Source organism: Cryptomeria japonica, chromosome 2 (assembly GCF_030272615.1).
Source record: "Cryptomeria japonica chromosome 2, Sugi_1.0, whole genome shotgun sequence".
In the NCBI taxonomy this organism is placed as follows: domain Eukaryota; kingdom Viridiplantae; phylum Streptophyta; class Pinopsida; order Cupressales; family Cupressaceae; genus Cryptomeria; species Cryptomeria japonica.
In genome coordinates, this window is record NC_081406.1 from 3,920,514 (window position 1) to 4,064,692 (window position 144,179).

Genomic DNA, 144,179 nt, shown 5'->3' on the forward strand with positions numbered 1-144,179 from the left:
AAGGAGGCAAGATTAATCCCAACTTCTTCCCAAACGTTTGTATCACATACAACATAGCTCGAGAAATGCCACCAACACCCAAAAGGGAAGAGGTAGAATTTGTGCCATTTGTGACACAAAGCTTTTATTGAAGTTAAAATATTTCATCCATTATCTCATTCATACATCATCACTTCATCATCAATCCATTCCAACTCTCAAAACATTAAGAGGTTCTTGTCCTAAGTTCTATTTTGGATATTGCTTGAATCAAACACATCCCATCACTTTTTAGATTATTTCTTCATCTAGGATAAGCTCATCCTAAGAGACATATCTATGCAGGTTAAAACTAGTTTATGAGTGAATCCTCTCATTACTAGGTAGTTAAGTCTATAACACATCTCAGATTTCTCTAAACCTTATCACAACAAACCTTATCAAAAACAAACAAGCAATTCAAAGAAAGAATTTCGGTCACATCTACCTTTAAGTGCTAGAGATCCACATGCAACACAATTCATCAACCATGAATCTTTCATTTCATCAACAACTCATCATCATTTTCACCCAACTTCAACAAAGACTCATAAGCAAAATGGCTCAAACCCGATTACAGTCAAGGCAACGAGAAATGGAAATTGAAGAAGAAGAGGAGGAAAATATCAATGACTTTCAAGAAGCACTTGGAGGAAATGCGAATGACGAAAACCCAAGTACTCCTACTCCTGCAACAATAGAAAGGGCCCAACATAACCCTCTCTTTAACAGACTTTTTGACGAAATACTCAGGAGCAATGCGGATGCTCACTTTTTAAAGCTCGCTCAAGAAGGAGCCAAGCTCCCCTCTAACTTTGATCTTGCCCAATTAAGACAAGCATCAGAATGACAAAGTCACCATGAAGAAGAAAGAGGTAGAGATCCCATCAGATATAACATTCCTCGAGGTAACCCACCACCTCCTCCTCCAAATGAAATAGAGATGTTGCGGAACCAAGTTGAAAATCTCGCCCAACAACTTCATAGTGGTGTGAAAACAAATCAATTCTCACTCAATGAAATTTGTCCCTATCCCTTTGATAGGAATCTTTATATGCCACCTTTTCCACGAGGATTCGAAACACCCAAATTCGAAAAATATAGAGGAAAGGGAGATCCTCGCGATCATGTCAGAGAATTTCATTCAGCTTGCCTCGAAGTGGCATATGAGGACACATACCTAATGCGACTTTTTCCCCAAAGCTTGGGAGGAACAACCACATCATGGTTTTCCTGACTACCAGGTGGCATTAGGACCTTTGAAGAGATAGTTCGGAAGTTCTTTGCACATTACTCTCATAACATTGAACGTGATATCACCATCGCTGATCTGTGTAACACTAAACAAAAACTAGGTGAACTATTCTCAGTATTCCTGCAATGATGGCGTCAAATGTCTAGCATACGTTCTCTTTAGTTACCTGAACAAGAACTAGTGGAAATATTTATTTCCAACTTAAATGAAGAAATTGAGTTTCACCTGGATGTCAAAGACACAGACTCTTTTAATGACATGATCACCAAGGGCTTAAAATGTGAGCGAGCTCTCATCAAGAAAGGACTTTTCAAAATCTATAATGAACCAAAGGATGGTCCTCACCCACGCTTCAATAGTGACAAACCAAGCTTCTAAAACAAAAACAAAAATATCGTCAACGATGGGGTTGTGGATGCCAGAACTATCAAAAGTGCACAGCCTGTAGTTCGATTTGTAGGACAGAATCCCCCATCGCAGACTAACATACACTCCCTTAGGGGAACCCATCGAAACGGTGTTGCGACAACTGGTTTCTCAAAATTTGGTAACTCTACCTAAAACATCAAACTATGAACCTGAAGTCAAACCAGCATGGTGGAGGGATACTAAACATTGTGATTTCCATCAAGGGAGAGGACATAAGACAAGCAATTGTCACAGATTAAAAGATGTTATTCAGGATCTTATTGACCGAGCTGAAATCGAAATCTAAGGACATGACCCAAAAACAACAAACAATGATCATCTGATGTTCAAAAATCCACTTCCATCACAAGATCAAAGGGGTCCTTCCACTTCCAGGAGAGGCACTAATAGCATTGATTATACACAGGCGATGTATAATTATACTGTAAATCACCTGTATGATGCCAGTGAACAAATTACAACTATAACCATCAAAAATCCCAGCTCCAATTGCAATGTTGTTACACGTCGCGACAAGGTTACCATAAAGGCAACTCCACAAGGCACCACCTCCATACCAAAGCAGTACAATCTTGTGGAACAATTAGACAAAATGCCCGCGCTTATATCCATTTTAGAGCTATTACGCCTATCTCCATCTCATAAGACAATCTTGGATCAAGCTCTCCAAAAGACGTCAGTCCCTGCAAACCTAAATACAGATCAATTCCAAGCCATGGTTGGAAGTATAAAGTCATCACCTTGTCTCACTTTTTCCGAAAGTGACAACTCTTCCTTCCAGCAATAATGCTTCGCTACACATTGAAGGCTTTATCAACCAACATAGGATCAAGCGATTCTTGATCGACAATGGAGCAGGCTTAAATATTTGTACACTGTAGTTGGTCACCGCTTTGAGATATGCAATAGAATCAGTGGATCCCCGTAAGAAGATCACAATCAAAGCCTATGACGATGCAGAGCGTTCATCCAAAGGAGCTATGGTACTACCAATCTGAGTGGGCCCTGTGTTGAAGCATATCATCTGTTAGGTTCTGGACCTTCCTCTGCCATACAATCTATTGTTAGGAAGACCTTGGATACATGCCATGCAAGCCGTTCCATCTACCTACCATCAATGTATCAAGTTCCCACGTAACGGTGTAGAGATCACAATCCTGGGCGATGCAAATCCCTTTTCATATTGTCATAATATCAGTCATCAACCAGAGATTACCGTTCCTAACAATAGAGAAGCCATTTCCTCCACATCATATATAAGTCCAGCCTCTCTTGCCAGTTTGAACACCACTATACCCAAGCAAGAAAAGCTTAAGATGAAAATAGCAGAGGAAGGTCCTAGGGAATACAATTTGAGTCAACTCTTTTGTGTGGGACAAATGCCCACTTCTCCTAGAACACATGGCAAACTGCAGCAGTTACTTTAGCAACCACTGATCACGCCAGCATGTGCTTTGATGCCCTTCATCCTTGGGAAGAGTCAAGAAGAAGAAACCAAAGATGAGGACTTAGCAGAATGGATCTATAAAGATCCCATCACCACTGATATGCCACAAGCTACACTTCCCACGGATCAGTATGGCAAAGGCCTCCTCATTATGCAAAGAATGGGTTATGATGGTCAGAGTGCTTTAGGACCTTGCAAACAAGGAAGACATGAACCACTGCTAGGCTTTGAAAAGGAGATCTTTCCTAAGCTCAGATTCAAAGGAAAACCTAGCAAACCACTATATTAGCCTATTGCAAAGAGGACACCTTTCATTATCAAAGCAGCATCAAACACCATCGTGACTGCCCCACCGAGGCTCAAAATCCCAGCACAATCATCTACAATGCCAATCATCCCACCAATCAAAATAGTAATCCCATAACAACAACAATAACATCAATAGCACCATTAGCAGCAGCAACTGTATCAAAACCCGCAACAGTATCTACAACACCAGCAGTTCCAGCAGAAGCAGTTGAGTCAACATTACCGATACTCCCCATATCAGATTCATTGATCCCCATCATCCTTCCTACAACACCGATCATTTCATCTACAAAAGTACATCAACCGATCACACCTGTCGTGTTTAACACAAAGGGCATCCCAATATGGTATAGTAATCGGATGTTGGAAAGTGATTCAGAGACTGACTCACATGAATGGGAATTTGATTCCATTCAGCTTAATACTTCAGATGAGGAAGACACATCAATACCTCCACCTCGCAAAGACATCCCTGTTTACGGAGAAGCACAGATAATGACCTCTTGGGTTCCTGAGCTGGAAACATCTTCCACAGACCCTACGTCACATCTGATGCCTGATTCTGACAGGGAGAGTACCATCAACGACCCTCACCATAATGTCTTAACCCTCACTGACACATCTAACGAACTTAACCTAATCGATGAAGTAATGCCCATTATTCATCCTGAACTCATCGAATGGAACCAACCTAATCCCCCATGTCTTGACCTTTTCCAAAATGATGAGGCGATCATTGACTTTTTGGAATTACGGGATAACATACCAAGCAGGGATCACAAAGCTGGATTCACCATTGAACTTAATAGCACAACATACTTTGGGGCAGATGCCAAACCTTTCAGCTGCAAAAATATAACAATAAAACATGGATCTTCCAGTGAAAACCACACCGTGGCACTGTTTGATTCAACAAAAGTAAAAAGAAAGAGCGTATCCAGCGGTGAAAACCTCTCTGAGGTGCCTGAGGATGAAAGGTTTGACTTCCTTCCCTGCAGCACACAACGGGAACCATCAATGATTCTCATTGAAGAAACCAAAGAATACAATGTGGGGACTCCTGAAACTCCTCACATCATACATCTGGCATCTCTTTTAACTTCAAAGGAACAACCCAAGTTTGTCAAATTCTTCCAGAAGTGCCAGATTAACTTTGCATGGTCATATGCAGACATGCCTGGACTTGATCTTGATTTAGTCATGCATCACCTCACAGTAGCAGAAGGAGCCAAGCCTATCAAGCAAAAGCTTCGCAAGATGCATCCTCAGATTGCAGTACTAGTCAAAACAGAACTCAAGAAACTCCTAGATGTTGGTTTCATTAGACCAATTGATTATGCAAAATGGATCTCCAATATTGTTCCTGTCGGCAAACCAAAGGGGCATCCGTATTTGTACTGACTTCAGAGATCTGAATAAGGCATGTCCTAAGGATGACTTCCCCCTACCAAGAATCGACATCATAGTAGACCTAACAGCAGGGCATGCCATGCTTTCACTCATGGATGGCTTTTCAGGATACAATCAAATAAAAATCGCACCAGAGGATCAACATAAGACAACCTTCACATGTCCATGGGGCACATACTGCTGGAATGTAATGCCTTTTGGTCCCAAGAATGCAAGAGCGACCTATCAATGAGCAATGAACACCATCTTTCGTGACATGATGCATACTATGATGTAAGATTATGTAGATGACTTACTAGCAAAATCACTCACCAGAGAAGGGCATCTCAACATATTAGATAAAATATTTGATAGACTGGAACAATACCATGTTCGACTCAACCCAAAGAAATGTGTCTTTGGAGTAACCTCTGGTAAGCTTCTAGGATACATTGTCTCCAGCAAAGGTATTGAGGTTGAACCAGCAAAGGTAAAAGCAATCATGGACATGCCACCTCCAAAGAACATCAGTCAGCTAAGGACATTACAAGGACGACTACAATCCATCCACAGATTCATTGCACAACTGGCAGATAAGTGTCACCCCTTTACACATCTGCTACACAAAAACATCCGCTTTCAATGGGATGCAAGATGCTAGCAAGCATTCCAGATGCTTAAAGATTATCTCATGAATATGCCATTGTTGATCCCACCAGATCCAAGTAGACCTCTGTTACTCTATATATCAGCAACAAGTACAACATTGGGTGTACTATTAGCACAACATAATGCAGAAGGGAAAGAGTGTGTTGTTTACTACATCTCTCGTACACTGGTGGGCTATGAACTCAATTACACACCTATTGAGCGAGCTTGCCTAGCAGTAATCTTGGCAGCCACTAAACTAAGGAACTATCTATTAACACACAAGGTACAACTCATTGCAAAGATTGATCCACTCAAGTATTTACTCAACAAAGCAGCATTGACAGGCTGCTTAGCCAAATGGGTGATGATTCTAAATGAATTTGACATCGAGTATGTGGACCGTAAGGCTATTAAAGGACAAGTTATTGCAGATCAGTTGGCCGAGGCACCACTCATAGGCGATCATCCCCTCATTTCCAATTTTCCAGATGAAGAGATATTCATGATCACAACAGCACAACCATGGAAACTATACTTTGATGGTTCGTATACTAGGCATGGCTTGAGGGCAGGCATTCTATTTATCACACCTCAAGGTGATAGCATCCCGAAGTCTTACAGGCTCACATTTCCATGCACAAATAACATAGCAGAGTATGAGGCCTTGATCACAGGACTTAGGCTGGTCGTACAATGGAAATTACAAGAGCTACAAGTATATGGCGACTCCCAACTAGTCATTCGACAAGCAACAGATGAATATCAGACCAAGGACGACAAGCTCATGCCATACAAGCAAATGGTGGACAAATTAAAGGCATCATTTACTACTATCACCTTTGAGCAGATACCAAGAGATCAGAATCAAGCTGCAGATGCTATGGCTACCATCGCATCTCTCCTAGATCTTCCACATAATTCAACACGCTATGAGTTCTTGGTAGAACAGCTTTGGATTCCCGCTTATGATATCCCCGAATCTAAGATGATATGTCGCCTTATCAGTTCCGAATCCCCATGGTATGGTGAGTTCTACACCTACCCCCGTGATCACACACTTCCTCCTAACCAATCGAATAACCAACGTAAAACCTTCATTCGCCAAACCGCTCGATATACCATTATTGCTGAAACCCTATACTGACATAGTCTTGATGGTACTCTCCTTAGATGTCTGGAACAAGATGAGATAACAAAGGCCTTGGAAGAGGTACATGAAGGAATTTGTGGAACCCATGCAAGTGGTCCGTCACTAGCCAAGAAACTCCTGCGCAATGAATACTATTGGCCATCTATGGAAAAAGACTCCTACTACTTTGTTAGGAAGTGCAAGAAATGCCAAATTCATGGAGACCTAATACATGCACCGGCACAAAAATTGAAACCAATCACAACACCATGGCCTTTTTGTCAATGGGGCCTTGACCTTGTGGGTAAAATCCATCCATCTTCATCCAACGGCCACAAATTCATTATTACCGCCACCGAATACTTCACAAAGTGGATCGAAGTTGTTCCACTTACCCAAGTTACCGGCAAGCAGATCGCCTTATTCATCCTTAATTACATCATCTGTCGGTATGGTGTACCCATATCCATCATCACAAATAACAGTCTTCCTTTCAAAAATAAGGATGTCCATGAACTCTGTGAGAAATTTCACATGCAACACCGCTTTTCCACTCCCTATTACCCACAAGGCAATGGTCAGGCCGAAGCATCAAACAAGAACATATTGAGGATCCTAAAGAAGACAGTCAATGATGTCGGTCGTGATTGGCATGTTCAATTGAATCCAGCACTATGGGCATATCGAACTAGCATTCGAACCCCTACAAGCACAACTCCATACTCATTGTTCTATGGTGCAGAAGCTATTTTACCTATTGAAGTTGAGATACCATCACTACGGGTTTCCTTGCACAATCTCATCGATGATGAAGCATACAAAGTATCCTATCTTCAGGACTTAGAGCTCCTTGATGAGAAGCGACAAGCTACATACAATTACCTCAAAGCCTATTAGGAGCGCATGAGCAAAAGCTATAATCATCGAGTTAGACCTCGTACATTCGAAGTAGGTGATCTTGTTCTTCGAGAAAATCCTCGTAACCAGCCCAACTGAGAACATCAAGGAAAGTTTGAATCAAATTGGCTAGGTCCATATGTTGTCACTGTTGTATTTGGGTCTGGGGCATATCAGTTGGCTACGCTAGAAGGAGAACCGCTAGCAGATCCGATCAACATCATGCACCTCAAATGGTTTTATACCTAAAAGTTGTACAGAGCATCAGGGTCTCATATATATTGGCAAAAATACCAAAAAACATCCAGATAAAACGACCTGAAGAAAATAGAAAAACACCAAAAAGACTAAAGAATAATCATGCATCCAAATGGTGAACAACCACTCTGGTGGCACCTTGGGTAAGTACGATGGTGAAAACCTGGCAAACAGGTGCCACTCGTAAAGGCTATCGCTCCATTATCTTTCACACTTGTTGTGATCACATTCACTGCATCCATATCCATCCGTCCAAACCATGGCTTGTTATTAATCTGCAATCAAGAAAGTACTTCATGCGTCTTGCATCCCGCTTTTTCATAGTCATGTCTAAACTGGGGGCAATGCCCTTAACCTATTGATGGAAGTGGATTCTACATTATTCTTATGATTAGTTGGGTTCTTCATTCAAAACTATCTCACAAAATCCAAAAACATTCAAAACTATTTCACAAAATACCAAAAACATTGGAAAACTATCTCACAAAATCCAAAAACATTCAAAACAATCCAAAATCCAAAAACATCAGGAAAAAAATAAAATAAATAATAATAATAATAATAATAATAATGGCAACACATTGAGCATACTCATCCAAACAGATACAAAACAAACATTGAACAATTCTCACACGATGATCACTTCTCAAATTGACCAAACAATCAACATCAACAATCAAAACTGTCTTCAACAAGGATGCATCCTTCCTTACCAAAACAAAGACAAAAATGACGTTTTCTTTTACAAGAAAATTGTGTTAAGCTATCAAATACTTGGTTGATTTGTGAGTAATTCATTTGATTATCTATATTAGGATCTTACAGCATTGTTTGGGTATCTTCAGCGCATTATTCCGATGAAGTTTTGGGGCATGTACTAATGGTGTCTACGTGGGAAGTTCACTAAGCTACATGATCTTATACAAAATGCAGTCATAGATCACTATGGCTTGCTGACTACAGCGTATACCTTGACCATATGAGCATGAACCATTACCAAGGATCCATATTCATTATTCTTTATGTACATACTGTTTGCTTACCAAACAAATGCTCTTTCTTTGGTTCCTCCTACTTCATCCAAACTGGATAAAGGTTTTATCTCTTATTACGGTATGAACTTGTCTCAAGATATGATCAACCCAAGATCAAGGAGGACGATCCAAGTCATGCATAAACAGGAGATGATCCTTGTTTGTTCCACAAGCAATACTCTGGTCAACTTGACCCATTATATCAAGTTGTTTGTATTAACTTGCTATATCAAATCCATGTAAAAACTACTATGGTCATCTTGAATCATTATGTCAAGATGCTTGTATTTTCTTACAACATTTTAAATCTCAATGATGAAAATAGAGCACTATGGATCGTCATTTCATCTCATCTGTTTATATATTGCATTCCGTTGCATATCACCCATCCATTCACTCATTCATATGTATGATTTGTATGCAAATATAAACAAGGTTAATATGGACAGTTATGTAAGAATTGAGTTGGTCTCGGATACAATCGTGACCAAGTACTCTGATACATCATCAATGCATCATGCAAAGTCTCAAAAACCTTGCATTCATCATGGTCATATCATCATTACATTTAGTTACATTTTGCATCAAGTACATTCATGTCATTTTTAATTAAAATTGCATATAGTTCATTTAATTTATTAACATTAGTCTTCATTAATCATTTGAATCATTGCATAAATCATGATGATTAGATTCATATGATCAAATTGTCCTTGATTGTATTAACCATTTACTATGCATTCATTTAGTGTCAGTTATCAATTATCATTTTATCATCCTTTATCATCCTTTATCATTTATCATTACATACATTCATTTATCTAATCATTAGTTAAAAGGTGCATTCATTCATCGATTATTAAGTGTCTTATTATGCTCATTTTAGGATTCATTTACATTGCATTCATTCTCCTTTTTTAATTACATTAAGGTGCAGTTATTAAACCATAAGTTGCATTATCATCACATTATCATTATTACTTAATCATATTTAGGCATTTAAAATCATAAAACCATTTGTCTCCAAACATTGGTTCATACCATTTTATATATCCATTATACATATGCATTCGTTTAGACATCATCATATAAACATTTGTACTTTACATTTTGTTTATCCATATTACATTCATCTAAAAAAATCTAGATGCATATCCATACATAAACCATCCATTCTTTGCATTAACATCATTACATATCATTATCTAAACCATTCATTCTTTGCATTAACATCATTACATATCATTATCTAACCATTCATTCAAAATATTGCATGCATCATTTCGAATATATCAAATAGGAAACACCAATATCCTGTTCATAAATCATCATAAGCATACATCATCATCATGGCATTACATACATAAAGCATTACATCAAACAAAACATGCACACATGTATAAACCTGCATTCATATGTCAGTATCCAACATCATAAATCATCATAAAAGCATGCATATAGGAATCATCTCATAAATGCATACATATACACATATCCATCTAAGCAATAAACTCATAAAAACATCATCCTGCATAGCATCCATACATCACAATATGCATATAATCAAAATATGGGATCTCCTCATATATATCATTTCATGTATCAGAGTACAATGAAGTCTACAAAATCGGCTACCAAGAGCCATCCAAGACATAGTCCAAAATACAATACAAATATATATGTACAATGCTCTCTCAGATGCCACTCTAACCAGATGCTGCACCACCATCGCCACTTGCTCCCCCACTAGTCCCCGCACCATCTGATCTATCTCTCCGTGGAGGCCCCATCAAACCCCCACTAGCTCCTGCACCCCCTGACCTATCTCTCCGTAGAGGACCCATCACACCCCCATTACTCTGCATCCTTTGGGATCGAACTGATCTGGCCTGTCGCATCTGTGAATAGCTCAGTGCTCGCTAACTAGATGGTACCACCTACTCATATAGGCCCCACCAATAATCAACCTCTCCACCTGCTCTCTGCACCTCCCTCGCCAATGCCTCCAGAGATGGCCCCTGTCCATGTACTCCCTCCAAAACCCTCACTCTCTCCTGCAACTGGACCACCCTGTCAACAACCTGATCTCTCTCCCGCAATACTACAGTCAGCTTTGACTCTCGTGCAAATAGCTGCACATCTCTCGCTGCAACCTCTGCCTCCAAATCCTCCACTCGTGTCTCAGCTGATGTCAGTCGAGTATGCAAATGTGCTAGCATATGCTCCCGAGGATCACCACCCCCTGTCGCTCCCTCCGCTATCTCCATAGGTGCCTCTCTAGTAGCTCCCTCCCCTTTGTCCATTAGGATCTCCCTCTCCATACCATGACCACCTAATCTGACTCCTCCCGGCACCAACGACCCCTGTGATATCCACAGTGGAAATCTGCCTCTCCCTCTCTGCTGGACTCGACCACCTAAGCCACCTAAACCACCACCTCCACCGTCTCCTCCCCCACCTCCACCGTCTCCTCCTCCACCCCCACCATCTCCTCTCCCTCCTCCACCTGCTATCGGTCCTCGACCTCCTCCCCTCCTCTGTCTCTGTCCCCCCTCATCCTCAAAAGTAGGAACCGGCTCTACTAGATCAAATATCCGTAGAATCGGATGAGCTACCATATATTGTGTATACTCATCTGGCACCCCAGCATCCACCACCCTCGGCAGTATATCCCATGGCCTCGCCTGAAGTGTCTGGAACTCCACCAATGCCTGATCATATGGAAGTACTGGCCCCCATGCATACCTCTCTCGGACCACTCTCGCATACTCTCTTGATCCTCTCAGAAATCCTTGATGTCGTCCAAACTGCCTCAGAACCCTGCCCGACACCTATCTCTCTACATGATAAGATGTCCTCCCAATGAGGAATCGGGTCATAAAAACATATAGCAGTGCCTCCGCATTATCCTCCTACAGCTTGCACTCTAGATAAGGTCTCCAGATCACGACATCGAGATCATCCAATGTCTGTCGTCACCACTCTAACTTCCCCAGGTGGGGCTGACTCATCATACCACTGTACATAAACATATAGGGCTGGTCGACTACCCAAAATCTCAAACTCACTGGTTGGGTCACTGGTAAGTGCTCCCACGCCCAAATGTGCAGCAACGTCACTCCCACTGCTAATGAGCCCCTCCCGTGGTATACCACCTCATGCAGCTCTTGATATAAGTGCACCAGCACACAAAGTCCCCAGGCAAATCAGGTCCCCTTTGTAATCATCATCTCGATCACCTACCCCCAACCAACGGTCAGAGCATGTGATCGCCTATCTGGGCATAGTAGTCCTCCCATAATTCTTGACAAAACTACTGGTAGAGGCTCGTATAATGCAGCAATATCCTCCCAGGTGATCGAGCCATCATCAATATACACGTCCTCATCAAAGACTCGCTGAACTGCTACAGTCCCCCATGCTCTGTCATAGGTGACTAGCTCACCCCGAATAGGAATATGAAGGATACGCCACACATCCTCCAAAGTTACTGTCATCTCCCCCTGTGCAAGGTGAAATGTGCACATCTCACGGTGTCAGCGCTTTGCTAAAGCTGTAAGCAACCCGTGATTCATCTGAATCATGGGCATATGCATCACATCGTACAACCCAGTCACTACAATACAATCAATCTCGGCCTCTGTCAGTCGATCCCGCAACCCCTATGTTGCTAGATGTCTCTCGTGTAACTGTAACACGCGTAGATCCTCCTGCATATGGGCATCAATCAATCATCATTAGTTGTTTTGTTTTCAAACTTTCCTAAAGTTTAAACCTAGACTATCAACAGATACTTTGATCAAGTATCTTCGGGTCTCAACAGGTAAGCAATCATGGCACACCTAGACTTCAACAGGCATTTATCCTAATGACCTAAGTCTCATCAAGACTACTATGGTTCAAAACAACTCCCACTTCGCATCGCCATCCATCCATCATTGGCATCGGGAGATTTTTTTCACACGCATCGGGGCATCTATTATCTTGCAAACAAAAGTGCTATTTTGCAAATAAAAGTGCTACTTCTCTACAATAGCGCTAAAACCCTAACAAAAGCGCTTAATCAGCTATGCAAAAGTGCTAAAACTACAAACGTGCTACAACAGCTATGCAATAGCGCTGCTTAAAGACAAAAGCGCTCAATTGACCCCTCAATAGCGCTCAAAAAAACAAAAGTGCCTAAACATGCCTACAATATCGCTAGTATTTTCAACAGCGCCCAAACAACAACATAATAGCGCCATTGTGGCACAAAAGCACCAAAACATAGTTTCAGCGCTATTGTCCTAACTCAACTTGGACTCAGCAAAAAACATATAAAAAAGGCATGAAATCTAAAATTTTAAATTTGCGTACCGCTGGTTCGTAGTCGTCTGGCCGTTGGAATTGACGGACTCACTCGAAACGGTGCTCTACAATAGGTACCGACATCTTGACTGTTGCTCACTCCTCTCAAATGTCACTATCAAAGCTCTGGTTTCACACTGGTCGCGGTAACAAATGATCATGTTTTCACCCCTTTCTCCCCATTTAAACCCTTCGCAGTCACCGTAACTTTCCCCCACTCATCGTCGTGGTCCCCGTCCACTTCCCGAGCCTCCCATTTCTCCATTTTACCTCTGATTTCTTCTATTTTTCACCTGCGTTGCTAACTTCTTCTCTTCTACCATCCTGCCAATTTTCATTCATTTTCCAGAGATTGCCCGATTTTTCAAAAAAAATCGGCCCATCTCTCGAGGGGGAATACCACCCATTAAATTTACATTTTATGGGGCATTTCTTCACACCAATTTTTCTTTCTTTGAAACGACGCGATAAACCGCACCGTCTCAAAGAGGGGCAAATGTAGTCACATAAATCTGTCCATTTTAATTAAATGAATATTTTCTATTTATTTGATTAAAAATTCACTAGCCATCAGTTAATTAAATTAACATTTAATTAATTCATCTTCAAACATTCTCCTATTAATTAAATAAATTATTCAATTTATTTTAATTAATTCAACCAAATTCAAAATCAATTAAATGAATAAATCATATTTATTTCATTTAATCCCCTTTTCCTCTTTTAAATAAATTAAATAAAATATTTTATTTAAATCATTTATCCCCCCCACTTGCATTTTCCTACAAATGCAACTTGCACACATTTATTGAAATAAATTAATTTATTTGAAATAAAAATCCTATTTTTCCTCACCCACCAAATCCACTTGCAAACCTAATCCCCTTCTAGATTCTTCTAACCCCTTCCTAATTAGCCTAATCCATCCCCTAGTAATTATTGTCACATTCCTAAGCAACATGGAGTCACTTCTCAAAGACTTCAAAGTCTTTGAAAAGCATTTAATGCTTTGTGTGTTCAACAATTTAACCTCCAAAGTCTTCCAAAACCACTAATGGCTCTTACATGACCATTAATGGCTCTTACATAACCATTTATGGTTATTTCAACTTGCACCCATGTGTCTCCTCAAGCATTTATTGCTTTGACCATGTTTATCACTTTTGCCTTTGCACAAGAGTTTATCCATTGGATAAAGGTTTTATTCTTTGAATAAAGAATTTATTCATTCAACTTACCTTAACTCCCAAGTTAACTCTCAGGTCACGTCAAGCATTTAATGCTTATTCCCTCTCCTCTCAACCTATCTCACATTGACATTTGTCATCCTGGGATTGGGTTGAAAGCCCTCACATGGATCTCAAATCATTCAATCCTGACCCTTGTTGAGATTATTCAATCTCAACCATCCATTGCTCCATTTTTCCTATAAATAGAGCCCATTTCTTCATAATCTAGATCCTGAAAACTTGTATGCATTTAAGCTATAGTGAATTCTAGAGAGCATTTTAGCATAATCAACTCATATATTGTCATTTTGGTTAAAATAAATCATTTTAGTATCAATAGCATAGTATTAACTTTTTATTCACATTTAGAGCAAATACTTCAATCTCAAACCTCCATAAGCATCCATAGTGCAAAAAGTTGTTGAGAGCTACACTAGTTTGGAACTTGGAGAGGAGAGGAACAAAGGAGAAAGAGCCAAGAGTATGGTAGAAGGCATTTGGAGATGTCTTCTTGCATTTATATTTGTAGTTAAATGTTTTACTTTGTTCTTGGTGTCTCTTTTGATATGCCTGCTTAGGTTGATCTTTGGTTGAATAATACTAACCTTAACACTTGTTTCTTGTTGTTTGTGTGTTATACTACCACAGGTTTTGATCTAACACTTGCCCTTTTTGCAGAGCATCACATATAATTCCTATTTTAATTCTCTAGCAAATCTAGTTAGAGAGGAATCATAGGATTTTTCAAGATCATCAAATCCTTCTCACTTATTTTTACAAAAGATAGAACTTTCAATTTAGTAAATTGTTGCTACCAAATATAATGAGGTCATTTCTTGGGAGGTAACCTAGGGGTTGTAGGAATTGTTGGAGTGGGTTTAGATAATCAAGGTTTAGTCCATTTCTTCTTTTCTACTTCTATGGGGTACTATATTAACAATCAAATGGATGCCTGATAGTGAGGCTACCTAGTTTGCTATCAACTAGGTTTCTTGATGGTTGCTTCTATCCCTTCCCGGGTTCCAAGTCTACCCCTCTAGACTTCTAAGTGCTTCCCTACTAGTATTTTCTCACCACACTCGATACAAGCTCATAAAGAAGCTTGTTCTCCATGCTCCTAGATTTTGTCACTATGTTTGCAGAGGTGTAGGACTACCCTTACTCACAGTCTGTAAAGTCATCATCCTATTTGATTTTGCAATTAGACTTCTACACCAGTCCTCCCTGAACTCACTCCTTTATGGTCACTGAAACCTAGCCAGACTTCTCCCAAGCTCTCCTAGGCTCAGTATGCAGAAATGGCGATGGCCATTTCCTGGTTTCCTCTTACTGCTACTCTACTCTTACTGTACATTTTTCGGCTCTTCCTGAAGAACTCCAATGGCCGTGTGGATCCCACGGTGAAGGTTCAAGACAGAGCCATATCTACACTATGAATTCAAAACAAAGAAACGAACAACAAAAAGGAAGCTGTAATTACAGAATTGTAATGAAACTTAACAAAAACAAGACAATACAACACTCAGCGATAGAAAACCAAAAAATAGACTTGTATGTATTTCTCTTATGTTTTCTGTAGTATCGAACCAATCCAATGCCTTATAATTAGTCTTTTATAGCTCATCCATTCGTCGTGAAACACAAACGGTTATAAACTGGAGAAAATAGTTTCATAATGGGTCATTGGTGTAGCCTTAGAACCTGGCTTCTGATGCCCGTTGGTGACTTGCAAAGTTCGCACCTTTCCATTGGGTGATCGGGGTAACCAAAACACACCTTCGCCAATCGTCGATAACCATGTCCACCACTCGCACTTTTTCATCGGGCGTCGGGATAGCAATAAATCCTTTCGTCTGATGGTTGATGCCTTCCTCTGCTTCCTGGGCGTTTCCATCGGGTCATCGGGACCCCTCCAAACATGTTGGCCTGATGGCCGATGCCATCTTCCTCCACTTTGTGATGTTCCATCAGGTCATCGGGTAGCATTACATTGCTCTTTTCCGATGGCCGATGTCTCCAATGTCTACCTCCTCTGCTTGTGCCTTGTTATTGGGTCATCAGGGTAACACTAAAGCATTCCTTGCGATGGCCGATGACTATCACCTCGGCTAGAACTTTCCTATCGGGTCCATGGGATAGCTACCAAAACATGTCTTCCGCATTTTACATCGGGTCATCGGGAAGACTTCAAAACCTGACATCTGATGGTGCTCTGCACTTCTTATCGGGTCATCGGTGTAACATTAAATAGGTCCTCCCAATACACGATGGTCGTCGATACACGATACAACCACTCCATACTCTGGCAACCTCATCAGGGTAAGACTTGCGAATCGTGGTAGGTCTTGCCGATAAGGAAAATTTCAAGAAACTGCAACTAAACGACCAAACAAATGGACTAGAGTCAGTCATTATGTATTTACATGACCACTGGAAGGTCTCACAAGCCAAAATTGGTTAAGGGCAATTCAACCCTTAGGTTCTCCTACACCATACTCCCCCCAAAACAAAAAAGTCAAGTGATTGTGCTCGGAAGCAAGGAAAGATCAATTCTCGAATTAACAAAGTCTGATTCAGGGACCCAAATCACTTCAGAATCAAGTTTATGCATCCATTTGACCAAATGTTCCATGTAGACCTAGTGTCGAGTCTTCTTGAGAACGAGGGAATCCAACACTTTCTCAGCCTGAGGCATGGAAGAACAAAGTAAGGGCAGGTCGGCAAGTGACTGTTGGACATCTGAAACTCGCGCATCCTCCTTGGGAAGTTGTCCCTTGTAGACAACCAAATCTACTACATTGAAAATGGGATACAAAGCAATATCAAATGACAAATCAATCGTATAGGCATTACAGCCATACTTGGCTAAAACTTTACATGGGCCTATTCTCCTCATTTCTAGCTTTCTGGGAACCCCTTTCTGAATTTGAGCCTTGTGTTGGATCTCAAATCAACAGATTGGATAGGTTCTAAGGAAATGCCAACTTCCATGATCAAACCCTCCAATTTACATGGCCAACTTATAGAGCAAACCTATTTGGCTACTAACTCTCTCACTTTAGGCTCTGCAAGACCTAGGCGGGGATACCTAATCACTAGTAGCTTTTGGTGACTAATGCTCTTTATATCAAATTGAGTATCTTAATCCAAATCTTTCCTACCTCAGAATGACATAAGTTCCTAGGATAGGTGGCTTTTAGATGAGTTCAAGATTGTTATTGTAAAAGCTATTCGATTTTGTGCTTGAAATTTATATGTATACACTATCACTAACTGATTCTATATATCCTACTCAACTACTCCTATTTCTATAAAGTAAAGGTGATTGATATGGTAAAAGTTGTGATTTGTGAATGACCAGTGTCTTCCCTATTATTTGGGCTACAGAGTTATATTTCCCTATGACTTAATGTATGATTTTGTGAGACGGATTTTAAACCTACCCCTTTGGTAAATCTATCAATTATTGTTTCTTATTAGATCTGCTAAATGTTCAAATCATAAACCACTTGAATGAGTTTAACCTTAACCTTAAAAGACCATCCAAGGAAGAACTACAAGGAACAATTACAATTCACAAGTAGATCCTTTTAATCCAAGTTTATAACATAGAAACATAAACTTCACTGTAAGAATACGAATAACCTTATCTCCTTTAGATAATATCACAAACAACTGCCTACAGAAAATGAGATAATCCACAACACATATGCAGAGAGAAATGACCGATTCTATTAAAGCTTCAAAATGGTACAATAGTATGCTAGAAGCTCTAGTATTTGTCCAGTATCTTCTAAGCCTTCAAATCTATCCTCCAAACCTTCCTCATCCATTTTAACTTTCTTAGACCTAAGGCTTGACACAGGACATTGGTCAATTAGGTCCTGGGCCAAAGAGCACCCTTCCTTTTTCTACCTCTGAGGTTTGTCTTCCGGTGGCTTGGTCTCTTTAACTTTCCTAGCCCTATTCTTTTTAAAAGATGACCCCTCCATTATCACTACAGAGCTCTGAGAGTGAAAGACATACTTGAATTCGGGGTAGACCACTCGTGAATTTGATCTCGAATCATTTTGGCTCTTTGAAACTCGCTGTGAATTCTTCAAGTGTTGCTTAGAAGTGTTTCCTCTTTTGCCAATTTATTGAGCATTCATGGTGATTTCATCGGTTACCATTACCAGTTGCACAACGGTCACAGAGGCATTTATTTGAATTCGTGATGTAGTGACTTTATTAAGACTTGTATTGATCCTCGCGGTAGAAATTAATCATTCGTCTAGCAGCACTTCATATTGGCCATCGATGCTCATCAGTTTTATGGTCGTACCCTTTTTCAACGGAATCATGTACTTTGGTAGCTTAACTTTATCTTCCCTTGAAATGTCATGTTTCATCGATGTCTCCTTAGTTTCGATAAAACTACCATCATCGTCAAGGAGATTTGTGACCTCATTGACCTCTTCACTTTCATCGAAAAGGCTTTACCTCACGTGTTACATCTGCACTGGCATCGATGAAATCTCCCCTTTCGGTAAAAGAAAAATACTCTCCTTCTACTTTTTATGTTTGGCCGATAACAAGTCTTCGATGGTTATCTCTCGTGTTTCATCGATTCCTTATTCTTCGGTGAGAAAGCCATCTTCGGTCAACATCTTTTGTGTTTCTTTCATACGCTCTTTTCCTTGAAAAGTCTTATCAATGAGATCTTCCTATGGTTTCCTTGACATACCATATGTCAATGAAAATAATATTGTCGATGAGCCACTTTTGGAACTCATCGAGGCCCAAATCTATTCGATAAGTCACTTGTCGATGAAACACTGATGGATTTCATCGATACAATAGATGTGCCATTTCGGTCAAACTAGATATTTCGGTAAAAGATTAGTATGTATACCTGATGGCTTCGGTTTGAGCGATAATTTTTTGGATTTTGACATCGATGAAAATGCCAAGGGTTCTATCAAAATTCTTAAGGGCATGGTTGATTTCATATTTTTTAAGAAAACTTTTGTAGCTTCAATTGAAACCACGGAATTCTATTGATTTAAAATCAATTCTCAACAGTGGCTCTGACTAGGGATGGAGGTATACTATAAATGCCTTCAAGAATCTATAGTCTTTGGTGAATAGGGACCTGCTAATGGTGGTTGGTGGTATATACAATGAAAAATGAACCCTAATCTACTGTATAGGGAATAAAAATTTTAAGAGAAAAATCTCTTCAGGAACTGTCTATGTACTGTCAATTCCTGATTTTCTCTTGTCGCACTTTGTAGGTAATAAGAATCCTCCCCTGCTTTCTCTATAATCACATATGGCCCAAGCCAAAGGGCCTCAAACTTTTTGTGCCTACCTTTGTCCTGGTTTTTGGCGTCCCACATCAGGACCCAATCTCCTATCTCAAACTTCCTATTTGTTGTCCTTTTGTCATATAACCTTTTCATTTGATTTTGTGCCTTAAAATTCTACCTCTAGGCCTCTATCCTGACCTCATCAATCTCTACTATTTAAACAAGCCTCTCCTGCAAAGGATCTTCCAAATCAATTTCTTCTTGTATCATAAATCTTTGGACAAGTAGAAGATTATCCAACGGAATTCTAGCTTTCTTGCCATAAACCAATTCAAATGGAGACTTTCCTATGGACTTCTTGATTTTTATTCTATCAAACCAAAGTGCCAGACTCAATTTTGAATACCATGCTTTCTTATCATGTCCTAACATCTTCTTGATGATTTTGAGGATATTTTTATTGTTGGATTCAGCCTGCCTGTTACCTTGGAGATGATATGGAGATGAATGGGATATTTTGATGCCATACTCCTCACAGAAGGTGTTGAATTCTTCGTATCTAAAACACATACCATTGTCTGTGATGATCCTTGTAGGGACACCAAACCTGACAATGATATTTTCCACCAAGAATTTGATTACCACTTTACTAGTAGCTTGTTTGGTAGGAATTGCTTCTACCCATTTGGTTAAGTAATCAATAGCTACCAATATCCACCTATGACCTCCACTAGATTTTTCTGATATTTCCCCAATGAAATCCAACCCCCATTGCTGAAAGGGTTCTTCAACTTGCATAGGTCTTAATGGGAGATCCCCCTGATACTTCAGTTTTCCTGAGAACTTCTGGCACACCTCACACTTTCTAACATATGCATAGGCATAATTGAATACATGCGGCCAATAATATCCAGCCCTCAGTATCTTATGAGTTGTGGTTTTAGCATAAAAATGACCACCACATATCCCACCATGCATTTTCTATAGGATTCCTTTTGCTTGATGTTCATCTAGACAAAGCAACAAGATCCCATCTGTATTTTTCCAATACAAGTCGCCATTAATGATCACATATTTTAATGATTTCAACTTCAAAGTCCTCTTTTGATTATCAGTCATATTGTCTGGACACTTCATATGTTTAAGATAATACACAACATATATGTACCATGTTGTGTGCTCGATGCTGAAATTGGCTTCCTCAAACCCAACTTCACTTACTTGAAATCCTTCAGAATCTGCTCCTGCCATGAGTCTAGCTAATCCCTGGCCCTTAATGACTTGTGAAATATTGAGCTCAATGTTAAACTCTTGGATTTGATTGATCCATTTGCACCTTTTTCCCATTACTTCTGTTTGTCTGAAAATATCTTTCATTGCTACATTAGGAACATAAGTTGTGATCTCTGCCCCTACCAGGTACCGTCTGAAATGTTTTACCGCTTTCACCAGAGCATAGGCTTGTTTTTCATTTATATCATACTTTATCTCGGATGGGCTCAACTATTAGTTGAAATATGCGATGGGTTACTCACAGCCATTTTGGTTCTTCTATAATAATATTGCTGCTACCGTGTGACAAGAGGCAAAAGAAAAGATCAGAAATGGTTTGCTGAAATCTGGTGATATCAGTACTGGTTCCTCAGATATTTCACTCTTGATTACTACAAAGGACTCCAATGCTTCTGCATCCCAATCTATCTTGGCTCCTTTCTTCAACATCTGCACTATAGGTTTTACAATATCTGCAAAGTTTAAGATGAATCTCCTGACAAAGTTGATTTGTCCCAGAAATGACTGAATGGCTTTAACAGTTTTTGGAATAAGGACTTCATTAATCGCAACCACTCTTTCAGGATCAATTTTTACTCCCTCCTTAGATACTATGTGTCCTAGGAGCTTTCCAACCTCGACTCCAAAATGACATTTCTTTGGATTAAGAGAAATCTCATATTCTAAAGCTTTTCTTAATATCCTTTCAAGGTGATTACAGTGGTCTTCAGCCTTTTTTGAGTAAGCTGTCAGATCATCCTGATATACCACCATTATCACATCTATTAGCTATGCAAATGCTACATCCATTTCTCTTTGGAAAGTTGCCCCAGCATTAGTTAAGCCAAATGGCATCCTTGCATACACATAAGTACCCCATGGTGTTGTAAAGGTTGTCTTGTATTGCTCACCCTCCCTGACTTCCACTTGGTTATAACCTGAGAATCCATCCATCATAGATAATAGTTCACATCCAGTCACCTTCTGCAACATTATATTCATATTTGGTAATGGGTAATTATCTTTCAAGGATGATATATTCAAGTTCCTGAAGTCTACAAAGAGTCTTATGTCTCCATTCTTTTTTCTGATAGGCACTAGGTTTGAAACCCAAGTGGAATACCTACAAGATTTGATTATCCCTGCATCTTTCATTTTTATTATTTCTTCTTTCATCTTAGCTAGCAAGGTTGGATTTATAAGTCTTTGTTTTTGCCTAAATGGCTTGGCATTAGGTTTAAGGGGCATTTCATGCTGGAAAAGATCTTCTCTATAGGCTTTGAGGTCATCATATGACCATGCAAACACATGCCTATATTTTCTAGGCAATATTGTCAGTTGTTGTTTCATTTTATGGGTTAATTTCTTTCCAACAAACACATGCCTTGGTGACTCCTCACTTCCCAAGTTGACTTGTTCAACATCACTTTCCTTAGTTGCAGTCACTTTAGTTTCTATCTTGTCCTGTGCATTGAAAGTTATTTCCAATGCAACCAAACCTCTTGGTAGTTTGTTTGATTTCAGTTGTATGATTTCCTATCCAAACAAGGTTTATTTCCCATCAGTCTTTTCCACAAAGTCATTAAAGTTAATAGCCTGCACCAGATAATGATCCACACATTGCAAGAAGTTTAGCAAGTCGGCATCATCTTGAAAAATCTGCCAGTTGTACAGATTATCAGGGATAGAAGGTCTGAATTTTATCTCTACTTCTGATATCCCATTCAATGTCATGTCATTTTCCTTAAGTGCAATATTCGCCAGAAAGTCAACCATTATGTTTTTTGACCTATCAACCCAATTTATCTGAAAGGCATAAAACAATTCAATGGTGTCCTACACTACATTCCTACATTGCTTCAGTCTGATATGTTTAGAAACATATCTTTCTTTAACTTGGGACACTATCAGTTCCGAGTCCCCAAATACACTAAGGATTTTATTTCCATGCTTAACTGCTAGGTTCAGTCTTGTAATTAGAGCCTCATACTCAGCAATATTATTGGTACATTTGAATAGTAAATTGAAAGAATACTTAAATGTTTCTCCATTTGGTGAAATGAATACAATCCCAGCCCCACTTCCCTCTTTACTGCATGAGCCATCAAATTAGATGTGTTGCACTTGATCATTAGTTTCTTTGATGCAAGATTGAATTGGAGACAAATCCTCAGTCTTTAGCTTTGTCAATTGTACTTTAAAATTATCCATGTCTAACTAAATAAAACATATCAGCTCAGGTGTTTCCACATCCTCAATGATATATGAGGAACGAGGCTCTCTTTCAATTCTCACTTCATGTCCATTTACTAGTATGGTTGCATATGACAAGTCTAACTGGAGATGTCCCCCTATTAGGTTTGACCACTGTCTGGATAATAACATCCCATAATTAGGAGGTACATCTACCACTGTGATATCTGTTTTGTAGGATGCTTTAGGGCATGCTGCTAATTTGAACTCTATATATTTCATAACACCCACAACTGGAACAGATCTGTTATCCATAGCATAATATTTGCAAAACGTCGTATCCACCCCCATTCCAAGCTCTTTCATAACTCGTGCAGGCATAATATTTATCATTGCTCCTGAATCAATCATGCAGTTTTTAATCATCTTGTTATTGATCATCAAAGTTAAGTAGAAATGATCCACTTGGGAAGAATTCTTTGTTAATGTTGATCCCAAGTATATGGCTGGAATTGAATCACTTTCACCACTACCATCTTGACCACCATGCTTGTACTCCTTCACCTTTTCTCCTGAGACATCTACGATCATTTTTAGAGTCTTTTCTCTATATTCAGGGAACTTCATTATCTCAAGCAATGCGATGGAGACCTTCATCTGTGTCAAAGCATTCGCAATGTAAAATGACATAGTGGTTGGTGTTGAGGAAGCATTTGTTATACTCTCTTTCTCTCCCTTTTGTGGTTTTTTAATTTGAACATCCCTCTCTTTGGTTTTTCCTAAATCCTTGCCCTGTACATTATCCATTTTATTCATTTATTTAGATATCTTATTGGTTTCTTTCATGAACATACTGGAAGGCTTTCCTTGCTCGGGGTTTATAGTTCTATTCCTGAGAGCATAGGTTCTTCTGGCTTGTTCCACTACAGCCACTGTGATTCTTTCTCTTTCTTCTTCAGTGGGAACCCTGAGTTTGATTTCTTCTTCTTCATCTAAGAATATTTGTTGTACACAACACTAGTGATTGATGCATCTGGAACTTACATCACTATCTCCCTCTTCCTCGGATGAGTTGTATTCTTCAAATGATAGAAAGTTGATGGTATGGTCATCTGTATATCAATCACATTCTTCTTCTTCTTCCTGTAACTTCTCTGCTATTATACATTGGTAAGGAGAATGTGGCATGTCATAGGCAAAGCACCACAAGTTATCATCTGACACCTGATTCAGAGTTTTTTTAAAGGATCTGGTATCTGCACATTATCATTTTGATTCTTCTGCACTAGTTTCCCATCCTTCCAGGTAGTGTTGTAAGGCATATCGTGTAGTCTGGATTTATCTTGACGGAAGAACTTTTGTTTCTCTATTTTATTTACCCTCACAGATAAATCCTTTAGAGCATTTAATACCTTGTCCAATTTATCTTCATCTTTAGTTTATTTGGGAGCTCTTGGGTTAAACAATCTAGTATCTTCTCTCTTCCCAACTCTCCTAGCAGCTTTTCTATTGATTTCTATAGTTATGGCAGCTTTCATAACTACTTGAAGAGTTGTAGGATTATTTGTTCTGATTTCATAATTTGTCTTGTTGTCAAATGCATTTATGTAGTATAAGATGCTTACTTCTGGGACTAGTTTTATCCTATTAGGAATTTTATTTATATATATGTTGAATCTCTTCTTGAAATCAACCACTGTCTCATTAGGTTCTTTCTTGATACTTATGATTTCATGTAGTGCAAACTCAGGGCTATTTTGATCTCCATATTGTTTAAGAAAAAGTCTTTTTAACTCTACAAGGCTACTTATTGAAAAATCAGGTAGTACTCTGAACCAATCTCGTGCATCCTCTATCAAAGATTGCATGAATAACTTCATTTTAACATATTCGTATGGGAGGCAAAAAATTTCCATGACTGTAGCAAAAGCTTTGCAATGTGCTTCTCTTGAGATAGCATTACTCCCAATGAATTTTGGTATTGCAGTTTTAATTTCATTTGGAATGGGATGAGGATACACCATCATTCTTGAAAAATCAAATTGTCTGATGCATTTTGTATTCATCAATCTATATCCTCCCTGGAAGAAATTCCCATGGTTCTGACCCACATTATTACTACAAGGGGGAAATTGGTTTTGAGGTTGGAAATGGTTTTGATATGAAAAGTTGTTAAAATGATTGTGTTGATATTCAAGAGGTATATTGGTGTATGTAAAATTGTTGAAATGATTGTGCTGGTTTTCAGAAGGTATATTGGTGTATGTAAAGTTGTTGCATCTATGATCATATAAGGGGTTTTTAGATGTCTTATAGGTATTGTTCTTTACGTTGATTTCATCTTTATTGCTTCCCCCCATGTTTGATCCTTGGGTTGCATGCTCACACCTTGCCTTGTACTTATTCAGGCCATGATCAATGTCATCTTCATTGACATTCATGCCCAACTTAGCACACAATTCTACACACTCCTGTATCCGTCTAGTATATTTCATTTCATTAGCTACTTCTAACATTTGTTTCATCAAATCTTCCATACGGTCTGGTGCATCTATCTTGCTTTAACCTGAGGAACTTGATGTACCCGTCCTTGAATTCGGGCGATGATTTTCAAAACCGGGAGGGAATTTTCCTTTTCGTGCTTTATCTGCAGCTGTCAAGTCCTCATTTCTTGGGTATGTAGGAACTGTGTGGTTATGTTTATTCAGAGCTAGATGTGAATGATTTTCAGAGTAATACCGATTATACTTTTCATTCATGAATTCATTCATGTGTTCCATTGGATTGTCGATTAATTCTTTCCTTGGATTCTTCTTATTTCTTTTCTGATCAAAGTTTAATTGTACTATTGGTTGGCCTTGTGTTATTGACCTCCTTCCATACATAAAATTTATTATTTCAGAGTTGCCACCTTTATTCTTGAAAGGAAACTGTATTTTGTATATGAATTCTTTCCCACAATAGAGTCTTTCTTAAATGAATGCTTCCCCAGTAGAGTCGCCAATCTGTTGGATTTCAAATCAACAGATTAGATAGGTTCTAAGGAAATGCCAACTCTCATGATCAAACCCTCTAATTGACTTGGCGAACTTATAGAGAAAACCTATTTGGTTACTAACTCTCTCACTTTAGGCTCTGCAAGACCTAGGCGAGTATACCTACTCACTAGTAGCTTTTGGTGACTAATACTCTTTATAGAAGATTAGTATCTTAATCCAAATCTTTCCTACCTCAAAATGGCATAGGTTCCTAGGATAGGTGGCTTTTAGATGAGTTCAAGATTGTTGTTGTAAAAGCTATTCGATCTTTGTGCTTGAAATTTATTTGTATACGCTATCGTTAATTGATTCTATATATCCTACTCAACTACTCCTATTTCTATAAAGTAAAGGTGAAAGATATAGTAAAAGCTGTGATTTGTGAATGACCAGTGTCTTCCCTGTTATTTGGGCTACAAAGTCTTATATTTCCCTAGGACTTAATGTATGATTTCATGAGACAGTTTTTAAACCTACCCCTTTGGTAAATCTGTCAATTACTATTTCTTATTAGATCTGCTAAATGTTCAAATCATAAACCACTTGAATGAATTTAACCTTAACCTTAAAGGACCATCCAAGGAAGAACTACAAGGAACAATTACAATTTACAAATAGATCCTTTTAATCCAATTTTATAGCATACAAACATAAACTTAACTGTAAGAATATGAATAACCTTATCTCCTTTAGATAATATCACAAACAACTACCTATAGAAAATGAGATAATTCACATCACATATGCAGAGAGAAATGACTAATTCTATTAAAGCTTCAAAATGGTACAATAGTATGCCAGAGGCTATAGTATTTGTCCAGTATCTTCTAGGCCTTCAAATCTATCCTCCAGACCTTCCTCATTCATTTTAACTTTCTGAGACCTAAGGCTTGACACAGGACATTGGTCAATTAGGTCCTGGGCCAAAGAGCGCCCTTCCTTTTTCTACCTCTTAGGTTTGTCTTCCAGGGGCTTGGTCTCTTTAACTTTCCTAGCCCTATTCTTTTTAGAAGATGACCCCTCCATTATCACTACAGAGCTCTGAGAGTGAAAGACTTACTTGAATTCGGGGTAGACCGCTCATGAATTTGATCTCGAATCATTTCGGATTTCTGAAACTCGCTGCGAATTATTCAAGTGTTGCTCAGAAGTGTTTCCTCTTTTGCCAATTTATCAATCATTGACGACAATTTTATCGGTTACCATTAGCAGTTGCACAACGGTCATAGAGGCATTTATTTGAATTCGTGATGAAGTGACTTTATTAAGACTTGTATTGATCCTTGCAGCAGAAAGCAATCATTCATCTAGCAGCACTTCATACTGGCCATCGATGCTCATCAGTTTTATGGTCGTACCCTTTTTTGATGGAATCATGTACTTCGGTAGCTTAACTTTATCTTCCCTCAAAATGTCATGTTTCATCGATGCCTCCTTAGTTTCAATAAAACTACCATCATCGTCAAGGAGATTTGTGACTTCATCGAACTCTTCACTTTCATCGAAAGGCTTTACCTCACGTGTTACATCTGCACTGGCATCGATGAAATCTCCCCTTTCGGTAAAAGAAAAATACTCTCCTTCGACTTTTTATGTTTGGTCGATAACAAGTCTTCGATGGTAATCTCTCCTGTTTCATCGATTCCTTATTCTTCGGTGAGAAAGCCATCTTCGGTCAACATCTTTTGTGTTTCTTCGATACGCTCTTTTCCTTGAAAAGTCTTATCGATGAGATCTTCCTGTGGTTTCCTCGACATACCATCTGTCGATGAAAATAATAATCTCGATGAGTCACTTTTGGAACTCATCGAGGTCCAAGTCTGTTTGATAAGTCACTTGTCGATGAAACACTGATGGATTTCTTCGATACAATAGATGTACCATTTTGGTCAAACTAGATATTTTGGTAAAGGATTAATATTTATACCCGATGGCTTTGGTTTGAGTGATAATTTTTTGGATTTTGACGTCAACAAAAATGCCAAGGGTTCTATCAAAATTCTTAAGGGCATGGTCGATTTCATATTTTTTAAGAAAACTTTTGTAGCTTCAATTGAAACCACATAATTCTATTGATTTAAAATCAATTCTCAACACCTTGTTCAGATGTACCATCACCAAATCTCCAACTGAAAATTGCACATCTCTTCGTGTGGTATCAACTCTGGCTTTAACTTTTTGTGAAGAATCTTGGAGAGCTCGCCTAACTTGGTCATGAACCTCCTTCATAGATTGAGTGACATCATCAGCTTGATCACTTGTGTGCAACAGATTACCAAGATCTCGTAATTCCATAACAACTCGTGGGTGCATATCATGCACTATCTCAAAAGGACTCTTCCCAGTAGACCTATTGACACTATCATTATATGCAAACTCTGCCTGGTGAAGAACCTAATCCCAACTCTGTCCATACTGTTTTGTCAAACACCTTAAAAGGTTTCCAAGTGTCCTATTGACCACCTTTGTTTGACCATCTATTTGGGGATGATAGGTTGAACCAAAAGACAAATTAGCTCCCAGTCTTTTCCAAAGAGTTTTCCAAAAATGTCCAAGGAATTTGAGATCTCTATCTAAAACAATACTAACCGACAAACCATGGATTCTTATAACCTCTTTGAAAAACAAGTGTGCAATGTGATTAGAATCATGAGTAGTTTTACAAGGAACAAAATGTGCCATTTTACTGAATCTGTCAACAACAACAAATATGCTATCACAACCAAGCTTAGTTTTGGGTAATCCAACCACAAAATTCATACTTACACATTCCCATGGCCTTGTAGGAATAGGTAATAGCTGATAAAGACCAGCATTAGTAGTTGTTCCTTTAGCTTTCTGACAAACCATACACTGCTCAACATACCTTCTGATATCCCTCTGCATTCTGGGCTAATAGTAGAACCTTTGAACAAGTTCCAATGTCTTATTAAGGTCAAAATGACCACTCAAACATCCATTATTCTTTTCTTGGATCATATTTTCCCTCATCGATCCTTTGGGAACACACAACTGTCCACCTTTAAACAACAAACCATTCTGCAAAGTAAAATCAGCATATTCACTATGAAAGTGATTCTGAAATTCTTGACATACCTTGTAAATGGTTGCAAAATCTTCATCATTGGGATACAAATCCTTGAACTAATCAACTCCAATACTTCGAATCTACACTTCTTGCACTGTTAGTAGCCTTCTACTAAAAGCATCTGCTACTTTATTACATTGACCTTTCTTATGCTTAATAGAAAAAGTATATGACTACAAATACTCCACCCATTTAACATGCCTATGACTCAACTTATCTTGTGAATTCAGAAAACTTAAAGCTTGATTATCTGTGTAAACAACAAACTCCTTAGGTAACAAGTAGTGCCTCCACTTCCTAAGAGCTTGGACACTATCATACAGCTCGAGATCATAGGATGAATTCTTCTTCTTGGCATCATTGAGCTTCTCACTAAAGAAAGCTACAGGTCTATTCTCTTGACTCAAAACATCATCAACTACTATATTACTTGCATCACATTCAATTGTGAACAACTTATCAAAACTAGGAAGAATGAGTGTTGGTTGTGTATCTACCTTTTGTTTCAAAAGTTCAAACCCTTTGTTAGTTGCATTGGTCCACTGAAACTTAGTCTTAACTCCTCCTTTGATGGTATACAGCATGGGTGCAGAAATCTCACTGAACCCTCTAATAAACTTCCTATAGAACTGTGCCAAACCATGAAAACTTCTTACTTCACTTGTTATCTTTGGTGTTGGCATATTTGTGATGGCTTCCACCTTTGATGTGTCCATCTTCAAATCTCTTTCTGAAACTACAAATCCAAGATAGACAACTTTCTACTTCATAAACTCACACTTCTCCAAGTTTATTGTTAGTTTCTCATCATACAATTTTTGCAATACAATACCAAGATGCTCTATATGTTCCTCTTTAATTCTACTGAAAATCAAGATATCATCTAAGTATACAACAACAAATTTACCAATAAAATCTTTAAGCACTTCATTCATGAGTCTCATGAATGTACTGGGAGCATTACTAAGACCGAATGGCATAACAAGCCACTCATATAGTCCTTCATTGGTTTTGAAGGTTGTTTTCCATTCATCGCCTTTTTTTTATCCTGTTCTGATGGTGTCCACTCTTGAGATCAATCTTAGTGAAGTACTTTGCACCTCCCAAGCAATCCATTAAGTCTTTAATTCTTGGGATAGGAAATTTGTACCTGATAGTGATTCTATTTATAGCTCTTGAATTTGTGCATAGCCTCCATGTTCCTCCTCTCTTGGGTGCTAACACTGTAGGTACAACACAAGGACTTATGCTCTTCTTTATCAACCATTCGTCCAACAATTCTTGGACTTGTCTAGTCACTTCCTTGTTCTATTTGGGAGTCATCTTGTAGGTTGCTTTGTTGGGTAATGATGCTCCTGGAATAAAATCAATCTGATGGCTTATGGCTCTAATAGGAGGTAGGGTTGTTGGTGCTCCATCACTTATGATTTCTTTGAAGTTATCTAGTATCTGTTGCACTTCATGAGGTATTTGAACCTTCTTTTCTTGCTTTGCTTCCTTTGGTTTTACTATAAGAGAAAACCCTGCTCCTTCTCCTTCCTTGAGAGTGTTAATGAACTCTTTTTCACCCACCAATAACACATTTGGGCCTTTAGTTTTGCTGCTCTCTCCTTCATCACTCAGGGATTGAATCTAGTATGTAATGCCATCCTTTTGAAAAGAATAAGAGTTCTTCTCTCCATTGTGAATGGCCTTTCTGTCAAACCGCCATGGTCTACCAAGAAGTAGATGGCAAGCATCCATAGGCAGGATGTCACACAAGACTTTATCCTTATAACTACCTATGTTGAACTCAACCCATGTTTGTTCATTCACTACCACATGTTGCTCCTTATTGAGCCAAGTGACCCTATATGGATTACTATGTGGGATTATTTTCAACTTCAATTTACTTACTACTTCCTCTGACATAATGTTATCAGTAGATCCTGAGTCTATCACCACTCTACAAACCTTACCAAGGACCTTGCATTTGATTCTAAACAAAGCTCTTCTTTGAGTTGGTCCTTCTTTGATTGGCTCCTTAATCAAAGCTCTTCTCATCATTAAATTTTCTCCATCTTCAGGAGCTAAACTCACACCTTGTGTCTTGCTGCTTTCTGCATCTTCTTCCGCATATGTCACTCTTCTTTCACTTCCTTGAGATGAAGAGGATTTCTCTGGACATCTATAGGCAGGGTGGCCCAACTTTTGGCAATTATAACACTTCATGGTGGAGAAGTAGGACCCTCTTCCCTGTCCACTAGATCTACCTCTTCCCGGGTTGCTAGATGATCCCCTTCCTCTATAGCTTCTCTTGCTATGTGAATCCTCACTTTTCTCTATAAGTTTGGACTCTCCTTGGGACCTTTGATCTGCTCCTCTTCCACCAAAACTGCCTCTTCGGCCTCTACCTCTTCCTTTGTTGCTTTGTTCTTGCTTCTTTTTACTCTTTTCCTCCACCTTCAGTGCCAATTGATAGCACTTATGCATGGTGTTAGGATATAACAAACTTAGCTCCTCTTGAATATTCCATCTCAAGCCATTCAAGTATCTGGCTACCTTGATTCTCTCATCCTCTACCACCTTGGATCTCAAACACAACGTCTAAAATTCCTCAGTATAGCTGCTTACATCTAAGTCTCTTTGCCTCAAATTTTGTCTCCTCTTGTGCATCTGGATTTCATAATCTTCAGGGATGTATGCCTCTTTCACCTTGGCTAACATGCCCTTCCAAGTAGCTATGGGGTTCTTGCCCTCTTTTTGCCTCTCTTCTTGGATAAACTTCCACCAAGTCAATGTTTCCCCTCTCAATCTAGATTTTGCAACCTTCACCTTTTGTACCTCACTAATTCCATCACATTCAAAGTGATTCTCCAATCCCTCTATCCATTCCAGGACTACCTCAGGCTCCATTTTTCCACAAAAAAGTGGCACTCCTTCTAGAGATTTTCCTCCTAAGGCTTTAATTGCTTTAAGGAAAGGTTCTTCCAGTAGAATAGGGTTTGTTTCAGGAGTCTTATCCTCTTCTACAAATTCTTTACCTTTCCCCTCATTGACCTTGATTGTCACTTTCTCAGTTTTGTCTTCAACTATGTCTAGTTTTCTCTCCAATTGTAGCAATCTTTCTTTCAGGAGTCTATATTTGTCATCAACTGATTCAATATTTGTCATCAACTACTTTCTTCCCAAGTCTAAACTTGCTCTAATACCAATATGATAGGGAGGCTACCTAGTTTTCTATCAATTAGGTTTCTTGATGGTTTGCTTCTATCCCTTCCCAGGTTCCAAGTCTACCCCTCTAGACTTCTAAGTGCTTCCCTACCAGTATTTTCTCACCACACTCGATACAAGCTCATAAAGAAGCTTGTTCTCCATGCTCCTAGATTCTGTCACTCTGTTTGCAGAGGTGTAGGACTACCCTTGCTTACTCGCAGTCTGTAAAGTCACCGTCGTGTCTGATTTTGCAATCAGACTTCTACACCAATCCTCCCCTACACTTACTCCTTTACGGTCACTGAAACCTAGCTGGACTTCTTCCAAGATTGCCTAGGCTCAGTATGCAGAAATGGCGATGGCCATTTCCTGGTTTCCTCTTACAGCTACTCTATTCTTACTATACATTTTTGGCTCTTTCTAAATAACTCCAATGGTCATGTGGATCACACGGTGGAGGTTCAAGACATAGCCATATTTACACTGTGAATTCAAAACAAAGAAACGAACAACAAAAAGGAAGCTTTGATTACAGAACTATAATGAAACTTAACAAAAACAAAACAGTACAACACTCAGCGATAGAAATCTAGAAAACGGACTTGTATGTATTTCTCTTGTGTTTCCTTTAGTATCCAACCAGTCCAATGCCTTACAATTAGTCTTTTATAGCTTATCCATCCGTCGTGAAACACAAACGGTTACAAACTGGAGAAAATAGTTTTATAACAAGTCATCAGTGTAGCCTTAGAACCTAGCTTTCGATGCCCGTTTGTGACTTGCAAAGTTCGCACCTTTCCATCGGGTGATCGGGGTAACCAAAACACACCTTCGCCGATGGCCGATAACCATGTCCACCACTCGCACTTTTCCATTGGGCGTCGAGATAGCAAGAAATCCCTTTGTCCGATGGCCGATGCTTTCCTCCGCATCCTGGGCATTTCCATCGGGTCATCGGGACCCCTCCAAACATGTTGGCCTGATGGCCGATGCCATCTTCCTCCACTTTGTGATGTTCCATTGGGTCATCGGGTAGCATTACTTTACGCTTTTTTGATGGTCGATGTCTCTAATGTCTACCTCCTCCGCTTATGCCTTGTCATCGGGTCCTCGGGGTAACACTGAAGCATTCCTTCTGATGGTCGATGACTATCACCTCGGCTAGTACTTTCCTATCGGATCTGTGGGATAGCTACCAAAACCCGTCTTCCACATTTTCCATCAAATCATCGGGAAGACTTCAAAACCTGACTTCTGATGGCGCTCTACACTTCTTATCGGGTCATCAGTGTAACATTAAATAGCTCCTTCCGATACCTGATGGTTGTCGATACTTGATACAACCACTCCATACTCTGGCGACCTCATCGAGGTAAGACTTGTCGATCGGGGTAGGTCTTGTCGATAAGGAAAATTTCAAGAAACTGCAACTAAATGACCAAACAAATAGACTAGAGCCAGTCCTTATGTATTTACATGACCACTAGAAGGTCTTACAAGCCAAAACTAGTTAAGGGCATTTCAACCCTTAGGTGCTCCTGCACCAATGCCCATGCTATCCTTATGGGTATAACTAAATCTTACCAGTTGGGATGAAAAAAAATTATTTATGATCTATGGACTCTATGGTCTTGGCTACTCTTTTGGATAAAGAGACTTCTAATCATCTTTCTTGGTAGTTGTCTTATGTCATTGAGTAGATTATGTGTTTGGTTCCTAATTTTGATTCCATTTATTTTGTCCATATCCGTCAAGAATAGAATAAGGTGGTTGATTATCTAGCTAAATGGACTTCTAATAATTTCAATAATTAGAATTTTATGGATTTGAGGTCGTTACCCAAGTAGCTAAGTCCAAGATGTTGGTAGTTGTTGTCAATGATGTTAATCCTCAACTTGTGTGTTGAATATTGTTGTTAGAACAATTATGGCATTGTCCATTGGTGTCAACACTTTGATGGTGAAATTATATGTTGTGTTATGTCTAATAGAGATTGTTGGTAGTTTCTAGATGAGTGTGCAGAAGGTTGATGGTGATTCAAGATGAGTGAGTGATGGGAATGGGCTTGAGCTAGACTAGCCTAGTCTATGCTCTTTGATCCTCTCCTTGGATCACCAGGTGTTCCAACCACACCCTAGGGTCTCTAGGTCTTCCCTTGCTTGTGGGATCCCCTGACCTTTCCCAATCCACCCACCAACAACATGTGATTCTTCTCCTAAGCTCTCACCACTCACAAGCTTCAAAAACCCTTACATAGGCTAATAAGGGTTTAACTCTTCCTACAACTTCTCAGGTCCTAGCAAGGATAAGATAGGTCTTTGACATGTTTCTCCAACCACTCATGTGCCCCCAAGAGGTTTTGACATTCCTTCTTGTTACCGATTTCACAATTTTTCTTTTTTCCTACAAAATAGGGCTACAAGGAATGAGCCCCTATTAGACCTCCATTCTGGACTTTTAGGGCTTCCTCTTGCAAACAATGCCAAAACTTGTAAAACTTCCCAAAGGGACTGCTATTCATTTATCAAAGGCTCAAGGATTTTCCTGGTTTTGGGCCCCCAAGTGTCCATACACTGCCCTAGGTGAAATTAAGGGTTTTCAAGGGTTTTTTAGGCCTGCCAGGGTCACAGAGTTGGTTTGTTGTCTTCACCACCTTGTCTGGATTGGTGGAAGCTCCTCCTTCTCACCAATGATTCTCCACACACCCCTCTTCAACTCCTCCAAATTATGCCTCCTTCCTTGTCCTTCCTTTCTCTCACGGACCTCTGCAACCTTGACCCTTCCTAGTCGGGCACAGACCAGTCTCGCTTAGGAGTGGGTTTTTGAAAGGTTTTCCTGTATTCTCCAGGGCCCTGCTTCCTCTGAGATACTGTATAGGGTCTGTACTCCTATACCCCATGGTTTCATGGTGTTTCCACAATGGGGATAGGAGTTACCAACACATTTTCTCAAAGCAGTCCAAAACTGGACAGTGAAGAGGTAATTACAAAATATTTACAAAGCACACAACACCTGCAAAACAAAATCTAATCTAAATGCTCAAAATGAAATTAATAACACTATACAAGACTCTCAACACAGTTTAGTTTCTAGAACAATCCATTATCAATCCTTTAATGCTCCATTTGTGCCGACTAGCAACAAAAAACACAGTCACAGTCAAGGTGTTTTTCCTTTGGCCGTACAATCTGACATCTAACCCATCATTTTAGGGTTTGCAACAATTTATAATGTCTTTGCCTCAATTTGTGTGCCAAGGTTAGGGTTCCCAACGCCAAGCTAAGGTTATGACCAATTTGGTGGAAAAGTTGTCATGCAACTTTTTGCAACTTTTAAGCAACTTTTGCAATGTTGCTTTTCTTGGCTTTTAGGCCTTTATTAGGCTATCCTCTGGACACAACCATGCCCAAAGGACCCCAAACTCATCAATAGGCCCACATTCCCTCAACCGCAAGAGAAAACTCAACCTAGACTTGTGAACCTAGGACCTAAACTAGGACCTAAACAAAACCAATGAGCTCTTGGCTCTTATTACATTACATGGCTTCATGAAGAAGCAAAATCACAACAAAAACAAATGGTGGGAGCCCTTAGAAGGGTGCTCCTACCCCAGTGAGCAAAGAGGTTCCTTGTTGTGTATGTCCACCTTCTTGGTGTTGATGTCTACACAATATATTATGGTGATTTTGCTAAACTAAGATGATGTTGATACTCCTAGAGATGTTATCATAATGATGCCATATTAGGATGATGATTAGATGCTTTGAGATAAGGATAAGAAGTTTTAATTTGAGGATTAGAATCATGGTGATGAAGTGATGTTCTTTGGATGGTCTTGTGCATACTATAGGTTGTTGTAGTATCTACTTGTTGCTCCTAAGTGAGAAAGTGGTGTTTTGGTATCTGAAAGTTGATGAAGAATGTGATTTGCAAGGAGGTGTGTTGAATGTAGTCTTGAAGAATTGTCCATGTTCCTCTACATTTATCGATATGATCATGCAGTTTTGGATATAATATCTATGCTATATGGATGTTGCACTCCTATCTTTCTAGGTCCCTTGTGTTGCAAATGACGTCTTCAGTAATGACAGTATGTTGGTAATGTGTTGACTGGTTAAGATTGGTTCAGAGAATGCTCCACATTGGAGTTTCTGTTGTTGTGGCTTGGAGGGTATGCTAATAAAGCTTGTGTAGTGTCTTAGTTCAACTTTCAAGTGAGTTGTGTGGAAGTGTGTATGTTAAAATCTTATCTCTTGATTGTGTTTCCTAGCAGTTCGGTAATGAAGAACTTCATTTCAATTTAGTTTTTTCAAATGATTTTGGCTTGACAGAGTGGATGAAGTATTTGAGGATGTTGTTGAGGGTTCATGGAATGCCTCTATGTGATCCTCATGATGGTGTATGATCTGATTAGTGTTGCATTTGGTCTGATGTGAATTTTAAGGGTGATTTGTAGTTATCTATCTGACAGGGCTTGTTCTCTTGCTTGTAGTTCATCTTTGAGGGTCTCTTCCAACATTGGAGGATGTTTTAGAGGTTGTATTTGGGTCCTACTATGGCTTGAGAGGGTCTACTTTGTGAGAATTCATTTGGAGAAAGTGATTTTGTGTTGCACATTTTGTCTAAATGTTACCATGTTGTTGAACTTAATGGATGTGCACCAACGTGTTATGTGAGATTATTGGGACTGCATTGGATGATGTGTTTATATGTTTTAGGTCCTCTCTATCTCTTGGATAGGACCGCTTTCACCACAATTATGGTTTGCGGCATAACTTCTTGTCCCCTGTTCTGACCAACTTAAGTAATGTTTTAAGATGGCATGGATGGTATATAAAGAAGATCAAATCAATTGCAAAGTGCGTGGATTTGAGAGTAGAATATAAAATTTGCAAATCTTAAGCAATAAGAGTGTGTGGTGGAAGTATTGGAGAAGCAATAAGAGACTGATTCAAACCCCCTTCCCCCTCTGCCTCTCCCATCAGCCTCTCAGGCTTGGGGTGTCTAATAGATGGTCCACAATGGTAGGCATGGGATCAACACAATCCATGTAAGAAAAAAAAAACTAATGATAAAAAAAGTAGACTCACCATATAAAACATAAATTGGATTTTATTTGTTTTTAATTATTTAAAGATAAATAATAATAATAATAATAAATATATATATAAAGAAACAATTGTATTTGATTTATCTTTAAAAAGTAGAAATTGAATTTGATTAGTTTTTTATTTGATATAGCTATCAACATTTTTTTACATATATTTTTCTAAATATAAGTATATTAATTATGACTGCCTAGATTTCTTTATATTTTAAACAATTATTTGTCTTAATATAATTTTATCCCTTTTCCTCAAATAAATAAATATAAAAGTCAATAATTAAATATATTAATAATAATTCAACAATTGTTATAAAAAAATCCTCTCTTCCATAGTCAAACCAAACACTTTGATATTGAGCACCATTTTGTCAAAAATATTGTGGCTAAGGGACAAGTTAAATTGAACTTTTTCAAAACCAATGTTCAATTTTAAAAGAGTTTTTAAAGTAGATTTAAGTCAAATGATAGTTGTTTAAACCACAACATTGTTTTAATAACTATGGAATGTATTTGGCACTTTAAAAAAAAATCTTTCTAGCCTCCATGATGCTACATGTTTTTATTCATTTCGAAGAAGGAAAAGCAATGGCATTTCTCTTTATGAGTTTAGTTATAGTCTTCTTTGGAAGCACATTTATTTTGTTTTCTATTAAAAAAAAACAGTGGTGATGCATAAGGATGATAAAGGTGTCAAGTTATTTTGCATTATTACATCAAAAGGTAGAGTAGAGGTTGGAAGTGATTATACAATTTTTTTTCTTTTTTCTTTTTTCTTTTTTTTACTTATTCTATTAATAGGTTCTATCATTAGAGAAACTTTTTGGGATCGTATTTTATAATTAATTTTTAAAAAAATCATTATATTTAAATTTTTAATTATTTAAAAAACACAATCAAATAATAAGTTTGGGTGTTGCATAGACACCGGCATCTTCAAGTTGAACATGAGAGAAAGTTATTAAAGTGGTGGAAGATCAATAGCAAGGAAGCATTGGATATTGGTGTGAGGAAGGTTTTGGTTTCCACCATAAAATTTTATTCAATTTTTTATATATATTTTTCGAACAAAATTATTATAAATAGTTGTCTTGATATAGACTCTAAAATATTTTAACATAACATAATGTTATGTGTGTAAATTTTTTTTATTCTATTTCAAATTTACAACATATAAATATTATAAATTAATAATCCTTATCCTCTAACATAATAAATTAATACATGTTATAATTTTCATGAACATGAATCATAATAAAACACACAATTATTCTTAATAACTTTCCTAATCCCACAAACACTATAATTTTCATGAACATGAATCATAATAAAACACACAATTATTCTTAATAACTTTCCTAATCCCACAAACACTCAACTACATCAGTAAAACTGTAAAACTTAAATTTAAAAAATTATAAGAAACAGAACAGATTCACAAACAATTAACAAGTGTCATAAGAAACAGAACAGATTCACAAACAATTAACAAGTGTCATAAGAAACAGAACAGATTCACAAACAATTAACAAGTGCCACATAGTGGCTAGTACTTGCCTTGTTTTTAGTATAGTTTTAATAATAATTATGATTTAATTTTAATAATGATTATATTTTAAAAATTATAATAATTAAGATAAAAAAAATTAAACATAATTATTTCATATAGTTTTAGATTTAAATCTACTTTAAAAACCAAAATATAATAAATAAAAATGTGTAAACAAAACTATATAAAAAATTAAATATTAAGAAAAATTAAAATTAAAAATAAATAACAATAGTCTTGATAGATAATAATTTTATTAAGTCAAATTAATTAAATAAAAATAGTAATAATTTTTTTAATTCATTTTAATTTAAATATAATAAAATATGTATAAAAGTATAATTAGTTTTAAACATATTAATTCAATAAAAGAAAACTGTAACTAAAAATAACAAATCAATTTATTTTATTATAACATGACATTTTTTTTACTTATGTAATTATTATTATTATAAATATATATCCCTTAAAATTTTATACAATTTGATACTTTTATTATTTGATTTGATTATAGATCTATATATGTTATAATAATATATTATTAAAATTCTATATTTATTTTCCTCTATAAAATATCTAAAATGCATCACAAAAATAAAAAAGAAAGTTTAATTTTTGAAGCTTAAGGAAACAAAAATTTACATATATTTCTGCTATATAACAGCTAAATTGTATTTAGCCAATAGACTTTGTTAAATAAAAAGATTGAAAAAATTTAAAGTTAAATTTGTTTGTGATTGGTTCAAATTATTTTTTTAATAACTAGTTAACTAGAAAAACAAAAAACTCATTAGAATAGTATTGCCTCACGACAAGTACTAATAACAAACAAACAGAAAAGATTATATTACAGATACTAAGTTAAAGCATCGTCGGTTTCATATACATGCATTCCAAACCAGAAAAAGAAAACCATGGCGTTGGATCGATTGTTCGTCGTTCTTTGAAATGTAAAAGAAAAAAGTAGTCAATTATCATCTGCTGTGGAGACTTTGCTAAGCCTGCTAGGTCTGCTCTCAAAATTCCTTCGCCGCAATTTCTGAGCCCCGAAAGAACGACACGATCGCACAGCCCTGCGCGCAACTTCTCCAGGGCTAATATTCTGAACATTTCGCGACCTGCGTGTAACAGCCGAAGAACAAGAAAAAGAATCGCCTTTTCTGGACGAATTACTGCGACTGATCTGCGCCTTCATCAGGACGTCATCGGTTCGAACCCCGGCAGGAGCAGCCGGCTTTGGAATGGCCTGCCTTTGAGGGATACACTTGCTCGGCGAACAACACATGCACTGCTCTTTGGCCATGGAAATGAAACAAAGAAAAACCCCAATTTTGAGCAAATAAAAACTATACGAAATATAAAACCCTAGTTTAGAGCAAATGAAACGATAGACGATGCGATTCGATCCGGTGATCTGCAGAAGCAATGAATAGCTTTAATTAGGTAGTTTAGGGTATTTATTTTGGAATATGAAAGTATGCCGGCCTTTGAGGAAAGTGAAAATGGCGGGACCGTGACAAGAGAGAATGATAGAGATCATGCCGGATTACTAGTTGGAAAGATACGGGATTAGAAGGTCCAAACAAATGGCATTTTTAGCTGATTGTTGATTTTTGCCAGATTTTTCTCTTTCATGAGCGGGCCATTTTTTCTATTGGACAAATCTGTTTCTGTGACGACAAGTGGAAACCTCGCAGATGATTTGTGCAGGCTGTCCAAAAGATTTGGTGACGTAAAGTTGGTTTTTAGTTTATAGTTTTTAGAAATACCAACTGGAATTCATTTCATGGATTTACAAGCCTATCTGTTTTTCTGTTCTCGCAGGATGGGAAAAACAATTTTTAGGGCGCGCCAAAAACAGAAAAACAGACAAAAAAATCCTCTTCGCCCTGCCCTTGATCTAGGAATTAACTCCTCTTTTATTAAATACACAAAATAATGTTTATATTAAAATTTGTCATGTATTATAAAATTCTTACAATTAATAAATAATAAAATTTGCTACCGTCTCTTATTTATCAAAAAAATTTGTTATGCATTATTGGAAATAGCTAAGCCAATCATCCTTTTTCTTCCCATTTAAAATTAAAAATAATTTCACCAATCAATATTTTAAAAATCAAAATCAGTCCTCATAGAACATGGTGAAATCTTCCAAAGCTGAAGTTTCTTATAAAATAGATTCTTCACCCTATAATTTTATCTATGATGGGTAATTTTACGAAATATAATTGAATCAATATCTCAAAAATCAAAATAGACCCAATAGAACATGGTTAAATTTTTAAAAGACCAACTTTTTTGTAAATTATATTTTTGATCATATAATTCTATTTATGATTTGTATTTTTACAATATACAACTGAATCCATATCTCAAAAATCAAAATCAGCCCCAATAAAACACGGTGAAATCTTCCAAAGCCCAACTTTCTTGTAAAATATAAGCAAAAGTTTATAATAATATTAAGAGGAATGGGAAGAGAATTATCCCATCAAGAAATAAATCATTAGGAAGGCTTGTCAAGTAGAGGATCAAGAATCTATCACCTAGAACCCAAATTCTACACATTTAGGGGATGAGAAGACCCATGACCTTGCAAGTGGACTCATTATAGTATTCCTAAATCCACTCTACATACATGCCTAAATGTCTTGCCTTAATGAGATGTTCACTAGTTGGGAAAAAGCATAAAAGCATGTCTTACTTGTGGCCTGCATGTTTTTTTAACAATTTATGTAAAACATTATGTCACTTTGATTTGCTACATAGGGATACTAGAGGATAAAATCTATAAGTAAAAAATTGTGAAATATAGATATGAAAACTTTAGATTAGAAAACAAATGTAAATTTAAAAAGAGAAAAATATTTGGATTACAAATGAAGAGATAATCTACATTATATGATGACCTATGTGCAACAAAGTAGCTAGCTAGGTTCTTCTCTACTTGTGACTGCCCTTAATAATATCTTAACATGAGTCGTACATGTATCCACTGCACTTTCTAAATGGGTAAGAGTGTGTCAAATTTTAAACTCATGTGGTGTCAAAGGGGTGATGTATGATTATCTAGTGTAGGTGCAACCACCATATGGTATTAAAAAATTACAATAGATTAGAAGCAAACTTTCTCATATGTAGGATTATGGAATGTGGGTAGTCAATACTAAGCAAACTATCACTCCCTCCCTATCTTAGTAGTAAAATAAGGCATCCAAATTCCTTTCTCTTTTGCTCTCTTTCTTTATCTTTCTCCCTCCCCTCTCTCCCTATATATATGTGTGTGTGTGTGTTTCCCTTTCTATCTTTCTCCCTCCCCTCTCTCCCTATATATCTATGTTTCCCTTTCTATCTCTCTTCCTCTCTCCATCTCTATCTTTAGAGAGGAGAGAATAGGAGATAAAGACGGAGAAACAAAGGGTAGGTAGGGAGAGATAGAAAGAGGTTGGGAGAGAGGCCCAGGGGGATATATAAAGAGGAAGACAGAGAGAGATTAGTGATTTTATTGTTACTTATTTTACATGGTAATTTTATTCCTAATGATTTTGCACGGTGAATTTATTCTATTGGAGGTGTTTTAGATCTGGCTCAAGAAGGAGATCCAACTTTTATCATTTTATTCTATTTGAAGATGGTGCCTTGCCTTCAAAGAGATTGGTGTCTCCAATGGGTTGGTGCCTGCAAAATCATCTAGAGAGGATTGGTGTCTCCTATGTGTTGGTGCCTACAAAATTTGTAAGAAGTTTCTAATACAAAAACAATATTTGTCATGGGGTAAGTGCACCAAGATGGTGTGCAAAAAAGTGGACACCCTCTAAAAAAAAGTCTAAAAACTACTAACGCGTACGGGTTATTTTTAAATTTAAATAACTCATTCGCGTTAAGGCTTGTATAACCGATCCAAAATCCAATCCAATCCAAGCCAAAACGCTTTCGCGTTTTTAAAAATAAAAAACGTGTACAGGTTTTTAAAAAGACAAAATGCGTGCGTGCTATGTTTAGTAAGAAAAACGCATAAGCGTTATGTTTTGTAAGAAAAAACGCGTACAGGTTTTTGTTACACAAAGTATAACTTACATTTTCTCTTTGTCTTTTATATTTCTTATGCTTTAAGTTATATTTTATGTATATATTGTCAGGATGTTTGAGAGTGGTTTCAAATCTCTAGGAGTCATAATGCAGATTATAGATTTTAGGAGATCTTATAATTTTTCAGACAGTCAAATTTCAATAATCAGTGGGCTTGTATCATCATTCACTTGCTATCTATCTATCTCACGCTCTTTGTCTCCCCTAAGCTCTAGAAGTGTCTATTTTCCTATCTCTCTCATCCTCCTTTCACCTCTCTCTATCTCACTCTCTCCTCTCTCCCCAAGCTTTAGATCTTATAATTTCTCAAACATAATCAAATTTCAATAATCACTAAGCTCTCTCTAGACCTATCACTCCCCCTCTCCCCTTCTCTCCTCCATCTACCTATCTCATTATCTCCTCTCCTCCAAGATTTAAACCTATCTCTCTCACCCTTCTTTATATCTCCCTTCTATTCCCTAAAGATGTGACTCTCTCTCTCTCTCTCTCTCTCTCTCTCTCTCTCTCTCTCTCTCTCTCTCTCTCTCTCTCTCTCTCTCTCTCTCTCTCTCTCTCTCTCTCCCCTTTATCTTTGTCCCACCCTCCCATGCTCTGCCTTTACTTCTCTATCTTCCCTCTCTCTCTCTACATACCTCTTCTTCTCTTCCTCCCTAGCTCTATTCATCTTCATAAATCTTGCTCTCTACTTTTTTCTTTCTCACTTCCTCCCTCCTTCGTTCCCTATCTATTTTTCTTTATCTCACACCCTTTATCTTCCATCTCCTTCTCTCTACCTACCACTCTTTTCATCCCTTGCTACTTTTAACTTCCCTAACTCTCTACCTCCTTCCCCTCATACTACTCTCTCTCTCTCTCTAAATATCACCTCCACTTCTATCTATCTAACCTATCTATATCTTTCTCCTTCTCTTTGCACCTCTCTCTCTATCTATCTAGGTATTTAGATAAATATTTTATGGGGGGAGTGCAAAAAGGTAGGTAGATATAGATAAGTAGAGAGAAATGAAAAGATATATATATAGGGAAAGAGATAGATGTAGGTTGAGAAAAAGGTAATAGAGAGAAAGAGTGGGAAGAGAGTGAGATTCATAGAAGTGGTAAGGGAAGGTTTGGGAGATAGAGGTATTTTACGGAGGGAGATATATATAGAGAAAGAGAGAGAGGAAGATGGGAGATAGTAATAAGTTGAGAGGGGGAAAATAGATAGAGAGGTGGAGAGGGAAGGGGAGATATAGAGATAGGTGATATATACAAAAGTGGAGGGGAGACTTGGAGTGAGAGAAGGAGAGGTATTTAAACAGAGGTCCTGGGTAGATAGATATAAGTAGCTAGAGAGAGAGAGAGTATGGAGATGGAAGATGGAGAGAGAGAGAGAGAGAGAGAGAGAGAGAGGGAGGTGAGATAAATATTAGAATGGAGGGAAGGAGGAAGATAATTAGGGGAGATAAAAGTAGATAGGGATGGAAAGAGAGGTAGGTAGAGAAAGGGAGAGGGGAGATAAAGAGAATAGGAGGGAAGATATATACCCATAGAGAGAGAGAGAGAAGAGATAAATACATAAAGGGAGAGGGGATATAGAGAGTATAGATAGATGGGTAATTGATAGAGAGGTGGAGTAAAGAGTACCTCTCCTTCCCTCCCTCTCTTTGAATACCTCTCATTCTCTTGGTCACTCCAACTCTCCCCTCCACTTTTGTATATCTCAGCTCCCTCTATCTCCTTCCCTCTCCACCTCTCTTTATCTATTTCCCGCCTCTAAATTTATCACTATCTCCCCTTTTCTTCTCTCTCTTCCTCCGTCTCTATTCATACATCCTTGCCTCCTTTCGTCCACCTCTCTACTTACCCCTCAGGACACCATATGACCCCTTTCAACATCCTAGTACACGAAATGACTCATTAGGACACCATATGACCCCTTAGGATAATATGATGTCCTAAAGGGTCATATGGTTTCCTAAGGGGTCATATGGTGTTCTAACACATGTGTGGCCCCTTAGGACCTCATAGGACCCCTTAGGACACCATATGACCCCTTAGGATAATATGATGTCTTAAGGGGTCATGAGGTGTTGTAAAACATGTGTGGCCCCTTAGGATCCCATACAATCCCTCGAGACACCGTATGACCCTTTTTAAAATATCGATATGTACGAAATGACCTCTTAGGACACCATATGATCCCTAAGGATGTCATATAACACCCTAAGGGGTCATATGGTGTTCTAACACATTTGTGGACCCTTAGGACACCATATGACCCCTTAGGACACCATATAACTCCCTAGGAACATATGATGTCCTAATGGGTCATATGGTGTCCTAAGGGGCCATATGGTGTGCTAACACATGTGTTCCCCCCTTAGGAGCCCATATGACCCCTAATGACACCATATGTCCCCTTAGGATACCATATGATCTATTTTAACATCCTAGTACATGATATGACCCCTTAAGACACCATATGAACCCTTAGGACACCATATGAACCTTTAGGACAAATATGATGCCCTAAGGGGTCATATGGTGTTTAAAGGGGTCATATGGTGTTCTAACACATGTGTGGCCCCTTAGGACTCAATATGACCTCTAACAATACCATATGACCCCTAACGACACCATATGACCCCTTAGGATCCCATATGACCCCTAGTGATACCCTATGATCCCTTAGGACACCATATGACTCATCAAGACACCATATGACCCCTTTTAACATCCTAGTACAAGACATGACCCCTTAGGACACCATATGACACCTTAAAATGCCATATCAACCCCTAGGACAATATGATGTCCTAAGGAGTCATACAGTGTTCTAACACATGTGTGGCCCCTTAAGACACCATATGACATCTTAGGATACTATATGACCCCTCAGGACACCATATGACCCCTTAGGACACTATATGACCCCTCAGGACACCATATGACCCCTTACAACACTATATGATCTCTTACAACACCATATGACCCCTTTTAACATCCGAGTACACAACATGACCCCTTAGGACACCTTATGACCCATTAGGACACCATATGACCCCTTACAACAATATGATACATCCTAAGGGGTCATATGTTGTATAAAGGGGTCATATGGTGTTATAGCACATGTGTGGCTCCTTAGGACCCCATATGACCCCTAACGATACCATGTAACCCCTCGAGACACCATATGATTCCTCACAACACCATACGACCCCTTAGGACACTATATGGCCCCTTAGGACACCATATCACCCATTAGGACACCATATGACCCCTAATGACACCATATCACCCCTTTTAACATTCTAGTACATGACATGACCCCTTATGATAGCATATGACCCCTTAGGACACCATATGATGTCCTAAGGGGTTAGATGGTGTTTTAACACACGTGTGGCCCCTTAGAACCCCATATGACTCCTAAGGACCCCATATGACCCTTAAGGACACCATATGACCCTTTAAGACCCTATATAACCCTTAATGACACCATATGACCCCTTAGGACACCCTATGAAACCTAACAACACCATATGACCCTTCAGGATACCATATGACCCCTTTTTATCCTAGTACATGACATGACCCCTTAGGACACCATATGATGTCCTTGTTACAAGCTATGGTTGTCGTTGCACCAAAAGATCGACTTGTCAATGCCTGATGCAACCACTAGACTTATAGAATACACATGATGCTATTAAACCATGTTGTGAATCCCCACGAGGGACGCTGGCCCACTGCCAACAATCCCCCTCCCAACGTCACTCATTTTGGCTTGCATAATTCAAACCTATGACCAAGCTCTGATACCACTTGTTACAAGCTAAGGTTGTCGTTGCACCAAAAGATCAACCTGTCAATGCTCAATACAACCACTAGACTTATAGAATCCACAGGAGGCTATTAAACCATGTCAAGAATCCCCACAAGGGATGTTGGCCCACTGTCAATAGTGTTGAGGGGTCATATGGTGTTCTAACACATATGTGGCCCCTTAGGACCCCATATGACCCCTAAGGACACCATATGACCCCTTAGGACATTGTATGATTGCTCAGGGTACCATATGATGTCCTAATGAGTGTTATGGTGTCTTGAGGGGTCATAAAGTGTCCTAAGGGGTAATATGGTGTTGTTACGAGTCATATAGTGTCTTGAGGAGTCATATGGTGTCGTTAAGGGTCATATGGGGTCCTAAAGGTCCACACATGTATAAACAGTTTATATGTTTAACTCCAACCGGTGTTGATTGTTCCAACTGGTATTCATTGATTATGTGATGAGTTATCACTAGTCGTGATGAGTTATCCTTACCGATAAGTTTTGGCATTATTTTTGTGATGAGTTATGATTGTTTGACAAGATACATTGCACCTAGGTAATTGTGATGTGATTTCTAGAGGTCGTCATGAAATCTAAATGTCTATATATTGACATCACAATGAATTATTTTGTATGAGCGAAGGAGATACATTATGTGCAAAGACAGAAGCATTAAGTTGCAGAGTATGATGGTAAAGATGTGTTGAGTGCACATAAGAGGATCTATCCAAGCAAGTTGTGCTATTACTAGATCACACTACCTGTTGTTTTCTAATCATTGCAATAGTCAAATCCCCTAACCGAGTAAGCTCTAACAAGCTTCATTGTACAAATCCTCTAACCAGGTGATCCATTTGTTTGGATTCAAAAATCCTCCACTGAGGTTACTCCTTACATGGTACTAACTTTTACAGGGTATAGCTTTTAACTAAGCTTTGGGATCTTTAATGGGATTCGCTCCTAGCAGAGCACTTTGTAGACCTTAGCCGGCTAGTTATCTATTACTGCAGATAGTTAACTTGTGAATCCCATCTCACCATCATTTTTACCTATTTGGGTTTTCCATGTATAAACACTTGTGTTGTGGTGAATGTTATACTTATTGTGGAGGTTGTTATATCATTTAAGATTGCATGCATATTGTTTAACAAACTTATTAAGTATTTCTACTAGTCAGTGTTTAAGGTAGTTTTGTTTTTGGTGTCACTGATTAACCCCCCCCCCCACTCTTAGTGCTTTACAAGTTCATCAATTGGTATCAGAGTCTAACTTCTTTAAAGCCTAATCGCTTGGAAGGAAACCCTAAAGCTACCATGGGGGATATGAGCTACTTTGAGATTGCTAGAGAGCTTGAGGCTAGTAAGAATAAACTTGAAACCCTAAGGGTCAAACTGAAAGTTTCTCAAGTCAAAGTAGAGAGCTAACTGAACAACTGTTAGAAATATCTGATAATAGTTCTTCGGATGAGGCCAATATTGATGCTTTAGCTAAGGAAGTTGAAAAACTAAACAGTGAAAAGATAAATTTGAGGAGAGAACTAGAAGGTCTTACTATCCGAATGAGTCAGGAACTGGAAGCCAAGAGAACTGTTGAATATCTCATCAAGGAAAGAGATCATGAGATTGCAAAGATCAAGCGAGAGAATGCTACCTTGCATGAGCATTTGAATGCAGAGAGAGAAGAAAAAGAGAACTTACAGCTAGATATTGAATTAGCATCATCTCTGAGAGAGAACCTATCAAAACACAATGAAGATATCACCAAACAGCTCATTGAAGCAAATGGGAAATTGGTAAAGTTCAACAGAAGTTCTACCTTGCTTGAAGAACAAATTAAATCACAAAGAATGAATGGTGATACCTCTGGACTTGGGTTTCACACATCTTTAAAAGGAGAATCCTTTGGTACCAATAGCAACACTCAAAAGAACAAATATGCTCCTAAGGACAAAAAGCCTACCGGTAAGAAGGTCTTTAAACCTGTTTGTTTTGTTTTCCATAAACCCGGTCACACTGCAAATGTCTATAGATACAAACCTAATGGAAATGCAAGCTACAATACAAATGCTAGGTATGTGTCCAAGAAATTTGAAGGTCATTGCTTCACATGCAAAATGTATGGACGTAGATCAGTTGAATGCAGATATGGAGCAAACAATCCAGTACCGCATATGCATCCAAGACCAAATGACAACTGGATGAGAAACTATAATAACTGGGTCAACATAAACTAGCAAAGACCCTACGGCAACCAGTTTAGTCCATTTGAGATGGAAAAGGTAACAAATGTCATTTGCACCATCTATAACAACTTTGGTCATGTGGCTATGAATTGCAGAAGAAGAATTGGGAGAGGCAACGTAGGACCTTGGAGAACATTTGGTATGGCCTGCTATCACTGTCATAAACCAGGACACTTGGCAAAATTTTGTAGATCCAGAAAGTGCAAACCAGTCAATCCTTCTAAAGATCTTAAAGGCAAGCAAAAGGTTAACATTGAAGAAACCATAGAAGAAATGAATCGAATATGGAAGAAGAAAAGTGATTATTCACCTGGAGAAGAAATTATTCCTTCACCCAGTGAAGAGAATCCTGCACTGGTGAACTAAGCCTTCTCAATATGTCTAAGGGGAACTTAACGGTAAATCCACTTCCGGACCCCTTGAGATGAATGATTGGTAAGAAAATTGAATGCATGAAATTTTGATAACTTTCTGACAACCAATTATCAACCGGTTTTACATATGTCAAAATTGTATGTATTATTAAGCGGTGTAATTAGGGTTTGTAACCCTAACGGGCGAGCATTTAATGCAGTAGGTCAAAAGGATAAAAGCAAGTTTTGACTTTGTTATTTTTACCCTAACTCATACGAGAAAGATTTTTGAGCACTTGCAATGCTAAGAAAGGATTGCTAGCTGATTTTAGTCGAAGTTGCATTGTAATTTGAGTAATCAAGTTGATTTGAAGGTTGGTGAAGACTGAACTAGTGTGCACTTGAGTATTCAACTAGTAAACGAGGCAGCATCGTGAAATAAGTATTTCTTTGAAAAATCTTGCTTCAAATCTAGTTTATCTGAAATGGCATCGTCTTCTAAACCAGTAGAGAAATTGATGATTACCTCTAAACCTATGGAAGTTGTAAAAGCGGAACGAATTGTGTCGTATAATGCCTTATCACAAATTCCTAGTGGTGTCATAGTGAAAGGAGATTTGTCTAGCTACAGTAATTGCAAAATTGAGGATTTAGGATCATTGTCGATATATTCTCAGTTGAAATCCCTTTGCAATGAAAACGAAAAGATTCAACCAGAATAAATTAGGGTTTACGAGAAAGGTTTTCATAATGCAACATACTTTCTTGAATATTTTAAAGAAGAACACATCTGAATTATTCTAAGTTGTGTTCATGGGGAAAACATGTATTTAGAAAGGACTCATACTATAACCAAGGAAGCTATTCAAGTTGTAACTGGTTTTTACTCAACCAATGAAGTACCTAAGTTGAGGCATATTTGAAAAGAGACAGTAAACACTCTAACCAAATCAACATCTGATAGGCATGCTTTTTCTGTCAATAACATCAGGGACCCAACGGTAAATTTGGCAACTATGGTTATAGGCTACCGGGTATTCTATTCTAGCAGACTGAATTATGTTCCATCAACAATGGTGCATACTGCTTACAAGATGATAGCTGAAAATGCTAATTATGACCTATGTGAGGCCATAAGGAGCCAATTATTGTTTAATCTTCAGTCTATCAAGAAGGATGGCAGTCTTAAGTTTACATTTGGATAGTTGTTGATCGGTCTTTTCTTTTATTTCCAGAATTTCCTACCAGGAATAGGTGATCTTGAAAGGTCTAAGGATCTATCAATATTTGCCTGGATTAAGAACAACATCAAAGCTGTGAAGAACACCTTCTCTACTACCATGAATAAATATTTCAATGAATTCCATAAGAAAATGAGTATGAGAATAAGATTGCCTGAGGATGTGGTAAAACACTTCGCTAAGGACATTATTTTCACAGTTACCACTGATTTTTATTTAATGGAGGCTATTGAGCCTAGAGAAGAAGAAATGAAAGACATGAGTTATGAGGTCAACTATGACTTATTGATCAATTATGCCAATAACCTGTTGGCATCTCCAGTAGACAAAAAGAAGGCTAGATTGAATATTGTTCAAGTTCATACTGCAACAACTGGAACCAGTATTGTTCCATCCATAAGTGGTAAAGGTAAAGGTAAGGAGAAGAAAGTTGAGCAAGCACCTTCGATAATAAAAAGTACAAGAGTGACACGAAGTGTCCAAACCAAAAAGGAACTGGTACCTAAAGTATATGCAAAGAAGGAGACTGCATCAAAGAAAAGAGGTCGGAAATTAATTCTCCAAGCAGAATCTAAAGGAACTGATATTGAGGAGGAACCCAAAAAAATGAAAGCAACCAGTAGAGCAGCTAAGCAAGTGCCAAAGGAAATTGTGCCCTTTGATATCTCACCTTACAAGCCTGATACTACCTTTGAGAGGACAATGAAGACATTAGGAAGAAACAGATTTGATAATGTCAAAGATCGTTTTGATTCGTTCAATGAAAATGAAAAGGAACAAATTATTCAATAGGTAATCAATTATTTTTTCCATTATAATAGATTACCCCATGATCTTGAAAAAGGATGTCTCTAATTCCTTGTATACTATTCTTTCGAATAAATGGGACAAAGCAATAAAGAAAGAAAAAGAAATCATAGATGATGTATTTGTACAATATTTTCCTGAGTTGTCAAAGGATGAGCTGAATGAATTGGTTGATAAGTACAAAGTTCATTTTTATTACAAAACAAGAAGATTGAAGCTAATTAGTGGAAAGGTGCAACCTGTTGAGACTGAGACTCATCAGATTGCTCGTAATATCAAACACATGGACGATCTTATACATTCCTCTAAGGATGAGCAAGATACTGTTGATCGACCTAAAATGGATGAGGAAGAAATTGTACAAGCTGACGTTGTCTATCCTATCAAGAAGAAGGATGACACTATTGTCCAACGAGTCATACTTGTTGATGAGATTGAGGATGCTATAGATCTATCTAGAGACATTAATGCACTAGATACGCAACAACCTAAAATCACTGAATCATAGGTTACTTCAGTTGAGAAACCAACATCTCAACCAAGAGTGGATATTTCACCAATGAAACCCCAACTGCCATTAGTTTCATAGGACATTCAAAAAGAATCCGTTGAAAAAGTTGATACACATATTTTTGAACAACAAATGGAGAAAGAACAAGAGAAAGAAGAGATTGTTAAGGTAACATCTTCTGAACCGGTAGTATAATTAGTTTTGCAACAAACTAATGAAGATGATGATGACTCATTAAGCATCTCAGGGCCTATAATTGTTGATAATATGAGTGCATCTGAAATGTTGAAGATTGCAACTGTCATGCAATCTAGGGCACATAAGAAGAGACTTAAAGAACAAAGAATGGAAGTTGAAACCATTTAGAATGCAGTAGATATTCTAACAAGTCTACTACCAGAAACTACTACAGGGCATTTGACAACACCTATTAACAAACTTGGTCAATTAGTTGTTGATGCATCTGACCAAATTAAGTCCATAGAAGAAGAATCACAAACATATGCTGAGAAGAGTTATAGGAAGACGCGTGGAGAGCAGCTTATGAAAGAGATTGATACAGGAAAAATTTCTCTATCTCTTCATAAAGATTTATTAAGGAAAGCTATTGAAAAAGGAGGGAAATATCTTGCTTCTACTTCTAATGTTTCATTCTTTTATTCTAATATCAATACCAGGCGAACTAAAACAGAGCAAGAGCTGGAGAAGATATGCAATGCATATGTACCACTTCAAGACTCTATTTTTGCTTTTAGCAAATCTATGGATGATTTGCAAAACAGGTTAGATACCTATGGTCTTGAAAAAGAAAAAAGACTTCGGACACTAAAGGAATTGAAGAGTCTACTCACATCCCAAGTGGACATACTGCAAAGAGCGTACATGAATGTAGAAGCTATTTTGGTTACTCTGAAAACCTGTTCACTTGATTCAATGGTAGAGTTCCATACTTAGATTATGTCTACACTTGAGTACACTGAGAACTTGTTGGTGACATGGGAACATGCTTTATCTCAGATGAAAAGAAACTTTAATGCTATTTTAATGAGACTAGCAATACATGAATCTTGATTCAGTTTTTCAAGTTTTTGTATATGTACAACATTTTGATACAAACTTTTCGCTCTCTATATATTTTTTTCTTTTCAATTTGGCATTGTTGTCAAAGGGGGAGTAGAAATATGTATGTGTGTTGTGAAAATGTTGTAAGGGGGAGTATATGTATATGTGTATAATTTTTTTTGTAAGCACACTTAGCAGTATTACTGTAAAAATTTTGAAGTGTTTCCATCAATGCCAAAGGGGGAGATTGTTGGCTTGATGATGATTGTAATGATTAAACTTCATCATATGTTGTCATTGATGAACCCGGTATACTAGAAGTTTATATCTAACTGGTACATGATGACAACCGGTATATGCATGGAGACAACCAATGATTATACTTACCTTGGCATCAACATGAAGATCCAACGAAGATTATCAAATGAGCATTGAAGGATAAACGGTTTATAAGTTTAACTCCAACTAGTGTCGATTATTCCAACTGGTATTTATTGATTATGTGATGAGTTATCACTAGTCATGATGAGTTATCCTTACCGACAAGTTTTGGTGGTATTTTTGTGATGAGTTATGATTGTTTGACCAGATACACTGCACATAGGTGATTGTGATGTGTTTTCTAGAGGCCAACATCAAATCTAAATGTCTATATATTGACATCACAATGAATTATTTTGTATGAGCGAAGGAGATATGTTATGTGCAAAGGCAGAAGCATTAAGTTGCAGAGTATGATGGTAAAGAAGTGTTGAGTGCGCAGAAGAGGATCTATCCAAGAAAGTTGTGCTATTACTAGATCACACTACCTGTTGTTTTCTAATCATTGCAACAGTCAAATCTCGTAACTGGGTAAGCTCTAACAAGCTTAATTGTACAAATCCTCTAACTAGGTGATCCATTAGTTTGGATTCATAAATCCTCCACTGAGGTTACTCCTTATAGGGTAAACTTTTAACTAAGCTTTGGGATCTTTAAAAGGATTTTCTCCTAGCAAAGCACTTTGTCGACCTTGACCGGTCAGTTATCTATTACTGTAGATAGTTAACTTGTGAGCCCCATCTCACCATGGTTTTTACCTATTTGGGTTTTCCATGTATAAACACTTGTGTTATGGTGAATGTTATACTTATTGTGGATGTTGTTATATCATTTTGGATTGCATGCATATTGTTTAACAAACTTATTAAGTATTTCTACCGGTCAATGTTTAAAGTAGTTTTGTTTTTGGTGTCACTGATTCACCCCCCCTCTCAGTGCTTTACAATTTCATCAGTCATATGGTGTCCTAAGGGGTCATGTGGTGTCCTAAATGGTCATATGATGTCCGAAGGGGTCATATCATATTGTTAAGGGTCATATAAGGCCTGAAGGGACCACACATGTGTTAGAACACCATATGACCCGATAGGACACCATATGACCCCTTGGGAATTCATATTGTCCTAAGGGGTCATATGGTGTCCTAAGGGGTCATAAGGTGTCGTAAAGAGTCATATGGTGCCATTAGGGGTCATATGGGGTCATAAAGGGCCACACATGTGTTAGAACACCATATGACCCCTTAGGACACCATATGACCCATTAGGACATCATATGGTGTCCTAAGGGATCATATGGTGTCATTAGGGGTCATATGGGGTCCCAAGGAGAGGTATTCAAAGAGAGGGAGGGAAGGAGAGGTACTCTTTACTCCACCTATCTATAAAGTACCCATCTATCTATACTCTATCTCTCCTCTCCCTTTATGTATTTATCTCTTCTCTCTATATGTGTATCTATCTTCCCTCTTGTTCTCTTTGTTAGAATATTTAATCTTTACTTAGCTTAGGTTTATTTTTTTATTTATTTAGTTTAGGATATTCCTTTGGAATTCCTACATGTAATTTGTCCTCTAGTACATGTGTGAGGACAAGTCATTTCTTTTATTTTCCTTTATTAAGGAATATTAGATTTCCTCCATAAGAGGATGTGGACACATGGCACACACATTTTATGAATGGTGGCATTCATAGATTTGGGAGTTACTTTGTAACTCCTCTCCTCATCTCTACTTAAGAGATGTCCTCTCTCTCATTTCTTCTTAATGACAATATTGTAAAGAGCTTCTTGCTCTCTCTCTCTCTCTTTCATTTTTAGGCATTGCCTCATTCATAATATCACAAGGGGTTTTTCTTTGCTTTTCCCCTTTCAAAAGTTCTTGTGCCTCCTTCTTCACATTTGGGTGATGCTCCAAGTTTATTGCTTTTCTCATGGTAACAATTACTTCATCATAAACTTTCTTGGATTAATTTTCCTTTCCTTGCTCTTTTATTTCCTTTCATGGTATCAGAGCAGGTTTCTTATCCTTGTTTTAAGTTAACATTGATGAAGGTTACCATTCTGTGGAGTTCACCTTGTTGGAGGCATTCTTGAGAGGAGAAGAAGTTCTTTTCTAATATTTTCTATTGTGCAGGTTTTGGTTTCAGATTTTTAACTTTTTTTTCAAACTTGTTAACAAGTTTGCCTGCAGGTTTAATCTCCTATTCTAGATAGTTTTTATTAAAAAAAGGGCTTTGGAAGGCTTGCCGCCAAAGTTCCTTCTTTCTAGTTTAAATTTAATTATTTTTAAAGTTTTGGAAGGCTTGCCGCCAAAACTTCAGTACTAACTCCTTTTCCTGCATACTTTAGATTTCATATTCATTTGTTTTGGAAGGCTTGCCGCCAAAACAGTTTCATCATAAAGTTGTTTTTCTGATTCATATTGCAGGTTCTCACATTTTGTTTACTTGTAAGCTTGTTTGATTAAAAAAAAAAGAAATTTAAGCTTCCTTGCAGGATTTTATTATCAAATTTTATCATTTTCTAACTTCATTCACAGAATACTAATTTTTTTAATATCTATTGCTCTATTTCAATCTTTGTTTGTGCTTATTTCAGCCTGGTTTACTTTACATAATAAATCTTACATTTTATTGAGAAAATGCGTTGTTATGCATTAGATTATCAGCTACAATCCTAGCTTATTCATTTCAAGATAAGTTTGATAATCTAAAACTGTAGTTCATTCCTAAGATTCGGAAAAGATTGATTAGCTTTCCATTAGTTTTTTCAAATACGTTAAAAGAAGAGAGTGATTTTGCAGTCTAATTCAGAGTGACTTTACCTTGTAACTTGGGGTTTATACAAAGCTGTCATGTAAATAAAAGACAACTATAAAAATCCACATCATTAAAAAGTTAACTAGCAGATGAATGCCAAAAGAAAATTAATACCTTATCAATTCATTGCCATAATGTTCTCTTAGAACTAAAATTCACTCTGCTGTTTTGCTGCATTGGTAGAACCATCTGAAATAGCTGAATGTTGGCTGTGTGTAAGCAAAAATATGATTCAGAATTATATTAAACTGCACAAAAGAAGAAACTAAAGGCTGATAAAGAAACATTGTCTGCGTATGCTTCCTAAGTTTATTCAATTCATTTGGAACTTTGTAGCTCGTTCTATATTCCCTTAGTCTGTATTTAAAATCTGAGGAAGGTTTACTTTGGAAACAACAGATTAAAAAAAAAAAAATCTTTTCATTTCTTCTTTTCCACGGTTTTCCTTCTGCCTCTGCCTGAGCCTTTTTCAAAAGCCTCTCTTTTTTTTGCAGCTTTGTCTTCTGGTCTGTATTTTAGGAGCATCTTGAACAGCTTTGATGCAAGATTCTTGTCAAGGGTTTTGGTGAACTGGTAGCATTAGTTTATAGTTATACAGCTGATAAACCGTCCTAAATAATTTTATAAATATTTTTTTTTAAAACTTATTTTATTTAAACCGTCCCAAGTGTCCTCCTGGTGCAAGCTTCAGCAAATTCAATCTGTCCACGCAAGCAACCTCAACTCCAGGAAGATTCCTGAAACTTCTGTGGTCTGCAACTTCTGTGGTCTGCAACTTCTTGTATTCCCTGCAAATCATTATTACCTACTTGCTTCATAATTTTTTTGTCATTTAACGTCTCTGCAGTCATCTGGCAAGTTTAAAAGTTTTTTAAAAAAAAATTATTTTATTTAAATCAAGTTTAGTTTAATATTAAATTTTATTAAACTTGTATTATTTCTTTTAAAAAAAAAGTTTAAATAGTCTATATATAAAGATTAATAACGTTAAAAAAAACTAGTTATCAAGTTTTTTTTACATTTAAAATAAATTAAAGTTTTTTTTGCATAAAGTTTTTTTTTAATAAAGCTTTTAATATACAATAGTTTTATTTTGTTGTTTAAATCAAATTTTAAAAAATCAAAAAAATCAATTTCAATTTGTTATTAAAATATAATTTTTTCTTTGGTAAATATTTTTTTTGTTTAAAAATTTTTTTATTTAAGATTTGAATATAACATTTTTTTACATAAATTTTGTTATAATTCTTACTCAAATCTGGTTAGTTTTATTTTAATCAAGGAGGTTAAAAAAAAAAATTATCCAAGAGGGCATTTTTTTTTTCAATATTAAGCATAATTTGTTCATTATTTTGTTATCATGTCTACATTAATTCCAGAAATTAAATTAAATAGTTCCAATTATCACTCTTGGAAAACACATATCTCGTTTATTTTTCGTTTCAAACACCTTTTGGATGTTGCGACTGATAAAACATTTGAACCTGCTACATCTGCTCCTCAAGCCGACCTAGATAGATGGAAGGCTCAAAATGAGGAAGCACTTGGTTTAATTGGTATTTCAATGGTTCCTGATTTGTATGTTTTAATTGGAAATTGTACAAAAGCGCATGAAGCTTGGGAAATTTTAAAAACAACTTATGATAGCTCAAATGAATCCCGAAAAATTCAACTTCAAGATCAACTTGAAGATCTAAGGTATACAGATTTTAAAACTATGGATGAATTCTTATTAAAGTTTGATTCTGTTAATAGTCAATTAACTGGTTTAGGAGTTACTCTTGCTGATTTACGTTTAATTCATCTTATTCTTAAAAAATGTCTTCCTCGTCAATTTCAACAATTTATTACGAATATTCATGCTCAACTTGCTATTCCTAGCTTAGCTACTCAATTAACATATGATATTTTTCATAATTTATTGCGTCAAGAGGAAGCTAAATTAATTCAATTTGGTACTCTTAAAAGTAGTGAACATGCTTTTATGTCTAAAAATCAAAATCATAATAATACTTTTAGATCCAATAATAATAAACATAATCATAATCATAATAATAATCACAAATCTTCTAATTATCAATCTCATTCTAAATCCTATCATAATAATTCTCATAATAATAATCATAATAATAATCACAATAATCAAAGGAATAATTCTCAAACAAGACCCCATTGCACATATTGTGGGAAAGATGGACATATTACTAATAATTGTTTTAAGAAACAAAATGGTAAAAAGCCCATGAATCAAAATAATCAAAATAATCAACATAAACCTCATTATAAGAAGGGTAATAATAATAATGGTAATTCATCACGTCATGCATTTACATGTACTTATAATGTTTCTCAACCACTTGAGTGGATTATTGATTCTGGTGCATCTCAACATGTTACTTCTCATAAAGAATGTTTTGAATCTTTGCATCCCGATACTTCTAATATTCCTATTCAATTAGCTAATAATCATAGTTGTAAAGTTGAAGCTATTGGTGATGTGAATGTTCCTAATGGGAAATTACATGATGTTCTTTATGTTCCTGAATTAAAATCAAATTTGATTTCAGTTCCTAAACTTTGTCAAGATTATAAGATTAACTTTTATAGGGGCATATGTTATATCATTGATCCAAACACTAATCAAGTTATTGCTACTGCTAAAATGGATAGTGATAACCTATTCAAGTTCTATGAATTTGCTCCTCCAAAGTATTCTTTGCTTACTACTGTTGATTTTACTAAATGGCATGAAAGACTTGGCCATCTCAATTCTGATTATATTTCATTAAAGCAAAAAGCAAATATGGTTGATGGATTGCCTACTATTGTTCCTTCTCAAATTGTTTGCAATGGTTGCATGAGTGGTAAGATGCATAGGGAACCCTTTCCTCATGGTCAATCTTGGAGGGCATACACTAAATTGCACCTCGTTCATAGTGATCTCTTGGGTCCCATGGAGAATCCCTCCATCCAAGGTTCAAGGTATGCACTTACCTTTGTTGATGATTTTTCCAGGAGAACATGGATATATTTCCTTCATAGTAAGGATCAAGTGCTTGATGTTTTTACTGAATTTCATATGTTTGTAGAAAGGCAATCTGGTTCTAAAATTAAGATTCTTCATACTGACAATGGAAGAGAATATGTCAATAATGCATTTAATGCTTATTTAAAATCTTTTGGAATTAAACATGAGCTTACCGTTCCTTATACACCACAACAAAATGGTGTGGCAGAACGGAAGCATAGGACAATTGTTGAAATGGCTAGATGTTTATTGCATGCTAAAAATATGGATTACAAGTTTTGGGCTGAAGCTATGGCTTGTGCAACATATTTAATTAATAGAACACCTACCAAAGCCTTAAAGGATAAAACTCCTGAAGAAGCTTGGTCTGGTAGAAAGCCTAATTTGCAGAATTTAAGAATTTTTGGTTCCATAGCTTATGTTCACAAACCTAAGGAGAAAAGAAAAAAACTAGATGCTAAATCTTCTCCTTTTATTTTTGTTGGTTATGATGAAAATACTAAAGGTTATAGAGTTTACAATCCTATTACTAACAAGGTAAAAGTTGCAAGAGATGTTTGTATTGCAGAAAAGGGCATTCATGATTGTTCTAAAGTGAAGGATGATGAACTTGGTCAAACCAAAGTTGTGCTTGTGGAGGACCAACCTCCTTCTCTTAACCCTACTCCTAATGCATCTCTTTCTATTCCTTCTAGTGATAGTGATGATGATAATAATAACTCTACTCCTCATGACTCTTCTTCTAGTGATGAATCCATTACTTCTAAAAGAATACCTAAATGGTTTAAATCTTTAATTCAAGATAGTGATGAATACTTAGCTAGAATGGATAAACTTCAAGCTAGGAGAGTTAATTATTGTAATTATGCTTTAATGACTACTATTATGAATTCTAATGATCCTAAAACATTTGATCAAGCTAAAAATCAACCACATTGGCAAAAAGCAATGAAGGAAGAATATAATACTCTAATTTCTAACCAAACTTGGGATTTAGTTCCCTTGCCTCATGGTAAAAATCTTGTTTCTTGCAAGTGGCTTTATAAAACTAAATTGAATGCTAATAATCAAGTTAGTAAATTTAAAGCTAGATTAGTTGCTAGAGGTTTTTCTCAAATTGAAGGCTTAGATTATAATGAAACTTTTGCTCATGTTGCTAAAATGCCTACAATTAAACTTGTGCTTGCTTTAGCTTCTAGAATGAATTGGCCTATTCACCAAATGGATGTTAAAAGTGCTTTTCTTAATGGTGATTTACATGAAGAAATTTATATGTCTCAACCTCCTGGTTTTATTAAAGAAGCTAATGCACACTTAGTTTGTAAATTAAAGAAATCAATTTATGGATTAAAGCAATCTCCTAGGGAGTGGTATTCAAAGATTAATGAATTCTTTCTTTCTCAAGGCTTTATTAGAAGTAAAAATGATCCTAACTTGTATATTAAACATAGTGAAGATGATATTATAATTATTATCTTGTATGTAGATGATTTGATTCTTACTTCAAGTTCCAATACTTTGATTTCTGATATTAAGTTTCAACTTAATCAAAAATTTCAAATGACTGATTTAGGTCCTTTACATTATTTCTTAGGAATGCAAATTTGGCAAACCTCTAAAGGAATTTTCTTATCTCAAAGTAAATATGCTCAAGATCTCATAGATAAGTTTAAAATGAATGATGCTCATCATGTTTCAATTCCTATTGAATTAGGCACTAAGTTAATGCTTGATATGCAAACTCCTCTTGTTGATGCTACTTTGTATAGACAATTAGTTGGAAGTTTAAATTATTTAACTCTTACTAGGCCCGATATTGGTTATAGTGTTGGTTTGGTTTCAAGATTCATGTCTAAACCTCAACAAACACACTTTAAAGTTGCTAAAAGAATTTTAAGATATATTAAAGGAACAATGAATGTAAGTTTGTTTTATGATGCAAAATCTGATTTTACTTTAAAAGGTTTTACTGATTCCGATCTAGGTGGAGATCCCAATGATGGGAAATCTACTTGTGGTTATTGTTTTTTTGTTGGTTCAGGAGCAATTTCTTGGAATAGTAAAAAGCAACAATCTACCTCTCTTGGATCCACTGAAGCTGAGTACAAAGGATGCACTAATGCTTCCAAAGAAGTCTTGTGGCTTAGAAGACTACTTGAAGATTTGGGTCTACCTCAACACGAACCAACTCCATTGTATTGTGACAACCAAAGTGCCATTGCCTTGGCTAAAAATCCAGTTTTCCATGCAAGGACAAAACACATTGCTCTCCAACACCACTTTATTAGAGAACAAATTGAAGACAAGCAAGTTTCACTCCTCTATTGCAAGGGGGAAGACCAAGTTGCAGATATTTAAAGAAAAGTTCCAATTTCATTGTAAAAATCTTGGATTACAACCCATTGAAGGGTTTGATGTAAGCTCCCCAAGTAAAGCTTAAGGGGGGGTGTTAGAATATTTAATCTTTACTTAGCTTAGGTTTATTTTTTTATTTATTTAGTTTAGGATATTCCTTTGGAATTCCTACATGTAATTTGTCCTCTAGTACATGTGTGAGGACAAGTCATTTCTTTTATTTTCCTTTATTAAGGAATATTAGATTTCCTCCATAAGAGGATGTGGACACATGGCACACACATTTTATGAATGGTGGCATTCATAGATTTGGGAGTTACTTTGTAACTCCTCTCCTCATCTCTACTTAAGAGATGTCCTCTCTCTCATTTCTTCTTAATGACAATATTGTAAAGAGCTTCTTGCTCTCTCTCTCTCTCTTTCATTTTTAGGCATTGCCTCATTCATAATATCACAAGGGGTTTTTCTTTGCTTTTCCCCTTTCAAAAGTTCTTGTGCCTCCTTCTTCACATTTGGGTGATGCTCCAAGTTTATTGCTTTTCTCATGGTAACAATTACTTCATCATAAACTTTCTTGGATTAATTTTCCTTTCCTTGCTCTTTTATTTCCTTTCACTCTTTATCTCCCCTCTCCCTCTCTCTAACTACCTCTCTTTCCATCCCCATATACTTTTATCTACCCTAATTATCTGCCTCCTTCCCTCTAGATTTTATAATATATATCACTTCGCTCTCTCTCGAGCTCTCTCGTTATTTCTCTCCCTCCCTCCTTCCATCTCCATACTCTCTCTCTAGCTACTTATCTCTAACTACCCAACACCTCTCTTTAAATACCTCTCCTCTCACTAAAAGTCTCCCCTCCACTTTTGTATATATCACCTATCTCTATATCTCTCCTTCCCTCTCCACCTCTCTCTATCTATTTACCCCCTCTCAAATTATCACTATCTCCCATCTTCCTCTCTCTCTCTCTTTCTCTATATATATCTCCCTCCCTAAAATGCCTCTACTTCTATCTTTTCCTCTATCTCCCAAACCTTTCCTTACCACTTCTATCAATCTCTCTCTCTCTCTCTCTCTCTCTCTCTCTCTCTCTCTCTCTCTCTCTCTCTCTCTCTCTCTCTCTCTCTCTTTTCATTTCTCTCTACTTATCTATATCTACCTACCTTTTTCCACTCCTATAAAATATTTATCTAAATACCTAGATCATAGGGAGAGAGAGGTGAAAAGAGAAGGAGAGAGATATAGATAGGTTAGATAGATTGAAGTGGAGGTGATATTTAGAGAGAGAGAGAGAGTAGTATGAAGGGAAGGAGGTAGAGAGTTAGGGGAGTTAAAAGTAGTGAGGGATGAAAAGAGTGGCAGGTAGAGAGAAGGAGAGGGAGGATAGAGAGTGTGAGATAAAATAAAATAGATAGGGAAAGAAGGAGGGAGGAAGCGAGAAAGACAAAAGTAGAGAGAAAGATTTATGAAGATGAATAGAGCTAGGGAGGAAGAGAAGAAGAGGTATAGAGAGAGAGAGAGAGAGAGAGAGAGAGAGAGAGAGAGAGAGAAAGTAAAGACAGAGCATGGAAGGGTGGGACAAAGATAAATGGGGAGAGAAAGAGAGGGGGGGGAGATAGAGAAGTAAAGACAGAGCATGGAAGGGTGGGACAAAGATAAATGGGGAGAGAGAGAGGGAGAGAGAGAGCGGGGGATAGAGAGGTGAGATACAAAGGAGAGAATGTGTGTCACATATTGAGAGAATAGAAGGGAGATATAAAGAAGGGTGAGAGAGATAGGTTTAAATCCTGGAGGAGAGAAAAGAGAGAGATAGAGAGATGGGGGAAATAAGGGAAGAGGAGGAGTGATAGGTCTGGAGATGGAGAGGGAGAGGGAGAGAGAGAGAGAGAGAGAGAGAGAGAGAGAGAGAGAGAGAGCTTAGTGATTACTGAGATTTAATTATGTTTGAGAAATAATAAGATCTAAAGCTTGGGGAGAGAGGAGAGAGTGAGATAGATAGAGGTGAAGGGAGGATGAGAGAGGAAAACATATAGGTCTATAGCTTAGGGGAGACAAAGAGTGTGAGATAGAGAGATAGCAAGTGAATGATGACACAAGCCCATTGATTACTGAAATTTGACTAAGTCTAAAAAATTATAAGATCTCCTAAAATATAGAATCTGCATTATGACTCCTATAGATCTGAAACCACTCTCAAACATCTTGACAATATATACATAAAATATAACTTAAAGTATAAGAAAGATAAAAAACAAAGAGAAAATGTAACTTATACTTTAAGTTATATTTTATGTATATATTGTCAGGATGTTTGAGAGTAGTTTCAGATCTCTAGGAGTCATAATGTAGATTCTAGATTTTAGGAGATCTTATAATTTTTCAGACAGTCAAATTTCAGTAATCAATGGGCTTGTATCATCATTCACTTACTATCTCTCTATCCCATGCTCTTTGTCTCCCCTAAGCTCTAGAAATATCTATTTTCCTATCTCTCTCATCCTCCCTTCACCTCTCTCTATCTCACTCTCTCCTCTCTCCCCAAGCTTTAGATCTTATAATTTCTCAAACATAATCAAATTTCAGTAATCACTAAGCTCTATCTCTCTCTCTAGACCTATCACTCCCCCTCTATCCTTCTCTCGCCCATCTATCTATCTCATTCTCTCCTCTCCTCCAAGATTTAAACCTATATCTCTCACCCTTCTTTATATCTCCCTTCTATTCCCTAAATATGTGATACACATTCTCACCTCTCTCTCTCTCTCTCTCTCTCTCTCTCTCTCTCTCTCTCTCTCTCTCTCTCTCTCTCTCTCTCTCTCTCTCTCTCTCTCACACACACACACACACACACACACACACATCTTCTTCTCTTCCTCCCTAGCTCTATTCATCTTTATAAATCTTTCTCTCTAATTTTTTCTTTCTTGCTTCCTCCCTCCTTCGTTCCCTATCTATTTTTCCTTATCTCAAACTCTTTATCTTCACTCTCCTTCTCTCTACCTACCACTCTTTTCATCCCTCGCTACTTTTAACTTCCCTAACTCTCCACCTCCTTCCCTTCATACTACTCTCTCTCTCTCTAAATGTCACCTCCACTTCTATCTATCTAACCTATCTATATATTTCTCCTTCTCTTTGCACCTCTCTCTCTCTCTCTGTCTATCTAGGTATTTAGATAAATATTTTATGGGGGGGGTGCAAAAAGGTAGTAGATAGAGATAAGTAGAGAGAAATGAAAAGAGAGAGAGGTAGATATATAGGTAGGGAGAGAGATAGACATAGGTTGAGAAAAAGATAATAGAAAGAAAGAGTGGGGAGAGAGTGAGATTGATAGAAGTGGTAAGTTAAGGTTTGGGAGATAGAGGAAAAGATAAAAATAGAGGTATTTTAGGGAGCGAGATATATATAGAGAAATAGAGAGAGGAAGATGGGAGATAGAAATAAGTTGAGAGGAGGAAAATAGATAGAGAGAGGTGGAGAGGGAAGGAGAGATATAGAGATAGGTGATATATACAAAAGTGGAGGGGAGACTTGGAGTGAGAGAAGGAGAGGTATTAAAACAGAGGTCCTAGGTAGATAGAGATAAGTAGCTAGAGAGAGAGAGTATGGATATGGAAGTTGGAGGGAGGGAGACAGATAAAGGGAGAGCTCGAGAGAGAGAGGTGAGATAAATAGTAGAATGGAGGGAAGGAGGAAGATAATTAGGGGAAATAAAAGTAGATAGGGATGGAAAGAGATGTAGGCAGAGAAAGGGAGAGGGGAGATAAAGAGAACGGGAGGGAAGATAGATACCCATAGAGAGAGAATAGATAAATACATAAAGGGAGAGGGGATATAGAGAGTATATATATGTGGGTACTTGATAGATAGGTAAAGAGTACCTCTCCTTCCCTCCCTCTCTTTGAATACTTCTCCTTCTCTTTCTCACTCCAACTCTCCCCTCCACATTTCTATATCTCAGCTGCCTCTATCTCCTTCCCTCTCTACCTCTCTTTATCTATTTCCTGCCTCTAAACTTATCACTATCTCCCCCTTCTTCTCTCTCTTCCTATGTCTCTATTCATACATCCTTGCCTCCTTCCATCCACCTCTCTACTTACCCCTCAGGACACCATATGACCTCTTTTAACATCCTAGTACATGACATGACCCCTTAGGACACCATATGACCCCTTAGGCTTATATGATGTCCTAAAGGGTCATATGGTGTTCTGACACATGTGTGGCCCCTTAGGACCTCATGTGACCCCTTAGGACACTATATAACCCCTTAGGACAATATGATGTCTTAAGGGGTCATGAGGTGTTCTAACACATGTGTGGCTCCTTAGGACCCCATATGATCCCTCTGGACACCGTATGACCCTTTTAACATCTCGGTATGTACGACATGACCCCTTAGGACACCATATAAGTCGTAAGAATACCATATAACACCCTAAGGGGTTATATGGTGTTCTAACACATGTATCTCCCCTTAGGACCATATGATGTCGCAATGGGTCATATGGTGTCCTAAGGGGTCATATGGTGTTTTAACACATGTGTCCCCCCTTAGGACCCCATATGACCCCTAATGACACCATATGACCCATTAGGACACCATATGATCCCTTAGGACACTATATGACCCCTCAGAACACCATATGACCCCTTAGGTAACTATATCACCCCTTAGGACACTATATGATCCATTTTAGCATCCTAGTACATGATATGACCCCTTAAGACACCATATGAACCCTTAGGACACCATATGACCCTTTAGGACAAATATGATTCCTAAGGGGTCATATGGTGTTCTAACACATGTGTGGCCCCTTAGGACTCAATATGACCCCTAACAACACCATATGACCCCTAATGACACCATATGACCCCTTAGGATCCCATATGTCCCCTAGTGATGCCATGTGACCCCTTAGGACACCATATGACTCATCAAGACACCATATGACCCCTTTTAACATCCTAGTACACGACATGACCCCTTAGGACACTATATGACACCTTAAAACACCATTTCAACACCTAGGACAATATGATGTCCTAAGGAGTCATATAGTGTTCTAACACATGTGTGGCCCCTTAAGACACCATATGACACCTTAGGACACTATATGACCCCTCAGGACACCATATGACCCCTTAGGACACTATATGACCCCTCGGGACACCATATGACCCCTCGGGACACTATATGACCCCTTAGGACACCATATGACCCCTTTTAACATCTGAGTACACAACATGACCCCTTAGGACACCTTATGACCCCTTAGGACACCATATGACCCCTTACGACAATATGATACAACCTAAGGGGTCATATGGTGTATAAAGGGGTCATATGGTGTTCTAACACATGTGTGACTCCTTAGGACCCCATATGACCCCTAACGATACCATATGACCCCTTGGGACACCATATGATTCCTCACGACACCATATGACCCCTTAGGACACTATATGACCCCTTAGGACACCATATCACCCATTAGGACACCCATATGACCCCTAATGACACCATATCACCCCTTTTAACACTTTAGTACATGACATGACCCCTTAGGATAACATATGATCCCTTAGGACACCATATGACGTCCTAAGGGGTCATATGGCCTTCTAACACACGTGCGACCCCTTAGAACCCCATATGACCCCTAATGACAACATATGGCTCCTTAAAACCCCATATGACCCCTAAGGACACCATATGACCCTATAAGACCCCTAATGACACCATATGACCCCTTAGGACACCCTATGAAACATAACAATACCATATGACCCTTCAGGATACCATATGACCCCTTTTTATCCTAGTACATGACATGACCCCTTAGGACACCATATGAGCCCTAAGGACACCATATGGTGTCCTTGTTACAAGCTAGGGTTGTCGTTGCACCAAAAGATCAACCTCTCAATGCCCGATACAACCACTAGACTTATAGAATACACAGGAGGTTGTTAAACCATGTCGTGAATCCTCCTGAGGGACGCTGGCCCACTACCAACAATCCCCTTCCTAGCATAACTCATTGTGGCCTGTGTGATTCGAACCTATGGCCAAGCTCTGATACCACTTGTTACAAGCTAGGGTTGTCGTTGCACCAAAAGATCGACTTGTCAATGCCCGATACAACCACTAAACTTATAGAATCCACAAGAGGCTATTAAACCATGTCATGAATCCTTGCGAGGGACGCTGGCCCACTGCCAATAGTTCTAAGTGGTCATATGGTGTCCTAAGGGGTCACATGGTGTTATAACACATATGTGGCCCCTTAGGACCCCATATGACCCCCAAGGACACCATATGACCCCTTTGGACACTATATGATCACTCAAGGTACCATATGATGTCCTAATGAGTGATATGGTGTCCTGAGGGGTCATCTAGTGTCCTAAGGGGTAATATGGTGTTGTTACGAGTCATATGGTGTCTTGAGGAGTCATATGGTGTCGTTAAGGGTCATATGGGGTCCTAAAGGGCCACACATGTATTAGAACTCCATATGAGCCCTTTAGACACCATATGACCCCTTAGTACATCATATTGTTCTAAGGGGTCATATGGTGTCCTAAGGGGTCATGTGGTGTCCTAAAGGGTCATATGATGTCCTAAGGGGTCATATCATATTATTAGGGGTCGTATAAGGCCCGAAGGGACCACACGTGTGTTAGAACACCAGATGACCGGTTATGACACCATATGACCCCTTAGGACATTATATTGTCCTAAGTGGTCATATGGTGTCCTAAGTGGTCATATGGTGTCATAAAGAGTCATATGGTGTCATTAGGGGTCATAAGGGGTCATAAAGGGCCACACATGTGTTAGAACACCATATGACCCCTTAGAACACCATATGACCCATTAAGACATCATATGGTATCGTAAGGGGTCATATGGTGTCATTAGGTGTCATATGGGGTCCTAGGGAGAGGTATTCAAAGAGAGGGAGGGAATGAGAGGTACTATTTACTCCACCTCTCTATAAAGTACCAATCTATCTATACTCTATCTCCCCTCTCCCTTTATGTATTTATCTCTTCTCTCTCTATGGGTATTGATGCTCTACAAAATGGACAAGGTTAGTCTGAGATAAATAACACACACACAAGAAACCGTTAGTGTTAATCAATCAAAAACTAATCTAAACAGGCATATCAAAAGAGATACTAAAAACATGAAAGCATATTTAACTAAAGAAGCAAATATGATGAGGCATGTCCAAATACCTCCTAACATGCTCTTAGCTTCTTCTCCTTTGTTCCTCTCCTCTCCAAGTTCCAAAATAGTGTAGCTCTCAGCAGCTTTTTGCACTATGGATGCTTATGGAGGATTGAGATTTTGAGTATTTTGCTTCAAATGGGAAATGAAAAACTAAAATACTAGATGCTATTAAAATGATTGATTTTAACTAAAATAAAAAAGATATTAGTTTGCTATGCTAAATGCTCTCTAAAATGCCTATAGGTTAAATGCATACAAGTTTTCAGGATCTGGATTATGAAGAAATGGGCTCTATTTATAGGAAAAATGGAGCAATGGATGGTTGAGATTGAGTAATCTCAACAAGGGTCAGGATTGAATGATTTCAAATCCATGTGAGGGCTTTCAACCCAATCCCAGGATGACAAGTGTCAATGTGAGATAGGTTGAGAGGAGAGGGAATAAGCATTAAATGCTTGACATGACTTTGGGAGTTAAAGTCAAGGTTAATTGAATGAATAAACTCTTTATTCAAAGAATAAAGCTTTTATCCAATGGATAAATTCTTGTGCAAAGGCAAGAAGGATAAATATGGTCAAAGCAATAAATGCTTGGGGGGACAAGTTTGAAATAACCATAAATGGTTATGTAAGAGCCATAAATGGTCATGTAAGAGCCATTAGTGGTTTTTGAAGACTTTGGGGGTTAATTTGTTGAACACACAAAGCATTAATTGCTTTTCAAAGACTTTGGAGTCTTTGAGAAGTGACTTCAATTTGCTTAGGAATGTGACAATATTTAGGGGATGGATTAGGTTAATTAGGAAGGGTTTAGAAGAATCTAGAAGGGGTTTAGGCATGCAAGTGGATTTTGTAGGAAAATGCAAGTGGGAGGAATTTGGGTATTTTCAATTAAAATAAAATCATTTATTTCAATTAAATGGTGTAAGTTGCATTTGGATAAATATTTAAATAAATATTAATTTATTTAAATGTGAAAAAGGAAGATAAAGCATTTAAATGCTTGAAGACTTTGAGGGAAACCTTTAAAGGCTTGAGAAGACTCTAGAAGGAAGCCATTAAATTTGAAGACTTTAAGGGAAACCATTAAAGTCTTAAGAAGACTTTAAGGGAAGTCATTAAGTTTGAAGACTTTAAGGGAAACCATTAAAGGTTTCAAGTGGGTGAGGATAAATAGGATTTTAAATAAATAATTTATTTAAAATAGTTGTGCAACTTGCATTTGTAGGAAAATGCAAGTGGGTGGAGGGTAAAGGTGATTTAAATAAATGTTAATTTATTTAAATGTGAGAGATGAGATTTTTGGGGGTTTTAAATAAATATTAATTTATTTAAATGTGAGAGAAGATTTAATTAAACAAATATGATTTATTTATTTAATTAATGGTCTGAATTTGGTTAAGTGAATTAAATCAAATAAATTGAATAATTTATTTAATTAATAGGAAAGAGGGTTAAGATGAATTAATTAAATATTAATTTAATTAATTATTGATTGATGGTTAAATAATCAAATAAATACTAAATATTCATTTAATTAAGTGGACAGATTTATGTGACTACAGGTATCTATCTTCCCTCATGTTCTCTTTATCTCCCCTCTCCCTCTCTCTAACTACCTCTCTTTCCATCCCCATCTACTTTTATCTCCCTAATTATCTGTCTCCTTCCCTCTGGATTCTACTCTCTCTCTCTCTCTCTCTCTCTCTCTCTCTCTCTCTCTCTCTCTCTCTCTGTCTCTCTCTCTCTCTCTCTCTCTCTCTCTCTCCCTTTATTTCTCTCCCTCCCTCCTTCCATCTCCATACTCTCTCTCTAGCTACTTATCTCTATCTACCCAACACCTCTGTTTAAATACCGCTCCTCTCACTACAAGTCTCCCCTCCACTTTTGTATATATCACCTATCTCTATATCTCTCCTTCCCTCTCCACCTATCTCTATCTATTTTCCCCCTCTCAACTTATCACTATCTCCCATCTTCCTCTCTCTCTTTCTCTATGTATATCTCCCTCCCTAAAATACCTCTACTTATATATTTTCCTCTATCTCCCAAACCTTCTCTCTCTCTCTCTCTCTCTCTCTCTCTCTCTCTCTCTCTCTCTCCTCTCTCTCTCTCTCTCTCTTTTCATTTCTCTCTACTTATCTATATCTACCTACCTTTTTGCACTCCTATAAAATATTTATCTAAATACCTAGATAGATAGGGAGAGACAGGTGAAAAGTGAAAGAGAGAGATATAGATAGGTTAGATAGATTGAACTGGAGGTGATATTTAGAGAGAGAGAGAGAGTAGTATGAAGGGAAGGAGGCAGAGAGTTAGGGGAGTTAAAAGTAGTGAGGGATGAAAAGAGTGGTAGGTAGAGAGAAGGATAGGGAAGATAAAGAGTGTGAGATAAAGAAAAATGGATAGGGAAATAAGAGGGAGGAAGCGAGAAAGACAAAAGTAGAGAGAAAGATTTATGAAGATCAATAGAGCTAGGGAGGAAGAGGATAAGAGGTATGTAGAGAGAGAGAGAGAGAGATGTAAAGACAACGCATGGAAGGGTGGGACAAAGATGTAGAGAGAAAGATTTATGAAGATGAATAGAGCTAGAGAGGAAGAGAATAAGAGGTATGTAGAGATAGAGAGAGAGAGAGAGAGAGAGAGAGAGAGAGAGAGAGAGAGAATGTGTGTCACATATTGAGAGAATAGAAGGGAGATATAAAGAAGGGCGAGAGAGATAGGTTTAAATCCTGGAGGAGAGGAGAGAGAGAGAGATAGAGAGATGGGGGAGATAAGGGGAGAGGGGGAGTGATAGGTCTAGAGATGGGGGGAGGGAGAGAGAGAGAGAGCTTAGTGATTACTGAGATTTGGATTATGTTTGAGAAATTATAAGATCTAAATCTTGGGGAGAGAGGAGAGAGTGAGATAGAGAGAGGTGAAGGGAGGATGTGAGAGAGGAAAACATGTAGGTCTATAGCTTAGGGGAGACAAAGAGCGTGAGATAGAGAGATAGAAAGTGAATGATGATACAAGCCCACTGATTACTGAAATTTGATTGTGTGATCAAATCCCCGTTGGGCCTTTGTGCTCACAAGGCCTTGTGCCTTCACTAGGCCATTGTGCTCACAGATTATAACAAGTGAAGTGTGGGGATGAGGTCCCCCGTTTGTGGCCTCACTGGTTCATAGCTCCAGGTCAAAAGCGTTTACCCCTTAAATAATAATAAAAAGAATCTGCATTATGACTCCTAGAGATTTGAAACCAATCTCAAACATCTTGTCTTAAACTTAAATGTTATATTTTATGTATATATCCTCTTGAAAATCTAATGGAAATCTAAATGAATTGCATACAAGTCCATATTATTAATCTAACTTTGTGTAACAAAAATCCATATGTGTTTTTTCTTACTAAACATAATGCGTACGCATTTTGTCTTTTCAAAAACTTGTATGCGTTTTTAATTTTTCAAAATGCGAACGCGTTTTTGTTTGAAAAAATTCGTACATGCTTTTAATTTAAATAACCCGTACATGTTTTGCCTTGTACTTAGGCTTGGATAACAAGATTGAGGCTTGGGAGCCTTTTTTCCCTCCTTTTTACATGTTTTCTTCTTCTAGTCTAGTTTCTCACCTTCATCGTCATCGGGTTTACACGTTATCAAGTGGGTATTTCTAAAATTGCCACCATAATTTCACCCATCTTCTAAGATTCTAACCATATATTTTTAAAAAAAATTGAACAACATTAACATATTAATCCTAAATTTCTTTTACGAGTGTCTCCATAGTTCTCAAAGACATATGTGTACCATTTTTTTAATAAATTTTGATCTACTCATCCAAAAAAAAATTTAAAAATATATATTATTGCAGCTCACTTGATTCTTTACACTTTGAACAAAAATTACATTTCAAATTATTTTGGTTCAAGTTATGCTTCAGGCACGAACATGTACCTGATTTTCAGGATGTAACTGTTTTGAAAAACCATAAAAAAAATACTCAATAAAAAATTACAACAAAATACAAAACTTCTAGTGCTCACTCTTAACTATCTTTCTACAAAAGGATTTGTCAAAATACTAAATCTAACTATGACTTTTTTGATGCGCGCGCTAGACACTATGTTATGTTTTTCAGAAAAAATCACAATCTGTTTTTCATGCTCAAAGGATTTGACCCCCTTAATCTTATCCAATTTTGAAAAAAATTAGTAGTTTGGAAACTAGATTCAAAGTACTACAATCTTTGTTTTATGAGTATCTTCATATTTTGAGTGGACAGGTCTCAAATTGCTCCTCCAAGTTCAGGTTTAGCTGATATTAGAAAGAAAAACAAAGTGTCCACTTATACCACCCTTTTTGCACACCATCTTGGTGCACTTACCCCATGGTTTTTCTCTTGTAAGGTTTTCCATGTAAATAATGTGTTCTTTTGTGTTCCTCTTGCTAGATCTTATGCATTTGTGATTGACTACAATTTTGAAGTATTGCTAGTAACTAATCAAGTGTTAAAAAGTATAAAAAAATTAGTACACCGAGTCAACCCCCCTTAGTATTATCGTGTGCTCTTTAGTGTGGTCCACTAGTGAAGAGGATGAATCTTCTTCTATGGTCCTTGTTGTCTCTCTTTCTCAAATTGAAGCCAAACTTTATCACCAATCTCAAAGCAATGAGGTGTCTAATGTTAGGCATGGCGTTGCTTGTATATCTGGTTTGCATGCTCCACTATCTTATAAATTGCTTATGAATATGATGGATCTTCAAAACAAACTTGGAGGTTTTGTCCACCTTTTTTTTTGTATGGTTGTATGGTTTAGTGGTCATGGCTAGCAAAGCAACATCTAAGGGAGTCAATGATTGATATCCCAAACATACCTCAAATGGGTCATGTCCCATAGTAATATGTATTGCACAATTGTAGCAATGTTGTACATATGGAAGACTCTCATCAAGTTCGTGAATGATGAGAATGATACATATGAAGAAAATGGATAATCATGCGATTAACTACCTCAATCTATCCATCTATCTATGAATGGAATACTCTAGACTTTTTGAGCTTGGTGTCCATCATAACCTAAAGTGAAAACCAAAATTTGTCAACAAATCTGCCATATCTATTAGAGATGATACTTTGTGGTAACTCAAAGTGAAACCAAACATGAGTAAATAACATCTTCGTAGTGTCTTTTGTAGAGACCCCTTTCTTGCAAGCTACCATTATGGTCATTTTTCAAAATCTATCGACCACTACATATACATGACTCATGATGATGCTTGGTAGTGGGTTGGCTAATCATGAAATCCATGTTAATAGATTACCAAGGTTTGTCAGGAGTAGGAAGTAGCATACACATTCCTACCTTATAATGTGCGGCATTTGCAATGGCACGTGCTACACATAATCAAATATAGGAAGCAACATTGTTCTACATTTTGGGCCAGTAGAAGTATCTTTGAAGTACAACAAGAGTTGTTCCTACACCAAAATATCTTGCAACCTGACTATATTGTGCTTCCCATATTATCTTTGATCTCCCATTAACATGAACACATAGATGAGGTCCATATGACAAAGGATGCCATTTTACAAGTAAAAATTAAAGACTTGCTTACCTTTTGAGCTTATTATTGACTTCATAAAAATCAACATCAATTCCATATAGTTTGGGCCAATTGGTTGTTTAGTATCTACAAGAATCCAACACCATGAGGAGTGTTGCAATTCGAGGTTTGCTCAAACAATTTGTAACGTTGTTATTATTGCCCTTCTTATGGTGAATATTGATATGGAATTGTTGCAAGCAAGCAAACCACCTCTGATGTTTGTCATTTTGCAACTTCCCTTGTGTTTGCAAAAAATGTAGGGGCTTGTAATTTGTATGGATGATAGTCTCCTTCCCCAAAAAGTAATGCTTCTATTTCTTGAAGGCTCGTACAATTGCATGCATTTCTCTATCATATGTAGGATATCATTGGATTGTACATCAAAAAATGTCTCACTATGATAGGCCATTAGTTGACCATTTTACATGAGTATTGCTCGAACGGCATACTCAGGGGCATCTATATCAATCTCAAAAGCTTGTTTCAAGATTGAAAGTGCTAACACAAGGGTTGTACATAACCCTTTCTTGAGTTCCAAAAGGCTTGTTGTTGTACCTATATCCGAAGATTTTTTCCTCAGCTCCTCTTAAGTATCTGATTCATAAGCCATGCCAAGTGTGAGAACCCCAATACAAACCATCAATAGAAATTAGCTAGTCTCAAGAAGCTACAAAGTTCTATGATATTTTTGGGAAAAAGTCAATCCTTGATTACTTGTATCTTCGAAGAATCAACATGAACACCCTTGCTATCCAAAATATATCCCAAATATTGAATGCTTTCCATATGAAAAGAGCACTTTTCTTTGTTGGCATAGAATTTGTGTTGTTGTAGAGTTAAGAGAACCTATTCAACATGTTATAGATACTCATCCTATGTCTTACTAAAAATGGGCATGTCATCTAGATAGAGATAGACCACAACAAAAGAGTCAATGAAATGCTTGAGAATATCATTTAAGTGGCAGGGACATTTGTCAGCTCTATAGGCATCATCAACTACTCAAGCAGTCCCTTTGGATTTAAAAGCGATTTTCCAAACATATGTTGAAGTTGGCACTTGATAGTATCAAAATTTCAAGTCAAACTTAATGAAAACCTTAGCCCCTCTCAGCTAGTCCAAAAGACAATCAATCCTACAAATTGTATAGCTATTCTTCACAATGATCTTGTTCAAAGCTCGGTTTTCAATACATGGCCTCCACCTTCCATCCTTCTTCCTAGCCAAAACAATTTGACTACCACATGGTGATGAAATTGGTCAAATATGACCCTTATGAATTACCTCCTTAATTTTTTATTTGATCTCATCTTGCTTTGAAATTGACCTTGCCCCATTTAGTACTGGTGTTCCTAGGATGATGTCAATTGAGCTTGACCTAATAGTGTAGTGGAACTCCTACTAGTGAAGTGAACATAATCTTCAATATTTTATCAATATTTAGTTCATTTACCTTTGTTGAACAATGGTGGTTGTTTTATTGTTATTGTTACCTATGACTTTCCTTGTTTCCTCCAGTTATATCATTAACAATACAAAGGCTCTAGTTTGTGCAATCAGACGTCTACATTGATTTGCTCTACTTAAGGATATAAATTTTGTAGGACTTACCTCGAGAATGATACTTTCATTCCCCTAGCTTGACAATGTACTATTGTAAATTACACCTTGTGTAATTCTACGCTACATAAGCACCTCCGCTTTACGTCGATTGGAGATCTTCTTAACCACCTTGTTCTTTTGTCCATCTCACTTGCAATGTCAGTCTTCACGTTGTCCTTTTCCTGACCATGTTGACCGTTTGACTCGTAGACACTAGTGCACCACAGAGACGTTTGCACGCCACACTAGCATCCCATGAATCTGGCAATCTGAAGGTGGTCGTTTGAGCGTTATGCCTGCACCTGGAAGATGCTTGTAACGCCTCTATGTGCATCCATCGACATCCACCTTTGTCCCATTATGCATATCTTCCCATTTGGAGTCCATTTTTCCTCTCTAATCACTCATTCAATCTCTCTAGTTATTCATTTGATTGCTCTACTTGTTTTTTACATCTACGCTTGTTTGGAAGCTCTCTTTCATTGCATACTTGGCTCTCATACGTTGCTACCATTATCTTGCTCCGAGGAAGACCAACTGCTTCTTCTTCTCCATCCGACAAGCTTCTCACTTTGGATGTTTAAGGGGAGTCTTCTTCTTCCTCTTTCTTTTACTATCTTCGTAGCATATTATTCATTAATATCTTCATTGTTGTATCACTTATCTATTATTTTCCATTATCTTTTCATCTATCTATCTTGGTTGTCTGTGGAGGTGGAAACACCAAAGCAGGGGTTTGATTGTGGCAAGCATCTAAACACAACCACAACCTTTTGTCTATGTTTACCTTGTGTGCAGGTTGTCGAGTTGATTCGAGGAGCTAGTTGGAGACTTCAAGCATGGACCGATTGTAAGATTTCTTTCCCTTTCTCTTTTATCATTTCACAAATAGTCGTAATTACCTTTTTGCACTGTTATTTCCTTCCATTTCATTATTTAGACACATTTCCGTTACAATTTGTTTTCTATATGGACTTTGTAACTCTGCTTGTACAAGACGTCAGTGTGTCGCGTTGTTGTCTAAGACCCATGCGTGCGTCCTCAGATAATGCTTCATAGTTACCTTGGAAGACCTCTGTGACGCGTTCAATGTCATCTAAGGGGTACATGACAGTGTTATAGTTTGTACCGCATCCCGAGTAGAGAGGTTGAATAGTGAGTCCCTTATTGATGTTCACTCGTCTATCGAAGTGGTTCACTTTTTCTCCTCTACATACAATAACTCTATGTGGTCTTGACTCGTAAACACCATGACACTGATATGAGTATGATTGTCCCAACGACACATTACACACATCCAATGGTGCTACATCACAAATAACTCCATTTTTTAATGGTTTGATGGAATACAATAAGTAGCATTGTTTGCTTACTTATATATCTCGTCCTTGTCTCACCCAATCTATGGAGTATGGTTGTGGTTGAGCTCGTGTCTTCATATTCAACCCCTCAACGGCTTCAACAAAGATTAAACTCTTTTGACTCCCACTATCAATTATGAAGTCCAAGGGTGTTAAACCTTGATTTTTTATAAGAGTGTTTTTTAGTCCTACAAGGCCAATATTAGGTATTTAATGACAAATAACTAGGGTATCCTTATAGAAAGGGTTTGGCTAAGACATGGGACCTAGTATGTTCTTCATTTATCTTTAACCATCCTTTCAAGATTTATGGGATCTTCCTTAGCCTTATAGAGCTATAAATGTTAAAGAGTTGTCGATTATTATCAATTGATTCAAAATTATCAATAGTTTGATTATGAATCTTGTCATTTTAATCTAAATTGACTTTCAAAGGTTTAGATTACAAGTACATAATGTAAGGTTGTAGGATACAATTTAAATCATGAAACCCCCAACAACCAAGACAATTTCCTCACCAAGTTCTTACATTTAATTATTGAAGAATTTTCAATTTAGACCACTTAGCACTTAAAATTTGCAACAACAAGAAGGCCCCGAGGAGAGAGAGGACATTGCTATCACTAGGTGGGAGCTAATGGATGATAAAAAGACTTGCTTGATAGAAGGTGGGGTAACACTGATGATTGGGACCCTCTCGTCCCTAACATTGATCTTATAACTTGAGTTGCATAAATTTGCTTATAATTTTATGAACTTTAACATAAATTTGCTTATAATTTTATGAACTTTAATTATATAATAGTGTAAATGATTGTTTTATTTTTTAATGTGATGTCAATATTATGTTTGTCCTTTTTTAAGACCATATGTTACTTCTCTCCAACTTTACTAGGATTTTTATCATTTAAAACTAATACCATTCAATTGCTCTTAATTTCCTTGATTAATATATTAAATTATTTAATTCTATGATGGGAGCCAACGAGTATGAAGCACATAATGGTGACTTCTACAAAAGCGAAAGCCTCTATATAAGTAAATCTTCTGATGATGATATATAAAATAAACAAATCGATAAGTTCTATTAACATATTAACTTCTTTAAAGTTTGGCCATCAAAAAATGATATTTAAAGTAAAGAAGAAAAAAATCAGCTATTTTAAAACTCATTCTGCGCTTAAAATGCCTTCTACCCAATCATCCGGTTCAGATGGTGCAGATTTTACATTCAGTTATTCAGACCTCCAGTTTTTCTAAATACTGTAAAAAGTTTTTGTAAATACTGTAAACGCATTAAACTTATTAGATTTATGAAGAATTTTCTGAATTTTCTGAATTTTCTGAATTCAACTGTGTAAACAAGGATTCAACTGTAAACGCATGTTAATGGAAATCAATTTTACAAACAGAAGGATCTTTTTACATTCAGAACAATGTCCAAAGCACATACAGAGACATTTCAGAAAAAAGAAAAGCATTTCTTCATAACCATAAACCCCAGATCTTTCAAAACCCTCTACATCAGATCGAAAATGCAAAACTAACAGCAATACTCAGTAATCATATGCTGTAGAAACTTTACTGAGCCTGCTCGGCCTCCTCTCGAAGTCCCCCCGCCGTATCTTCTGAGCTCCCCGCGATCGACACGACAAACGAACGGCTCTTCGCGCAACTTCTCCAGGAATAATAGTCTGAACGCTTCGCGTCCTGCGCAGGACAGGGGAAGAATAAGAAGAAAGAGAAGAAAAAGAATCGTTCCTTCTGTAATAATTGCCGCGGCTGAGCTGCGGGCGCATCAAAAATTCATTTCCCACATTCGCAGCCGCGGCCGGCTTAGGAATGCTCTGCCTGTGGACGCCGCACTTGACCGAAGCCGAACACATACAGGAAGTTCTACCCATCCAAGCAACCTACAATTGAAACCCTAACTAGAACAAACACTAAAAATGAAACCCTAATTAGAACAAACCCTAATTCTTTCTGCTCTGTTTGCCGCAGCGCGTTTCGAACCGCGGACTTGGGGAAACAATGAGGCGCTTTGATCAATTTCGGAAATCTATTTATTACAGAGCTAAAACCCCAAGAGCGCGTTTGAGGTTCGAAATTGAGGCGGCCTTGGGGAAAGTGAGAGAGAATGGCGGGGCCGTGACAGTGGGGAATGATTCAGACCTCGCTGGAATATCTGTACGATTCAATTGAAAGTCAAAACTTGAGCATTGGGATTAATGGTGGATTTGTTTTTTAACGGTAAGGCGTGCGTGGGGTCATCATTTTATATCGAGAATTTTCTGCAGACTTGACAAATGGAAAGCACAAAGATTGATACGTGACAGAGAAAAATATTTGATTCCGTAAATGGAATTTTGGTCCTCTGTGTTCAAATTTGGATCGTTTGTTTTTTTCAACAGGGAAAAGTGGTCGCTAGTTGGACTGTGGAAATTCTAAGGTAAATTTATGTGGTTGATAAGTGTTTCTTTAATAAATAAATTACGAAATAGGCTTTATATATAATTTTAATAAAACAAATCATGGCTGATAAGTTTTTCTCTAAGTAATAAAATAGGCTTTATAAATAATTGTAACAAAGACACAATGCGTCAAGTTTCTATTGACAAGTTTTAAGTTGCACTGTAGATGTGGTGGTAGAAGCAAGTTCCTATCAAGAAGTTTTAAGTTGGAGTGTAGATGTGGTGGTACAAGCATTTGATTTAAACTTTTGTACAAGAGACTATTATCTATGTCCTAACATAGAATCCAAACAACTTAGCCTTTCATACTTGTGAGGAAAAATACATTTCAATCACAATGATTTACCCATTGCAACTACAAATAAAAAGTGAAATAGTGAATCAGAAATTTGACTATTTACTTGTGAACTACCATAATGATAAAAACTTCAAGTAGTTCAACTATCAATAAGAAGCATAAGCATATAATATATTAAAATAAAATCTATGAACTACCATGATGATAAATTCTTCAAGTAGTTCAACTATCAATAAGAAGCATAAGCATATAATATATTAAAATAAAATCTATGAACTACCATAATGATAAAAACTTCAAGTAGTTCAACTATTAATAAGAAGCATATAATGTATTAAAATTATTTTATTTTATTTTTTATATTGAATCAATGCAAAGAAATTAGAAAAACAAGCAACCATAAGTCTATCAAAAAATGGAAACCACCAGCACTCTTACAATCCAAAACCATTATATATTTCAATATTCTAGTTACAAAGAGCATCTTAGATTCTAAACAAAACATACAAAGATATCCCGCAAGGGAATGCTTAACAAGAAAGAGTCTATCACCATTACAAAAAAAACTGCCATATAGCTATAACCAATTGCATACAAAGTTGGAACAAAAGAAACCTCATCTTGGAAAATGAATGCCCAAGTTTGTTGTCAAGTCGAATCTTCAACACTTGCTCCTTGATATGCTGAAGCTAATCCATGACTTTACAATTTTTCTTACATAGAACCTGAGAATGAGAAAACAAAATAGCCACTTGAAGAAATATGTTAGAGTAAAACCTTAGAATACCAGTTGTCAGATGACAATTGTTAGAAAACATATTTGCATGTCTATCTTTCCATAAATACTTTTAAATAACCTGTCTAATAGAATCAACAATCACTTCATTCTACATACCATAACCAGAAATGGTCTCCTTCCAATTAAGATTATGATTAAAAATAGAAGAGAAATCCTTAAACATGGCAAATCGTTGTTTTTAACATATACATAATCCCAAAAAATGTGTTTCATATTCTCAGCACCTTGACAAAAAGGACAGTTGGTTGGTTGAACCATAATACATTTTAGTCTAGCCTCAACAGGTAGCTTGCAATGTAGTATTTTCCAAGCCAATACTTGGGAATCAAAGTCAGCTTTAGATTTTCATATTTGAGTGTTCAATTTGATCCACAACTTACAACTAAATCTGCATTTTCTAATTTAAACGAGGATTAAGAGACTAGTTATGAAGGATTTGAGTATATATTTCTTTAAGAGGAAAATAGTTAAAGTGGTTGTAGGACAACCACTTCCAATCTTTGAAGAAGTTCTTTGAGGAACTAAATATGATGACTAAATTGGGAATACAAAATGAAACTGGCCAAAATATATAGCAACCCTTGAAATACAAGAAACAATATTAACAATTTCAAAGAACAATAACATTTGCCTTCAAAGTAGTTTGTTGTTTAAAATTTTATTTTGCAATCCTAGTGCAAATTACAAAGTAGTAAACAAGCAATCTATACTTTGTTCAAAAGTTCTATAGATTATAATCAATTGAAGAAAATAGAAAGAAAAAAAAAAAAAGCAATAAAAGATGAATCAACAACCTTACCTTTTATTGGGTTGTGAATCAATAACCTTACCTTTTATTGGGTTGTTTGACAATTTACTGCACTTGTTTCTTACTAAACTTTGTCTTTATTTGCAATTAACAATTTTCTTTTCTGATCATTGTACAAGAAAAAACATTTTAGTACTCATAAGTGCTTAAACAAATGAGAAGAGCAAATGAAATATTCTATATATTTTAATTAAACTTCATGAAAGAAAAGCAATTGGTTGAGAACACAAACTAAAATTTGCTTACTAGCATCTAAAGAAAGGTTAAGATATGGAAGTTTGTTTCTTGTGTACTATACAATTTCAACATAATTGCTTATATAGATCAACAAGCTTACTTTTTACCGAGCTACTTGACAATTTAGCGAACTTGTTTCTTATATAAACCTTTGCCTCTATTTGCAATTACGATTTTTCTTTTCTATTCCTTGCAAAAGAAAAACATTTCAATTCTCATAGTTTCTTAAATAAATCTTTAAAAAAATGAAACATTCTCCATAATTTAATTAAACTTCTTCAAGGAAAAGCAATTGGTTGAAAATGCAAACCGAGTTCACGTTCCTCCTAATAGTGTGATGTTTCATATTAGTATGAAGTTTTAGTGGGAGGAGCATTTAAGATGGGTTACAAATTACTATATTAAATTTGTGCTTTAGTCTACAAATTTGTTTTAAATCTTTGTTTTTTTAGAAGAAATTAGTTTATTAAGCCAATGCTTTCTAGATCTTTGTTTTTAGTGGATTGACTATTAAAATTTGACTTCACTATTGATTTAAGAGTATTTGAAAAACAGTGATCATTCAAATTAAAAGTTCAAATAAGAGTATGTATTCATTAAAACTCATTTAAGTTTTAAGAATAGAAATTTAAATGTTTGAAATTATAGTCAAACTAACTTAGAATTAGTTGAAATAGCAAATGAGATCTTGTAATTGGCCAATGATACATAACGCGACAAAACATAAATGAATTCAAATGGCTAAGTTTAAAATATTAAAAAAATATTGAAATTAAAAAATATTAGATTCCTAAGTTTAAAATAGAAAAAAAAAACTTTAAATGTAAAATTAATACATTCTTCATAAAAATAAAGAAAATCTTGGTTTGTTAGGTAATGCCAAATGTAGTGTAGATAAAAAGAAATAAACATAGTAGACTAATAAATAGTATACTTGACTATTATAAAAAATTTAAACATATGTCACTTTATAATCTATAGAGATAGTTTGATAATTATCTAGAAGTGGCATGAAACCTTGCAATAATTATGTGTAATAGTTTAGTGAATATGAAGTTAAGGGAGAGTTGACTTAAAACTTTTATAATAGTAATTGAATAATTCACTAATAAAAATAAAGTAGCTATTTTTCATTCTTTTGTTTTATATCTTACTTGTCAATAATCTTGATTTAGAGTTTTAGTTTTTGTGTGTGTATCTAAAAGAAAAAGAAAAAGAAATATTTTTATGATATTTTTAATTAACAAAGTGTTTAGATATTTCATGTAATGGATATTCTTTTCTAATAAAATATTTAACAAAATATAACTCATAAAAAGTAAAATGAAAAAAAATAAAAATAAATAAATAAATACCACCTTGATATACTTTTTTTTTTATATTAAGTATATGGAGTTCACCAATACAAAAGGAGATCGCAGAGTATCAAAAAGAAATTACAAGAGGCCAAGCCTCATCACCAGAGCAAGTACGAGAAGATCAAAGTCTAATTACAGAATAACATAAAAGAGACTAGGGGCCCAAAGGGTAATGCAGCACATCGTCATAGGTGTCCACCCAAGTGGTCCATCCCATTGTGCCTTCCATCCACACAATGCTTTTCTGATCCTAAATTTGCTTGAGCATGAGGATCAAATTCCCCGTAGTATCATGGTTGTTCCTCTTAAGCTCCTTATTGAGCAGGTTGACAGTTTGATTGAAAGTCCGAAGATTGTCCAAATGCAACCTCCAAAAGTAAACATCCTTCACCTCATTGCGAAGAAAGTATCGTATCCATCTCTGAGGAGCCTTTTGAATTTAGCTTTATCCACTTTCATTGTAATGTGAACCTGCGAGAAAATTTTAAAGTGAGTGAGACTTCGAAAAGACTCAGTAAGCACCCTGGGTATATTTTGAAATCTTTCCTCATTCCTGCATTTCCAAATTTGCCATAAAATGTTAGATGAAAGAATGTTCCAAAATAAATTAGTATCCTTTTTAGCATCATTAATAAACCCAGTAATAATTTCAAAAATGTTTAACTTAGTAGGGATAGAGATACCAAACATAAGCCAAACCTCTTTAGCAAAGCTGCAATCAAAGAGGATATGTCTCCCCGTTTCCGGGGTCCTACAAATGCTGCAATAAGTGATATCAGAGAAATTCTTCCTAATAGGAAGTTTATCCAGAATTAAAAGCCACTTAAAGCACTTAATTTTTGGATCAATAGAACTTTTCCAAAGTTTATCAAATAATTTCTTCCAGGAAGAAACATCTAGATCAGTATACCAGTTCTTATTAACATGGTTGATGATGGATTCATTATGATTAATAACAAAGAAGATATTCTTGGCTTTCAGTTTGGTAATGATAGTACCATCCGGCCACTTAATGTTCAAGTAACTGCTGGAGTCAACATGGCAGCAGGTGGGAATGTCTTTACTAGCTCTGAGAATCATATTATAAGTTTTCTTTTGAGAAGTGGGAATGTTATATTTACTTTTCAGCTCATCCCATAAGATGAGTCTGTCATTTTCAAAGATATCCATAAATTGTTTGATCCCGCAGGTGGCCTAATGCTTGGCAGAACATCCTTGGGAGAGGGCTAAGGGTTTACCACCCAGCTTCATATTCCACCAAATGGATCTTTCCCCATGGAGAAGCTTATTATCATGGAAGCTCTTATTCTTAATGAATTGCCTAACATGGTTCCAGGCCTTCCAGATGGACTTGAAGATAGCAGAACCTTGAACCATGATAGGAAAGTCACCACAAATCAGATCACTCAAAGGAAGGTTTTTCCAGAATTTGGCATTTTTGGGGTATCCCCTTTCAATATTGTTTCTAATTAGAACTTTCCATGGATCATCTCCATCAAGGGCGTGAAAGATCCATTTGGAGGCCAGAGCAAGGCCACTAATTTTAAGGTCCTTTAGCCCTAAACCCCCAAGGAGCTTGTCAACATGACACCACTCCCTTTTAACCGAATGGAGCTTCTTGTTTCCTTTGCCATCAGACCAGAGGTAATTTCGGATGGCTTTTTGAATCTCCAAAACTTGGTAGTCATTGAACATCCAGGCAGAGGCATAATAAATATTATAGGAAGAGAGAATTTTCTGGCAGACTTGGATTCTTCTAGCAAGAGATAAAGACCTGTTATGCCATTTATTAAGTTTATTGTGGATTTTGTCTTTGACCCAAATCCACATTTCCCTAATTGAGGGTTCCATGGAGAAAGGTATCCCAAGATATCTAACAATTTTACAAGGACCTCCCCATTGGAAACCATATTTATCAAACCATTCTGGCGACTGGTCATGCCAACCAAGACAAATGGACTTAGCTTGAGACAGACAAGCCTCGGAAATTTTACAGAAAATATTGAGCTTATTGATCATAGCTTCAAAATTCTCTTCCGAAGCTTCATGAAATATAGAAGTATCATCAGCAAACTGACAGTTGATAATCTCATTACCATCAGGGAGGGTAATGCCTTAGACAGCAGGGGACAAAGAGTCATCTCTGAGAATGTAAAACAGAGCATCAGAAGCAATGACAAATAGGGCAGGGGCCAGGGGGCAGCCCTGCCTAATGGATCTACCCAAGGGAAAGGGTTCCAAGAGCGAGCCATTTATGTCAACTTGGGCATAAGCATCTCTAAGTAACATTTCAACAGTCATACAAAAATAGGGCAGGAATCCAAAGGCCTCAAGCATCATAGTGATGAAGCTCCACTCAACCCTGTCATAAGCCTTTTAGAAGTCCAGCAAAAACATCGAGGCATTTTGATTGGAGTGTTTAGCCCAATCCAACGCCTCCCAGCTAGTAATCAGGTTTTCAAGAATGTATCTGCCTTTTATAAAGCCAGTTTGGGTAGAGCGAACAAACTTCGGGAGGATGGTTTCAAGTCTGCGGGACAAAATTTTAGCAAGGATTTTATATACTTTTGAAAATAATATCTTTTTTTATATTTACTTCAAATTAAATGTATTCATTAAAAAATTATAAATATTCAATATATTAAATAAACACAAGCTATAAATATAAAATATATTAAATTGTAAGAATTGACTAGCAAGCCAAGATCTAGAGGCCAATTGAATAGCACAAAAGCAAGAGATGACAAGATAGAGAAGAAAAAACTGTATTCTCATCAAGATGCAAAAATCGATCAATCATACAATGTACATGAACTTGCTTATAAAAGAAAGGCAATAGGGAAAAGAGAGCACACAATCATGACATGTGGCCCAATGAAATGCAAGGGTAGGTAGGTGTAGGTAGGAGAAAATAATAGATAAATTACACTAAAGGTGGATCACCCACCAAAGGTGGAATTGTCATATTCTACTATTAGTGGATATGAAAATGTGATAACAAGATAACACCACCAAAGATGGAATTTCTCCTAGAACCATATTCCCTAGATATGCAATTCCCTAAGTATCGCCTATGCAAATTACTATGATATGCATTATCCTAAGTTAACTTAAGTAAAGTGTAATTAAATGACACACAAATTACACCAACACCCCCCCTTAAGACCAACTTAGGGAAATGTATACTTAAGCTAACAATGCAAGATGGGTCCCAGCTACTAGACCATTTTAGGTACCCATGCACAAATGCAATGCAATCTCTCACAAATGGAGAAAAGGAGAAGCCAAGTGGGAAAAAACTCCCCCCAAAAGAGAGATGAACACACAAAATAACTCTCAAACAAGAATGAGAGAGACAAAACCTCGAGTGAGGAAAAAGCCCCCCCAATAAGAGAGAATGGAGAAGTCAACTGACCCCCTTGATGAAATGTCTTGCACCCCCAAGAGAGCTCACAACTGATGAAACTTTCTCTTAGTGAAGTGTTTGGTGAAGATGTTTGCAACCTGCTTTGTTGTACCTAACAATACTGCAAATCAATGACCTTCTCCTATATCAGCTCCCTCATGTAGTGCATATGGATATCGATGTGTTTGGTCATTTGATGGTGAATTGTCTTCGAGATCTAAATGGCACTTTGATTATCACAATGAAGGACAATAGGTTGTGGAATGATGAAGCCAAACTTAGATAGAATATTCTGAAGCCAAATAACCTCAGTAGTTGCATTAATAGATCCTCGATACTTAGCCTCAGTCGAAGAAAGAGAAATAGCATGTTGCTTCTTACTCTACCAACAAATGGGTCGGAACCAGGATGAAAGTTGTAGCCTGAAGTGGACTTATGATCATCAAGATCACCGGTCCAATCGAAGTTTGTGTAACCAACCAAGGTAAGTCTTGTACTTGCTGCATAGTGAATCCCAAAGTGATATGTACCATGTATGTAGTGCAAGATGCATTTGGCAGCTTTCCAATGAAGCTCATGTGGCTCCTACATAAAGCGTGAAACCATGTGAAGTCCTATTGGCAATATCTTCTCCCATTAACTAGTTTACTCCTACTATGGTTCCTTCTAGATGAGAGTCTCCTACAACAATACCTCGATCTTAATTCATTCTCTACACACTCACAAAATCTATCTTGAGGAATATTTAGTAGCTAAGGCCTTCAAAGGATTTTCTCCCTACATTTTCTATATCGACACACTTATATATTATCCCTAATAACACCTATTATAGCTATTCCTTTCCAAAAATTGTAATGGCTTACCTACCAAAAAATGACTCCTTTGCTTACTTTGATTATTAATTATAATTAAATCGTTTGGGCATGTTTTGAATCTTTGTTTATCAATCCTCTAGCTCTATTTTTTAAGCTTGAAATCTTTTGAAGAAATTTATCCAATGGTCAATTCAAAATGTAAATTTTGTATTTTATAAATTATATTAATATGTAAGTGGTCTACCACCTTTTTCATTTAAAAAAATTCCCTTTTTCCCCTCAAATTATTAGTTGGCTAAAATTAACTACTTAAGTAATAAATAAACTCGTGCAATCCTATACACTATTAAGCCAAGTTAAACTTGTGTATGTCATGCATGTACATGGCCCATGCTTCACAAACCTCCATGAAATCCTCACATTGAAATCTTGTTCATCCATTCTATCTAGAAAATCCCAATCTTTCACATAACTACGAAAAAGGACTTTTTTGGTATTGGAAAGAGGCCCTTTTTGGAGTTGTCAATGCACATGTATGACAGTTATGATAGTCATTAAGGGTTCTATGACAAGCATTTTTTGACAAAGACTCCTATATTGGTCCAACGGTGCCCAAATTAGCTAGGTGCCATATGATAGTTGTAATAAGCATCCATAAGAGGCTATTCTGGGAGGTAAGCATGTTTTTTTCTAGATGGTTTCGCTACCTTTTGTTTGGTGATACCACAATAGTATTCATCGTCACAAGTTTCTATAAAACAAGGCCTTGAGCTAGAGGTCTTCATTTAGTTTTGTTCAATTATGTAAGGTAACAAAGTGCTTCCTAATATTATAGGGGTTTACAAAGAAGTATATTGATGTAGTAATCTTCATTGGTTACTAATATGCATGCCTCTCTTTCTATGATGGAGTGTTTTACCGGAAGGGTTTCTCCATGCAATTATGGTGTTTCACGTGTAATGGTTTCTTCTTCTTGTTTTGATTTTGCAATCACTTTATTAAGGGTTAATCTTTAGTTTCATATTTGCAATAACTTTCAGTTTAAGTTCATATTGCAAGCCTTCTTCACCTTGTTTTACAACAATAAGTACATTAGAACAAATAATATATACTCCTAAATTTTGAAAACTATAGTTTGACAATTTGTCAATCTATGAATTTCAAGAAAAAAAGAAAGACTAAGATTGTTTACAAATTTGACTATAAAATTCCTCACAAATAATGACCTAGAAAACAAAGGAGCCTTCAATTTTAATTGTTAACTTCACTAAATAGTAAAGAATGTATTTCTTCACACATTCCAAGCCTGATGACATTTCTCATTGATTTCAAAATAAATATTATCACCAAAATTCATACTTAGATTTGTAAAAAGGTCTACTAATCTAATCAAATGAAATATGTAGATTGTATGATTGTTGTTTATTAAATTTATTTTCTTTTGATTTATGAATTCTTCTTTAATTCTCAATTTCTTCTTCATTTTCTTTATTTTTCTTTATTTAAAGAAAAATATTCCATATTCTAATTTTCCTTCTCTCCCTCTTATAAGATTCTAAAATATTTAAAGAGTTGAGATACACTTTTCTAAATTGAGGTTTAGTCTATTGAAAAAGTAAATGTAATATTTTCTCTAATTAAAAAATTATTAAAAATTTAATCATTTCTAAGCATAATGACCTATTTATAATTGTTGGTGTGAATAGGGGTATTACCTAACTAGTCTCACTATTAGGACCTTTTCACACCTTATCACTTAAGTTTAGTGAGGATACACATAAGATATTTATCACTTTATGTCTCATATCATATGATTTGGACATTTATCATTAGCTTATGTTGTCCTATGTCTCACCTTGGCCTTAGACTATTTGTTATCTTAGATCTAGATTCATTCTATTTCCATTCTTTGATAGGAATTTAGTTTATTTTTCTCATATTGATCTTTTAAGTATCTTATGTTTTTCATTTGCCTCTAGATCTCAGGTAGCTTAGCTATCTCTATAGTCAAATCTTACATTAACAAATAATAATCGCATGCTTAGATTTAATGCTATATTTTACTCATTATATTTAAGTTGAATGATTAACCTATAAAAGAAAAATGATTTAAAATTCAATATCCTTAGTATTAACCAAATATTAATTTTTGAAATATTTTTAATAATAATATTGTTTATCAAAATGTACTTTAATTAATGTCATTTATATAGAGATTTTTTATTATTATATCTTTTGAAGAGTTTTATGTCAAGTTCGAATTATTTTTACAACTTGATACAAGACTATAAGTCTAAGTTGATATCTTTTGAATTAAGAGTTAAGATTGAAGTGTATCTATTCTTCCAAAATCACCTAGGATACATTCTTGGTCTCATCCCTTATTTTATGGCACCTTCAAAATAGTTGAACTTTAATAGATGACACTCCAACCTTTTCAACATAATAATGAAACATTGTATATAATTTAATTTGTTGATCATTTCAATTTATAATTCACAATGTATTTAAACACTTACTTTCAAAAACATAATAAATTGTAAAAACTCCAAACATTCAATTATATAAATTATTATTAAAAAGAAATGAACTTGAGTTATAGGGACACTCCAATAGACCAAATTAACACTACTACACTGAACACTTAAACGTAAGCTAGTGAAATTAGTATTTACATTGTCCATATATAAAAATAGTATAAATGTCCAAAAACACTTAACAAGAACTATTCTAATAATCCTCATACGTATATGCAGACTATTCTAATAATTGATTTAAAATAAAAAATAAAAATATACCCCATCATTCATTTATTATTAATTTATTTTTATTTTATAAGTAATGCATTAATTTTGTCAAAATTATGTGGTGGAGAGTACCACATAGGCTCTTACACAACTCCCTCACTGGTAAATTCAACTTTGTATAGATATATATAATCATTGTCAACAATAATATATTTTAAACTCTCTTCAAATCCTCATCCCTTGATTCGATCTAAAGATATTTCGAAAAAATTGAGAAAGACAAACCACTCATCATATGTAGATGGAACCCACATTCCTCGTTAAATGTATCACCTACTATTGTCAGGCCCACAAAGGATTATCTCTCTCGATACATTACACAACTATTTAATTGCTTAGCTCAAGTCAAATGACCAACCGCTCAATAAATTACACCCACAATTTCTATGTGATTGATTAATCACTAGTAACCTCAAAGTCAAATCATTAGTTCCCTATGAGATCCTATTAGCTGAGGCTAGTATGTTCTCGATGGAGACTTCAACAATAATATGTTTGTTAAGTTACTTTAAAAAGGTTGAAAACATGGATGAACACCACTAGCCGAAAATGGTTTCTATGGAGGAGTTAAAACTCAGTAAGAGGAAGTTCTTTTATGAATAGCTTGTTTTTTTGTTTCCAGCCGCTGACCGAGTGACTCTCGCGGGGTGATCTTGTATCCCCCGACCTTTTTTTGTGAATATGTACTTTAATATTTTTAATTAATAGAGAAGGCCTATTCATCAAAAAAAAACTCAGTAAGAAGACTTGGAAAAGGCAAAATGACAAGTGGATGAACAAATGGGACATCAATTGGCAATTTTGTCCAAACTCTAAAGAGGAGATAAAAAACTGGGTGCTGGAAAAATTCTGGACTGTCATGTGGACAAAACAAAACTGCCAGAAATAAACACATTATGTCAAAGAATTCAATCCAATGTGGATGCACGACGAAAAGGCTTACCTAAGGGTTGAAATCAAAGGAAACACTCGAATCTTAGTTGCTCAGTTGAGAACCAGGTCCCATCATCTTCAATGTGAAACAGGTAGATGGATAACTCCCAAAGAAGATTGTGAAGAAATGACTTGCATCTTTTTGTTGGAAGTGAATTGACTCAGAGAGGGGGGGGGGGGGTGAATTAGAGTCTAAGAACTTAACTCATACAAGAAGTTTTGAAAGATAAGTTGAAATTTCAGAAATGAAGTAAATAACATTTAATTTTATAAATGACACAGTAACATGGAACTTGCAGATATAAAACAACAATTGTATGAATTAGCACAATGCAAAACAAATGAAATAATCCAACATATCAGAGCATGAAACTAATGGAAAACTTTTGACACATGACACAAAGATTTCATGAGTGGAAAACCCTCTTGGGGTAGAAAAACCACTCGTAAAGATCCTTTTTATTATAACAATGAGAACCAACTCTGTACACTGTCTTCAAGGAGCAACAACCACATCATAATTGAAGAAATATACTTGTGCAACTTTGAGATTATAAGAGTACAACTGAAACAATTTCCTTTTACAAATATACTGCTATAAAGTGCAGAGAAATCACATACTCTGTATACTCTGTTATTTGTATGAAATACAATAATCCTTGCTGCCCTTGATTTCCAAAATCAAATTCACACTGAACTTCTGAAAATAGAGTTTTCACAATATGCAATGAAAAACCCTTTCAATCTTTTTCACTGATCATAGCAAGTAACGCACAGTTTTCCCTGCCTTATTTTTTTCTTCACACTCACACACATTTTAAAATGTCACGGCCATGATATGTATAAATGCCCACAGATGTAGAATCAGTTCCAAAACTGAAATGAACTGTTTTTTTTTTTAAATCAAAACTGTTCGAAAAACAACCTTCCAAAATAGGGTAACTATATTAGTTAGGGTTTCTAAATAGAAACACGATTTTTGTATAACATTTAAAATAGTTATAAATTTGCTCCAGAAAACTAAAATCTGTATGAACAACGAATCTCTTGTTTATAGCATATAAAACCCTTGTAAAACTTTTGTTATCTTAAAAAAAAAAGTTACATAACCGTAAAAAAAAAGAACCATCAAACTCTTTATTCTTGCTCATCTCTTTTTACAAAAGAGAAAAACATTTTGCAACTTTTTACTGCTCTGTAAAAATCTGAAATAGAAAAATCATTATTAAAGCCTTCAAATTACCCATGGCGGCACCTTCTAGGGTTTGTGCAACAAAATAAAACACTGTTGTTTATTCTTTTTCTTTTACCACTTAAGAAACCAAAATATAAAATGGGATTTCAAAACATTTGAAGTCCACAATAGAGTCTCGTGCAAGAATGCCAGGTAAGTTGATGCCAAGTCATTACGTGGTTGTACACATCATAAATTTCACTGAACAATATGCAAATGAGGCACGATAGCATTATTACTAAAAATATGCCAATGGTTTATCAACACGCCTTTCAAGATGTCACCCTTTTTTTTTTGTCGTCAAGGGCAATCAAAAGTCAACACTTTTATGGTAAAGAGACGATTAAAATGGAATGGCACTTCGTCATAGAGTGTGCAACTTATGAGGATATCTGTAAGCAGTTTGAAGACAATCTGTAGGTAGACAATATGAGCAAGTTGTTTGAGGAAACAAGACTTCATAAAACTATGACTTTCTTAATCAAAATTCATTAAAAAAAAGCTCACATTAAAAAACAGAATTAATGTTAGTTTTGAAACTAATGATCTCTTTAATACTATTAAAATCTATTTATCCATTCATTCATTCTCTCACTTCAAAGTTTGTAGTTGAGCTTCGTTATGGAGGAAAAAATGAAAGTCTTTGCTGATCAACGAGGGCTGCGCAGGCAACTCCATGGCCGTGATCACACCAGAACGTCCACCAACAATTTACATTATATACTGCGTTTCATTATTATATTGAAAAGTTTACAAGATCTCATTGAACGGTTTATCCCATTAAATCCTCTCCTTACTCTCAGTGATGGGGCCTCCAAATGTGGTCGTTTAAGCCATTTGCTTACAAAATGAGGCAGTGTTTGTACAACTACTCAGCTCACTTCGCTGTTTCAAAACGTTTGTGTCTTCATTAGTGCATAGAATATTGGGATACAGAATGGAATGGTTGTAAGATAATAAAGTAAGAGAGTTTTGGTAGCAGCATAGAATATTAACAGATAGATCATGACAAGCAGCTGGAACTACTTTAGGCGGTTCAAGGTGCAAACCCTACAGTCTAACAAGTCTAAGCCAATTAGGTTTATTCTATGGGTAGGTACTTATTGTTTTATTCCAATTTCCAGAGGGTTTGTTGTGAGAGATATAATATATAGAAAAAACAAAAATTTATATTCTATTTTGTTATGATATTGCTATTAAAATTCAACTGTGTAGTTTTCAAGTCAAACTCATTGATCAATGTTTTATGAGTAGTGGTTCACAAGAACCTATCTCTCATGAGAATGAATGGTCCACTTAGCACTCATTGCATGTAGGTGATACTCACAAAGGTGAAGCATTGGGCCTTCCCGGGAGGTCACCTATCCCAGTACTACTCCAACTCAAGCACGCTTAACCACGGATTCTCCTCCATTGTTAAACCCACTTAGCTTGCAACCCCATTTGAAAGCTATTTTGTTTCTCTTCTTTTTCTTTTTCTTCTTTCTCATGATAGATCATGGAGTTTGATCCGAAACTTCAAGTAAAATAACTCACACTTTTGATTCCAGAAGCTATGTGCATTAAAAATCTGTTAAGTAGAAGACTCGTAGATCTAATAGCAAGGGGCATGTCAAGGTCATTTAGTTTCTAGACATCAGAATTATTTTGACCATCTAGTTGGCTTCTAACCTCTAAGAGCACTAGTATTAACTTGTGATTATATAAGTAATTGGTAAGGGGAGAATTGGCTCAACGTTTTTTTTTAGTAAGGACCCGCTCATGAAAATGATTTTTAGTGGATTTACATCTAGTTAGATAGGTTAACACTTCAGTATGTGCGATGAGATTTAGTTTCGATATGTGTGATTTGTTACTTTCACAATTATGTACATTTGAATCAATTATTTATATTATCACATTATTCATATTTGTGAATTTTATTAATGTGATGTGCATCATTACTAACTTGTGTGCCTCCAATTTGAGTAATTGTAAGCTAATAGAGATTTTACTAAATTAGAAGTATGAAATATCCATGTGTTTTGTTTGAGTAGATAAACTATTTCAATAATTAAGTTGATTTCCTAAGTTTCTCTAACATTAGTATAAGGTTCATTATTTATTTATTTTGTTATCGTCAGGGTATCCCCGCGACCCAAGCCCAACAAGTTCCCTTTACGGGGCAAGCTTGAGGTGAGACTAATCCCTACGGCCACGGGGTAACCAACACAACTCCCAAGTGTCTGCGGCGGGGTAATTCTGAGCTAGAGAGTCAAACCCAAGACCTCAGGGAGAAAACCCAAGACTCAAACCAACTACTCTAACCCGTGGGGGGCATAGGGTTCATTATTTTAAATCATGATTGAAGCTTCTAATTTCATTCTTACTCCACATCCAATATATATATTTTCATATAGAAATTATATCTTGCATAAATGCTTGCATCCTAAAAACATAGCATCCATCATCTCTTCAAGTCTACACTCTTGTATTAATGTGAGGATAAAATTGTGCATATCACTTTTTGGCATTATTGCCAAGTGCCAAGGGTTATATTAGCTCTTTTAAGGCTATGATACAATTAGCAAAATACAATTTAAGCAATGAATAAGAATATTCCACTAGCCTTCTCTTTACAATAGTTTTTTTAATTGCATTATAGTTTAGAATATTTAGTTATATTCATCATAAATGAATTTATAAGGGAAAATGCCTTCCAAACTAACCTAATATTCCATATAATTTTAGCTAGGGAAAACACTTGTTTTAACCAATTAAGTTCACCTTCTTGAACTCTTAGAGACATTAAATAAGAAGAAACTTTATCAAAAGGAAGTAGTGGAAGTGAAATCCTTGGGAAATATTACAAAGATATGACCAAACAAAATATTGAAGTTAATAAAAATCATTAGGGATTCACTACCATTGAGTTTCTTCCATATTACCTTACAATGAAGTCTTTATGAATAATATTTCTTTGTCTATACTACCATATTTCTATGGTTAGGCACATAAAGATTTAAACACCTTCTTTTTTAAATTTGATGTCTTATGTCTAAAAAATTATTATCAACTTGACTTATGAAAGTTAAATTTGTTATTGTAGTGTCATAAAATTGCGACCCTAGCAATTTTCGACTGCATTAGGGTCCTCACGCATGCGAGTTCGAATCCTCTAGCCTGATCAGAGACCGAAGATTGCTCAGCCCTCATAAACAACTTCTTCCTTGGCCTCTGCATCACCCCATCCGCACTCTGCCCTGGAGAAAGGGGTAGGACAAGGGCATGGCTCCACTATCCCCCCTTCGATAGCGGCATGGTGCCCTTGTCCTCCCAGTACAGGGGCATGGTGCCCCTATCCCTACCCTATTTTGGGGCAAGACCCTTCGAAGGGTTGCATTGTTGGTTGTGCATCGGGTGAGAAACTCCCCCAATGTCGGCCTATGATGAGGAGGCAATAGACTGGAAGGATAACCTTGAACCGACCAACCTCTAAGGCTCACAAACTCAACCAAAACCCTACTACCAAAGGGTCCTACACAACACCAAGTCAAGCAATGGTTCAACGACACTAAACAATGCCTTAGGAGACTCAAGGGCTCCAATATGTCCACTTACAAACAACTAACACTCTCAAGTCTTGTGTGACTTCACACACCCTTGCATACATGAGTGGGCTACTACTAGGCTTTAGGGGTTTGAATGGCCCACTTGACCAATTCAATACAACAACCCTTGGAGGGGTGTTCTCACAACACCTTAACACAAATGAAACAGGATTTCATGTTTTAGACCCATCGGAACATCAATTTTGACTCACTTGCCCACAAACAGAACCGGTTGCAATTAGGCCTCCATTTGAAGGAATCAGGTGATAACTTTCAACACCCTAAGGATCTAGGCAAACAAATTATACTTTCAGATATCCTTTTGGGAGTTCTCAATAATATCTCAGTTTCTGATACCAAACCAACTTGCAGATATCCCAACCAATATTGCACGAACAGATCTAATAGGGCTATTAGGCCTATTTGACTGAACACCTGTCACAAAATTGCTTGGTTCTCCTAAAATATGACTACCCCTGACCATGAAATGTTGTGTCAACCTCAAAAATACTCCTCTATCACATTCAAACACCTTTCCAGTGCTCTACCACTCAATTCTCTCGCACTGCACTCATCAAACCAGTTTGTCACATAGAGATGCCAGACCTAGGGTTAGTTCTCCATCCTCTTTGCCTTGTTGTGTCCTCTTAATGGCTCTTGCAATTGACATATGATACAGTGGCCTATCATCTCCTATAACGGCAGAGTGTTCAGTTAAGGATTGATAGGCCAAAACCCATTATTACAATCAAACCCTAGGGGTTTGAGGGTTTTAGGCTACTCGGTAGAGATTTGCTTGTAGAATGGGGCAGCGATAACTTCAAGGATTCACACCAAATTCAAAACAAAGGTAAAAAAATCTAGTTTCAGGACCTATGTGATGATCATTCTTGCCAATCCACCTTCAGTATGCAATCAACATAAATTAGACGATTTCCTGCGTTTCCAACAGTTTTGATGCTTCAATTTCCTTCTCAAAACAATCAAATCAACACACACTTACATCTTTTGAGGTTTGAGGTCCTTAAAGGTGTCACCCCAAATGAACACAACCTCCTCCAACCATTTTTCAAACTGAACTGATCGTTGGAGAAATAAAACTACCCTTTACAAACAAAAGTTGCTCATGACAACATTTGTCAATAATGACAACTGTCAACATTTTGCTAAACCATTACCTTAAACACATTTAAATAGGTCCAAATAGACATGAAAGGACCGTTGGAACCAAATTTTACATTATTACATCAATTTGACCCATTTGCACAATATTGGCCAAATCAGGACCTTACTAGGACCATCTAGACAACTTGATTACATGAATGATCAAATGACCTTATTAGAATGCTATTGGTCTCATTAGACCTTATTTGACACAAGAAACCATCTAGAACTCAAAATTTTCATATTTGACCCCATACAGGTCATTGGAATCAAGAGGTACACTTGGTTCACTTGATGGTCCTGCACCAGCCCGTGACGAAAATCAAATCCACTAACATGTATTTAAGGGGCATTTGTTCGCTCATTTGCATAGGTTGAAGTTGGATAAATTCAATTTGCACAAGCGATCAAGCATTCAAGCATTCTTTTCCAGCATTGAGCATTCGCAAGTCTCCCTTCAAGGCTAGGTGTTGCATTCAAGTCAAGGATTCAACCACTGAAGAGGAGATTGATTTCAACATTCAATTCCACACAAGCATTTCTATCAACATTGCTACCACAACCTCCCTTGAGGTGATTTACAATTCAGTCTTTCATTTATAGCTACTTGCAAGTACTTTCTTTCATTACTTGATTAATTCTAGAATTGGGGTTTGACCTAAAGGCAAACCCCCAATCCCAACCCATTTTCCTCTCTTTTCTATGTGTAGGTTGTAGGTGTGCAATTGTACTTTCGAATTCAGGCTTCATTTGCAAAGACGAAAAAACCCTTTTCATTTCGCGGATTTTTCAAAGGACCGTGTACATTCTCGCCACAGTCCGGACAACTTTTCCTCAAATTCGCAGGGTGACTTCGTCTTGACATATTATTGCCAGATCCAGGTGCACAACTTCATCCCATATTCCGATCTCATTATAATTAGTTCTTTGTCACTTTTGCACTACATAATTCAATCAATTCCTTTCCATTTCAAACAAGGAAGAGGGGATCAACTTATCATTCCCACTTCATTTAGAATTCAATCTACCATCTTCATGTGGAGAGATTGAATCTAGTGAATTATCCTCTCCTCTTCCTAATGTAACATGGTGAAAAGTGTTTGAAGGGTAATCAATAGTGAAACTCTCATCTCTCTTTGAGGGAAAGGGTAGTTTCCTTCTTGATCTATCATTCGCCATTTTTTCCACCATTACAGTTATAAAGAAAATTGAAGGATGTTGTGGGACATTGGTTCATAGTATGTAATAACATGACAGTTAAATGCAAATTAAAAATATATTCTTGAAGAAATTTCATGATTATTGCAAGGTCAAGGTAAAACTCACAATGATATGTTGTGTATGATGAAGAGAAAAAATGAAGCACTAGAAGACTACATGGAAAAAAAATTTGAATCTCCAATAATCTAGATAATGACAATTAGATCGAGCCAAATCTATTAAGTTAATATACTTGAGAGAATTTTTAAATATTTTTTTCAAATCTCTTAATGTGATGGGAGGTCACATTTCCCAAACAATATATAATTATATATCTAATTTCTATAGAACTATTCTAGGTCCAAAGCATGCAAGTGTTCGAAGCCAGATGTCATTTTTGTGTCACTGTCACAAGCTACTAGTATTACTAGAGCTACCATTTGATCAAGAAAATATAACTTGATATCTTTCTTGAGGATTTAAAGATGGTCATCCTAAGCATGGTGGTCATACAAATAGATACATTACATGGAATGAGAAAAAAACATGAGGCAAAGAGAGTCATTTCCATCTATTTCCCAACCTATAGGGAAAACATCTATATGGAGAATGCACATATAATATAATTATTATTATCATGTGGAATATAAATAAGGTATAGTAATTTCAAGGAACAAGTGAGAATTTAAGAGCTTGAATACTTCCTAACTCAGTGAAACATATGATAGTTTTGTTCATAATACTAATGATTTACAAGTTTTAAATCCTCATTGGGGAAATCAAATGGGTTAGTATTATCCTCTATAGGGTTGATATCCATTTTTAGGATGGACAACACCACCTTAGAAGCCAAGTTACTCCAACAATGGACTAACCAATGTTCACAATATAAGTTACAATTTTTATAATTCAAGCATGGAAACAACCATGGAAGGTCAATAATCCAAGATATAAAAGTAATAAAAAACATAATAGTTATCAAGTCCTTTGACCCAAGGTATCTTTTTATCTCCCTTTTCCTCTTCCAATGCTAATACTAACCCTAGGGTAGTTGAATTTCAAACCTTGGTGCAGGTAGTATGTCAATGACCCAATATTGGGAGAAATTTCTGAAACTCCTTAAGTTTATTATTTCTCCTATCAAAAGTATGAGAATATAAAGATCAAAAAATAAGTCTTGGCTTAAACCCAAAGTTTAGGGTTGAGGTTGATATGCATGGCTTTGAAACCATGGATCTCGTGTTTCAAAAATACTTCAAGCAAGAAAAGCAAGAAAACAAGATGTGGACTATAGTCCAACTTTAAAAAAGTGTTAGAGAGTGTAAGAAAAGAAAGTGGCAATCTAATGTTCCATCATTCAAAGAATAAATTATCAAAAAATATTGAATTAATAATAATAATGTTTATAGAACAAGCAATAAAGGTTTCAAAACAAATGACACAAGAAAGAAAGATTTTCATGAGAATCAGATAAGGGTAATGGTGAAAAAGGGTCTAGAAGGTGGATGTTGGATATGTAAAGGAAACAATTATGATAATTGGTTCCCACAAAAGAATGTTGATTCTATTTATTTATTTATTTTCAACAACCCCAACACATGATTCAAGTTGTTAAAAGTAAGCAAACGAATTTTCAAATCACTCATATGCAAGTATTAGGTGTAATTTGTGGTTTTCTAGTTCAAAATATTATAGATATGGGTGCTATTGATAATTTCATAGACCCTCATGTGTTTGAACATATTTCTAGAAAGTCGAAGTCATGAAAAGTACAATATGGAAATCAAGCAAAGCATGGTTTTATTGGTACTTGTTTACTAGTGAACTTGAACCTCCTAATTTCATAATAGAATTTGAGTTTATTACATTGCTCCTTTAGGATCTTATGATGTAATTATAGGAATGAATTGGTTTTGAAGCATAAATCAAAGGTGAATTTATTTGAATGACTTATGAATTGCTTAGATGATATGAAACACCCAATAACTATCCTAGGTATAAAGAAGAAAATTTGTTTAGGGATATATTAACTCTACAATCAATAAAATTCTAAAAGAAGGTTGTATATTCTATATATTAAGCATACATGACTTAGGTAGTGAGAAGGAACCCAATCTTGATGATTACCCTATCTTACAATAGTTTAAATATATATTTCCAAATGAATTACCTTGGATACCACCAAGGTGATAAATTGATTTCTCAATTGATATCTATCCTAGACCAAAACCATAATTAAAGGAACCATATTGTGTGTATACTATAAAATTATTGGAGTTAAAATCCAATTTCGTAAGATATTTTAGTCAAGGGAAAAATACAACCTAGTTTATCTTCTTGGGGATCACCAATTATTTTTGTGAAAAATAAGAATTGTACACTAATATTATGTATAATTGATTATACAAATTTGAACAAGGTAATGATAAAGAATTAATATATCTTATCTTTTATTAATAATTATTTTGACCAAATGTGAGGGGCTACTATCTTCTCCAAAATAGATTTAAGATCAATGTACTATCAATTATGAATTAGATATCAAGATATTCCAAAGATAATTTTTAAATTGGGCATGTGCATGGAAATGGGGGACCAAAAGGGGATTTTAAATGGCCTTTTTTTCTAAACCAATAAAAACTAATCTTGGATGAGAAATTTAAGATACGCTCAAAATTTGAAGATGCAATAAGAACATAAGTCATAGTGCTCTAAATCTACTTTCTAAACTACCATTTTTTTTAAATGGTTAAGATTAAGGGGTTCAAATATGTAGATCACACAAACTGCTCTTATTTTTGTTGAAAAACATAACATAGCATCTAGTGTGCCCCCCCTAAAACATAAATTTATTTAGTATTTCAAAAATTGATTCAATGGAAAATTAGCTAACATCATGTAGTTTATGCCTATTTTTCTTGCTATTTTTTTAATGAATATATAATTATTTACTAACTTTTAAAATAAATACATCCTAAAAATATTAAGTGCACTTCCCCCTAATTTTTATACAAATTTGGAAGTAAAAAAAATAGAGTGTGTCAATAGAGTCTAGAATATAAAAATGTAATTTGATTCAAATTTGGATGAATGGGTAAAAATGATAATAAAAAAGCTAAACATATGTTTTAAAAAAAATGAAGATGCGAGGAAAAAAAATTAAAGATCAAAACCTCAACATATTCAAAATTTTAAAAAAATCACATGGCTAGAAAGGTAAGAAAGAGCTTGATGTTATTGTAGTATTTTTTCATCTCAACATTGAAAAACATACAACCCTGATGGATAGAATGCTTGCAATTTAGTCATTTTTTTACTATTCATAGAAAATATGTCTTTGGGCGTTGACATGTAAGTCCAAACTTAAGGTTTGGATGCAAAAGGAAATTCCAACCCTAAGGGTTGGAAATACCCGAGGAAAGTAAAAATGCAAGCACACTATAATGTCTTGCATTTGTGGAGAAACAAAAATAAAAGAAAAAGGGAGGGAGAGATAGAGAAAGATTTAGAAAGGAAGAGTGAGATACAAAGATATAAAGAGATGGAGAGAGGGAGATGTATATGTATATGTATATGTATATGTATATGTATGTTTATGTGTATATGTATATATATGTATATGTATATGTATGTGTATATGTATGTGTATATGTATATGTATGTATATGTATATGTGTGTGTGTGTGTATTTATATATATGTGTGTGTGTGTGTGTGTGTGTGTGTGTGTACAGAGAGAGCTATCTCTATCTCTATCTCTACATCTCCCTCTCTCCATCTCTTTATATCTTTGTATCTCTTTATATCTTTGTACACACACACACACATTTGCACACACACGCATACATACATATACATATATAAACACACACATGCATACATATACATATACATATACATATACACACATATGCACGCATACATATACATATATAGACCTGTATATATGTAGATATATATATATATGTATGCATGCATATGTGTATATATGTATGTATGTATGTATAGGTATTTATACATACATATGTATACATATACATATGCACACACGCACCTATATATACATACATACATACATACACATACACATACACATACGCATACGCATACACATACACATACACATACACATATGTGCACACACATATGTATGTGTGTATATCTATATACATGTATATGATGTATGTGTGTGTAGAGAGAGAGAGTATATACACGCTCTCTCTCTATTCCTACCTCCCTATCTCTTTATCTCTATCTCTCTATCTATTTCTCTCCATATTACTCTCTCCCTCTCTCTCCCTTTTCCTAGACCTTTATATCTATATCGATATATATCTCTCTATCTCCCTCTCTACCTCCCTAGCTCTCCCTTTACCTCTCTATATCTATTTATATCCCTCTTCCTCTCTACCTCTATCTTCATCTCTACCTTCATCTTCCTCTCTCCCTCTCTATCTATATATTTTTATTTAATTTATTTGATTAGAAACATAAAAACACCAAACTCCTTGATCTTTTAGTGATGTAGGAGCATCTACGGGGTGTATAGGAAATCATGCATCACCCAACATTACTTGATTTATTTTTTCTTTTGTGTGATTTTTAGTTGAAAGTAAGGATTTTGGCACCTGGTACAATCACTCTTAGATAATAAATTTGATTGTTTAATATGGATGGTCATTAGAATGCTTAAAATTTCAATCCCATGAGTGAAATAAGGGGATTAAAAGTTGATTTTTATGCGTCTCATAAAAATTTATAAATTTGTTTATTGGTAAAGCACATATTTAATATAAAAATATTATAAAACATGGAAGTTGAAATCCCAACACCCAAGTTAGTAAATGAATAATAAAATATTAATTTATGAATAAGTGTTCAACACACACCAGATGCTGAGAGGGGGGTGAATCAACATGTACTAAAACTCATCTTATTCATTAACACTTAATCATTCATTTATTAGCTTATGCAACATTAAATTCAATTTTACAGAAATTAAGAAAAGAGCAAAGTATTCACCACATAAAGACACTATGATTTTACGTGGAAAACCCAATGAGGGAAAAACTATGATATCAACTCACAATACACAAAATAGGTATTACAATGTTTGTTTTAGGCACGCTACCAAGGAAGCTCATTGCCACTTAGACTTGCAAACTAAGGCACACTACCCTAGGGTGGGATACGGGGACTTGCAAAGTAAAGAACACTTATTCAAGGCAAGATACAATATCGCAATTATCACAACATAACAATGAACAATATTACATGAATTGCAATAGAAGAAGCATCTCAAATGCAAATATTGCAGTCCTCTTTGTAGCTCAATTTTGAATCTGTCACACTAACTTCACACACTTCATCAGTAGATATTCACACACTCTTTTTCATCAACAACTACCACACCTTTCTCAAATGATTTTTCCATTTTATATATCCTTCGCAACATCAAAAACATCTATTAGTTTGGCATAATAGGACCCAATAAGTGAAACATGTGATAAGGCATAGGTCAGACCTAAAACATAATACAACATCACCAAGATAGGTTGCGGATCAACCCAAATCAAAGTTGTCTTCAACAAGATGATAACACACCTCCTAAATACACTCCATTCTAAATAAAATAGGTCTAGATCAACTGCAAGCATCATATCATATTGAGTCATCATCATACAATAAATCGCTTAACCAAATACTGATCCTAACACAAAATAACATCCAAAATAGAGTGTGGACTATCAAACAAAATGTGTAACCCATAATCACCTATCCTCCTTTCATATCCTAAAGTAGCAGATCACAGAAAGTTGATGTACAAATAACAGATTACTGATTTAACAAACACTGTGTAGAATTGATAGGCTATATAGCAACAATAAGCAATAAATCATTCGCCAACACATTAACATACCTAAAACACCTACCATAGGTCCAAGAAACTATCTATATCATATCCCCAAATCCGTATAAACATATATCTTAGTGTAGGAGAATATGGAGCATTCTTTTGTATGACCTAAAATCGTTCCTTTGTCAAACTAGTACTGAAAGATGAAACGTACATAACTTCTTTTGTAAGCAATAAGAATTTAGCTGAAAATTTGACAATATACCAATAATCCATCACCAAACCAAACTCCATATCTGCAAAACAAGATGATGCACCTTGGTGGAATATGAAGCAAAATACTGACCTACAACCATAGAGAAACTCATTGGTTTAACACTTAGTCATTTTCTTCAAACTCTCAGCCATTAAATTGAACTATGATAGAATCACGACAACTCACAAACATGTAAACTCTAACCAAAAGCATCTCAATTATGAACATAAGATAAGCCATGAGAAATTATGCATACGATGAGCTCTGGACTAATATGTTATCCACTAATAAACCTCCAGATAGACTTCTGCAACAATGACCAACTTACCAAAACATCTTCCAATGTATTATCATCTGGAATACCCATACTATTACATGACAACACATATTGTTAGACATCAGTGTTTACATCAATGAAAACATACATTGTCAACAAAATCTCAACAAATCAATAGGTATCCAACAATAAGGTCAAAATGTAATGCCATATTCTTGCATGCAACTAATTTTGGGTGCTAGGCTTGCTAGAAGAGACTACAAGTGGAGTTACTCTAATATCAAGAGTAATTTTTTTAGTGCAATTGCTAGTTTGTAGGTTGAGGGTTGTAGCATAATTTTAGTGTCATGATTTGAAGGTTTGGGAATGCAAAGTTAGAAATACCATGTAGGAAAAACTTTAACACCCAGGGGAAGAGTGAAGTTTCTGTAAGAAGAACTAGTTGGGGTTTCAGGAAAGAGTTGTAGAGAAATATTTTAAAACACTCCAAGTTGAAATATTTATAATGTATCAAGTATCATTGTTAGGGGTAATTTGCTGATTTATATCAGATTTGTAATGTATTTTGTAGAAAAGAGTGATTCCATATTTGATTATATGAATTTCCCATATTCAAAATCAAATTGTTGTGAGTGTTTCTTTTTGCAAGACTATTATAAATCAATTTATTTTTAATAAAATGATTTTGATTTTATTTAAAATTATGATATGAGGATTTATGAGTTGATATGACTTCCTTGATGGGTTTTTGGATAGAACCCCCCATCCTTGTTTTGCATCACGTAATCATCATCGCAGAATTGTGTTGCCAAATTAAATGTCTCAAAAATATGTTTGCACTATTCCTCGCTCACATTTGGATATTAGAGAGAAATAAGGTTAATTTCAAATGAGCTCAACCTCTCTTCTTTTCTATAATAGTCATAATGTGAGCACATTGTAATGTACTCTCATTATGGTTTAATAGTGATTAGCCTAGGCTCAATCACTACCAAGTCATAATGTGAGCACATTATAAGGCACTCATATTATATATTGGATGGAGCAAAATTTGGTTGTGGTCACTTTTTAGTCCCTCATATTTGTGCATACACCTTACCTGTTATAGTCATATGAGTTTACTATTGTACTATTTGGACTTTCAAATGCACAAACCACATTTATGAATCTTATGAATGTTATGTTCAAGGACTACTTGGAGAAGTTCATACTTGTATTCATATATGATATTTTGATTTACCCTAAGACTAAAGAAGAACATGATGAACATTAAATTTTGGCTTTGTAAAGATTAAGGGAGCATTTAAGCTCTAAAAAATTAAGAAAGTGTCATTTCTTTCAACATCAAGTGCAGTATTTGGGGCATATCATCTAAGGGAAAGGTATTTCTATAGATCCTACAAAAATAAAAATAATTATAGATTGGCCTGGCCTACTCCAAAAAATATACATAAGATGCACATGTTTATGGGATTTGTTGGATACAGCCAAAGTTTTGTGGAAGTATTTTATAGAGTAACAAATCTAATAACTCATTTAAAAGAAAAGAAAATAAATTTGAATGTAGTGACAAGTGTGAATAAGATTTCCAAATGTTAGAAGAGAATTTAGGTACAACTCCTATCCTTTTAGGTACCAAAAATAGATGGTGAATTCTCTATTGTTGATAATAAATCAAAAAATGGACTTGGAGTAGTGTTGATGTAGAATGATAATTTCATAGCATATGAGTTAAGGAAACTCAATAAATTTTGAATTAAATTATGCAATAAATCATTTAGAACTAGAAATAGTGGTACATGCACTTTAGATGTGGAGACACTATATTATAGGTACATCATTTGAGGTCAAAAAGGATCACTTAGGGCTCAACTATATTTTATACTCAACCAAATTTGAATGTTAGGTGTAACATCGTAAATTGCACCCCGTGTAATTTCCTGTCACATAGTGCCTCTGCTAAAAGTTGAATCAGAGATGATCCCTTGTCTTCCATCTTATCTTCCTGTATAACCTACTTGGTCACCTTTTTGTTTTTTTTCTTGACTATGTTGCTTGTTTTATTTGAGGATACCTATGTGTCACAGAGACGTCTACACGTCGCGCGTTCATGCCATGAACATGCAGCCTGAAGGTGGTTGTTGAGACATTACATCTGCAAATTTTGATAATGTAATGCCTCATTCTATGTGCATCGACGTCGAGATTCTCTCCTGGACTTTTTTTCTTACCTAAGTTTACACTTTAATTCTTTCTTCTTTGATATTCTAGGCTCTCTATACACAATATTGGATTCTTTCATAAACTGTATTATTGGTTTTTGGCACCTAGTCTGCCATTATCATGTCAATTGATTGTGCTTCTATCACCATCGCAGTTTTGCGTGTTTGGGGGATTGGCTGTCATAATCACTCAAGCAAGCTTCCTGTTGTTTGGTGTTGAAGGGGAGTTTCTTCTTCTCTCTTTCATTGCACTTTTCATTAATCCATCTTTGTTAGCATATTGTTTAGTGTGCTTTCTTTTATCATTATTATTTTATCTATCTATCAATCTTGGTTGTCTGTGAAGATGGAAATACTGAAATGGGGTTATAACTATGAAAGACCTCTAAATCACCATACCTACTTTTCCTATTCGGTTTTTTTGTGTGTAGGTTCATTGTTTAATGAAGTTAAGTAGAAAAATAACTTCCTACACTAACCTTGAGAGGATGGTAATGAAAAAATTTAATAGATCTTTACGATAGTTATAGAAACTTAACAAAAATAAACATGAATAAAATTCATACCACAACATAGTGATTTACACAGGGAAAACCCTTTCAGGAGAAAAAACCCACACTCCAAAAGTCGCCCAATATATTATTCAAAAATCAATAGATTACAATATACTTGTAGAGCAGTCTTCTCACAAGAGTATCACCCACAAAGATCTAGAGGCAACTCAACAATTATCAATCTCTTACACATAACCTCCATCTCATCCACCGAATATATAGGAGATATAATACATGGAATTGTCAAATGATATTACAAAACCATAAGCTAAAACCACTCAAGAGTGGCGCCCATCTTATGTCTCATACAAGATTTCTTATGATGTTTCAATACACACATCAACATGTGTAACTCCCTTTTACAACTCATTTATGTGTCCAACACATTTTAATATTTCCTATTTTAGGAGACCCAACTTTTGGAGGCCATAACTTTTGAACTGGGTGTTTAGAAATCTCGTGACGTGCTCTACCAAGCTACAACCAACTATGTCAGTTATGGACACTTTTAGGTCATTTCAAAGCCTCTAAGGCCCTCAAAGTTGACTTTGAAACTTTTGTTCGCAACTTTCAAAAATAGAAACTTTAATATCTCCAAATCTAGACATGATCTTGCAATGAAAAGTTACCGACATGCTCATCTAGCCAATTCAAAGCTTTAGGAAAAATTTCAAACAATCCGTACTCAAATGAAAACTTACAAAAAGTAGTAACCTTATTATATGAAAGGTTGAAACACTATTTTCTTAACATTCTCCCACCTGTCGAACACCTTGCAAGAGAAAACAGAGTATCTACACAATAATTTAATTGCTAGGGGCCATGAGGCCCATAGACTACGAACACCATTTGAACTTATTTGTGGTCACAACATTAGTTAAATAATCTAAAACATCCATCAAAGTCTCTACCTTAACCAGGTTCACCCTACCATCCTTGATCATGCCTTTTACAAAATGATATTGAACATCAATGTGTTTAGTTCAAGCATTAAATATCGAGTTCTTAGCTAAGCAAATCACACTTTTACTATCACAATAAACTATCACTGCACCTTGTTTTATTCCAATATTTGAACATAGTCTCTTAAGCCAAATGGCTTAAGCATGAATAGTTGTCATATACTCTACTTTTATAGTGAAAAAAACAACCACAACCATTCACTTACTCATCCAATTAATTGCACCACAGAATAAAGTGAACACATAAGCTTTGATGGATCTTCTGCTATCAATATCACAAGTGCCTATTCTGAATCCATATAACAATGAATATTAATGGAAATCTCATGTCTTATCAAATTACCATGATAACACATAATATTATGAGGTACCCTTCAAATATTTGAAGACCCTTTTAACTACATCCCAATGAATTCTACTAGGATTAGACATATAATTGGAAAGAACTCCCATGGCTTGGACAATGTTTGGTCTAGTACAAACCATAGTGTACATCAAACTTCTAACTACACTCTGGTAAGGTAATCTACTCAAGTCTTCCATTTTTTTATGGAGATGTAGGACAATATAAGACAAATAACTTTGTTCCAACTGTAAAAGGAACCCATAATGGTCTACAATCCTGCATGTTGATCCTCTGTAAAACTAAATTCACATACTTAGTCTGCCCTAGCCATAGCTTTATGTTCACTCTATTTTTTCTAATTTTTATCCCAAGAATGTGTTTTTCTGCACCTAGATCTTTCATTTCAAATTTAGCGGTAAGTTGGGACTTTACTTTTGAAATCATACCTTTCCCTTTACCAATGGATAACATATCATCAACATATAATGCAATGTACACAAAATTATCACCATCAGATTTATAATAAACACAATGGTCTAAATTAAAACGCTCAAATCCCAAATTCAACACATATGTATCAAATTTTTGATACTGCATCCTAGGACTCTACTTGAGGCTATACAAAGATTTCTTCAATTTACAAACCAAATTACTTTTACCTTTTACCACATAGTGATCTAGTTGTGTCATATAAATATCCTTGTCCAAATCACCATGAAGGAAAGCTGTTTTCACATCCATTTGCTCAACCTCTAAAACATGAGCAACAATAATAGAAAGAAAAAATCTAATAAATATCATTTTTTTAATAGGAGAATATATCTCACAATAATCAACACCCTCAACCTAAGAGTATCCTTTCACAACCAACCTTGCTTTATACTTCTCAATGCCTCCATTTCAACCAATATTTTTCTTGAACACCCATTTACAACCAACATGTTTATGTCGGATTACCTGATCAATAGCTTATAAATGTATTTATAGTATCCAACCAAGGCCATCCTAAGATCAAAAGATATCCTCCTAGCTTAATTTTGGGCTACGAAATTATAAAGTTAGTTGGATATTCCCAAGAATCAATAGAAACAATTATGATTTCAATCATACGTTCTAGTTTGCCTAAAGACCAATCCACCATTTGGAGGACTATAAGTGTAGGCCTTAGTCCTAGGATGGACAATTTCTCCTCAATTTCATTGGTCATAACATTAATAGCTACTCTCAAATCAACAAGAATATTCATAATAACAATATTACTAATACATAACTTGATCATGAATCTTCCTAGATCTGAGTAATTAGGAATGATTAAATTCCCCAACATGAGGTCGACAAGTTGGCCAATGACTTGGACAGTCTTTAGATCCTACTTATTTTTCTTCTGAGTACACAGTTCTCAAACTATTTTTGTGTACACTATAATATCCTTAATAGCTTGCAAAAGAGGAATCTTAATGTTAACATTTCTTAATTTATTCACAATATCAAATTCGAGTTGAGAAATTTTCTTTGGAGTCGACTCATAATGGAACCAGTCAGGAAATTGTGGTGCTTTGACTTGGGTCTCCTCAAATTCATCAGGTGAACCATCAATTTTAGTAATAGTGGACCCTTGAAGAGCCTTACCTAACCTTGATTGGACTCCATCTATTCTCATTGTATTAACAGGATAAGTGGGGTATCATGCCACCTCATTATTGTATATAGGTTCCACCACCTTATTATTTGGGTTTGGTGATGGTTGGGTAGGCATTGGAGTTGCCTTTAATAGTTGTGATGGGTTAGATGGATTATTATACAATGGTTATGGTATTGGTAGTAGGAATTGTTGTGGTTGTTGATATGGATTAATCATTGCTGGTGGTGGATAGGATGGGTATTGTAGATATTGTGATTGTGGTTTCCTCCATGCATGTTGTCATGGTTGGGAGGCATGTTAGAATTGGTTTGGCCATTGTTGTTAAGGTAGAGGTTGTTGCCAACCCCTGTACCATCCCAATTGGGTTGAAAAAGGACTGAAATGACTACTAAATCATGGTGCGTAAAATTAATTTGGCATTATTGGGGGCATAACTCATGGTACCCAAGGTCTTCATTGATCCATTTAATAAATGGGCTCCTTTGTATACTCAACATCTATTACATCTACTAGAAGAAGTCTTAAAATGTTGTGTTTATTAGCATCTTCGAAAGAGGCAATTTTAGCTTTGTTGGATGGGCATTCTTCACTGTTATTCTTTTTTCGACATATAGGACAACCAAGGATTTTTCATCCTCCTCTTGTTTCTTATGTGTATACAAAGTGTCTACCTATGTGACTCAAAAGGTCAGTTTTTAAATCATCAAACAATGTACCTAGTTTGCACTTGGTAATACATGTTGAACCACCTAATGATATTTGCTTCTCAGGATAACTCCTTATGTACTGAGTAGACCTTGAATAGTTCCTACAAATTTCACAAATGTCACCAAATCTCAACTTGGAAACATTCCCACCACCTATAAGATTTAAAACATCCATACAATTATCATGAATGTCTCTAACAAAGAGCATTTTAATAGTTTCATTATTCGACCCATTTTGTTTGATTCTTTGAAGACCGAATAAGAATTATTTAAGGTAATCCTCCATAGTCTCCTCCTCATGTTGTATAATACAAAATATGTCATCTCTAACTTCTTTAGTCTCGTAGTATTCCTAGTATTTCTCCAAGAATTTTCCCCTCATGTTATCCTTGGTGTGGATAGTTTGTCGTCTTTAGCCCATGAACCATCACAATGTTGCATCTTTCAAAGTAGATGGAAACAATTTAAGCTTTTATGCATCACTCTAGTAATCATAGTTGTGACATAAAACGTCAAACTCAAAGTGAAACATATTAAGATCCTCGGTGGAGAGACCCTAAATACCGGTAAGGTTGAATAGGGCATATTCTTTATAGAGGCATCTTCTATAGGATGGACAATAGAGAACTCAAAAGTGATAGGATTATTTAAGGAAAATATCTTATTATGATTTTTTAATTTTTATTTTTTATTTTTATTTTTTTGTTGTCACTAACCATGATTTTGTCAAATTCCCAAAGGGTCTAAACAAATGAAAATGGTTTTCAACAAGCCTTCCACTATGTAACTCAAAGGAGTTTGCAAATTACTTAGCAAGTTCAGGAGTAATAGTTGCAAAGGACTCTTGTGGAAATTGAGGTATAAAATATGGTACGTTAGGTCAATACTCAAAATTAGATTCAATAGTAGTGGGCTCTATGACACATTCAACTAGCTTCTCTTTCAACAATGGCTTTATTTACATTTTTGGGTTTTCTTGTTTTGAGCTACTTGCTTTAGCTTGCTTAAAAAATCATCCTTTACTATCTCTAATACAATTCATGCATCTATATGATCTACAACAACAAAAACCAAGATTAATTTCCTAGGCAAGCTTGATAATTGTGCAAACTTTTTCCTCAGCGTACTAGTCCTAACTCAACTTACTATTTTTTTAGGCCTTCAATGCCTTTCCCTGGCAGTAGCACCAAAATGTTGGGACAAAACTGTGGATAAAGATTTTAAGACTATGGCTAGACTAGGTAGATAATTTTAGTTTGTTCCTTGTGTCAATTCAGAAAATGTAAGTTTTAGAAAGGTGTGATAGCTATATGCCTAAGGGATAAAGGTAGAAAATTCAGTATAATAAAGTGCTCAACGTCTTTGTTGAGGCAAAAATTTGACAGTCTTGCTTAGCATAATAAAAGATCAATATTTACAAATGAGGCCCTCCTTATATAAGAACAAAAGTTGAGAAAAAGGTGGGCACAATTGACAAATTCAACTGCATAGTCCCACTTGACTACAACTACTGCATAAAATAAAAATGTAACTACAAGAAAATTTGCAATAACTAAGAATGCAACTACATGAAAAGATAGTGTCAATGGGGACACTTTATTCTTCTTTCTCCTCATTGATTTTCTTGAATTCCTCGAACTGAGCCAAAACAACTTCCATCTCAGCTTTGTTCGGCATTGTGGTAGAGCTAGTGATAGTGTGAACCCGAGAAACTACATCTCTAGCTTCCACGTACCTCTTTCTTCAATCTTTCAACATTGAGGCAAGAACTTCAAAACTGACTTGTATCTCAAGCAGTTTAACAAATGCATTCAATGAGAAGTCTTGTTCTATCCAGTGAGTAATCAGGGAAAGGAATTATTGTATGATGTTCTCACTGGACATCAGTTTATGATCATCATCATACAAGTAACAAGAAATCTCAACTATCCTTGTTGAAATCTGGTCAATCTCATTATCACATTCTTTCTTTTCTTGATCTAGCTTTGTGATCATTGACCTTATTATTTCATCTTTATGAGATAATAATGACAGAATTTGGATGTATCTCTCTCATGTCGATATTACCTTGTTTTATACAAGGACATCAATCTTGAAATCTTCCATTTTGCCCCAAAGAGTCACGCTCTTTTCAATGTCTTCCATTTCTTGGGACAAAGTAGTTTTGATACCTTGCATTTGCTTTGAACAACTTCAAAGTCCATCAATAACTTAACCATTGAATCCAGAAGAAGGGAGCCCTCTGACTTCAAACGATCGATCCATTCATCCACTACGCGACCCTTGACGCCTACCTGTTCCATCTTTTTGAGCGCTTCAGTGTCAATTGAGCAAACAATCGGCTCAACCTCCCAGGAAGATTGTGTGACCTTGAGAAGCACACTTGTTAGCTGATCACACTTTTGTTTTCACTCAATCTTTTCAGCTCTTTACTCATCCAACCTGTGCATAATTGCATTCAATGCAGCTTGAGAGTCTTGTTTGACACTCTCATGTGTTTCAACCTCAAGTTTCACTGTTTGCATTGTGTAGTTGGTAGGCTAATTATCATCTTTACTTTTGTCCGCCGCGGGTATCAAAACTTCTGCATACTTTCTCTTACTAGCAGGATCCACCAACACCCGAGAAACAGTCTTTGGCTTTTTGGTCCCTTTTTCTTTGGATGGAGCTAACTGCTCGAAGTCAAATTCATCTGGTTAAATCACTTGTTTCTTCCTTTTGGGTGCCACAAATCCATCCATGGTGGAAGATCTGCTTTGTTGGTTGGAGTTGTGGCCCCCTTTTGAGTGGTCACCGGTATCTAAGACACATTCTGACTTGATGTTGTGGCAACAGAAGATGGAATTACTTGCACTATGGTTGTGGTAACAGGAATATTAACAACATATGGTGGTTCTGTTGATAGAGCAGCAATAGTTATTATCGGTCTCTCCCCTAAAACAACTGTGGTTACAACTGTTGATGGTCATGTTTCAATGGTGATAATGGTACTCATAATGGGTGGAGCTTCAGCCATGATAGTTATAGAAGGTAGGGCCACTGATTGCTGCTTTGGAACTATTTGCTCCAAAGAGTCAGTATAATCTAGAATTGAAGACTCAATAATGGATGTAGGAACATCATCAAAACTTGGGAGACTAGACAATGTAACATATTCCTGATCACCCTCCCCTTGTGGTAATTCTATATTCAACCCCTCATCATCATGTTCTTCTACATCTTGATCTAAATCTGATTCAATAGAATGAATGACAACTTGTGTAGGAGTTGATACCTGTGAAGTAGTGGAGGTAGTACTCTTTCCTTGTAGAGTTGATTCTTCTACATCTTGCGATTCCTCTTCATGAGGAATCTCCCCTTTGTCGTGTTCTTTATCTGGATCATCTAGAGTTGTCTGTTCAAAATACTTAGATGTTACTTATGCAACTGATGAAGATTCACCTTTCTTTGGACCTTTGACCGTGAATTTGAACTTTGGTCCCTTTCCCTTAGATTTTGGTGAAGAGATTGGCGGTGGGACCTGCACATCTTCTTTGTTCTTGGTCCTCAATTTGGATGTTTTGTTAACTAGACCATCACTATCATCATCATCACCAGAACTGGAAGGAAGTTGCTTCATCCTAATCCCCTTCTTCAACAACCATGTATTGGTATTAGCCAAAATAGGATCAATTCTTTGGGTAATAGACTTACTTTCCTTCTTGGACCATTGGATGAGTGGCAGGGGAGAATCAACAGTCTTTCGTTCAAAGTAGATTGGGTCCACTATGTCATCAGTATCTTTCATTATGTCTGGGATCCTAGCCAAATCCAGGTTCTCAATTTGTTCTAAGGTGAGGCGACTGAAATCCATCCTCCTCACATCTTCCTCATCTTTGCAATCTGCCCAGACATCTTCAAGATGATATACATGTGTATAGCTCCTCTTGATTTTGTTCTTCATCCCGCGAAAGTCAAAATTATCACGGGATTTGAACCTCCTCATAGTGACCCATTGCATTTCATCCTCCATATTTTTGGCCTTTGGGTTGGTCAACACTGAATATTGGCCAATGGATTCTGAAAATTTGAGGCCAGTTTTATGAGCATGTGACTGCCTCTCATGTACATGGATCAATTGTCGACATAATTATGTATAGCGCCTCTTGATTTTGTTCTTCATCCCACGAAAATCAAAATTATCATGGGCTTTGAACCTCCTCATAGTGACCCATTGCATTTCATCCTCCATATTTTTGGCCTTTGGGTTGGTCAACACTGAATATTGGCCAATGGATTCTGAAAATTTGAGGCCAGTTTTATGAGCATGTGACTGCCTCTCATGTACATGGATCAATTGTCGACATAATTATGTATAGCGCCTCTTGATTTTGTTCTTCATCCCACGAAAATCAAAATTATCATGGGCTTTGAACCTCCTCATAGTGACCCATTGCATTTCATCCTCCATATTTTTGGCCTTTGGGTTGGTCAACATTGAATATTGGCCAATGGATTCTGGAAATTTGAGGCCAGTTTTATGAGCCTGTGACTTCCTCTCATGTACATGGATCAATTGTCAACATAATTCCATGAGAATAATTTTATCTAAAGGATATCTTGGCAGCATGAATGGTTCACCTGTAAAACATCCTATGCGGATATATGTGAAAGTAGGAAATTGAAGGAATACACAACCAAAGAAAGAAACTCTGTTGTATGTCGCTTCTGAAAGTCTTCTCTTTTGCAAGCCTTTATCATACATACACTTCCAAATAGCAAAGAAGGCATCATTAACCCTTCTGAAGTGACTTCTCTGATTATCAATTGTAAGCTGATAATAATAATCCCACACTGGCACTAGTCTTCTATCACCCTTGGTAGACAAACCTGGATATTGCCTAATAGAGGCCACTACATACACAAGGTATGAGGTTATGTAGAATTTAAACATTGTTTTGACCTATTTCAGCTATGCACAAAGTGCATCACTAATCTTATCACCCCAATCTATTTTGGTAGTCCCTTTTTTCTGATTATGCTCATATAACAACCCATCCAATTCTGCAAGTAATGAGAATCTCTCAGACCTTTTACTCGTGATAGAATAGTGACCATATCATTATATTCCTCATTAAAATAACTTCTATGGAAGTATGTGGGCCATCTTGAAGTAATGGAGACCCCGAGTGAAGATAAGAAAACTATATTGAACATCTTCTTACATTTTTCTTCATTCTTCTCATAATACTCTTGAGCACTATCTTTGGTTATGTCTGCTACCTCTTCTAGTGGAGAACCCTTAAACACACTGTTAAAGAAAACACTATCTAATGTCATAGCAACATTTTTATTTTCGTCCTTCACTTGTCTTGTATTAGGATTGAAATGATCCTCCACTGCAAGTACAAAGTCTGGATCATGAGCTGCTACTGGGAAAGAAGCATACTTATGCAACTCTGAATTGATCAAGCGTGTCATATGAGAGGGAGCCTTTTCAACTCAATCAATAAATTCTTGCATGTCTATGTGACCAATCTTAGTGTCCCTTATTTCCTTGACATTGGATTCAAGTGAGTTGTCTAAGAACATATTCAAGTATTTATCATACTTGTACTTCATTTTTCTCACAAGCGGCTTGCTTGGTGAAGGATCTAACTAGCTTGAAGAAAGCTTTGATTTGCCTTGAGAAGGCTTAGACATTTGTGAAGTTCTACATTCAACACTAAGGATTAGTTTTTTGAAAATCATCACCATCGGACGAGCAATTTCGTTGAACAAAACAAGTTTCATGAGTAAAAAACGACAAGAAAAAACTGAACAAAATCTTGCAGGTCAGACTTAAAAGTCTGATTCGCAAGTAAGAAAACCAATATTCGCACATGGGACTTTAAAGTCCGATATGTGAGGAAAAAACATCACGAGTTGCATATTGGACTTTAAAGTCTGATGTGCAAGAAAGGAAGAACAACTTTGTAGGTCGAAGAAAAAACTCTGACTTGCACTTGAGCAAAGTGCAAAGGGTCATGCACATCGGACTTTAAAGTCTGATATGTGTCCAAGGTATAGCAAAGATCGATACATGTCGGGTTTTAAAACCCAACATGTAGGAAAATGGGAAGGGCCAGCATGTAAGTCGGACTTTAATGTCCGACTTGTGTGAACGAAAAAAGGGTTGAACGGTTGCGTCAAATTCACCCTGCACTTGAGCAAGAATAGAAAGAAAAAAGAAAAGGCAAGGAAGGTCTGATTACAAACCCCGACCTACCACAAATTCAATCTAAGACAAAAAAAAAATCCTAGAAAACAAAATGAAAGCAAAAACAAGAAACCCTACCTAAAAAAAAACCAGTCTGAAACGTAAAACACGACAAAAACTTACCTCACAAGGCGAAAACAATGAAAATCCAAACCCTGATCAACTAAAGATCAAAAACTGGAGAGATCCGCATAAGTAGGGCAAGAGGGCACACACACAGAGCCAAAAGACTAAACGCAGATTAAAAAAGAAATAAAAAACAACTTAAAACTTAAATAAAACGCATTTAAACCCTAACTAAATCTATCATAAATGCAAAGCACGCTGTGCAAGTCGAGGAAAAAAACCTGGCATGCATGACAAAAGGCCTACAGGTCGGACTTTAAAGTCTGACCTGCAAGTCAACTAAAAACTTGCAACTCAGTACATCGAACTTTAAAATCCGATGTGCATTAAACACTAACCTGCGAGCCCCTGCAGGTTAGACTTTAAAGTCCAATCTGCATGAAAGACTGCAAAAATAAAGACAACATAAAAATGATGAAACAAAATAATGAGACTCAAAAAGTGACTAACCGACGAGGTAGGCTAGCCTTTCTTGGAGCACATGAGGTACAAAACAGACAAGTTTCATAGGGCTGCCTCACGATTTCGGCCTTGCTAAAATCGATGACAACATATAGCTTCTTTTACAAAATAGAATGGCTAAATATATGTTCATGGTTTGGAAGTTTGATGGCTGAAAATACATTGACTAAAATAAGAAAGAGTAAAATGGCTTGCAGCCACTCTTTCTTCAAATACAAAGACCGATTATAAAACAACATACAAAATATGTTAACAATATTTATTTGCAGTTTGAAACACGAGGATCTCAACAATCTTCCCAAACAGTCTCCATCATTCCTTCCCACATCTACAAGAACCCTATTTTCACACATAACCATCGAAATGAGCACTAAATAAATGGTTACTTTCTAAGGTACATTGTATCTTTTAATCCTAAAGTCATTATGGCAATTTAGGAGGAAAAGGTTAAAATATATAGACAAACTTTTAGCCCATCACATAGTCATGTTGGTGTAATGGATCGGTAAGAAACAACATGGAGACATATGCATATTTCATAAAATTCAATAAAAATCTTCTTTCTCCAACTCAAATTAAGAGAACCTAGAAAAACATAGAAGATATTAGAATCTTAGTTTCTCTTTGTAGGATCTCTTGTAATTATTTTTCTGTTCAATATAATGAAAGCTACCCCCTCTACTAGTATTTTTCCAACAACAAAAAAATATTTTAACCAATATCTTACCATTTTCTTATATTTGCTTTGTGCTTTGCAAAATAGTTTCCAATAGTCTTAGACTTGGTAAACTATCTAAAATAACTTATTCCTTTTGTTTGTAGATAAATAAATCTTTATTACTTGTGTCATACATGCTATATAAGCATGTCCATATGTATATGTGTAGATATACACATGCACCTAGCCATGCTCACATATTCATGCCTAGTTTATATAATGGTGCTCAATGTCTTGTATGTTCATAGCCAACTAATTCCATGTTAAGAAATCATGGATAATACCCACATGTTAAACCCATTTCCTACATAGCCCCATGAAAGAAAATCATGCATACAAGCTTATAGAATAACCACAATTCATAGATCAAATAGACAAGCCACAAAATAATACAAGATATACCCCAGGAAAATGCTTGAGAAGGAAAAATCTAGCGTCCAAAAGCATCCATACTAAATCTTGGTGGTGCTTGTAATTTTTTTTCCCTTGTATGCCAAAAATTTGGTCATGACTTGGTTATCTTTACATAACTCTATCTTTTACGAAGGACAGTTGATCATGTATACAAGAAAGACAATTTTTAGAGTTGGTCATTTAAAAATAAATAAAAATCTTAGGTTGTAAATAAAGGCAACTTTCTCCCTATTATTATTTATTCACATTGAGCAAATGTTGGACACAAATATTTATTTTAATAACTATTATGTTTTTGATAGGGTTTACAAGTCTCAAGTGGGGTCAAAGGTTGAGTTAAAAGCTTAGGTTTGCCTTCATAAGCAATTAATTTTGTCACCTTTTGAAAAGATAATATTTTATTATTTTGTTTTCATTGTTTGTCCAAAGTTTTAAAAAGGGGTGATTCTTTGAGGTTTGTGGGTCATGTTTTAACATAATGTAAAAGGCACAAGAGAGAAACAATCTAAGTGCATAGAGGGACACACAAGGTATAACTACCACGTGTAACAATCGAGCAACGTCGCAAGGCAAAAGCGTAGGTCCGTGGTGGAGTGGCAACTGTAATAACCCACCATGATTCATCCAAAAAAGTAAAAAAAATGAGTATATATATATATATTTTTTTTTTCCTTTATTATGTTTTATTCAGTTGCATACTCTGGGCATCCATCCAAATAGGATTGGGCATTCATCCATTCGGGATGAGCTTCTAACCATACGGGTTAGGCAATTGTCCATACGGGACGTAAATTCCATCTATCCAATACGGGATAGGCATCTACCCATACGGGGTAGGCATCCATCCAAACGGGATAGGAGATGCTCTGGCCAGAGACTTAGACTCATCGGGACCATTCGGGTCCTGAGCCACTCACTAAGTACTACATTCTTCTAACAAGAATGCACCGAGGTCGCCGTCCTTAGGAGTAGTAAGAAAATAATACAAGCTTGAATTCCGCCTCGGAATTTGGCTTAAAGCCTCGGGAAGTCAAGCGAATCCATACGGGATTCCTTCCGAGTATGCATTGAATTAAATTTGATTAACTTATCTTTCAATTAGGATTCTTACTCAACCAAGCCTAGACCCCACCCACGAACGCCTGAGTACGAGGGACAACTCCGTCCCAAGACTGCCTACATACCCGCTTCGGCGCGGGATCAAGGGGTAAAGTATGTAGTTCTATTTTCTAATCTATGGTTTGATGTAAACTGATTTTGTGGGTACGCAACCCTTTCTAGGGTCAGTGTCCCAGACAGTTTCTCTGCGGTTGCTACCCACGAAGGTAGCACTTAAGCGAAGGCTCAAGATGGCCTATTGCTTGTGGCCTAAACAAAATAACTAGAACCTAATTCTTATCATGAGCGTCACCCAAATTTCAAATCACCAATATCCCTTCGAGGTGAATAAATAAATAAAGTAAATTTCACGAGAGCTCTTAACTTGACCATCCCTAAGAGGGGTTTACTATGGTTTATCTCAACGGATGTGGAATTCAATTAAAAGTTATCTTATTAAATTATCGATCCAAGAGGGATTACCCGCCCCTTGGATTTTTTTTAACTTCCAAATGTCCCTTATTACTCCCCGACGATTTATAGGGACGATGCCACAGACGTCGTTAATGCAGCTTTATTAGGCGTTAAGTGCAGTAGTTCAACACGACGGCATTACCCGTAAGCGTGACCCAGAGGCACCGTATATACCGAACGCTGCTAGTTTTAGTTTTCCAACTCCATTTGTTTAGTTTTCTAAACTAACATCATGCTTGAATATAATTATGAAATGGATGTACATAATTTAAACCTTAAATACTATTTGAAAAAAAAGAATATCATTATTCTACAATTAATTGGATTAATACATATATTGGCATGGTAATGATAATTGTGAGTAATTGCATGAAAATAAGTGATACGAAATAATCATAATGCCATGCAAAAGTAACGTCATTTACATACAAAATGTAGAAATGTTTTCTCTTATCGCAAGACTTAATTAGTTATAAGGTTACAAAATGAGTGACCAAATTGAATAATAATGAGACTTTACTTTTCTCCAAAATCATGGGTCAAATAATCCATTCATTTCTCTAAGGAATTGAAATAATACATTGAATTCAACTCTTGTTAATTTTAAGGAAATTAAATTTTAACTAAACAAATGTACATAACAAAAAAAAGTTAATTTAACTTTAATTTAAAACGATACACAAAATAACTTAAATTTTAAACCAACATTTAAACCTTCCATCGAAATTTCCCCATGGCCGAACCTTGTTTTAATTGTTTATATATAGAACCGGGGGTGGGGACCACGGGTCCCGTCACTCCCTGCGGTCCTGCATGTGCAGGCCCGTAGGGGTTGATGGGGCCACGTGGTCCCCTCCACTCCCCTGCGGCCACTTGCAGTGACCGCAGGGTAGTGGGGGGTACCACTAACCCTGCCGGTTTACGGTAACGCCATTCTGCGTTCGTATGGTTATTCTCGGGGTCTGTGCTGAACGCGGTAGTGAATACGATAATTGACGTTATGACATTAATGTTTGTGAATTAACGTTGGAATATATATATATATATGTATACATATATATATATATGTATACATATATATATATATATATGTATACATATATATATATATATGTATACATATATATATATATATATGTATACATATATATATATATATATGTATACATATATATATATATATATGTATACATATATATATATATATATATATACATATATATATATATATATATATAAATGGTTTCAAATTTCTTTACAAAGGATAATTTATTTAAGAAGGTAAGATCAGGTAAATAATTGAGTTTTTCTTGATTTTGTCTCTTTACAGAATTCAGACTTTTATTATATATTTATCTTATTCATAGAGAGAGAGAGGGAGAGAGATTTATCCAGCCATTACAGGAAGGGAGTTATTCTCAGTCTTCTCAGGAAATTTGTTTGTTTCCAGGATTTATTCTCAGAGTCCAGGAGGATTTATTCAACTGGTATTTTCAGTGAGCTCTTTGTTCAATCCACAGAGAGTTTTCAAAAAGAAAATAATATTAAAAATACACATTAAATGATTACAGAGAGAAAAATTGTAGTGAAGTTTATCCTTGATTTCAAATAATTTCTTTTCTGTTCTTCAGAAAATTTATATAACCAGATACAGAGGAGATAATCACAATGAAAATGAGATTTAGATAACAATTAGCAAGAATCAATCTAAAATCTAATAAGAGGAACAATTTAAATCTGGATCTAAATTTTTAAAAACAGTGAATCTAATTCTTATCAAGCAAATTTAATCTACTTCCTTTTTATCAAGAATCTGAAATTAATAATCAACAATTTGTTCTACTTTTTTTTTTTCAAACATTTTATTCTATTCCAAAATCTGAAACTAAATTTTATCAAAAATTTGAAACAATGAATCAACAATTTATTTTGCTTTTTATCAAACATTTTAATCTACTCCAAAATCTGAAACTAAATTTTATCAAAATCTGAAACAATGAATCAACAATTTATTTTACTCTTTATCAACATTTTAATCTACTCCAAAAATCAAGAATCTAAACAATGAATCAACAATTTAATCTATTTTTTTTTATCAAACATTTTAATCTAATTCTTATAAAAGTCTGAAAACTAATTTCACAAATGAATTTCATTTTCATAAAATAATTTAATCTAATCTAATCTACAACAAGAATAAGATGCACAAAACTAAGCTTGAAGGAACCTGGATGCTTGCAAAATGGTGTAGAGTCTTCCTTGATCCTCCAAATTGAAGAGAAATCCTCCCAACAAAACCTTGGCTGCAATGAAAAATGGACTACAAAGGAGAAATTGCAGAATTTCTTATGGAATAGCTAACTTTTCTTTTGAAACTTGTACCTATTTTATAAAAGAAATTTCAAATTCCCACTACCTAATTATTAATTGAAAAAAAAGAGATTCTCTCCTAATTTGGCCTCCATGCAAATTAATTGGGCTTAGTGGGAGGAGTTACATGCAAGGAGGTGGAGAAGCCTCTAGAAGCTTCTTATTCCTCCTACAACATGTGCCTTAATTTGGGTGAGGGAAATTAAATAACTAATTAAAATATATATGCATTTTCCATGTGTGTGTGGTTTATTAATTTTATTCCCTTACAATATTCATTCAATAATTCATCCAAAGAGTATAAATAAAGTTTTGTATTTTAAATCAAAAAAAGTGATAAAGGAGGGTTGTGACAGCAACCGTTAGATTTCGGATGACTTAAATCACACACACTAAGTTTTGATTTCTAGGCTTTAAAATGTTAAACATTCAGAGTTGGCTGACATTCTCTAGACTTAATATGTTGTTTAATGTGTGTGGTATAAGATTGACCGTTAGATTTTGCCAAAAGGGAAATGCTTGATGCTAATGATCAAGATATACTACATGTGGCAAGTTAGCATTTTAGCACACAAGAAAAGATGCAAATGATTTAGTAGCCCGTAGTGAAGCAAATTGATGCCAAGTGTATCGAATTTGCAATAACTGAGTGGTCCAAATATTCAATGCATTATAATACTATGAAGTGAGATCAAAAGCCAAGTTTTAGATTAGTTTGAGTTTGTCAAGGGGTCAAGTATGGTGTGCAATGGTTTCACAAAGAGATAATTTTGCATTCAAGATGAGTTTGAAGCAATGAAAGTGTACTACGCTTACAAATCATAATGCGATGATGTGCAAATAGAGCCCACTCCGATTGTAAAGAAAAGTTGTGAGTATCGATGGTAGTCTCTATAGTTGGCGAGCCCAATTATATACATATTTTCAGTGTTCATTATGAAAGTGTGTGAAGGGATGGCGCTCTTGTGATAAAGGAGAATTTGATATTTGTTTGGAAATGGTTGCAGGTTTGTGATTGAAAAGACCATAGATTTGTGCAATTAAGTGCACAATTTAAAGATTTGATTGTGCCTGCAAGCATGTGAGGGTAGTATAAATAAATTGGTGGTTTGTAACGTGAAGTGGTAAATATACTACGACTAGGATAATCTTTTGTTCTTGCATAGACATGTGCTTATAAAGTATCCTCGACCGTAAAGATGCATTTACACGGAGACTTCAACTTTAAGAGCCTTTACCACAATATCTCCCAATAATTAAATTTGAATTATTGAAATAACAATTATATCGATATGTATATAAATATGCATATATATGTATATGTATATGTATATGTATATATGCATATATGTATGCATGCATACATACATACATGTGCATACATTTCATATATGTTTATATATGTTATTAATATTGATTAATACAATTACTTGAGTACTAACATACTCCCAAGTTCGAATTCATTTACTTATCTCAATTCAGATTATAAGTTCATATTAAAAGATAAATTTAATATTGAAGATCATTAACATAGGAAAGACGACCATGGCTTGACTATTTGGGCTTAACAAGATCTCGACATCTAAATGTCATAACACTGACTCAACCCTAATGACTTTAGGGCAACAAAGATACACCCTAATTAGGTTACTTATCTTATTAATCTTGGTATTGATGGCAACTTTGACCTTTTCCCATGTTTGCACCCCTCTCCCTAATGATGCCTTCCCTCCCTTCTCAGAGGGTGATAGAATTTCCTACATCCACTTAGACAAACAAAAAATTTTAGACGTAATCTTTTTACAATTCAGAGTATCCACATAACAAAGCATTAATTGCTCAAATCATTATTCATTTGCTCATGAAAAGTTCATCAAAATGATGTACACAACAAGTTTCACATAACATCATCATATTTCTAATATGTAAATAAGCAAAATGGAATTGTTCATGAAAGAAGGATGTAACATATTTGCAATGACATCCTTAGTTCTTCAAGGATTTTGGGAAAAACTTACCTTCCTTGAGAGCTTAGGGTTGTACAATTATGATTTTGAAACCACATTATTGAATTTTATAGCATTGATGGTACTTATATTTGCAATTTTATTATTCTTTTTATCACATTACCAGCTAAAGAAGAACCATAAGTGTGCTATACAATAAAGACTACAATAACTTATAGTAATTACTTTAAAATTGTTGATTTCATCTACAATAATTGTCATCATTATTATGTTTTATTTGGACTTTGAAAATACCACCTACGTTGTACAACTAAAATTGTAACTTGTAATACTTCATTTAATTTGTGTATATGTTATTTTAATATTTGTAACAATACTTCATTATTATAAGGTGGTAGTTTTGGTCGGCTAACTCTTGATGCTTTGAAGTGGTTCCCTCAGTTGGCTTTGAAGATATCTCTAGTTTACACTGAAGATAAAGATAAAGAAGATGAGGGGTGGTTTATCCTTGACATCACCCTAGACCTTTTTGATGTATGGGGCAAATTGGATGACTAGGATCCTTTGCCTCCTTCGATTGGTGCTACTATAGCTACTTAATGTTTTTTTATGATGTTATAGCTCTTCAAGCTTTGCTCATCTAGCATTGGGGTTGTGATCTTGTATCCACGTAATGGATATGTGTAAGATCATGGTGGGCCAAAACAAGCCCCTTAAGTGGCAATGAATTTTCATAAAAACAAAGTTATGCAACTTGACGTGAAAATTTGAATATCTTATGAACATTATTTGAAAAATATGTAAGAACATAATTTGTAGCAAATTGAGTGTAGTTTCTAATCTACTAGTTGTTATTTGAAAAAAAAAATCTATTTGATGAAAATTTGAAATTTCAATGCAGTGGTACTAAAATTTTAGAAAAAAGATAAGAAGTACGTGTATGTCTGACCACCCTAACCACAATCAAATCATAATATTTTTTTATAAGATTTTAAATATAAGTAATAGACTCATGTCTGAATGTGACACATATTTTTTTGTAATTTTTTTAAGTAGATAATTAATTATGATTTTTTAACTACAGCTTTTCAAAAATATAAAAACTCATGTGTTTGACCACCTTAATTTGGTCAAAACTTTATGAAATTCTTTTTTTTTAAATCCTATAGTATGCGAAGCATAGAATGTGACACATCTTTCAAATCCAAAAAATGTGATATCGTTTGAAAGTTATAGATGTTTTTCAATCAGCCTATCAATTAGGACTTTAGTCAGAATTCAACGAGAAAATGAATAATAATTATTTATTAAAGTCAAAATAAGGAAAAAATTATATTGTTGGAAAGTTGAGAATGCCCTTAAAAAACCCTTTTCGTTTTATCAATTTCGGCTATAAAAAAAGGTCGTCAACCACCAGGGCAAAGTCTGGAAAAACAAGGAAAACTCAAAAACATGTTTTTTGTGTTTGACTTTCTAGGCTTGGCATGTCCCAGCCAAATCCCAAAGCAATTCTGAGCAAAAAATGAAGGGAGAAATTATGTTTTTTAAAATCGGATATCTGTTCAAATTGGATATCAGTTTAAATCGGATATCTATTATGAAAAAAATTATAAAAATATATTTTAGTAATTTGGGCATAACTTTTGCGTTTCATATCAAAATTTTGATTTTTTACAGGCATTGGAAAGGTGATTCAAAGATATACGATATGGAATAGGTAGTGTTTAAATATTTTTTTTTTAAAAATAATTATAATTAATTTAAATTCATCCCTCATTTGTAAACATCAAAAGCTCATGACTTTTTCACATGAATTCCCTCTTTCATGATTTTTTTGTAACAATCATCTCAAAATACTTGAAACACTAAATAAGTAATTAATAATAGAAATTTTAGGAATTTTATTGAGTTTAATAGATTTTGATAAACCATGTTATCTCTCTTTGTTCCTTTCTCTACCTCTCTCTCCTAAGATGTAAACCTATCACTCCACATGTTTGTTTCTTCCTCCCTCTCTTTTGTCCATATTTATACATCTCTCTCTAACTCTCATTGAATCCCTCATTCCTTCTTTCAAGCTCTACACTTTATTTCTACCATCCTCCTCTATCTCACTCTCTCTTCCCTAAGATCTAGACTAGTCTTTGCATTTCCTTCCCATCTCTAGCAACACAATTCAGAGGGAACGAGGAGAGGTGTAGAGGGAAGTATCAACAAAAGGAGAGGGGGGAGAGGTGAGAATGAGAGAGCTATTGGGGGAAAGAGAGAGTGTGAGGGAGAGAGAGAGAGGGGGCTAGAGGTAATTAGGTGGTAGGAGAAGAGAGAGGGGGGGGGGGTGATTGGGGTGAAGAGAGAATGAGAAGGAGAGTTTGAGATTATTATGGGATAGGAGGAGAGGGGGAGAGGCAAAAGTATCAACAAAGAGAGAACAAATATTGGGAGAGAGGTGAAGAGAGATAGAGAGAGTAATTAGGGGGTGGGGAGAGGGGGAGAGGGAAGTATCTATAAAGTCATAGAAGGAGAGAGGTGAGAGAGAGAGAGAGGGGTAAGTATCAACAAAAGGAGAGAGGGAGAGATGTGGAGAGAGGTAAAGAGAGAGATAAAGAGAGGATAATTACGGGGAGGGGGAGCGGGGAGAGGGAAGTATTAGCAAAGAGATAGAGAGAGAGGGTGATTAGGGGACTCTCTCCCCATCTCTCCCCCCTCTTCCTTTATTGATACTTCCCACCCCCTCTCTCTCTTCCCCTTTGTTGATACTTCTCTCTCCATCCTCTCCCCTCCCTCTAATTACCTTCTCTCTAGACCTGTCTCTTTGAACCTCTCTCCCCATCTCTCCCTCTCTCCCTTTGTTGATACTTTCCCATCCCCCCTCTGCTCCTACCCCCTAATTACCCCCAACTCTCTCTAATTCTCTCTTCCTTAAATACCGTCTCTCTCTCACACCTATCTCCCCCTCTAACTTTACCCCAACTCTCTCTCATTCTCTCTTCCCCCCAATTACCTTCTCTCTCACAAATCTCTCCCCCTTAAGCCCTTTGTTAATACTTCCCTCTCCCATTCTACCCCTCTCCCCCTCCCCTTTAATCACCCCCTCATCTCTCTCTCTTGATACTTCCCTCTTCCCCCTCTACCCCTCCCCATAATTACCCTCTCTCTATCTCTCTCTTCACTTATATCCCCGTCTCTCCTCTCCCTCTGTTGATACTTGCCCCTATCCCCCTCTCCTCCTACCCCCTTATTTCCCCAACTCTCTCTCTCTCTCATTATCTCCTCTCCCGAATTACCCTTTCTCTCTTTAACATCTCTCCCCCTCTCCCTTTATTGATACTTTTCTCACCTCTCTCTACCACTCGCCCTAATTACTCTCTCTAACTCCCTCTCTCTCTCATTCTCTTTCCCCCTAATTACCCTCTCTTTTACACCTCTTTCCCCTCTCCCCTCCCCCTAATTATTCTTTGTCTCTTTTGACCTCCCTCCCCATCTCTCCTTCTCTCCCTTTATTGATACTTTCCCCTCTCCTCTCTCCTCTCTCTCTCTCTCTCTCTCTCTCTCTCTCTCTCTCTCTCTCTCTCTCTCTCTCTCTCTCTCTCCCACCCAATAACCCTCTTTCTCTAACCTCTCTTTTCCTCTCCCTTTGTTGATACTTGCCCCTCTCCCCTCTCCTCCTACACCCTAATTATCCACACATCTCTCTCTCTCTCTCTCTCTCTCTCTCTCTCTCTCTCTCTCTCTCTCTCTCTCTCTCTCTCTCTCTCTCTCTCTCAATAAAGCTCTCTTTCTCTAACCTCTCTTCTACCATATGACCCCTTAGGACACCATATGACACATTGGGATATCATATTGTCCTAAGGGGTCATATGGTGTCCTAAGGGCCCATGCATGTGTTAGAAGACCATGTATGACCCCTTAGGATACCATATGGACATCATGGTGTCCTAAGGGGTAGTATGGTGTCCTAAGGGGTCATATGGTTTCTTTAGGGGTCACACGGGGTCCTAAGTGGCCACACGTGTTAGAACACCATATGATCCCTTAGGACACCATATGTCGCATTAGGACATCATATTGTCCTAAGGGGTCACATGGTGTCCTAATGAGTCATATAGTGTCGTTAGGGGTCATATGGGGTCCTAAGGGGCCACACATGTGTTATAACACCATATGATCCCTTAGAACACCATATGGACATCACAAGGTCCTAAGAGGTCATATGGTGTCCTGAGGGGTCATATGGTGTCCTAAGGGGTTATATGATGTGGCTATTGGTCATATGGGGTCCTAAGGGGCCACACATATGTTATAACACCATATGACCCCTTAGGACACCATATGACCTATTAGAACATAGTATTGTCCTAAGGGGTCATATGGTGTCATGTCGTGAACTAAAATGTTAGAAGGGGTCATATATTGTCCTGAGGGGTCATATGGTGTCCTTAGGGATCATGTTGTGTCGTTAGGGTTCATATGGGGTCCTAAGGGGCCACATATGTGTTATAACACCATATTAACCCTTAGGATACCATATGACCCATTAGGACATCATATTGTCCTATGGGGTCGTATGGTGTCCTAAGGGGTCATATGGTGTCGTTAGGGGTCATATGGGGTCCTAAGGGGCCACACATGTGTTAGAAAACCATATGACCCCTAATGACACCATATGACCCCTCATGACACTATATGACCCCTTAGGACCATATGATGTCCATAACGACACTATATGACCCCTTATGACCATATGATGTTCATAGGGTGTCATAAGGGGTCATATGATGTTCTAAGGGGCCACACATGTGTTAGAAGACCATATGACCCCTTAGGACACCATATGACTCATTAGGACATCTTATTGTCCTAAGGGGTCATATGGTGTCATAATAGGTCATGTTGTGTACTAGGATGTTAAAAGGGGTCATATGGTGTCCCGAGGGGTCATATGGTGTCCTAAGGGATCGTATGGTATCGTTAGAAATCATATGGGGTCCTAAGGGGCCACACATGTGTCAGAACACCATATGACCCCTTAGGACATCGTATGACCCATTGGGACATCATAATGGGTCATAGGTGTCCTAAGGGACCATATGGTGTCCCAAGGGGTCATATGGTGTCGATAGGGGTCATATAGGGTCATAAGGGGCCACACATGTTACAACACCATATGACCCCTTAGGACACCATATGGATATCATATGGTCCTAAGGGGTCATATGCTTTTGTGAGGGGTCATATGGCATCCTAAGGGGTCATATGGTGTCATTAGGGGTCATATGGGGTTCTAAGGGGCTACACATGTGTTAGAAGATCATATGACCCCTTGGGACAATATATGACCCCTTAGGACACCATATGACCAATTAGGACATCATATTGTCCTAAGGGGTCATGTGGTGTCATAAGGGGTCGTAAGGGGTCACATGGTGTCATAAGGGGTCATTTTGTGTACTAGGATGTTAAAAGGGGTCACATGGTGTCCCGAGGGGTCATATGGTGTCCTAAGGGGTCATATGGTGTCCTAAGGGGCCACGCATGTGTTAGAACACCATATGACACCTTAGGACACCATATGACCCATTAGGACATCATATTGCCCTAAGCAGTCATATGGTGTCATTAGGGGTCATATGTGGTCCTAAGGGGCCACACATGTGTTAGAACACCATATGACCCTTTAGGACACCACATGAACATCATGTGGTCCTAAAGTGTCAAATGGTATCGTGAAGACCATTGTTGGAAGAATGTTGCAAATATGTGCTTAAAAGATATTTGAGAGATGTGTTGTCATTGATGTCAACATATTTATCTGTCTGAGACTGTGATGTAGTGAAGTTCAGTGAATGAGTTTGTTCAACATAGTAAGTATGATGGAGATCAGAGTTTTTGAATTTAAGGGTTTGTAGAGGGTTGTCTGTAGTTGATTGAGTTCAATTTTTAGAGGTCTGCATGGAGATTTTATTGAGTTATGGGTATTTGTGTTGTGGCTAATTTTTCAGTTGTTCAGTGGTGACAGAGTGACAATTTTTTGATCTGCATTGCTCCGCATTATGATATTTTGTTTTGCAGACTTGGAGATATGTTTGGGATGTTGGTGTGTGTTCTCAATTCAAGTGATTCATGGTTTGGAGGTCCGCAAGTGATTTTTCAAGGTTGAAAGTCATTGTAGTTAGTGTTCCTAAGGTTCAGTATGAAGATGGTTATTCTAGTAATTTATGTTGGTGCAGATGTTGCTATGATAATTCATGATACTTGTGGATGTCTCTGGATCGTGTGTCTTTTATGTTGATGGTCCACATTGATCATTGAACTCACTATTGATGTTTTCCTTTGGTATGTTGGTGTTCTTAGCTGATTGGATGCTTGTAATGTGTTGTGGATGTCCGAGGCATAATTTTGGAGGTGTAATGTATTCGAGGTGAAGGATTTGGGTCTGTGTCATGTCTTGACCGACATTGCTTGGTCCACATATAATTTTTTATTCAGCATAGTTGTATTTTTGTAATTAGGTGGTGAGTGTTGATCCGACCTTGATGATTTCTCCAAGGTTGATGTCATGTATAAATAATCGTAATCTTTGTATTTGAGGTGTGTGTGTGGATGAGTGTATATGCACTGAATGTATACATCTTTCGAAGGTACATAAGAAGTGTGAAGAAGAAATTTGTTTTGTGCTTCAATGAAATTGAACCAGGCATTAAGGAGATGTTATTTTCCAGTTCATAATTTCCAGATGTGATCCATGATTGTTTGTACAAGCAATGAACCTTCCTTGGGCAGTGAACCTTCTTATTTTGAGCAGTGAGCTCTAGGCAATGTGCCTAAATGCATGTGCATTCCCCATTGTAATACTTCTAACTGAGTAATACCTATTTTGTGTGTGCATCCCCACTGTGGTTTTTCCCTTAACCAGGTTTTCACGTCAAAAATTTTGGTGTTATGTGTGTTTATAATGTTATGTTGATCTATACTTTCATGTTTAATTATCGGATCTAAGAATAAGTTTAAGTTGCTTGAGTTTTTGAGACAACTGATTCACCCCCCCTCTTAGTTGTTTCTCCTATTTCCATCAGTCATATGATGTCCTAAGGGGTCATATGGTGTCATTACGAGTCATATGGGGTCCTAAGGGACCAAACATGTGTTAAAAGACCATATGACCCTTTAGGAAACCATATGACCCCTTAGGACGCCATATCACCCATTAGGACATCATATTGTCCTAAGGGGTCATATGGTGTCATAAGGGGTCATGTTGTGTACTAGGATGTTAAAAGGGGTCACATGGTGTCCTGGGGAGTCATATGGTGTCCTAAGGGGTCATATGGTGGGCTAAGGTGTCATATGGTATCGTTAGGGGTCATATGGGGTCCTAAGGGGCCACACATGTGTTAGAACACCATATGACCCATCAGGGCATCATATTGTCCTAAGGGGTCATACGATGTTGTTGGTGTAAATAGTTATTCATCTTGGATATTATTACACCTTACTTAAGTTTACTTAGGAAATGCATTTCATAGTAGTTTGGGTATGAGACACTTGGGTGTTTGTGCCACATTGGGATAGTGTGTGTAGGAGAATTTCCACCTTTTGTGGACTTATCTTGTTGTTATATTTAACATTCAGTGGGTGATCCACCTCATGTGGAATATTATATTGTTTCTCCTACCTACCCACACCTATTTCCTACCTACCCTTGTTTATTATTGAGCCACATGTCATGTTTGTGTGCTCACATATCCATATAGCCTAGCCTATATAAGGAGGCTCATATTCATTGTATGTAATGCTTGATGATCCAGTTGATCAGTATTTTCATCTTGATAGAATATAGTTTATTCCTATCATCTATTTTGTTCTCTCTTATTTGTGCTTTCCATTGCCTCTAGATCTTGGCAAAATCTCACATGGTATCAAAGCCATTAGAGTGCCATTGGTTTGCCAATAGAGAGAAATTTGGGGTTTTGCATTTTGGAGCTTTCTATTGCAGGTTATTATTGGAGCTTGATGGGTCAACTATGAGGTCACCATTGGATTAAGGAGGTCCAAGAAATTTAGTTTTTCCTTTTGTTTCATCCAAATCGGACTTTGAAGGCCAAATCTAGAGACATTTGATGTTTGAAGCTGTGGCGGAAATTTTTGAGAAATTATAATTTTCCAGGCAATTTTCAAATAGTGATATCTCACTCATCCAGACTCCTTTTTTCCAGAAATTGTTTTTGTTTTGGGGTAGAATTTTGTGATCTGTATAGTAGTGTAGGAGTTTTCTGTTTTTCGGATACAGGTTTTTCGGAAATCATGAAATCCCAATTTTTACAACTTTGGAGGCTTCATTTGGGCTCATATGGACTTCTTTTCAGGTGCCATTTTTTTTGAAAGTGCATAATTTTTTGTCTACTTTCATAATCTGCCATTTGGTTGCAGTGATTTTGAGTAGAGATTGTACTTTCAGTATTTGGTCATTTTTGGCCTATTTGGTACTTGTATTTTGCTTGGATCTCAGTTTAGATCACTAGCAGTATTTGTTGAAGTCTCTTATATCTCATTTTGAAAAGTTGTAAATTGAAATCAGAAGTCCACTTTACCTTGTTTTGCAAGTGGCTCATTGTATATGCACTAAGTATAAAGTGCCAAGTCACCATTTTTATTTTTTTTTTTGGGGGGGGGGGGGTTCTTCATTGAGTATTTTTTTTTTGGGGGGGGGGGGTTTCATTGAGTATTTTGGGGGGTGTCTTGTGTGATTGTGCCTCTCTCTATCTTGTATTTTTTCATTTTGGTGCTATGGGTTCTCCTAAATTTCCACTTTTAACTCCTCATAATTATGCATAATGGAAGATTAAGGCATGGAGTAAACTAATGGAAAAAGGACCCATTCATTATGTAAATGGAACTATTATAGTACCACCTGATTCTAAGGCTGATCCTAATGCTCAACTTGAATGGCTCACTAAAAATGCTATGGAAATTGGAACTCTTAGAAAGTATGTATCAAATGACCTCATTTTTCACATTGATAAGTGTACTACAATTAAAGAGGCTTGGGATATTTTTCAAAAATTGTATGGTCAAGTTGATGAGATTAAGGGCTACAAGCGTGATAGTGAACTCACAACTTTGGATCCCAAGGATTTTGATACAATCCAAGATTATGTCACAAAAGAAAATGAGCTAAGAGAAAAGCTAAAGGATTGTGGAATTGACAAAAATGATGTTCAATTGGTTTACAACTTGTTGGACAAGCTTCCTTCAGAGTATACAACCTTTGTATCTAGCTTTCACACCCATAGGTTAGCTCAAGGTTTCTCATACACTTCTCCCTCATTTGATTCATTCACAGAGATGTTGATACTTGAGCAATCTAAGTTGACCACGATGAGGATTCTCAAATCTTCAAAGTCACAAGCTTTGGTGGCTAACAAAGGGAATCAAAGCAATCAAGGAAAATGCAAGAATCAAAAGCAACCTAAGTCAAAACCACAACAAGATGGAGCACAATCATCCTCTCCACAACAAGGTAATTCACTATTCTCACCTAAGAGGAAATCATATAAGAACAATCTTTTTTGTGGATATTGCAAGAAGTCGGGACATGATGAACATCATTGTTACAAGAAGGATATTGATGAGTTGAAGAATCTTCTTGAGAAGAACAAAATCAGCCTACCTTCTAGAATGTCTACATCGACTTCTTCCAAGGATAAATAAAAGGATCACTCTTTTGGGACATATAAAGGAAAGGTACAAGCTCTTTGTGCTACTGCAAATCATGATTCAGGGAGATGGCTTCTAGATTCAGGGGCTTCTCATCATATGGCATCTTCACAGTCTATGTTTTCTACATTTGAGCCTTGCCACATGCCACAGATTTTGATGGGCAATCATACATACATGGATGTGATTGGGAAAGGATCTATTTCCATTGGGGATAACTCCTTCAATGATGTGTTGTGTGTACCCCACTTGACAAATAACCCTCTTTCCATCTATCAAATCACACATGGGGCAACTAGGAAAACTGTGGAGTTCACACCTGATTTAGTTATCATTAGAGACTTGGAGAGTGGAGCTATCATTGCAACTGGGGTGGTTGATCATGCATCTCAGTTGTACTCTTTTTCACATTTTAGTCCTATTGATGAGGCTGATACTTCCTGTGTTGATGATTCAGATTTTGAGGAGAACTTTGGGCATTTAAACTTGGGGATTCTCACTTGTGAGCCCGTTCTTGAGCCTTGCATTTCATATCCTTCTATTGATATCACATCACCTATTGCACCTGATGATGCAGCTAGTGCAATAGTTTTACCTTCTTGTGCATTAGTGCAACAGGATATTTCATGTCTTCCAGCTTTAGTTCATTGGGATGACTACTTGACAGACATTGCAGGTTTGTTTGTGGAGTCTAACATTGCAGATTTGGGAGACATCATTGATGACATTCATCTTCTCTTTGATGAAGATGATCCTTCTTCTATTGTTGTGAGGGATCACTCTGACCCTCTTGTTCATTCTCTACATGACGAATCTTTAGATCTTAGAGTTCCTTTTTCAGCAGTGTGGTGCAGTTTACCACCTTTGGAGGGGGTAACTTTTAGCATCGACATGGGGACACATGAGCAGTTTTTAGAGATTCCTTTCATCATGAGTATTTTCCTACATCTTCCCTTCATGGTTGGGGAGACTTCATGGATACACCTTTGGTTTTGTTTCTTCCTAAGGGGAGGAACGTGGTTCGTCATTCGTGGAGCAGTTTCTTCATTCATCATCGAGCTTCTATCATTGGTGCAGATTCCACATTGAGGGGGGGCTTCCTAGTCTCTCTTCTTCTTCTCTCATATAGGGGGGAATTTTTCCTCACATGGGGTTTTGTCCTTCACATACTTCTATGAGAGTTATTTGTATCTAATTTTCATCTCTTTTGGGGGAGGGTTTTTTCCCATTGGGTTTTTCTCTCTTTCCCCGCTTTGTGAGAGATTTCAATGCATTGGTTTGCATGCATTTGCATTTGTACATGGGTACGTAACATGGCCTCGTAGCTGTGACCCATCTTGCATTGCTTAGTTGCATTGTAGACTTAAGTGCATTCCCCTAAGTTGCATTTAAGGGGGGGTGTTGGTGTAAATAATTATTCATCTTGGATATTATTACACCTTACTTAAGTTTACTTAGGAAATGCATTTCATAGTAGTTTGGGTATGAGACACTTGGGTGTTTGTGCCACATTGGGATAGTGTGTGTAGGAGAATTTCCACCTTTTGTGGACTTATCTTGTTGTTATATTCCACATTCAGTGGGTGATCCACCTCATGTGGAATATTATATTGTTTCTCCTACCTACCCACACCTATTTCCTACCTACCCTTGTTTCTTATTGAGCCACATGTCATGTTTGTGTGCTCACATATCCATATAGCCTTGACTATATAAGGAGGCTCATATTCATTGTATGTAATGCTTGATGATCCAGTTGATCAGTATTTTCATCTTGATAGAATACAGTTTATTCTTATCATTTATTTTGTTCTCTCTTATTTGTGCTTTCCATTGCCTCTAGATCTTGGCAAAATCTCACAGATGTCGTTAGAGGTCATATGGGGTCCTAAGAGGCCACACATGTGTTACAACACCATATGACCTCTTAGGACACCATATGGTCCTAAGATGTCACATGCTTTTGTGAGGGGTCATATGGTGTTCTAAGGGGTCATATGGTTTCATTAGGGGTCATATGGGGTCCTAAGGGGCCACACATGTGTTAGAAGATCATATGACCCCTTATGACACCATATGACCAATAAGGACATCATATTGTCTTAAGGGGTCATATGGTGTCATAAGGGGTCATGTTGTGTACTAGGATGTTAAAAGGGGTTATATGGTGTCCTAAGGGGTCATGTGGTGTCCTAAGGGGTCACACATGTGTTAGAACACCATATGACACCTTAGGACACCATATGACCCATTAGGACATCATATTGTCCTAAGGGGTCATATGGTGTCGTTAGGGGTCATATGGGTCCTAGGGGGCCACACATGTGTTAGAGCACCATATGACCCTGAGGACACCATATGGACATCATGTGGTCCTAAGGTGTCATATGGTGTCGTGAGTGGTCATATGGTGTCCTAAGGGGTCATATGGTGTTGTTAAGGGTCATATGGGGTCCTAAGGGGCCACACATGTGTTAGAACACCATATGACCCCATAGGACACCATATGGACATCATATGGTCCTAAGGGGTCATATGCTTTTGTGAGGGGTGATATGGTCTCCTAAGGGGTCACATGGTTTCTTGAGGGGCCACACATGTGTTAGGAGACCATGTGACCCCTTAGGACACCATATGACCCTTTACGACACCATATGACCAATTAGGACATCATATTGTCCTAAGGTGTCGTATGGTGACATAAGGGGTCATGTTGTGTACTAGGATGTTAAAATGGGTCATATGATGTCCCAAGGGGCCACACATGTGTTAGAACCCATATGACCCCTTGGGACACCATATGACCCATTAAAGAACCATATTGTCCTAAGCAGTCATATGGTGTCGTTAGGGGTCATATGGGGTCCTAATGGGCCACACGTGTTAGAATACCATATGACCCCTTAGGACACCATATGGACATCATATGGTCATAAGGGGTCATATGGTGTCGTTAGGGGTCATATGTGGCCCTAAGGGGGCACACATGTGTTAGGAGACCTTATGACCCCTTAGGACAACATATGATCCTTTAGGACACCATATGATCCATTAGGACATCATATTGTCCTAAGGGGTCATATGGTGTCATAAGGGGTCATGTTGTATACTAGGATGTTAAAATGGGTCATATGGTATCCTGAGTGGTCATATGTTGTCCTAAGGGATCATATGGTGTCTTAAGGGGTCATATGGTGTCGTTAGGGGTCATGTGGGGTCCTAAGGGGCCACACATGTGTTAGAACACCAAATGATATTGTCTTAAGGGGTCATAAGGTATCCTAAGGGTTCATATAGTGTTGTAAGGGGTCATATGGTGTCGTTAGGGGTCATATGGGGTTTTAGAGGGCCACACATGTGTTAGAACACCATGTGACCCCTTACAATTCCATATGGACATCATATGGTTCTAATGGGTCATATGGTGTCATGAGGGGTCATATAGGGTCCTAAGGGGTCATATGGTGTCGTTAGGGGTTATATGGGGTTCTAAGGGGCCACACATGTGTTAGAAGACCATATGACCCCTAACAACACCATATGACCCCTTAGGACACCATATGAGCCCTCAAGACACCATATGACCCCTTTTAACATCCTAGTATATGACATGACCCCTTATGACACCATATGACCCCTTAGGACAAAATGATGTCCTAATGGGTCATATGGTGTCCTAAGGGGTCATATGGTGTCATTAGGGGTCATATGGGGTCCTAAGGGACACATGTATGGTATTCTAACACATGTATGACCCCTTAGGACCCCATATGACCCCTAACGACACCATATGACCCCTCACAACACCATATGACCCCTTAGGACCATATGATATCTAGATGGTGTCTTAAGAGGCCACACATGTGTTAGAATACCATATCACCCCTTAGGGCATCATCTCTCTCTCTCTCTCTCTCTCTCTCTCTCTCTCTCACACACACACACACACACACACACACGCACACACATTCTCTCTCCCACTCAATAAATCTCTCTTTCTCTAACCTCTCTTTCTCTAACCTCTCTTTGCCTCTCCCTTTGTTGATACTTTCCCCTCTCCCCTCTCCTCCTACCGCCTAATTCTCTCTCTCTCTCTCTCTCTCTCTCTCTCTCTCTCTCTCTCTCTCTCTCTCTCTCTCTCTCTCTCTCTCTCTCTCCACCAAATAACCCTCTCTTTTCCTCTCCCTTTGTTGATACTTCCCTCTTCCCTATACCCCTCTTTCTCTTTGTATCTCCTTGTCTCTCTCTCCACTTCTCTCCCCATCTCTCCCTCTTGCAGTCTCTATCGCTCTCTCCTAGATTTCCCTCCCTCTCCCCCTTCCTCCTTAGCAATAAACTTCATAGGGGAAAGATACTCCACACACCTCATCAAGAACGAAGATCCAAATATAGCTAACACAAAAGCATATATATTAGAAAGATAATCAAGATACATTACCAATAGGGAGAGAGATATCTACATAGATTAAAAAAGAGATAGAGAGGGAGATACAAATAAAGAGAGAGGAGAGGGATAGAGAGAGGTAGAAAAGATAAACATATAGTGAGGGAGAGATAGAGATTTATAAAGATAAAGATTCAAATAAGGAGAGATATAAGGGTGAAGAGAGATGAAGAGCTAAAGAGAGGGAGTGATATAAGGAGAAATAGAGAAAGATAAACATACTTAGAAAAGAGATAGAGACATAAATATAGATATAGATATTAAGGAATATGAAGAGAGAGGGAGAAATACTGAAGGACAAGGATGGATAGAAAGAGGGAGACATATCTAGGGATTGAAAAGGAGAGAGGAAGACATAGGAAAAAATGAAGATAAAGGGAGAGGGAGATGAATAGATATAGAGAAAGAGAGAGGTAAAGACAAAGATAAATATATAAAGAGATAGAGAAAAATGGACAGAGGGGGGTAAAGAGAGAGATACAAAGAGGAAGAGATAGAGAGATACAAAGGAAGAGGAATATTGATAGATACAAAGATGTAGATGAGATAAATAGAGATTATAGATAGAGATAGATAGACATGAAGAGAGAAATAGGGATATATATATAAGGCACAAACCTGTGTCACGCTTTTATAAAGGCACTGACCAACAAAACTAAAACTACTTCAACCGCATAAAAGTGACATTTCTAAATTGAATTTTGAAATGATGTAAACTGATCAAATTTAGAATTATTAATGAAATTTATGTCTATTATTTTTTTAAAAAATTGATATTTTTTTTATAAATTCAAAGACAAATTTTTCATTGCTGAAAAATTCTGAAAATCAGGGGTTCTAGTCGGCACCACCAAAAAAAATGAAAATGGACTGTTTTTTTCCAAACAGAGAACATATATATGCAATGTTAAAAAAATAAAATAAAATTTGATGTATATTTTTCTTGTTATAATATTTTGAAGTCCAACATAGCTAAATTTGACAGTTTTCATTCGGCGTCACCTTTTGACTACTAAATTTATCATTATCCAAAAAAAAAAACCCTTTTCGAGAAGATTCTCTTATCTAGTGTAAAATAGTTTTTTAATTTTATTTAATATTTATTTTTTAATTTCTAATTAGCTTCTTTTTTAACATTAAAAAGCTACTCGCAATGTTTAATTAATAAAAAATACTAATATTATCAAAATAGTAAAAAATTATATTACCAGATTCGTGACTTCGAGCTCTACAAAAGGGTATTTTTAAATTCTTGTATAAAAATATTATGCTTGAAGAAAATTTGAACAGAAGTGAAAAGTTTGAGAAATATAGAGTTTTTGACCTTTTTTGTGCCACATCACATGGCACATAGGATAGTCCGGTCGGACTTTGTCCAACCGAGCTACCCTTAGTTCTAACATTAAAAAAAAAATGATTTTTTTTTGGATGGCGCCAGTTGAACTAAGGGAGTCTAGTCGAATTGAGTCTGGTCGGACTCTCGGTGCCATTTCGGTGCCACGTAGCCGCTATGTGGTGCCACGCAGCTTGGGGGTAGTCCGACCAAAGATAAAGACATAGATACATAGAGAGGGCGATAGAGGAAGAGAGGGAGAGGTAGATTAATCATGTATAGAAGAAGATATATAAAGATAGAGGGACATATAGAAAGAGAGATTGATAGGGAAAGCGATAGAGATGTGAAGATGGAGATAGAGATAAATATGGATAGAAAGTGATAGGGAGAGTAGGACAAATGTAGGGAGAGATCGATTGACTAAGTGAGATTTAGAGATACAAATATACATGAAGATAGATCTATAGGGATATACTGATAAATGGGACAAGATAGGGAGAGAAAGGAGGTGATAGAGACAAGTAATAAATAGGTATAGGTAGGATAAGGTAGAGGAGGGAGATAAATAGAGAGAAGAGAGATTATTAGAGAGATATAAAAATGAGTGACAAGGATAAAGTGAGAGAGGGAGAGATAGGAATAGAAAGAGGGAGATACATGTAGAGATATGGATGTAACTTGAGAAATATCTAGATGGGATGAGAAAAGGAGTGAGATAAGTAGAGAAGGAAGAGATAGATAAAAGATATTTATAGAAGTATAGATAGACAAGTGATAGATAAAGGAGGTAATAGGAAAAAAAAAAAGACTTTGTATGCAAAATTTGTGAGTATTTAAAGTTTTAAAAATGAAAGATTAACTTCAAATAATTATAATTAATTTTTGGTCTACAATATAATAAAATTACCTTATCCATTTGATAGGTCTCTAAATTACCTTTCCAACACATGCAAAAGATCGAAATTTCGATAAGAAACGAAAAAGTTATGCCCATTTTACTAAAGCATGTTTTTAATGTTGAGCAAAACGGATATCCGTTTTGGTTTCCAAAATGGATATCCAATTTGGAAAAACATGATATCACAATAATGATGTCACATTCCAAATTGGATATCCGTTAATATTAGATATCCATTTTGGTTTAAATTACCAAACCAAATTCAAATTTTGGCCGACTCATACAAAATGACAAAGTGAAATTTGACATGTTTGACAAAGTTTAAAGTGCATTTTTTTACCCTTGCCACTTTTGACCCCTCATGATCCTGTACGTACCCTAACCTTTTTTTATAAATATATATAAAGATTTAATTTTTAATTAATAAAAATGATGACATATTTATTCATAAAAATATATATTTAAATTTCACTTTTAATTTTCTATCAACTTAATCCTTGAACCTTCTATTTGTTAATGCATGATAGCCTCGGTAAGATAAATGATTGAATGAGAGATAAATGAAGTCTCTCATTCAATCATCTATCTTATCAATAGACTACGATAAAGACTTCAAGTTATTGTTCCTTCATTTGATGATTATTCTTCGATTTATATATATTCAACCTTACTTGCAAATTCCGATCAATGCTTAACTACCGATAATTATCAGTTGTAAATCTCATAGCACAGCCGATTGGTATCAGTTTACATTGAATCATATGCACACCGATTAATATCGGTTAAACATATTAACTGTGTGAACACCGATTGTTATCGAGTTTAGTTTATAACTAAATACATACCGATTAGTATCGGTTGTCTTGCTTATGGTATGCACGTCGATTAGTATCACGTGATTTGTTAAGTTTTATACACCGATTGGTAAATACAATGATAAATAAAAGGTGTGATCAAGTAATATCTTGATCGGTCGTGTCTAATAGACATGACCGGTCAAGGTATTGCTTGATCCTCCTTGCATATATATATATATATATATATATATATATATATATATATATATATATCGACATTTGTGAGAAGGACATTGAAATTGATAAATGCTCTTTTCATGTGCAACAAACAAGACAATAATCAGATTTATTATGTTAAAGATATAACACATACTTGTAAGAAAATATAACCTTGAATATAACTTGTATCTTGAATTGAAAATTGAATAACATTTACATGGTATCAGAGCTATAGTTAAATCGAACTTGAGGCTATTCAATTTTGTGGAAAATTCAAAACAAGCATATATTCAACATCACATTTCTTCTAATGGCTAGCGCTATCAGATTCGGAGAAGCTGATGACTTCTCAGCATGGAAGTTTAGAATTCAGATGATTCTAAAAGAAAATAAAGTCGAATCATTTGTAAAACTGAAACTGCAGAACCTGAGACTGAACCTTACAAAACAACTTGGAGAGAGGGAAATGAAAAGGCCATCAAAATCATAGTTGATGGGGTGAGAAATAGTATTATGCCCATCGTAAGGAAACATGAAATGGCCTACAACATGTTCAAAGCACTTGAAGATGCATTTGAGATATCCAAAGCTAGTAGAACCTTGGCTTTAAAAAGAGAAATAAATCATATAGCTATGATCAAAGGAGAACCAGTTAATGCCTACTTCATGGGAATATCAGCCCTAAGGGATGAACTAGCAACCCTTGGATATGAGATCCAAAGCAAAGAATTAACACTCATTGCTCTAGATGGGTTGCCTAGTATATGGGAAACATTCGTCCAAGGCATCAGTGCAAGGGATGAATTTCCAAAGTTTGATAGGATAAAGGCAAATTGTCTCCAAGAAGAATCAAGGTTAAATAAGAAAGGGATCAAACAAAAGAATATAGATGAAGATCTTCAAGTCCTAAATACAAACTCAAACAAGTAAAGCAACCAGAAACAATTTAGGAAGAGAAAAGGTCATCATGGCAAGAACACCTTCAAGAAGGACCTGTTACACATTCAATGTTACAGATGTGACAAATTTGGGCACTATGTTGCCAAATGTCTAGAAAGAGCCAAACAACAAGCCACATTTGCCAAAGCAGGAAAATCTAAAAGGGAAGATGACTCTGAGAAGTATGCACTCTATTCAGCACTTACAAACCAAGCATCAAACATGGTTAACTCTTGGGTGATTGACAGTGGCTCATCCAGACACATTACAGGGTTTAGAGAAGTGCTAGACTCCATGATAGAGGAGAATGATGAGGATGTGACTATCGGAGATGACTCCACACATCCAGTCAGAGGAGTTGGAACCTGCACCATCAAACTAAAGTCAGACATATCATTACAACTTAAAGGAGTACTATATGTTCCAGGCATCGAGAAAAACCTA